Here is a 144,179-nt window from a genome sequence, read left to right on the forward strand (position 1 = left end):
ACTCCCCCCACCATCACCCCTCCAAACCCCCCGTCATGCTGGCCTCCGCCTAACGCCTTTCCTGAGGGGAGGCTCGGCTCGGCTCCAGCCACTACTTTCACTCATAAACTTTAATCATCATCCACACGTTCAACATTTCCCTTTTATAATGGACGCCACGGACCGGGTCACAGCTACCGTGACATCTCCCATTGAAACCAACGGGCCCGGTACCAAGTACCCCACCAGCCCTGGCGGGCGATCCAACTTTGCGGAAATACATAACAGAACAGGTTGTCCGGGCTTTTCACATAATCTCAGTGCATATCTAGGCTGCAGAATGCTGACAATAAGTAATATACCTTCTGTGGCTAGTCTGCATGGTTTCCAAGATATCATCTCTTGCTTCTAAGATAAACGTCCAGGGGGGGTGTGTTCTGGCATTGAAATGAGAACTGGTCGTTTCCTCCCTCACTAATTTCACTTTCCATAGATCACTGTTCAGCGTGTGTCTGGGGGAGGAGCAGCTGGGTGGTCTGCTCGCAGCCAATCACAGCCATGCCATTAGTTAACATGCCTAACATGCATAACAGGATGTGCCCACACTTCTTAGGATTCCTCATTGGCTGAATCAAATCAAACTGGCTCATAGCATCATGGGAACTTCCGATTCCAGTATTCGATATGCAAAAAGTATCGGAACTCAGTATCGGAATTCCGATACCGCGAATATCGGCCGATACCCGATATTTGCAGTATCGGAATGCTCAACACTAGTGGTCAAGGATCACTAAAAATTCTTACATATACCTATTGCATTAATAGATTTCATAGACCTGTTCAGTCTTCGTCCTCCCTGTCTGACTGACAGCTGCAGATTGTATGAGGGGTGCACGCCTCTTAAAGGGAATCTGTCAGCATGTTTTGCCTATGCAATCTGACAGCAGTATTAAGTAGAGATAGAGACCCTGATTCCAGCGATGTGTCACTTGGTTTACAGGGTACAGCAGTAATGATGGAGTCATACATTTCTCTGTGCAGATCTAGCAGAGCTCAGAATGCTGAGCTGTGTATAACTCTGCCCACACCAATGATTGGCAGCTTCCTGTGTACATGGCATAGTGACAGAAAGCTGCCAATCAGTGCTGAAGGTGTGGTTGGACTAGGAGGCACGAGACACGTAGTCTTGTAGTGATAATCTGCTGCTGATAAAACACTGATTGTATTGAAACAGCAACACACATCCCAGTAAGTGACATATCGCTGGAATCAGGGTCTCTGTCCTTACTCAGATTACATAGTAAAAATCTGATGACAAATGACTTTTAATGAATTTAGCACATCTTACTCCAGCACTCCCTTCATTAAACCCAACGTACGGAACCGCCAGTCTCAATGAATCGGGCCCTTAGTATTTATATTTTTTCTGTTTGGGCTTTACTAACGCATGAAAGTAAATGTTGAATGAATTAGACTGAAGTCTATATTGATATTTCAATATGTCACGTACTGGCAGGACCTCGGGACATTGATGGGTTATTCGGTGTTCTCGGCTTGTGGGCAGCGAATGTCATCACAGCAACAGTTATTAAAAGAGGTGTCTCCTATAATTAATCTAAAATGAATTACATGCAGAGCTAATTATCAGACACTGGTTTCTAAGTAATTACTATGATGAATGGAGGTGATTTATAGTAGACGTGAAGCTTTAAGGATACTCTGCTGCAGTTTGCACACCAAAGTGGCTGGAAACGGCAATCACCGCCAGCCTTACATACACCTGACACCCCCGACTGTGAGCGAGCGAGAAGGAAGAGAATTAGTTATCACCGAGATTACCGTCAAGCTGGGATGTTTGGTGGAGAATGCAAAAAAGATGGATACCTTTTGTCACTGAGCGACATCTCACCATTAAATTTGGCCTCTATAGGACTAACAGGTGGAATATTCTAACTCAGCTGATATATCTGTCACGTACATGCTTCTCAGCACGTGACTTGGGCTGTAACTGCAAGAGTCCACACACCCTAGATACACAACCCGCTGCTACCACTCATCACACACGGGTGATGAGTCCCCGAAATATAAGCTACTATCCAATTGTCAAAAGGTCACACACGCTCCAAAACTCTTTGGATTCTTTAGCGCACACAAGCACCAAACTTATTAAAGTTTTAAGCTTCAATATAAAAAGTACAGTGCTTACAAGGAAAAGTATAAAAAGAGAAAAATAGTGACACAAATAAGCAAAACAAAATAAAAAGGGAGAAACAACAGAAATACCTAAACGTTTCTGTCTAAAGTTATTCTTCTATTTCCTTGGGGGAAGAAGAAATGAATTATGAATCACATCCATCTGAAGCTGACCCCCACATGTGAACATCTTTCCATTGTCACCCATCTTTTATGTGCCCGGTCCTGATCTCAAGTTCACTGAACATTCTAGATTGTAATAATGAGATCGTAAGTCTGTAACTGGACCGTGGGCAAATTAGGGGCGAGCAACTTGCATATTAAATACCTTTTTTCTTCCAACCACCCCTTCAATATAGTAGATAGGAAATGTCCAGCCTGGCCACAAGGGACCATCTGCCCAAGTTTTGAAGCTCCTGCTCCCCAAGGTGAGGTGTCAGGAATTGCACATTGTGTAAACATTTTGCAATATTACGGAATATGGATGCTCTGTCTCCGACATAATTCACACGCTTTAACTGTCTATTTGATAACATACAATGATTGCTATATGTATAGAATGTTCAGATTTCTATATAGTTAATGTTTAGTGTTTTTGGCTCCATCTAGTGGCCAAAGTAATAACTGCAGTGTGATTTTGTCTTTGGTTCGTTTTTCCCTTCCCGCCTAATCTTCGGATTGGTGACCTCGTCCTTGTGAAAGACTGTCAGGCCCATCGAAACCAGTGGCCACTTGGTCTAGTGACTGCTACATTCCCGAGTAAAGATGGCAATGTCCGCAAAGTCGAACTCAGGATGGCCAAAGGAGATGGACCTAAGACATTCTCCAGACCAGTAACTGAACTGGAATTGCTGTTGTCTTCGGAGAACAAGAATGTGACATCCGTTTGATGTCAGACGGGGAGTGTTCTGTCTCTGACATAATTCACAACCTTTAACTGTCTATTTGATAACATACAATGACTACTGTATGTATAGAATGTTCAGATTTCTATATAGTTAATGTTTAGCCTTTTTGGCTCAATCTAGTGGCCAAAGTAATAACTGCAGTATTATTCTATCTTTGGTTTCATTTTTGCTTCCCTCCAAATTCCCAATGTATCATGGGTAAGTTTGCAAGGGATTATGGTTAGCTCAGCCCATTTCCCTCCAGTCCACCATTTTCTTTCTGATTGCATACTAGAAGCACCTAATCCCTCTTCTCCCCCTGCATCAGCATCGTCGGTAAGTAATCACGCTCCCCACATCTAATCCCTGTCCTATATCACCCTCCTTAGTTAGCTCTCCCCTGGTTAGCTATTAGCGCAGGAAATCTATGTAATGTATATTATGTATTCCTATGTACCCATACTGACTGATTGTATTATATGTTTACTTGTAGTTTCACCGCGCCAATATACCATCACGTTCAATAAAGCATAGATTCAACCTACAGTCTTCTTATTGGACCCCTGGTATAGCAGTTTAGCTGACTGTTTAAGCTACATGAATCCAGGTTCATTAGTAAGGACAGAACAATGGATGTCACCCAAGGGACCTTTCTCTAAAGGCCCCATACACAGCAGATAAGTCTGCAAATCCAGCCGATTTCAGCGCAGCCGGTTGACCATCTACACTGCATGGGGGCCTCTCAGCTGCACCTAACAGGTTATATTAGGGGACCTAATGGTTGGGCGGATGGAATTCAATCGGCTGGGAGACAAAATTATTCTGGTAGCTGGTTTCTCAAAGAGAACACCGGGGAAGAGTTGGGGGATAGCAGTCAGTCTAACGTTAGTTAGTCCGACAGCTATTTAACGGCCAACTTACAAACCAAAATGGAGAATCACTTAAAGGGCTGGCTCATACTAGCGTATAAGGCTAGTTTCACACTAGCGTTTGGAGGCGCAGCGTACGCTCGCCATGAAGCTCCACCCCTGCTGCGCCTCCAAACGCTATTGTGAAACTAGCCTAACATGGCTGAGTGCTATCTGATGGCTTATCGGCCCGATGTTACCCTATGGGTCAGTAATGTAACTCTGCATTTTTTTCTCATGCTGATTCAGCGTGAGAAAACAATCGCAGCATGCTGCAAATGGCTCTGATGGCCAGATCACACCCATACAAGTCTGTTCTTTGCTGCACTATTCTTTGCTCTACTCTCATAAAACAATTGATAAACTCCCATGGTACATACAGATGTGCAAGCTGAATTTATAGGCTACAATATTATTAATAGTGAATAAACTATTCATCACATATAGGACATTACAGAATGTAATGTCACCAGCTGTATTGCTTATATTATAGAACCTGTGTTTTATAATGGGAAATATATTATTAATACCTTTCTGCAAATAAACTTACCTGTTGCTCCTTTTTTACTGCTGCATGGTTTGCCAGATTGCTTTTTTTATTGTTATTTTTTTTTGGGGGGGTGGGGGGCAGCTTATCAAAAAATCACATTAATAAATCATTAAGACTTTAAGGCTATGTGCACATGACGTTACACTACGCCTACGGTAAAGTATATTTAAATACTCTGTTATACCTAGAACACTTATAGGAAATCTATCAGTAAGATCATGCCCCCAAAACCGCACATAAGGAGATTCAGGTCTGTGAAAGCTAAACCATTGACATCTTTATATCATCTATCTGTTGCTGCCTTTACAAGAAATCAACATTTTAATTCATATGCAAATGAAAATCTAATAGCACTTTCTGAACCTTAATTTCCCAAGGTTGTTTCTCACCCCAGCTCCCGCCTCTTTAGCCTGATTTCCTTGCTCGGCGTCTGACATCACACAGAAAGTGAGTTAAAAATCAAGCTAAAGAGGCTTGTGCTGGGCTGAGAAGCATGAGCTTGGGAAGTGCTTTGTCTTGCCCAAAATCACTTAACGCCTTCTTTGTATGTGGTTTAAAACACAGATTTCTCGGGCATGCAGCAGCAACAGATTAAAGGTATAATGGTGTCTGTGATTTGGGAATTTGTGTGCTTATCCCATGGGTGAAGGCCACGGTTCAGGAGTGGAGGGAGATCTGTGGATAATATATTGGGCCTGAAATTAATAAGTCAAAATGGAGTCTCCCTCGTCCCACACACCTTGCTCGGCATCTGACATCAAACAGACAGTGAGTTAAAAATCAAAATAAAGAGGCTAGTGCTGGGCTGGGAAGCACAGGCTTTGGAAGTGCTTTGTCCTGCCCAAATGCACTTAACGCCTTCTTTACATGTAATTTAAAATACATATTTCTCAGTCATGCAGCAGTAACAGATAAAAGTTATAAAGGTGTTGATGAATTTATATTTCAAACACCATATATGAGGTTTGGGGGGATAATCTTACTTAAAGATTCCCTTTAATAGAGCTCAGCTGCCATAGCAAACTCAATCTATTGCAAGACATGATACTGTTTCTGAACTAAAGTAGCCATATTGGCAGCAGCAGCACTTGGACCCGTGAAACGAGGCGGGCGCCTGCGGCCTGCCTGTGAGCCTGAGACCCGCTGGAGGTGCACCGGGCCAGACATTGACTTCAGAGCCCGGGGGCTCCCCTCCGGTGCCGGGAGTGCTGGGGGCGGAGGACGGCGGACACCTGCCCCACTTCGCCCGCCGGCTGGACTGCAGGGGGACTTTGTGTGGAGCCGCCTGGTGAGACCAGGAGGGAGCGCGGCGGTGCCCGCAGCCTGCACTTCTGGTGAGACAGCGGCCTGGGAAGCACGGCCAGACGATAGCGCCAACAGCAAGAGGCGTGACCATAAACCTGAGAAGGTAACATAAGAGGGGGCACCAGAGATCCCGTTACCCGGGGGCGGACGTCTCATTGGGGACAAGGGAGCACACGGGAATATCCCGGACTGGGAGCACACTGCAGGAGACATACTACGGCTCCCTGACAGGACCTATTTCGTTGTAACAGTGGTCCTGTAGAACTGCTATATCACGAACTCTGACTAACTCCCAGGATTAGAGGACTACTCCTTGATTTATTTGCAGCTGACCAGAGGAAGTAAAAACCTATGTGCCAGGGTGCTATACTCATTGCTTCCTCATGGTTCTTATAAAGGAGTGAGACTCCACCTGCTGACCATTAGGTGCTACTGCACGAACTTTGTGCCCTCAGCTCCCTATATAGCAGAAACCAAATATATCTAATACCCAAGCGGTGACCACGGCTCCATGGTATATATATATATATATATATATATACGAGCATAAATACTGTGCTGTACAAGTCCAAATCAGAGGCAAACAGATGCATAGTTGTGGACATCACAATTTATCCCAGAATCTGAAGTAATTCAACACGGAGGGTATGGGCGGCACTGATGGACTATGATTGTGGTGCACTAGGTCCGCCGCCACGGGCACAAACACGCACTCAAATGAATAATTACTCTCCATGATTTGAAAGGCAGCACATGGGAGGTTTATAGGCGATGCGTCCGAAAAAATCCACTGCATCAGAAGTCAATACTCGATCGATCACACAGTTATTGTCCCAGAGGGCTAAATTGACAAGCCACACCATGTCGGCACCACAATCGACTTCATCGAGTTCTAGAAGTCCCCCTCAGAAGTCCCAACATATTGACCCGATCTGCTCTACAAACATGATTCCTATGACAATGGAGGGCCTACTGACCACCATTCAGAAGACGTTCAGAGCTGAACTCTCAACTGCGGTAGATAATTTTACCCAACAAATCCAAGATATTGCCCAAAGAACCAATGATCTAGAGAAAAGAATGGATGATACTGCTGACACCATTGAATCGGACAGAGAACAACTAAAGGAGCAAGACGCTAGAGTTGAATTCCTAGATCTTAAGTGTGAAGACTTGGAAAACCGCTCGCGAAGGGCTAACATTAGAATTAAGGGACTACCAGAAAGCAATACTAACTTAATGGAGGTTGCCTTGGGTCTCTTTGGTGCTCTCCTGCCTCAGGCAGACCCTGCTACCTTACGAATAACCAGAATTCATAGTGCGTTGGGGGGGACCCAAACCGGACACCTCGCCTAGGGACATTATCCTTAAAATGCATTACGAAGAATCTAGGGATCTGATCTTGGCTGCAGCTCATAAAATGCAAAAACTACCAGGGGTCCCAGATACTGTTTCCTTGTTTCCAGACATATGCCCAGCAACCTTGCTGAGGAGAAGAGCTATAAAAGATGTGACAATGGCTCTAATCAAGGCGAATATTAAATACAAATGGGGATTCCCACATGCATTAACCTTCTCACACGGTAACACCGTCTACTCGCCAAAAAATCAAGGAGAAGGCAAAAGGGCGCTAGAAAAAGCGGGAATCCCAATGCTGGATCTGGGAGCAGCGCTGCAGAGACAAAGATCCCGTAGAGACTGGACTGAAGTCCGCCGTGCAAGGCCCAACAGGCTACAGAATAATACTTGATTCGCCACCCGAGGCCTTTGTCGAAGCTTGTGTTGAGTTTGATCCAAAAATCAGTTAAAGACGCTGTTCTGATGTTGCTGCCACTTTACATTCTCTTTAGAGAGTTCTAAGATATGTAGTTTTCTCTTTGTATTGGAGTGCTGTGCCCTTGGAGTAATCATGCCACTCCACCTCGGGATATTGCTGTCCCAGGTCCGACACGCTTTACTCCACATACTGGTTATTGGTTGTAACCGTTTCCTACTTTGTTGTATTTTCCCTTTTACCCTTGTTGTTTTCCCTTACCCTGTAACAGTGCTGAAGAGATTTGAAGGTTTAGACGATTTGATAAACAATGCGGAACAACACACTGCACATTTTGTTACTCTGGGGGATTTAATCGTATGTGTATCAGAACTTCCCCACACAATTTAAATGTTTAAAACACTATCACAAAATGTTAGGGGATTCAACTCCCCGATAAAAAGGAAGCATGCGTTTATTGATTATCAAAAACATTCCCCTGATGTGATATTTTTACAGGAGACTCATTTCTCTAATACTTCATCCCCCAGATTCTTCCATAGGCTCTATTCAAGATTCTTTTTAGCTTCACAGGATAAAAAAACCAGAGGAGTCGCCATTCTTTTTCACAATTCTTTTCCGTTTATACAGGAGGGCATAATTAGAGACAGAGAAGGCAGATATATAATTCTCTGGGGCAAGGTGCAGGAGAAACGAGTTTGCCTAGTCAGCTATTACGCACCCCCAACCTTACAAATGAAGACTATTAAATCAATTGCAAGATCACTAAACTCCATCCAATATGATAATATTATTTGGGGGGGCGATTTCAATCTGACCATGGACGAGGCACTTCCAGTCCCATCATTTAGTGGATTCATGGAGGGAAAATCACCGACAAACAAGAGGTTATACCTACTTCTCTAGAGTCCACCGATCGTATTCCAGGATAGATTGGATTCTTACTAACTCAGAGAATATACCTTCACTGCTGTACTCCAGACACATCCCCTCTTCATGGTCCGACCATGATGGTGTGCTTTCTGTGTTTAAATTTGACATAGTAACCTCGCGATTATATAAATGGAGGCTCAATGAATCCTTACTATCGGACCCCCAGACGAAATCACTAGTTGAATGTGAACTTAAAACCTTTTTTCTTTCAAACACCACCCCTGATGTCTCTGTGGGTAACGTTTGGCTGGCCCACAAAAAATACATCACGGGCATTCTTATTAGGCTCGCCTCCCAAAAAAAGAGAGACCGTCTCCGAGAACAAGTATCACTCGAAAATGAGCTTCTTAAATTAGAAATCGCCAACCAATCATGCCCCTCACTATACCTAACTAAACGAATATACGATGTAAAACTGCAACTGAACACCTTATTAACTACCCGTACTGAAAGGGCAATACGGTGGACATAAGTGACATTTTACAGGTTTTCCAATAAAATGGATCGAATGCTTGCAAGAAAATTGAAACAAACAGAGAGATTAAACTCAGTCTTTTCTATAGAAGACGAGCAGCCCCATACTACGTTTAACCCGAACACAATCTACAAGACATTCCAAAATTATTATCAAAAGTTATACACTGACAATGGGAACTTCTCATTGCCCAAACTAGATGACTTCCTATCTAACATACACCTACCTTCTTTAACTTCGACTTGCGCTGCGTCACTGCACTCTCCTATCTCAAAGGAAGAAATAACTTCCACTATCAAACACCTAAAAGCCAGAAAGGCTCCAGGCCCTGATGGGTTAACAGCGCTATACTATAAAAAAATTTCTGCAGTACTGTCTAAACATATCCAAGCATACTGTAATAGCATGTTAACAGGCCAACCAATGCCACCATAATTCTATACTGCACATATTACAGTTATTCCAAAGCAGCAAAGGGACCCTCTACTTACCAAGAATTATAGACCTATCTCTCTATTAAATCTAGATCTTAAAATATTCTCGTCCATCATTGCAAATAGGATCAATAAATGTTTACCCAGCCTTATTCACAAAGACCAAGTCGGATTTATCCCAACAAGACAAGCCCCGGACAATATTCGTAGAAATTTAAATCTTATCCATAACGCTAATAAACAAAAATCCCCCCTGATTCTGTTAGCCCTAGATATAGAAAAGGCTTTTGATACCGTCGTCTGGCCCTATATGTTCCACATACTGTATAAAATGGGGTTTTCACAACAATTAATAAACTCGCTTAAGCTCCTCTATAATAACCCGATGGCTTATTTGAAACTACCTTCGACTCAAAAGATCCATTTACACCCCGACATAGTGGGCCAAAAGATGGGCAAACAAGAATTCAAGGTCAGTGTCTTCGACGACGACCTCCTCCTAACCTTAAAAAAACCCTCATGTATCGCTACCCAATCTTATAAGAACAATTAATCATTTTGAGGAGATATCTGGACTCAAGGTTAACATGGATAAATCAGAGATTATGTTTTTGAATACCCCACCAACGGAACAAGCATCTATATTAAATAATTTTCATTTCCGTCATGCAAAACAACATATCACCTACTTAGGGATTAATCTTTCAACGTCCAAATCCACCCTATTTAAGTATAACTACGCTCCTCTCCTTCATAAGTTACCGCAAAATCTTACAAAATGGTCCACCCCATCCCTTTCCTTTTTGGGAAGGATTCATTCAGTGAAAATGGTTACACTACCTCAATTTATATATTTATTCCGATCCCTGCCTATCCCGATACCTCAAATGACATTTAGAATGATAAATTCATATATGCTGCGCTTTATTTGGAATAATAAAAAACTTCGCATTTCTCAGAATACCTTGTTTAGACACAAAAGACATGGCAAACTCTTGCTACCGAATTTTGCTCTTTATTATAAGGCAGCCCAAATCGCCCAACTGGCAGCGGTGAATGCTGAACAACAGGCACCCACCTGGCCCTCAATAGATAGCACCTTACTCTTTAGAAAGCTTGATTTGGGCTACAGGTCCTCTGCCAAAAGATTTAGATATGCACTCGCCATACACCTCCCATTCGCTACGGGTATGGAGAACCAACAGATTCCAATTTGCATTGCAGTCCCAACCTTCCCCTCTTTTGAATTTGTTCAACAACCCCATGTTTGCACCAGGAGTAGCGTCAAGAAATCACACATGGTGGAAACAAAACAATTTAACCAGGCTACAAAATCTATCAACCCACTTTAAGCTAATGCCAAGACAAGATTTCATTACAAAGTATCAGGTACCAGGGTCTGAATTTTTTAGAATTAGAACAAATTTTTCATTTTCTACAAAAATTAACTATAAACTTATCGGACCCTAAACCTACATCCTACGAATTAAAACGCTTATATGACCCATTGGGAAATGGTCTTATATTACATCTCTACTCTGTATTTCAACAACCTGGGGAATGTCTGAAAATGAAGGTCATGGAACAATGGGAGGAAGACTTACAAATCTCCCTTAGGCTGTGTGCCCACGTAGCGATTTTTAAGCGTTTCTGCGGCATTTTTTAACTCGCGATTCTGCCGCGGAAACGCTTAAAATAAGCGTTCCATGCATTTGTAATAGAAAATGCACATGTTGTGCCAGTGGTGCGTTTTTTACCGCTGCGGAATCGCTTAGCGGTAAAAAACGCAGCATGTTAATTAATTTTGCAGAATCGCCCGCCATTCCGCATACCATCAATTATATGAGCAAAAACGCATGGGAAACCGCATGTCAAAACGCTTGACAATCGTGTCAAAAACGCGTGTCAAAAAGTGCATGCGATTTCCCTGGCAAGGGCATGCGATTCTGCTCAGGAAAAAATCGCTTGAAAATCGCTACGTGGGCACATAGCCTTACACCTCAAAGATGGTACAAATGCTATGAAAATATAGTATAAGGTAGTAACCAAGTATCACTCACTGAAACGTCCCTTAAAGTGTTTCATAGAATACATTATGTCCCTAGTTTCCTACATAATGTTTACCACACGGTTCCCGGCAACTGTTTTAGGGGTTGCGCTGACAGCGGGATACACTCCACATATGGTGGACATGCCCCATAGTGAAATCCCTCTGGAAAGACGTCATAAAACTTATCAATGCTACCCTAAATAAGAAGCTAACACTAACACCGACAATATTGCTCCTAGGGGATAGACCAATTCATGCCAATAGCAAAACGTGCCGTCTTATTGATTTTATCACCATGGCAGCTAGGAACCACATAGCCAGCAAATGGAAAACTAGCACATTGTCAATATTACAGATGAAGAAGCGAGTTGACCTAATGATCCTGTATGAAAAAATAGAAGCCATCAGAACTGACTCTTTTGAAGCCTTTAGGGGTATCTGGGAACCCTGAAATCAAGCACAAAATAGCGATGATCTCCCTAGAGTGATATCCTTATCTGTGTAATATATAAAAATAGTTACCGCAGCTGATAAACATAAAGCCTGAAACAAAACTTCCATTAATCCGCATTGACTTAGTTCCCAATAGCAGCACTCAGTGTTTACTCCCCCCTCCCCTTCAACCCTAATTTAGTAGTGTTAAGAAAGTTGTTCGACAGGAAGATACTGTATACTTTTACATTTATTCTTTCACACGCACCCCCCTGCGAGGGGATTTCTATGCTTTGATATTAATGTCTTTCATGTTAAAAAATACTTATGTTTTTCATTAAAATTGTTGAAACTAAAGTAGCCATATTCTCTTTCCAATCCTGTAAAACACATCTTTATAAGTGAAGATTTACTTTTACCGTGAGCTTCCTCCATGATGGTGTAAGGAGATAGACCGGACCTTGGGTACCTGCATGCCGGGTCCGGAACTAGAAAGGCTGCATCCTTTGTTCCTAGGGAGAAGCCTGAGTGGGCCGGACCTTCCCCTGCTGCAGGAGGTAAGGAGGAGAGAGACGGAGCTTCCTGCTCACCCAGGAGAGCTGGGAAAGCGCGCAGCATTAGGGGGATAAAAGGGAGAAGCGCGCCGAAAAGGGCAGTCTGGCGCCAGCAGAGAGCAGTGCTGAGGATAGCACAGAGAGCAGTGTGCAGAGCAGAGAACAGCGAGCTCTGCTTCCTCTACCAGAAAGTACCGGTTTGGCGACGGGCTGTATAGAAGGAGCCCCCGTCGCCTGCAAAGTGGAGCCGTGCCAGCAGAGTGGAGCTGTGCAGAGCCGTGCCAGCAGAGCAGAGCTAAGCTGAGTGCCGTACCCGGCGTGATAGTGAGCATCGCACACGCTCTGCCCAAGAGTGACCGCATACTTGACAGACCCCTGCGTACAGGTCCACAGTTTGTGGATGACCGACTGTCAGCTCCCTGCTACCCTCCACGCTAGGAGGTGACTCTAGGGAAGGCAGAAACTGCACTGTGAGTGAAACGCACAGAGAGAGAGACAGATGGCTAGGACAGAGCCTCGATACCAAGGACTTGTGTACACCGCGGAGAGAAGACCCGTTCCGGCGGTTCCCCACACTAGACTCAGTATCGTGCTAGATACGTTTGAGCACGGGAAATCTTCCTGCCTCCCAGAGACTTCACCTTGACGGTGCCACCGTTGGATTCCCGCCTGTTACAGATGTCACCGAGATGTCATGTACCGCTGTTGTCGGTGCCACCGTTGGAACCCTGAGGAGCTGCACCCAAGAAGGCTACAGACTGATACTGATAAGTTTCACCTCCTTATTACTGAACTTTCGTTTGTCCCTGACTTACCATGCCACTCTCCCAGTTCTGCCCCATTCCTTATCATCTCTACAATCTCTCACTCCCTGCCTGGAGTAATTTCCCCTGTAAATAAACCTGTTAACCCTTGCTTTGCCTGCGTCTCGTCACTGCATCCCGCATTCCTGCTTGTTATCTTACAATGGCATAGTGGTAATTCTCAGGGATGTGCGCCGGCATCCTTCTCACACACTGCATTGTTCACAAGACCGTCTTATTGCAGCTGACCTCAGCATTCAATCATTCATTATATATCCTGCAGATGAAATATAAGAAGTGGGCAGCGGGGTGCGGCACCAGCCATATTGATTTTCTGTAGCAGTAATCAATACCAGTGCTCGGTATTATGTTCATTTCATCTTTAGCTTATAAAGAATAAAATTAAAGTACTTAAAAAAATGATAATCTAAAATGAGATGGATCCGGATATATTTATATTAAGTGCTATTATTTTTAGTATATGCACCGCTGAAAAACCATAATACCCCAATGCAAGGGAGATACTCTAGACCCCCCATGGTGACTTTTGCCGTCCATGCTAACTCACAAAGCCCCTACCACCGAATGTATGCACCCTATCACTCTCCACTAGTAATAAGTGATGGCGTCAGACTACTCTCGCTACATGACGCCCATAGAATTGTGATGGTAACCCTGAAGATACTAATTGGATGGATAACTAATGAACTGTAATCCATGGTGAGATGAGGCATAATGGCCATGTGCACTGTGCTTGTTGGCTTTAATGACTAGTAGATGAGTTCTATAGCAGGGGCAATATGGCCACTAATTTTTATTTCATAAATCGATAGTGCACACATAAAGATAAGGAACTTTGTAATATATCCTATGAGAGAAATCTGCTTCTTTCTCCTCCTGGACTGATATTTCACTTTTCAATTCACAGGTAAAATTTGTATTCGCTAAAGACAGATTTTCCTGTTACTGAAATAGGGGATGACAGTTGGTGCTTCTAAAAATCTATGGAGAGGGGAGGAGCTAACGGAACATAGACATTCTGCTGCAATAGCTTAAAAATTATTTATACATTACTGAGCAAAAGTTTTACGCAAGTGTGGAAAAAAAGCTGCAAAGTAAGAATGCTTTGTAAAATAGAAATGTTTATTTTTTATTAATGAACGAAACAGAAATCTAGATGTCATCAATATTTTGGTGTGACCACCCTCTGCCTTCAAAACAGCAGCAGGGTGGCTCAGTGGTTAGCACTGTTGCTTTGCAGCGCTGGGGTCTGGGGTTCAAATCCCACCATGGACAACATCTGAACAAAATGTTCTCTCCATGTTTTGCGTGGGTTTCCTCCCACACTCCAAAGACATACTGATAGGTAATTTAGATTGTAAGCCCCAATGGGGACAGTGATGATAATGTCTCTAAAGCGCTGTGGAAATAATGGTCCTGTATAAGTGAGTAAAATAAATAAACTCTTCTTGGTACTTGCAGTTTTTGAAAGAATTCAGCAAGAGATTGCTCCAAATAGGTCTTGAAGAACTAACCTCAGATCTTTTGTGGATGTCACTTGTGTAAATCCTTCTGTCTCTTCATATGATCCCAGACAGACTTGGATGATGTGTGATCAGGGCTCTGTGAGGGCCGGATCATCACTTCCAGGACTCCTTGTTCTTCTTCACTCTGAGCATGGTTCTTAAAGGGAACCTGTCATCAGGATTTTTCTAAGTAAAATACTGGCATTGTCAGTATCAATATCATCCAAACGGACTGCAATACAGTGACACAAAAGTGTCTCATATCTATATTCAAGTAATGGACCAAAATTCAGACAAATATTAGACACTCCACTACAACAATAATCCTACAAGAAACATGGAGTACAAGGTCCAGAATATAATAAAAGAACAGTTTTATTAATGATCATATAAAAAAATAGCAGTAGGTATTTTTGATGTACAAAAAATAAAGGCAATGGCGCACAGTGTCAAGAAACAATTTTCAACATATCCAAAAGTAAAAATGCCAGGCATGGGATTCAAGATGCATTAGTAACGACATAGTACAATTGGTATAGATATATGGGCAACATATACAGTAGGCTCAAAAAGTGCATTGTCAAATAGCATAAATCCAGTGACAGAAGCCAAGTATAGACAGAACAATTCCCCCAATCACAAGGTAAATTATAGCATGCCATGATAAGTAATACAACATGTAGTCCCAACAATTAAGGTTAATATCTCTCCAAGAAGACATATCAAAATATTGTAAGACTGAGCAGGGCAAACACAAACAGAAAGAAAAGCATCATACCCATTGTAACCCATATGCGGAAGTGCAGAAAAGTGGCAGCCCCGACTGAAGAAAAAAATACAGGCATTGTCATGTTGACGGTGATACACTGATTTGAAATGATACCTGGGGTGAAGAAATCCATCTTGTGGTTCTTGTTTAATCTGTGTTAATTCCAGCAAAATGGTGGCAGTGCACATTTATCGCTTGCCACTGCACATGCATCAGCGCCATTTTGCTAAAGCCACTTTTTTTTGCCCTAACAAAATGGTGCCGGTGCATGTGCAGTAGCATCTATCTGCAAGCAATGCTCTTAATCTGTGCAAGCAGGGCCGGCTCCAGGTTTTTGTGGGCCCCGGGCGAAAGTGTCTCAGTGGGCTCCTTTAACACGTACCACAATTCATGATGCACAGATACGGCAAAGAAATATAGGTATAGCACAATTTCAAAGATTTCACTTCTTACATTACATGAGTGATCTCTATTGTACATTCTACAATAGCTCAGAAACCAGCAAATCCTCGCAGAGCACAGTGCGTGCCCTAGTGGGGATTCAAAAGTTTTCATTTAAGACCGGACAGTATAGAAATCCATACAGTATTCTAGGCATCACATAGTCTTCCATACAGTTTATTGGGCACCACATATTGCTACAGAATAATGAGCATCATGTAATGCTCCATACAATATAATGAGCCCCAAATATTGCTTCATACAGAATAATGAGCCTCATATAATGCTCCATACAGCGAATGAGCCCCAAATATTGCTTCTTGCAGAATAATGAGCCCCATATATTGCTCCTTACATGATAATGGGCCACATATAATGCTCCAAACAGGATAATGGGCCCCATATAATGCTCCATACAGGATAATGGGCCCCTTATAATGCTCCATACAGGATAATGGGCCCCATATAATGCCCTATACAGGATAATGGGCCCCATATAATGCTCCAAACAGGATAATGGGCCCCATATAATGCTCCAAACAGGATAATGGGCCCCATATAAGGCTCCAAACAGGATAATGGGCCCCATATAATGCTCCAAATGGGATAATGGGCCCCATATAATGCTCCAAACAGGATAATGGGTCCCATATAATGCCCCATAGAGAATAATGGGCTCATCTCCCCCGCTGGGCTCATTCTCATCTCTGCTGGGCTCATTCCCCCCCGTGCTCACTGTCATCTTCCCCACTGGGCTCATTCCCCCCCCCGCTCACTCTCATCTCCCCCGCTGGGCTCATTTCCCCCCGGCTCACTCTCATCTCCCCCAGGGGCTGTGCTCATTCCCCCCGGCTCACTCTCATCTCCCCCGGGGGCTGGGCTCATTCCCCCTCCCGGCTTACTCATCTCCCCCAGGGGCTGGGCTCATTCCCCCCGGGCCCCCCTGCTCATTCTCCCCCCGGCACCACCGCCGCTCATTCTCAACGCCGCTCACCTGAGTCCAGGCGCCGGTAACTTTTTCCTGTGAAAGCGCCTGGTCACGTGGTACCACTCATTAAGGTCATGAATATGGACGCTATGCTTATGGGAGTGGAGTGGTGTCCATATTCATGACCTTAATGAGCGGTAGCATGTGTACCGCGCGCTTTCACAGGAAAAAGATAGCAGTGAATATGATGTTTTGTGGAGGGCGGGGGACTGACCCCGGACTTATAGAAAAAAAAACTTATTCAGGTGCCGAGTGGGCCCCCCGTCACGCCAGGGCCCCGGCACTTGCCCCGGTACGCCGGGTGCTGACGCCGGCCCTGTGTACAAGCTCCACCCACTGGTGGGCAATGCTTGCGCAAGTTGAGAGCATTGCTTGCCGATAGATGCTACTGCTACTGTGCATGCGCCAACACTGGCATCATTTGGTTGGAAAAAAAAAGTTGGCCCCAGCAAAATAGGAGGCAGGTCACTGAAGGTTCAGTGACCTGTCATTCAAGCCAGTATCATGACGATGAGGCCAGATCACCAAAAAAATGAGCCGCCCACAGTCCCGCCCCGGAGCATGAGCATCTCATAAACTGAAAACTTCTAACACTGATCACACTACAACCACAAGACAGATTTCTTCAACCCAGGTATCAATTTAATCAGTATAACGGCGCCAACCTGACACTGTCTGTAGCTTAGTTAGCAAAATCCAGTTGAAAGGTTCACTTTAATGACATTGGCTGCATGTATCTTAATCAAATCCTCAACTCCATTTCCTAGCAGCTCCTTACTTGCAGGACCATCCACCGAGCTTCACTGCGGCCTGCAGACTCTGATTATTCTACCACTCTGTGGTCCTTCGGTGAACAAACTCCTCACATTTTGACTGCTCAGCCCAGAGCACCTGCTGCCATTTTTCTGGATCCCAGTTCAGAAGTTGTGGTTTTTGGCCACAATTCTTCCATAGCTATCACTTCTGGCTACACTTCTCCAAACAGTAGATGGATATAGCTGAGTGCCACTGGTTGCTGTCAGTTCTGAGCTGATGGCACTGCTGGACATCTTCCAATTTCGAAGAGAAGTAACATGAAGTGTTTTTCATCTGTTGCACTAAGTTCCCTTACAAACTTACAGCCAGTGTAATTAAGAGCAGTCTTCAATGTAAAAAAGTACAATGAGTCCTGAAAGTCATGATATGGCCCCACCGAGCCCACTCACATCATCCAGTCTGTGTCATCCACAGAAGATCTGTGGTCATTTCTCCAAGGTCTTTGGGACAACCTCTCTGCCAAGTTCCATCAAAACCTGTGCAAGTACAAGTGTACTTTGAAGAACTTAGGCTTTCATGTTTTTTGAAGGGAAATGGCGGTCACACCAAATACTGATGTGATTTAGATTTTTCCTTTGTTCACTGACTGATAAAAATAAAGTGAAATTAAAACTATCAACACTTGTATTTTATGAAAGCTTTCTTATTTTGCAACATTTTTTCCACACCTTAACATTTTTGCACAGTATTGTATAATGGGAGATGTCGACTGTGTTATTCAGGTTATTCCGTTGATTCAGTTCCGCAGTTGACCATTCCTGGAGACATTTCCTTTATCCTGAATACATGGTAAGGCAATCGTGATCATATTTGTGTGAATGCGTTTAATAGAAATTCAATCCTCCATACAGCAGACTCAGCTTTCTAAGGTCACCTCGAAAGAGAAGTCAATAGAACTTTCCTATTGCAGATATAATAAATCCTAGAACAGGGACAGAACAATTTTATGTACAAATCCTGCATCTTTATGCTCGCTCGTTTCAAACTTGCAAGATTTAAAGATGTCAGCTCAAAGACGGCCAAGTGAGCTCGAAATCAGCTGGAAGGGAAGGTCACAACCTGAACCCTTGAGTCTTCATGTCATTTATTATACTCTATTGTTAAACATTTGTGTCTGTGAAATGCAATGTTTGTTCCAGCATCATGGGGTTCCTAAATCAGGACCCTCAACCAGTAATGCACAGGAAGGTTGTTGTTCCTTTGATGTGAACTGCTTCCCCAGTTGACCATTACAATGTCCTGCATTAGGGTGAGTTACATTTGGTCATTCACATCATTTGTAGCACATCTTGCAGATAAACGATAGCATTACATGCCGACTAAACTAATAGGTGATTACCTGGCTGAGCAGCTCCCTGTTCTAGCTCAAAGATGGGGGTCCCGAATGTAGAACAACTGGGGACTACCTGTCTGAATAGCTCCCTGTTCTAGCTCAAAGAAAGGGGTCCTGAATGTAGAACCACTAGTGATTACCTGCCTGAGCAGTTCCCTGTTCTAACTCAAAGGGGGTCCCAAATGTAGAACAACTGGTGACTACCTGCCTGAGCAGCTCCCTGTTCTAGCTCAAAGAAGGGGGTCTTGAATGTAGAACCACTGGCACTTATGATGTCCAGGTGCATAATCAAGAATATTGACAGATTTGCCCCATTGTCTATTGGGCCAATGGAAACAGCCGAGCCCTCTACTCAATAGTCTCTATCCATCATTGAGCAGCATGTGCAGTTGATTGTCCAATTTCAGCCTGGGGGCCCAAAGACACAGAACTGGCTCAACAATAACCATCCATCCTTAAAGGGGTTGCCTAATACTGATGATGGATTCTTAGGATACCACATCTATGATGGTTTACCACTCAAACCTTCCTCTAATTAGCTCCACCAACAGCCGGAGGTAAATATTGAATGGAGCGACAACACAACTCTAATAATACATTGTAGGTCAGGGATGCATATAATATAACGTGGTAATGAGGGTAACACCTTATACCCACACTGCAATTCGCTTTAATGCCAGAGTCTGTGACATTTCTATGAGTGTTTGGTGAAGCAATAGTGGGTAACATCTTAGAATATTTACCACAGTGAAGGGTCCTGGAGAGCTTGGTGTTAGGAAGCAGGGTGTTAGGATAGTCCCATTGTAGCCCCACATGCTTGTGGCCTACTTGAGGCAGATTCTACAGGTTATGGTGTCCAGTGGCTGACATAAATGTGCTAAATCACAGCTTTAAAGTAGCCATTTGAGGCATCCCAAAATCTGGCACAGAATGTACAAGTAAAGGTATGTATGCACAATGTATTTTTCAGGTGGATGCACTCCGTAACCCATCTTAAAAACCACTAAACACTAAAAAGAAGGAACACATGAACAGCAAATTATTTCCAGCTAATCTGAAACTTGTCTGCAGTAGAAGCCTCCCCCTCTCCGACCTGTCTGCAGCAGAAGCCTCCGCCTCTCTGACCTGTCTGCAGCAGAAGCCTCCTCTCTGACCAGTCTGCTGCAGAAGCTTCCCCTCTCCAGCCTGTCTGCAGCAGAATCCTCCCCCTCTCCAGCCTGTGTGCAACAGAAGCCTTCCTCTCTCCATCCTGTCTGCAGCAGAAACCTCCCCCTCCCTGACCTTACCATTTTCCAGGCGGATTCCATTTGGTGGCCACTCACTAGTTAATACCAAAAAATGTGGCAACGACATCACAGCAAAAGACCTAAAAGGCGCCAAAAAAGACACTTGAGGAATAAATGCATTTCTGATTTATGAAATGTTTTCCTTGTGTGGTAGATCAGCTCACTCAGCAGTACATGGAGATAGAAAACAGGAACACTGTCTCTTTAAATCTTTTATTGGTTTATTAGACTGATGGCATAAACCAACCTGAAAACATGAAGGGAAAAATAAATACAGCCCTTTGGGGGCAAAACAGGTAAACAAAGAAAACAAAATGCTGTAACACAGTCCATACAATTGCGGGAAGCCGTCCTCAGGACACAAACTACTGGAGATACTCTGTCCAGTCCTGCTGAAACAAGACTGCCTCTGGAGCCCAGCTATTTAAGCCCCAGACCACACCCTAAGGTGAGATAAGGTAGACATCCTCCCATCCACTCTATGGATGTCCACACAAAAGTCAACTTATTATACAAATTAGTTAATCCCTCCCCACACTTAGTGTGCTGGAGGACAAAACTCTGGGTTTTATATAACTGACGCCATTAAGCATCGTGAAACATATCTCCCCTCCAGCACTTTAACAGTGACTTTGTCACATAACCCCCCCTTGCCCAAAGCCAGGGGTTTGACACCTTCATTTGCTAAGTATGGGAGTCTGGACAGGGCATCTGCATTCTCATTGTAAATTCCCGAGCCTGTGCTCCAGATGAAAACTAAAGTCCTGGAGCGCTAGAAGCCTCCTAGTCTCCCATTCATTCTTCCCCTTCTTTTCCCCTGAACTTCCTGTCTAACAGGTAGTATATCAGGGTGTCAATTGCCCACTTGAAGGCCAAGCTCTCTTTCTCTACAATGGTATAGTTCTTCTCACAGTAGGAAAGTTTCCTACTCAGGTTATAGGACTGGATGTTAGTCCCCATCTATTTCCTGGGACAACACAGCTCCCAAACCGACCTCAGAAGCGTCCTTCTGGAGCACGAACTCCTTGATGAAGTCAGGTGTGACCATGATCGGCTGTTTGCATAGGGCGAGCTTCAACTCCTGGAATGCCATCTCAGCTTCCGAGGACCATTTGGCCATCAGCGTCTTTGTGTCTTTGAGAAGAACTGTCAGAGGGGCGGCTATCATGGTGAAATTCGGGAAAAAGCGCCAATAGTATCTAACAATTCCCAGAAACGCCCTAACCTGCTTTTTGGAGACAGGCTGCGGCCACTTTTGAATTGCCTCCACCTTGTCTATTTGTGGCTTTATCTTTCCTCTTCCAAGTATTATGCCTCTTCTTTCCCGAGTGCGCACTTCTTTAGGATTTATGGTAAACCCTGTGTCACGGGGTCCTTCTCTGGTATCACACAATCAACAGAGCAAGAGGAGAGTGAACAATTCCAAGACATTTATTTAGGCAAAAATATGAAAGGTCCATATTCAGTCCACCCCACAAAGGATAGATAGTCCAGAATCTGAATGCAGTTCAGTAATAGTATAACATGTCCAGGGAGATGAGAGTCCAAAATCCAGCTGACAGTGATAACATGTTCCATATATTCTTCTTTCTCTCCGAAGTCCTGTCTTCACACCATGCTCTGCACACAGCAACTGACTTGCCCAGCCACTATCCTCCCCAGCCCCCCTCATTATGTCCAGGGAGTCAAAACAGGTTGGGGGCCGGTTTTGAGGCCTCCCAGACTTGACAAAAGGTGCCTGGGTGATTATGACACTACAGGGGGTCATCAAGAGTCATAGATAAAAGTCAGGCTGCAGACATACAAGGCATCAAGATTAACACTATGCAAATCAGTGAAATAGCAATATACACAAAATGATATCCATATAGCATATCACACCATCACAACCTCTCCCCCCTCATAATAAGTGAGCACGCTATGAGGTCTACACAGACCTCTGGCCTGCTCACTATAGTCCACATTGCTCAATCGTTTATAGTTCCTTGTACAGTGGCAGGGGTTGCAATAATTATAAGCACTTGATGTCCTTCCATAAATTCCCGGGTCCTGGCGTTACGGTCATACCAGGTTTCTTGACTGGACTGGGCCATTTGCTGTTGATCATTAGCCACTAGCTGGGCGAGACGATTTCTGAACTCTAGAACGTAGAGAATGATGGGCATTCCAATGTCTGCGATATCTCCCTCCAATTGTTCTTTCAGAAGAGTGAGAGGCCCACGGACCTTCTGGCCAAACAGATTGCTCCTCAGTGGGGTCCGAATGTTGTGGTGCTTGAAGGGCCTGTAGTCGGGTGACTGCTCCCACAAAATGACACTGTAACTCCCCAATGTCGTTCCCAAGGAGGATATCTGCAGGAAGTCCTCCCATAACTCCAATCCAGCACAGTTTTTCCCCAAAACCATAATCCAAACGCACCAAAGCTCGCTGTATATATTTGCGGACACCCCCCGCCAAGACAATGGGAATTCCTGCACCCTGGTGAATTGCCTTGGGTCGAACCACACGGGTGTCAGCGATAGTCAGAAATGCCCCTGTGTCTCTAAATCCTGACACTTTGTATCCATCAATTAAGACCTCCTGCAGGTGGCGTTGCCGTTGCTCTGGGTAGCCAAAGGACAGAGGCCGAAGTCCGTACACTCCAGGAGGAGTATCTATGGTGCCTTGGTCGGTGGTCCACTCTGGTTGGGATGGTGGTAGCTCTTTCTCAGGCGGGATGGAGAGTACCAGATGCACTGGACGAGGTGGGGCTGCGCGGGGCTCCCTCCGAATCCTTGAGGGACATCCAAACTGCAAATGTCCAGGTTGCCCACACACATAACATCTCCTCTCTGTGATACCCCCAGGTCGTGGTCGGAACTGCTGGGGCCCAGGATTGGGAGGCGTGAAAGTCAGCGGCTTGCGACTAGGTGGAAGGGCAGATATAATCTGAGGGGGACGGGGCGCGGGAGCAGGCCGTGGTTCATTGTCCAGAAGCCTCCTCCATTGCGGTCGGATAGTAAGGGCTTCATCGGCCAGGGCTGCAGCTTTATCCACGGTACACGGTGTGCACTCCCGGACCCATTCCCGTACCTCTGCAGGGCACTTGGCAAGAAATTGTTCTATAAGGAACGCCTGTATAACATCTTCCACAGTAAAGGCGTTTTCTGCTTCCAGCCATCTCCGACATGCCTCGGACATCTTATGTGCATACATCCTAAACGATCCCCCCGTGGTGCATGGGAGGTCTCGGAACTTGGCCCTATATGAGTCTGGGGTGATAGCATGGTAATCCAGGATAGTCCGCTTTACAATGTTATAATCCCGATTCCGCAGTGCATCAATGGTTCGGTAAGCCTCCGCCAAGCTTCCGTTCAGGAGCCCCACTAACAAACGCATCCAGCTAGAGTGGGGCACCTCCATCACAGCACACTGCTGCTCAAAGTCTTTGAAGAACCCCTCCACATCTCCAGAAGCCTCATCAAATGGCTTAAACTCTGTCCGGGTGATCCGTACAGGCTCCCGGATTGTTGGGGTTACACTCCACATTGCGTTACTCCCTTTTTCAAGCTCCATTGCTTCCTGTCTCCGCTGTGCCCGGCGGGCAGCCTCCTCCTTGTACTCCTGAGAGACACCAGGGCCCAGAACCGCTATCTCTTCTTCATACCACACCAACCACTGGCTTTTCTGGATGAGGATCCCTGTCTCCAGTGCTCGTCCTTCAGACATCTGGGAGGAGGTGGCCGGGCTAGCGCCCACCAGTAGATCGATTAAGGCCTCTTTAGTCAGTCCCTGGTAGTTCAGGCCCAGGTCTCTGGCTCTCTCGTGTAAACTGCATACAGTCCAATTTCTGTACTCACTCTGTGGGTGGTTCTCCATTGGGTGATGCTCTGTTGATCCCACTGCTGCCACCAGTTGTCACGGGGTCCTTCTCTGGTATCACACAATCAACAGAGCAAGAGGAGAGTGAACAATTCCAAGACATTTATTTAGGCAAAAATATGAAAGGTCCATATTCAGTCCACCCCACAAAGGATAGATAGTCCAGAATCTGAATGCAGTTCAGTAACAGTATAACATGTCCAGGGAGATGAGAGTCCAAAATCCAGCTGACAGTGATAACATGTTCCATATATTCTTCTTTCTCTCCGAAGTCCTGTCTTCACACCATGCTCTGCACACAGCAACTGACTTGCCCAGCCACTATCCTCCCCAGCCCCCCTCATTATGTCCAGGGAGTCAAAACAGGTTGGGGGCCGGTTTTGAGGCCTCCCAGACTTGACAAAAGGTGCCTGGGTGATTATGACACTACAGGGGGTCATCAAGAGTCATAGATAAAAGTCAGGCTGCAGACATACAAGGCATCAAGATTAACACTATGAAAATCAGTGAAATAGCAATATACACAAAATGATATCCATATAGCATATCACACCATCACACCCTGCCTTCCTCAGTGTATCCATTACCGCCTGGACCTCCTGCAGGTGACTTCCCCAGTCCAGGCTGTAGATCACGATGTCATCCAAATAAGCGGTGGCGTACGTTTTGTGATAGGCTAGGATCTGGTCCATGAGCATCTGGAAAGTAGCTGAGGCTCCTTGTAGTCCGAATGGCATCCTGGTATACTGGAAGCACCCGTCATGTATGGAGAAAGCCGTCTTCTCCTTGGCACTTGGTGATGGATAAATGTTGTGAGTTCATTTTCCCCTTCATTACTGAGGCCCGAGGAACTCCCTCTTCTGGTAAAGAAAGGTAGTGAGCCTGATTATCAAACACCTGAGGCTGATGATGATGACTGGCTGAGTGGAGTTACTGACTGGATATAAGGCTACTGACGCCCTTCTGCCCTGCGGGTGATTTCTCTGTGGGATCCTTGGAGACCAGTCTGAATTCCTGCTCCTCAAAAGCTAAGTTTGCTGCTCGGCCTTTTGCTTTGGTGCTTTGACTTTGTTTTGCTTTGTTTTTCTGGATTTCTGCCATTCCCTGCTGGGGTGTGCTGAATTCATTTAGCTCTGTCTTCTGAAAATACCTGAGTGCTGATTTAGTTTTTGAAGCCTAGCTGCTTCAGGGCCTTTTTCATATCAGCTTGTTGGCTTATGTCTTTGATAGGGTTTTGGCAGATTGCAGACAGCAGCCTTCCTGTCCTTTCCTATCTAGGTAGTTTTGGGCCCCGTCTTTGCTCAGTCTATCTTTCTGTCTGTGTTAGTATTTTCTTCTTGCTTCACCGTCATTATATGTTGGGGGCTGCCTATTGCTTTGGGGTCTGTTCTGGGGCAGTTTAGACTTCCCCTTTCTTTCTTTAGGCCTATGTAATTCTCTGGCTGTGATCGAGGGGTCTAGGGCATCGTAGGAACCCCCCACGGCTACTGCTAGTTGTGTTGATAGGTTCAGGGGTCTGCAATCTGATAGTTGCCAACTTCTCTGGTTTTCTGGACTTAGCTTGTATTTCTGCTTTTGCCTCCTACGGTGACTCATTCATAACAGAATCACCCGCCATACCGCAGATCCTAGGGTACTCAATAGCAGGAAAGAATTGTAAAAAAAAAAAAAAAAAAAGTGTGTATATTTTTTCCTCTATATCTCTGAGGCCGTAGGGGGAATTTTTTTTTCTCTCAATGGAGATAAAGCAATTGTCTGATCGTGTGGAGCAGCTCGCTGCGGAAGTGCGGGGAATTTCCGCCTACCTTGCTCATTCACATGCTGCTGAACCAAAGATTCCTACACCTGATGTATTTTTTGGGGATCGGTCTAAATTTTTGAATTTCAAAAATAATTGTAAATTATTTTTTGCCTTGAAGCCTAACTCGTCAGGGAGCTCCGCGCAGCAGGTTAAAATTGTCATCTCTTTGCTGCGTGGCGATCCCCAGGATTGGGCGTTTTCTTTGAAACCAGATGATCCTATTCTGACTAATGTGAACGCATTCTTTCAAGCTTTGGGGTTGTTGTAGGACGAACCTAATGTCATTTATCAGGCTGAAAAGACCCTGCTGGCATTGAGCCAGGGTCATGATTCTGCAGAATTGTACTGTCAAAAATTCCGAAAGTGGGAAGTACTTACTACCTGGAATGATAATGCCTTGGCTGCTCTCTTTCGGAAGGGGTTGTCAGAAGCCGTAAAAGATACTATGGTGGGATTTCCTTTTCCCTCTGGTCTTGACGATTCTATGTCATTACCCATTCAGGTTGATCGGCGTTTGCGCGAACGCAAAGCTGCACGAGAGGTGTTGCCACCTGTTGAACAAATGTCTGAACCTATGCAATGTGATAGAGTTTTTTCCAGAGAGCAGTGTCAGGAGTTCAGAAGGCGTAATAAGTTGTGTTTTTTCTGTGGAGATGCCTCGCATATTATTTCTGTCTGTCCTAAACGAGAGAAACGCTTTGCACACACGTTTTCTGTTGGGGGTGTTCAACCTAAGTTTCTTCTGGCTATTACTCTGATCTGCTCCCTGTCCACATTTTCCGCCAAGGCTTTTGTGGATTCGGGAGCAGCCCTAAACCTAATGGACTTGGATTTTGCTAAACGTTGTGGATTTCCGATGACACCCCTGCAGACGCCTATCCCTTTGAGGGGGATTGATGCTACTCCTTTGGCTAAAAATAAACCCCAGTTTTGGACCCAGGTGGTAAGGCGGGTCGCCCCAGACCATCAAGAAAATTGCAGATTTTTGGTGTTGCATAATCTGCATGATACTATTGTTCTGGGGTTTCCCTGGTTACAGATTCATAATCCAGTTTTGGATTGGAAATCTGTGTCTGTGGTGAGTTGGGGTTGTCGGTGTGCCTTTAGTGAGGCTCCGGTGTTTTCCACCTCTCCTCAGTCGCATGATGTTCCTGATTATTTGGCGGACTTTTATGACGTATTTAGTGAGAATGAGTCTGCGTCTCTGCCTCCTCATAGGAGTTATGACTGTGCAATTGAACTGAGCCCGGGGTGTAAATTTCCCAAGGGTCGGCTCTTCAATTTATCTGTACCCGAGCACGAGGCTATGCGATCCTATATTAAGGAGGCGTTGGAGAAGGGTCATATTAGACCATCCTCGTCACCCTTAGGTGCCGGGTTTTTTTCTGTAGCCAAAAAGGATGGATCATTAAGACCTTGTATTGATTATCGTGCCCTCAACAAAATTACTGTTAAATATCAGTATCCGTTACCCCTGATTTCTGATCTATTCTCCAGAGTTAAAGGTGCTTGCTGGTTTACCAAGCTTAACCTCAGGGGGGCGTATAATCTTATTCGCATTAAGCATGGGGATGAATGGAAGACAGCGTTTAATACTCCGGAGGGACATTTTGAGTACCTGGTGATGCCTTTTGGGCTCACTAATGCCCCTTCTGTCTTCCAGTGCTTCATGAACTATATTTTCCGAGATTTTGTCGATAAATTTTTGATTATTTATCTGGATGATATTTTGATCTTCTCCAAGGATTGGGATTCTCATGTGGAACATATTCGGACTGTGTTCCGGATCTTGAGGGAGAATTCCCTGTATGTCAAAGGATCTAAATGCCTTTTTGGAGTACAGAGGATTTCTTTTTTGGGATTTGTTTTGTCCCCATCAACTATTGAAATGGACCCGGCCAAGGTACAGGCCATTCACGATTGGGTTCAGCCCACTTCTTTGAAGGCCCTCCAGAAGTTTTTGGGTTTTGCTATTTTTTATCGGAAATTTATAGCAAAATTTTCTAGTATTGCCAAGCCATTGACTGATTTGACTAAGAAGGGTGCTGATGTGTTAAATTGGTCTCCGGAGGCTGTTTCTTCCTTTCAGGAGCAGAAGCGAAGATTCACCTCCACCCCGGTTTTGCGGCAACCTGATGTCTCACTTCCATTCCAGGCAGAGGTGGATGCTTCTGAGATTGGTGCAGGAGCTGTTTTGTCCCAAAAGGATCCTGTAACATCTAAAATGAATCCCTGTGCTTTCTTTTCCCGAAAGTTCTCTCCATCTGAATGTAACTATGATGTGGGGAATAGGGAACTGTTGGCCATGAAATGGGCATTTGAGGAATGGAGACATTGGTTGGAGGGAGCTAAGCATCAAGTCGTGGTCCTCACTGACCACAAGTATTCTGACTCATGGATATGTAGAACGTATGGTGCCTGGATAGACCTCTCTTTCTGGGCTCCTTCCGTATCGACCTGTACTCACGTTCATACCGATTAATCAGACAGCTTAACTCAGCCACGATCTCATGTAAGAAGACTCCAGGAAAAGAGGGATGCTTTAACTGAAATTCTTGTATTATGATGAAAGCAGCAGGTAAAAAGGAATATTCTTCAGAGGACATGTAACAGGATGCATACAGATGGAGGGACGATCACAAAATGGAGAATGAAGGAGGGAACAAACATACATCACAGGACTACAGGGAGAGAGTTGGAACAAAATACAGGGAAAGGCAAACTTCTGCATAGCAACAGATGATGCAACACAAACAATGCAAATATTAAATGATTTCCCAAGTCGTGGGACATGACACTCCCCGTCTGAAATCCTTGGATTTCACGATGTCCGTAATTCTTCGAAGTCGTTCGAACCTGAAAAACAAGAGAAAAGAGAAAAACATGTATGCAATAATAAACATCAAACATTTTTAAAGTCCAACTCGTTGTTGTTGACCCGTAGATCACACCGGAAGATAAGTCCAAGACTATAAACCCATCTTCGGATTGGGGAAGCCGGAAACATGCCAACTCTTCCACCAACCCAGCAATCCAATGGAAAATGTCAATGTTCAATAAAAAACTGGGGGATGAGGAGGAATGCTCCCCGCCGTGAGCAACGTCCAGGAGCAATGTTCAGTTCATGTGACATCCTCCTTTGGCAGTAGCAGCACGAGATCGGTGACCGGACGGAGTCACCTTAACTTCTGTCTTACGAGTCTTTCCGTCCTCGCTGGGCATGACCTTGGTGATAAGACCCATTGGCCAGTCGTTATGATGAGCCTCTTTGTCTTTTAAGAGAACAAGGTCTCCTTCTTGGAGATTGGGACTGGGTGTCTGCCATTTGTGACGGTTTTGAAGCAGGTGCAAGTATTCGGTCTTCCAACGGTGCCAAAACACGTTGGCTATGTGTTGTACTTGCTTCCACTGACGTTTGTAAATGTCCTTGTTATCGAAATTCCCGGGAGGAACTGTAGCAGCTCCAATCTTCTGTGTAAGAAGTGTAGCTGGGGTAAGAATCATTGGAGAATAACAACGTGGGACTTGAAGTTGCTCTAAGAACTTCAAGGACTTCTTCCATGTCTCCCACCTTTGCTGTTTCTGAGTCGGAAGCGGGGTGTCCCAATCAGTGTTCTCGGCAGTGAGCTGTCTTAACAGTATCTTGCCTTGAATAGTGATGGATGCTACAAACCCGAGAGGATCGTAGATGCTGTTTATGACGGATAGGACTCCTCGATTGGTAAAGGGTTTGTCACAGGGCGACACTTGGAAGGTGAAGGTGTCCTGTTTGATATCCCACAGTAGACCAAAGCTGCGCTGTGTGGGAGGAACATCAGAACCTAGGTTGAGGTCCTTTAGGTTCGTGGCATGGTCCTCAGATGGAAACGCGCTCATTACATCTTGACTGTTAGAGATGATCTTGTGGAGTCTGAGGTTTGATGTGGATAGCATTTCCTGTGTCCTGAAGAGTAGGTCAATTGCCTCTTCACTTGTGGGCAAGGACTTGAGCCCGTCGTCTACGTAGAAGTTCTTCTCTACGAATTGACGAGCATCGGATCCGTACTCTCTCTCACCTTCCTGGGCTGTCCGTCTCAGTCCGTAGATCGCCACAGCAGGTGAAGGACTGTTGCCGAAGACATGGACCTTCATCCGGTAGTCTATGACTTGATTGTTGACATTGTTGTCTTTGTGATATAGGAACCTAAGATAGTTTCTGCTGTCTTCCTTCATGATGAAGCAATGAAACATCTGCTGGATGTCGGCCATTATAGCAACAGGTTCTTGTCTGAAGCGGATCAATACTCCAAGGAGGCTGTTGTTCAGGTTGGGTCCAGTTAGTAGCAGGTTGTTGAGAGAGAGGCCTTCATACTGAGCACTGGAGTCAAACACCACTCTGATCTGGTTAGGCTTGCGAGGATGATAGACACCAAAGGATGGAAGGTACCAACATTCTTCTCCTTCCTTCAGTGGTGGCGCAGGTTCAGCATGATCTTTGTCAAAGATGTTCTGCATAAAGTCAATGAAATGCTTCTCCATCTCTGGTTTCCTCTTTAGGGTACGTTTTAAGGATGAGAACCTTGCAGTTGCTTGCTGCAGGTTGTTTGGCAACCTCGCTCTTGGGAAACGAAAGGGTAAAGGAGCTACCCAACTGTTGGAGTCATCTTGAACAAATTCTTTGTCCATAACCTTTATGAATTCTTTATCTTCCCTTGTGGGTGCTAACTTGTTGTCTTCACTTGTGGAATCGAACACTGTTGACCCGAGGTTTTCGTCCCAGGGCTGGAGCATGTTCATGTTGTTGAAGGATTCCTGTTGCCTCTTGGTGTTGCTCACTTTCTCTTTCACCCAGTAATGATGTGGGCATGGCTGAAAATGAGTGCTGCGACCATTTGGCAAGATGTGTGTTTTGTAAGAGGAGATGTTATTAGGTCTCTTCAACTTGTGTATGCAAACATCGCCTATAATTACCCAGCCTAGATCAAAGCGTTGGGCAAATGGTGCGTCGTGTGGTCCGTTAATTTGCTGACGTACCTTGTGCAGCCGGAGAATGTCTCTGCCAAGCAGAATCAGGTTATCTGCGCTGTTGTTGAGGGCTGGTATCTTGTTTGCTATCCCCTTGAGATGTGGGTGATGAAGAGCAGCCTCTGGCGTTGGGATCTCTTCTCGATTGGATGGAATCTGGTTGCACTCGACAAGTGTGGGTAAGGGTATCTCCACGGTGTTGTCGAGGGATGTCGCTATAAGACCACTGGCCCTTCTCCCAGAGACCTCTGTAACACCGCTGCAGGTACCTAAGGTGTAAGGGTAAGCATTTCCCTTAAGTTAAACATATCAATGAGTTCTGACCTTGCAAGTGATCGGTTGCTCTGATCATCCAAGAGGACATACACCTTCGCGGCTTTCTCTGGGTGACCGTTGGGATATACGTTCACTAGGCAAATCTTCGCACAGGACTTGTCTCAGAGACCTTCTCCGCAGACTTCTGTGCATGAAGAAGATATTGTGGTATGACTTGCAGTTTGAGCTGCGTCCTCCCCGCCATGGCTCATGGTGGGGGAAGGAGTACGTGTAGAGTCAGGACGGTATGGGTGGAGTGCTTGTACGTGATCCTCACTGTCACACTCCATACACTTAATTGTAGTTTTACAGTCTTTAGCAAGGTGTTCAGTAGAAGCACAACATCTGTAGCATACCCCGAACTTCTTTAGAAGTTCCTTGCGTTCTTGGAGCGGTTTCTTCCTGAAGCCGATGCACTTTTTTAAGGGATGTGGCTTCTTGTGGATGGGACACTCACGATTTGGGTTCTCTATCTTTTCACCCTTGTTCCTCTTGCCTGGGGCTGATGTTGGTAAGGGAAGAATATCCGTCTTCTTCACTGACACTGGACCCCTGCGGTTTCTGTCATTCGAGCGTGTGCTCACGTATTTAGAGGGAGGTGAACCTGGGCCACTGGATTCTCCGTAGGAAAAGCTTGGGTCGTTCTTACGCTCTGCAATGTCTTTTATAAACTCACAGACGTAGGAGAACGGAGGAAATGACACTTGATGGTCTTTCTTGTATTTTGACCCTATTGCAGTCCACTTCTCTTGTACATTGTATGGTAGCTTGGAGATAATGGGGTTTACTCCACGAGCAGTGTCCAGGTAGCTAAGGCCAGGTAGGTGGCTGTCTGCCTTGGCCAGCTGGAGCTCTAACAGCAGGTCACTGAGCTCTAGGAACTTTGAACTGTCCTTGCTGGATATCTTTGGAAAACTCTGTAGTCGCTTGAACAGTGCATCCTCTATGGCTTCTGGACTGCCAAAGTTTCTCTCTAGTCTTTCCCATGCAGCCATGAGACCAGCCATTGGATTACTGATATGTACAGACCTGAGTCTCTTGACACGCTCTGTGGATTGTGGTCCTAACCATCTGATCAGCAGGTCCAGCTCTTCCGCAGCAGTGATGCCGAGGTCACCAGTTACGGTTCTAAAGGCACTTTTCCAACCTCTGTAATTTTCAGGTTGGTCGTCGAACCTTGTGAGACCGGTTTTAGTAAGTTCACGGCGAATCATGTACCTTGCGAAGTCGGACATGTCTGTTCTTTCTGACTTAGGATGCACAATTGTAGGCTGAGCGGTGTTGTACATAGAGGTGGAGACGTCTTGGCCTTGAAACATGGGGAAGTATGGAGTGGCATATGCATTTAGTCCAGCAACTGGTTTGGTGGGTATAGTTTCTGCTACATGTGGAGGTGGCGCTGTGTGGTTGTCGAGGGTATAATGACCTTGAATGCAGGATTCTGTAAGTGGATCGGCATCCTGGTGCTCTAGAGAAGCGTCAACACCATCAAGAGTGTTAGTGATGATCTGCGGTTTGCCATCTTGGCTTAGCACGTAGTCTCTTGTGCGTTCAATAAGATCTTCTGCCTCCATTTCACACAAACTGACGCTGTCTCTTTGACTCCCACTGACAGCCTGCTCGAGTACCTTTAATTCTGCCATGGCTGTTGCATGCTCACATTCCTTCTCTAGAGCTTCCTTTTCCGCTTTCACGCATGCCGCTTCTGCATCCATTTCTGCTCTATTTTGTGCAGCAGCTGCATCCATTTCTGCTCTCTTTTGTGCAACAGCTGCGTCCATTTCTGCTCTCTTTTGTGCAGCAGCTGCATCCATTTCTGCTCTCTTTTGTGCAACAGCTGCGTCCATTTCTGCTCTCTTTTGTGCAAAGGCAGCTTGTACCTTAGTAGTTTCAGCCTTAGCACGTGCTCTTATAAGCTGCTCAGTAAGAGTAGAATATTTTGATGAACTTGACCTAGATGAACGTTTTGAGTGCTTACACGATTTGGATGAGCGAGTTGATGAATCTGGTGTTCGTGCGATTCTAGCCTCTATCTTGGCTTTAATGTCACGTACAGTGCAGTCTCTTTCAGAATTAAGCTGCTGGAAACCTTGCAATTCGTTTAAAGTCTCTGGGAGATTCAGTTTCTTCAGGAGAATAATGTATTGGTCACTCTTCTCCATATACATTTGGTATGCTGTGCATAATTGTTCTAGGACTCCCTCTGGTGGTAACTCATGAGAAGCAGGCCTTGATGCAGTGTCTATATGACTCAGCACTTTCTTCCATACTGAAGACACATCACTATATAATTCACATTTTGCAGTCTCTAAATTCTCCATGACTTTCCATGTGGGTTTGACTGTACGTTTTCCCCTTTCGCTAGATGGTGGATGGGGGTCTGGGTCTCTTTCCTGTGCTTGTAAGTCTGGTAGGGACATTGTATTCCTTGCTTCAGACATGATTAGATTGCAGGCAGGAAGAGTTGATGATGGGGGTTATACTTCCCACTGTTCAGCAACAGGAAATACACAGAGACTCTGCACAGAGTTGATACTTTGTATCTAATGCTGGAGCAGCTGCAGGGTCCTGTGTAATGATGGGAGTTATATTCCTCTCTGTTCAGCTGCAGTGTGTGGCTTCTATGCACGCTGGGGTCTGGCTGGAACTGTCCTTTTCCACTGAGATTTAGCACAGACCTTGAGTTACTGTCTCTGAAGGCAGGTTATTCCTTTTTACTATTCTGACTCATGGATATGTAGAACGTATGGTGCCTGGATAGACCTCTCTTTCTGTGCCCCTTCCGTATCGACCTGTACTCACGTTCATACCGATTAATCAGACAGCTTAACTCAGCCACGATCTCATGTAAGAAGACTCCAGGAAAAGAGGGATGCTTTAACTGAAATTCTTGTATTATGATGAAGGCAGCAGGTAAAAAGGAATATTCTTCAGAGGACATGTAACAGGATGCATACAGATGGAGGGACGATCACAAAATGGAGAATGAAGGAGGGAACAAACATACATCACAGGACTACAGGGAGAGAGTTGGAACAAAATACAGGGAAAGGCAAACTTCTGCCTAGCAACAGATGATGCAACACAAACAATGCAAATATTAAATGATTTCCCAAGTCGTGGGACTTGACAACAAGAATTTGATTTACCTAGAGTCGGCTAAGAGCTTGAACCCTAGACAGGCTAGGTGGGCCTTGTTTTTTACACGTTTTGATTTTGTGGTTTCTTTTCTTCCTGGAACAAAGAATGTCAAGGCAGACGCCCTCTCTAGGAGCTTCTTTGCTGATTCTCCTGTGGTGACCAAGCCTGCTACCATCTTAGGCGAAGGGGTAGTTCTTTCTGCCATCTCGCCCGATTTGAGACGTGCTCTGGAAGAGTTCCAGGAGGACAAACCTGAGCGTTGTCCCAGTGGAAAGTTGTATGTTCCTGACCAGTGGAAGAAGAGAGTGATGTCTGAAGTTCATTGCTCTGCTTTGGCTGGTCATCCAGGTATTTTTGGTACTAGAGATCTGGTGAGTCGGTTTTTTTGGTGGCCCTCCTTGTCTCGTGATGTCAGGAATTTTGTGCAGTCCTGTGGGACGTGCTCCCGGTCTAAATCGTGTTCTCGCTCTAGTGGGTTGTTGATGCCTTTGCCTGTCCCCAAGAGGCCATGGACCCATATTTCAATGGATTTCATCTCTGATATGCCTGTCTCTCAGAGGATGACTGTTATTTGGGTGATTTGTGATAGGTTCTCTAAGATGGTTCATCTTGTACCACTCCCTAAGTTGCCGTCTTCCTCTGAGTTGGTGCCCCTGTTTTTACAACAGGTGGTTCATTTGCACGGGATTCCTGAGAACATTGTATCTGACAGAGGAGTCCAGTTTGTGTCTACATTTTGGAGAACTTTCTGATCCAGGCTGGGAATTCAGTTGTCCTTCTCTGCTTTTCACCCTCAGACCAATGGGCAGACAGAGAGAACAAACCAGACCTTGGAGTCATATTTGAGATGTTTTATTTCTGCTGATCAGGATGATTGGGTTTCATTTTTGCCCTTGGCCGAATTTGCTTTAAATAATAGAGCTAGTTCTGCCACTTTGATGTCACCTTTTTTTTGTAACTTTGGGTTTCATCCTCGATTTTCTTCAGGGCAGGTGGAGCCCTCTGCCTGCCCAGGTGTTGACACTGTGGTGGAGAGAATGCACCAGATCTGGGACCAAGTGGTGGATAAGTTATCTCTCTCCCAGGAAAAGGCCCAGCGGTTTTCCAACCGACATAGGACCATTGGTCCCCAGTTTAAGGTTGGTGATATGGTGTGGTTATCATCAAAAAATATTGCTATGAAGGTGGCTTCTCCTAAGTTTAAGCCTAGATTTATTGGACCTTACAAGATTGTGGAGATTATTAATCCGGTCTCTTTTCGTTTGGCTCTTCCTGTCACATTTAAAATCCATAATGTGTTCCATAAATCTTTGTTGAAGAGGTTTGTTGAACCTGTTGTTCCGGGGGTGGCACCTCCAGACCCTGTATTGGTTGAAGGTAACATGGAATATGAGGTAGAGAAAGTACTGGATTCCCGTCTGGCTAGACGGAGACTCCAGTATTTGGTTAAGTGGAAGGGTTATGGTCAGGAGGATAATTCCTGGGTCTCTGCCTCTGATATTCATGCCAAAAGATTGGTGCGTGCCTTTCACCCTGATCGCCCTGGTGGCGTAGTTGAGGGTTCGGTGACCCCTCCTCAAGGGGGAGGTACTGTTGTGAGTTCATTTTCCCCTTCATTACTGAGGCCCGAGGAACTCCTTCTTCTGGTAAAGAAAGGTAGTGAGCCTGATTATCAAACACCTGAGGCTGATGATGATGACTGGCTGAGTGGAGTTACTGACTGGATATAAGGCTGCCGACGCCCTTCTGCCCTGCAGGTGATTTCTCTGTGGGATCCTTGGAGACCAGTCTGAATTCCTGCTCCTCTAAAGCTAAGTTTGCTGCTCGGCCTTTTGCTTTGGTGCTTTGACTTTGTTTTGCTTTGTTTTTCTGGATTTCTGCCATTCCCTGCTGGGGTGTGCTGAATTCATTTAGCTCTGTCTTCTGAAAATACCTGAGTGCTGATTTAGTTTTTGAAGCCTAGATGCTTCAGGGCCTTTTTCATATCAGCTTGTTGGCTTATGTCTTTGATAGGGTTTTGGCAGATTGCAGACAGCAGCCTTCCTGTCCTTTCCTATCTAGGTAGTTTTGGGCCCCGTCTTTGCTCAGTCTATCTTTCTGTCTGTGTTAGTATTTTCATCTTGCTTCACCGTCATTATATGTTGGGGGCTGCCTATTGCTTTGGGGTCTGCTCTGGGGCAGTTTAGATTTCCCCTTTCTTTCTTTAGGCCTATGTAATTCTCCGGCTGTGATCGAGGGGTCTAGGGCATCGTAGGAACCCCCCACGGCTACTGCTAGTTGTGTTGATAGGTTCAGGGGTCTGCAATCTGATAGTTGCCAACTTCTCTGGTTTTCTGGACTTAGCTTGTATTTCTGCTTTTGCCTCCTACGGTGACTCATTCATAACAGATAAATCTGCCATTACCCTTTCTTTAGATAATATGTCTGGCTGACCCTAGCCAATGAGCTAATCGATCCGTGGCATTGGATTTGGATCAAACTTGGACATCTCATTTAGCTTCCTGTAGTCATTACAAAAGCGCTATTGTCCATTCAGCTTCAGCACAAGGACAATATGGCTGGACCAGCTGATCTTTAACTCCTCGATGAAGCCCAGGCTCAACATCCTCCTCGCCTCCTTGGAGATCATCCCGCGGCGGGCTTCGGGAATCAGATACGGCTTTTGGTTCACCCTCACATGCGTTTCCGTCAGGATTTCATGTTCCACAACCGGTGTACATCTTGGTAAGTCTGTAAACAGGTCCCGTTTCCGCTGAATCAACTCGTGGCACTGTTGTTTCTGGGTCGGCGATAGTGTCTCTGCCACAGTGACATCCTCAACCCTGGCCTCTAGGCATATTGATTTCACCGGATCCCTGTCTCGCCACGGTTTCAGCAGGTTAATGTGGTACACCTGATGTGGCTTTCTTCTCCTTGGTTGATGAACCTTGTAGTTAAGGTCACTCAACTTGTCAACCACCTCATATGGTCCTTGCCACTCGGACAGGAATTTTCTTTCCACTGTGGGGATCAGGGCCGTCATCAGGGCATGACAGGCATTACACCTGTATGGGGCCCGGTGATTAGAGGGGCCCGCCCGGGCCCGGCGGCCGCGGCGGCGCCTGAGCAAGCTGGGCGCTGCAGCCTGGTCCGCGCTCGCTGCTTGGGTCCCGGCCGGGCCCCCCTACAATTTTTTCAGCGGTTCGGGGCCCCCTGTCCTCCCCCTCATCCTGCTCTGCCTGTGGTGTTACATTCACTCACTGTGACAGACAGCAGGGAAGGTCCGGCCAGCGCTTGGCTCCTCCTCTTCTCTCCCCCACCCCCAGTGCACCATGGTCCACTCCAGCACCGCCCCCGGCTCACGTCACACGCTGCTCTTCACTTCCTCATTCCTGAGCAAGCAGAAGAGCAGTGTGCACATGGCGTCGGCGTGGGACTGGGAGGCGAGCGGCTGCAGCAGAGCAGAAGACGTCGGTCCATGGACGACGGTCTGATGGTGCGGTGGACGGTGAGCGAGCAGGTAAGTGAATATTCTTTTTATGTCTGTCTGTGTCAGGGGCCCTGGCTGTGCTGATCATGGGGAGTCTGGGGGCCCGGGGATGGTTGTTGTGATCATGGGGGGGGGGAGTCTGGGGGCCCCGGCAAGGCCGGACAGTTGCTGTCTGATCATGAGGGACATTGGGGTCCTGTGGGGGACCCAGGGGCCTGGGTGGCTGATGGTGGGGTGTGGGGGACCCAGGGGCCTGGGTGGCTGAAGGTGGGGGACCCGCCTGGCTGTTCGTGGGGGACCCAGGGGCCTGCCCGGCTGTTCGTGGGGGACCCGGGGGCCCACCCGGCTGTTTGTGGGGATTCTGTGGGGTCCTGGGGAGCCACGGGGTCCTGTGGGGATCCTGTGGAGTCCTGGGGAGCCAGGGGGTCCTGTGGGGATCCTGTGGAGTCCTGGGGAGCCAGGGGGTCTTGTGGGGATCCTGTGGGGTCCTGCGGAGCCAGGGGGTCCTATGGGGATCCTGTGGGGTCCTGGGGAACCAGGGGGTCCTGCGGGGACCCAGGGGCCCGGTTGTTCATGGGGGGGTAGCTAGGAGGCCCGGCTGATGATGGAGTGAGCCAGGGGGCTGATGGGGTGAGCTAGGGCCCAGGGGGACAAATCTCCAGCGTCCATGATTAGTAGGCACATTGTTGACTGTCTCCACCTGCAGCTCAGCCCGTTGTCCTGTCCTTTTCGTCAGCACAGACTGTGCTGCACATGCACAGTACCAGCATGTTGACTGTCTCCACCTGCAGCTCAGCCCTTAGTCCTATCCTTTTCGTCAGCACAGACTGTGTGGCACATGCACAGTACCAGCATGTTGACTGTCTCCACCGCAGCACAGCCTGTAGTCCTATGCTTTTAGTCAGCACACACTGTGCTGAGACCAGTACCCACATCATGTTGACTGTCTCCACCTGCAGCTCAACCTGTAGTCCTATCCTTTCAGTCAGCATAAACTGTGCTGACTAGTACCAGCATGTTGACTGTCTCCACCTACAGCTCAGCCCGTAGTCCTATATGGGGTATCAGCCTACTCAGGACAAATTGCACAACTACTGTTAGGGTCCAATTTCTCATGTTACACTTGGGAAAAACAAACTTTGGGTGTGAAAAGATCATTTTTTTGAAAATAAAATTAGATTTTTGATTTTTATGGCTCTAAATTATAAAAACTGTCAAGCACTTGGGGGTTCAAAGTGCTCACCGCACATCTAGATAAGTTCCTTAAGGTGTCTACTTTACCGTAGCATTTACTGATCGTGGGAACATACCCTAAAGAGTTTTTGAATTATGACTGTATGAAAGTTAGTAAACTAAATGGGTGATCAGCCCTTTACTCTTGACTCCTGTTTTATTATTTTTTTTACATAATCACTTACAGTTACGTTTTGAGGTGTATTTACGTTCTATAATTTATCAGTTTTTACTAATTACCAATAAAGATTTTTTTTGTAGTGTATAATCAGTGATTATATGTGCAATAATATACACTTTTCATTCATTTGGTGGGCAGGCTGAGGCGGCAGCGGTGAGCAGGCTGAGACAACCATTAGATTCCTCTTGACTGGGTGGTGGGCTCGGCGGCAACAGCGGCTGTGTGAGTAAGTAACAAGTCCATGTATTCGTTTGTCCACCATTTCAGTATGTGATTGTACTTACCGTATATATACATTGCTATTGGGAGTCGAAGGGGGAGGGGGAAGGAATGATTGTATAATGATTCCTTCCCCGTCCCCCTTCGACTCCACAGTAGCAATGTATATATAAGCTACTGGATGATCCTGACCTGCTGAAAAACAAAATGCCCAATGATAGCATAAGGCAGCAGTGCTCAGGATAATCCAGTAGCTTAGAAGTGAAAGGTCGGAGGGATTTTGGAAGGTTTGTGTGGTGGAGGAGGAGCTAGGGTGGAGGCGGAACTGGGGGTGGAGCCTGGGTGGAGTCTCAAGGGGGGCCCCATATATTTTGCCAGTATGGGGCCCCGAAATTCCTAGTGGCAGCCCTGGTGGGGATCAGCACCAACACCCAGTCTCCAGGGCTGAAATGTCTCAGTCTTGTCAACCAATTGTAGACCTTTGCCTGGGCCTCTTGTGCTTGAAAGAGGCTCTCCCTCACAATCGGCATCACGCTCGTGATTCTGTGCTGTATTTGGGCCACATGTTCGATAACACTTTAGTGGGGCGTTACCTCCGCTTCCCAGGTCTCCTTGGCAATGTCCAGAAGTCTCCAAGGGGGCTGTTCGTATAGCAGCTTGCATGGAGAGAACCTCGTAGAGGCCTGTGGGACTTCTTTAATGGAGAACAGAAGGTACGGTAGCAGGAACACTGTCTCTTTAAATCTTCTGTTTGTTTATTAGACAGACAGCATGAACCAACATGAGGGGAAAAATTAATACTGCTCTTTGGGGCAAAGCAGGAATACAAAGAAAAAAATGCTACGACACAGTCCATACAATTGCAAGAAGCGGCCTGCTCTAGAGCAACACAGGTTCAGTCTTTCCTCAAGACACAAACCACTTGAGATCCTCTCTCCAACCCTGTTGAACCAAGACTGCCTCTGCAGTCCAGCTATTTAAGCCCCAGACCACACCCTGGGGTGAACATCCTCCCACCCGCTCTATGGATGACCACACATAAAAGCCAGTCCATTACACAAATTAGTTAATCACTCACCACACTTATTGTGCTGAAGGGAACAATTTTGGGTTTTATATCACTGATGCCATTAAGCGTAGTGAAACTTATCTCCCCTCCAGCACTTTATCAGTGACTTTACCACACTTCTTAATAACTCAGCACGTATACATGCATCCAAAAGGACGTCGTGTGAACATACCCTTTGTGGGTGCAACTCATCAGCAACAGCTATAGGGAGCAAGACTTAAAAGAGATCATGGTGGGTAATGGCAGATCTATGTGGCCGGGTGGGGGGCTAATTTTCGCCGACACATGCTTGACCATCACTCTACTTAAAGTCCTTTTTACTGCAGTCATGCAGTGAGGAGCAACAAGAAGCTTTGGATCCCCTTCCTAGTGATTGGTGGGGTCCCCGTAAAACAGTATATCTCCATTGTGGAAAAGACCATCTAAAGATATATTTAGTAACAAGTTATATTTTATTTTACCATGATACAAGGGAAATGAAATAATTTGCAAGTTAAATCTGCATCTCCTCAGCAGACGCTATTCTGAAGTCTAATGATGAAGTGTGGGTTTTACGGCTGTGCTAAATAAAATTTATTCAGTGTCATAAATAATGTAAGAAAAATCAGAGGTAAAGATTTTTAAGTACATGGCAAGTATAACGGTGGTGATTGACTACACGTACTAGGCACTTTTTAGGATTATTTGGCTTTGTTAGTGACACTGAAAGGGAGTCGGTCTCCCCAAAACACAATTATAACCACATGTAGGGGATGTGGCCACTAAAAACATTAAAAATAACATCAAGATGGTCTGGAAATTATTGTTCCTATTAAAGGAAATCTATCCCCCAAAAAGCGATTTACACTACTTGTACAGTCCTATCGGGGATTTGACCCTTTTAAAGCTCATACTGGCAGTATAGGTTTTACTTTTTCACTTAGAAAGACAGTGTTATTTCTTATGTAAATGAGGGCTCTTCAGTGCACCTTTGGAGCGACCATGGGCTCTGTACCTCAATGAGCCCCCCTCAATCAACTTGCCGTGCACTGCCACTTAGCAATCGCTTGCTCAGAACATGCGCTGTCTGACTTGAATCCATGGCCCCGCATGTCCGCTCTGACATTGCAGGCGCTTTATTATTGGTCATTCAGTTTTTACAGATGAAAAATATAAAATGTGTTTCATTCGTGAATGCCCACATGGTAAATTAATATTTTGCCAAACCACGCAGTAAAATACAACTTGTGTAAATGTACCCTGCAGAGGAAATTCATCAAAACTGATGTTCTAAACATCAGTATCAATCTAGAATTAACTCTAGTAAGACGCAGCAGAATAATAGTCATATGCCTCCTAATGAATTTGGTGCATCTTTTGGCTGCCAATGTACTCCAGTCAGGGGCAGACATACCATTTGTGCAACCTGTGAAGCCACACAATAGCCTAAGGGGCAAAGGGGGCCACTACCACCTCCAAAGCACGTGGAGTTAGGCATTATAATAAGGACTGCAAATGGCTCATATATTGTTCTCGCCTTTCTCTGTATGGGGTCCGCAAAGCCAGGTAGGACAGGGTTAAGTAATAGCTCTGCAGGATTTAATTAGATGCACCTGCTTAGCTTTTTACTAGAACCAAGGCCTGTGATCATTAAGGGGAGTCAGACTACTGGATGAAGCAGAGTGAAGAGTGCTGTTGGTAAGTGACCAGCCAAAATGTGAGCTGTAATGGAGAAAGAGACATGCCAAAGTCTCTCTCTGAATGGGGACTACATGGGTCAGCTAGGAAAGGTGAGCAGTCTGTGTATTGGAGCTGCAGAATTATGTGTGGAAGCTGCAGCCTGTTCATTGTGAACTGTGCCTGGAGTTGAACACTTCTGTTTGACGCTGGAAGCTACTGGAGCTCAGGCTGAAGGAGATACCAAGACTTGTAGGATTGTTTTTTTCTGTATATGAAGTTTGATCTGGGAAAAAGGATTGCAATCTGTTCAGGCAAGTCTGGAACGACATATGTGCTTGTCACGGATGTGGTTTGTAGAACCACTGTGCCACGAACCATGGAGAGCCTGGAGGGGTGTGACTAAGCGAGCACCTGACTGTTCACTAGAGCCTCTGATTCTGAGGTTAGACTTGGCTCCCGAAGAATGCTACTGGAGCTCAGGCTGAAGGAGATACCAAGACTTGTAGGATTGTTTTTTTCTGTATATGAAGTTTGATCTGGGAAAAAGGATTGCAATCTGTTCAGGCAAGTCTGGAACGACATATGTGCTTGTCACTGATGTGATTTGTAGAATCACTGTGCCACGAACCATGGAGAGCCTGGAGGGGTGTGACTAAGGCTGGTTTCACATTCGCGTTAAAACGACGCTGCGCACTGCGTCGTTAAGCCCCGCCCCGATCCGGCTCCCTGCCCGCCCCATCCGGGATCACCGCCTACTTTTGCATTTGCACGCATGCGATCGGCGCACCCTATCTTTAGCATAGGGTGCGCAGATCATGCGCTGCCAGTGTGAAAGCAGCGTGCTGCGCACTTTTGACGGTGCGCCGTGCGCGCCAAAATGCAGCATGTTGCACTTCGGCGTGCACGGCGCACCGTCAAAAGTGCGCAGCACGCTACTTTCACACTGGCAGCGCATGATCTGCGCACCCTATGCTAAAGATAGGGTGCGACGATCGCATGCGTGCAAATGCGAAAGTAGGCGGTGATCCCGGATGGGGCGGGCATGGAGCCGGATCGGGGCGGGGCTTAACGACGCAGTGCGCAGCGTCGTTTTAACGCGAATGTGAAACCAGCCTTAGCGAGCACCTGACTGTTCACTAGAGCCTCTGATGGTGAGGTTAGACTTGGCTCCCGAAGAATGCTAGGTGCCACTCCAGGGCAGACCAACGGACGCGCAGCAGCCGCTGGTTCCAGAGGACAGACTGGATGGAGCAGCAGGCAGAGATTGTGTCAGACTGCAGCAGGCAGAGTTTGTATCAGAGTGCAGCAGAGATTGTATCAGAGTGCAGCAGGCAGAGTTTGTATCAGAGTGCAACAGGCAGAGTCTGCATCAGAATGCAGCAGGTGGGATTTGCACCAGAGTGCAGCAGGCAGGATTTGCATCAGAGTTCAGCAGGCAGGGTCTGCATCAGAGTGGAAATAGCAAGTGCACATGTGGCGCCCCTGAGGGTTCAGTTGACCCAGAGGTACTGCACCTCCTCCTGAGGTGTAGTATCCCACTCTCCAGGTAAGATGTTAACACCTGACCAGACTCCAGCACCTACATCCAGCACAGACACCTTAGAACAGCAAAGCACCTTTATGGCAGCTGCTTTGGTTCATGAAGGGTGCTGGGTGGTGGGTGGAGCTTAGATTATACTAGAGGGGAAAGCTGACAGGAAGTTAGGTCCATTCCCCACAGGGGTAAGCGGAGAGAGGACATCTCTGCAGTCAGATTCCCCATAGAAGGGGAGAAAGACAGTTCCCCACTGGTGAAGGAGGGAAAGGACGTAGTTGCAGCAACCTCCTGTGAGCTGGAGCTGCTGGCAAGGAAGGAGGAAGAAAGAAGGATCAGTTGTTCAGAAGGAAGATAGATAAGAATGGAACGTGAGGAGGAGAGAGACTGGGGATTGCTAGAGCAGAGCCCTTTCCTAAGTTTAATGCGCCAAGGCCGGGTGCCGGTATCCGAGGTTGTGTGTGATACTAATGATCCTACAGCAGAAATCGTAGGAATAGAAGTTGTGACCACTTTATTTCCACCTAAGACTCGAAGACATAGCAGCAACGTGAGCCGGGACATGATTGTATGGAGTCCCTGAAGCAGGTTACTGCTGCCTGTCATACGAGTGGAGTTATAAGTAACATCAAGAAAGAGGAACTTGAGTGTAATTCAGAACTACAAGTACTTCAGATCAACACCATCTACTACTGCCCTGGGACTACAGCTCTGCCTGTGGAGAGCTATTACATCTTTGCTGCACCACACCATCGGTCCCAGAGGATCTGCACCGCAGCCCTGGTCACCTCTGACCAGATACCACAGGTGGCATCACGGACTATCTACTGTGGTGTAGTGACCACTGTGTCCGCTAGTGAGCGCTGTGTGGGTGTCCCAGGACAAATGGATAGCCTTGTCCAGAGTGGTAACAGGAGCAGGGTGCTAATGGCTTGTTATGTATCTCAAGGTGGGTGGCCTTGGAATGGAGGCTTGCTTATGTGCTGATCAGCAGAACTGATCTTTCATTCCAATATGTCAGAGAAAAGTCTCCAGGTAGCTGGTGAGAGGGGCGGAACCAGTTACCTACAAACCCACCCTGGGGGTGTGTTTAAGAACGCTATTGTAAAGTGTGTATGAGTGGTTGAAGGACCTGTGATGAGGTCATAGCCATGTGACCCGGTGGGCGTAGCTACAGACCATATAAGGTGGCCAGGGTAGGTCACATGAAGTGAATGCTGGGACCTGGTTGGTCCGTTTTGGAAGGTCCCGTCTGAGAGAGATGGGGCTGTCTTCCTGACAGCAAGTGAACGCTGTGCTAATGGCTGCACGTGCCTGATAGTTCCCTGGAGGGAATGAACGTCTGCAGCGTGGTGAAGCAGCCATGAGGTAAACCCAGAGAGGGGATATAACAGTGAGGCTAAGAGAGCCTGTGTGCTGGACATGGCACAGCCTGTGTGACCACAGGAATAACAGAGTGAAGCTCTGTCATGGACGCTATGCTGTTAATATGAACTTTATGTTGCTGGTCATGGTTTATGATGCCTAAATAAACTGCATGGACTGTGCCTGTTTTATGGAAAACCTGTGCCGTATGTGATTTATTGGCTGCCAAGCGAGTGTCCCCAATCTTGAATGACAGCGCTACCTTACACTACCTATAAACTTTATTCCATTCCACCTATTGTTACATGGACACCCAGGGCCACAGTCAGGGTCACTGCCACTGCGACACTTACCCTTTAAGACACTGACCCGGTACCGAGTAATCCCCACACCTGCCCTGGGGGTGATCCACACATGCTACCAGTAGCATCGAGAAATCAATTGTGACTTCCTTTGTCCCGCGTGTCCTTGGATTCAGCTCCAAGGGTCTTTCCTGGGGGAATTTGCGACAGACTGACTGGAGCGACAGTGACCATCTTGGATGGTTCGATGATAAATTGAGAATCCTCCTCTTGGTCCCCGGACAGGAAAGAACGAGAGAGGGCATCGTCTCGGACTCTCTTGTCACCAGACCTGAAATGCAACAAAAAGTTAAAGCGGGCAAAAAACAAAGACCACCTGGCTTGGTGTGGATTAAGTCTTTGGGTAGACTGGAGGTACGCCAGGTTCTTATGTTCAGTGAAGATAACCACTGGATAAGCTGTGCCCTCCAGCAGATAACGCCACTCCTCCAAAGCTATCTTAATGGCGAGTAACCAATGGAGTAGTTAGTTACGTTCTGGAGCAGAGAAGGCCTTTGAGAAGAAACCGCTGGACACTGAGCGACCCGAGGAAGATTTCTGAGTGAGCACAGCTCCAGCCCCTAACGAGGATGCTTCTACCTCTAGGAAGAACCGTTTGCTCAAATTTAGATGATGCAGAACAGGAGCAGTAGAAAAGGACCGTTTTAAGAGAGCGGAAGGCCTCCTCAGCCTCGGAGGACCAGTTCTTAGGGTCTGCTCCTTTTCGGGTTAAAGCAAAGATAGAAGCGGTCAGAGTGAAGAAGTGAGGAATAATAGTTAGCAACACCAAGGAATCTCTGGATGGCTTTGACTCCAACGGGCAGTGGCCTTTTAAGGATGGAAGAGACTTTCTCAGGATCCATCCTGAGTCCGGTATCTGAAATAATGTAACCCAAGAAGGGAAGGGAGGACTATTCAAAAACGCATTTCTTGTACTTGGCGCAGAGTCGATTCTTCCTTAGATGTTGAATAACTTGCTGAATTGCTCGTGTGTGGGAGGCCAGATCTGGTGGAAAATACCAGAATATCGTCTAGATACAGAACCACGCAGGAATAAAGCAGGTCCTTGGAAGATATCATTGACAAACTCTTAAAAACTGCCGGTGCATGACTGAGGCTGTAGGGCATCACTCTGTATTTGTAATGTCCATCCCTGGTGTTGAAAGCCGTCTTCCATTCATCTCCCCAGCAAATGCGGACTAGATTGTAGGCACCCCTTAAATCTAATTTGGTAAAGATCCTGGCACCTCTTAATCGGTCAAACAACTCAGGGATAAATGGGATAGGGTATTTATTTTTTACCGTGATCTGGTTGATGCCCCGATAGTGTATACATATACAGGGTCGGAGTGATCCGTTCTTCTTTTTAACTAAGAAAAACCCAGCCCCAGCAGGAGAGGAGGACTTCTGAATGAACCCCCTGGCCAAATGCTCCTGAATGTGGTCCGACATAGCTTGAGTCTCAGCTGGGGACAGAGGGTAACTTTGGCCTCTAGGGCCTCTAGGAGGTGTAGATCAGGGAATTAAGTCGATAGGGCAGTCATGCGGCCTGTGAGGTGGCAAAGTCTCTGATTCCTTCTTGTCGTGCTGTTGTAGCCATGGTAGGCCTAAGAGAAAGGTGTGAATCATGTGGGAAATAATATAGAAGACAGTCCTCTCAGTATGAAGCATCCCAACACGGACCTCAAGCGGCTCAGTAGCCAGACGAACCGTCTCCCGAAGAGCTCTCCCATAGACAGATGTTATTGCCAGGGGGATCTTGAGCGGATGAACTGGGATTTGGAACCGATCCACTACAGCTTGGAGGATAAAATTTCCAACTGCCCCGGAATCTGAATATGCCGACTCAACAAACTGAGATTCACCGGTTGTCATGGCCACAGTAAGGGTCAGGGGTAGGGAGATGTCTTTTCCATCTAGGGAGGTCCTCCTACCGACCCTAGATGCCGGAGCTTCTCCGGCTTTACTGGATAGACTCAAATGGAGTGACCCATGTCTCCACAACATAGGCACTGGCCTTTAGCGTGTCGATCCCTCAGTCACTGTCTAGCAACGACAAGGTGGTCGATCTGCATGGGTTCAGATGAGTCCTCGACAAGGGAGGGCAAAGGAACAAGTGGCCTTTGAAAAGATGGAGTCAGGCGCTGCGGTCCTCTTTCACGTGCCACCTCACAGGCATGCTCACGGAAAGGAAGGATGGCGAGGGAGATTAGGTCATCGAAGGAAGTTGGTAAGTATCGACCAGCTAGCTCATCCTCATGTTTCCAGAGAGGCCCTCCCAGAATGTTGCCACCAATGCTTCATTATTCCAACCGAGCTAGGACGCCAGAGTACGGAAGCGTACCGCATATTGTCCCATAGACGAGTTGGACTGGCATAAGCAAAGAAGAGCGGAAGCTGCAGAGTTGGTTCACACGGGTTTCCTCGAATACTTTGCGAAAGGCTTCCAAGAATACGGACAAATTGGAGATGATAGGGTCCTCTCTCTCCCATAATGGATTCAACCATGTCACGGCCTCACCTCCAAGATGTGACATAAGAACTGCCACCTTTGTTTGATATGACAAGAAGTGATGAGGAAGGAGTTGAAAGGGTAGCCAGCACTGATTGATGAACCCGCGGCACAGCTTCGGATTGCCTTCAAAGCGTGGTGGAGCTGCAAGTGGGGAACATGGATCTCGAACTAAGCAAACTGTCTGGAAAGTCTCCGGAGAAGTCACTGTTGCTTCAACATGTGAGAGCTCTGGAGAGATGTTTAAGGCCTCCACCTTGGTGGTTATGGACTGCAACTGTATGGACAGCTCTTCCTGTGTGTCTTTCTGTACATGGTTCAAACAGGCATGATCTGGGGTCCAGCGGGGTCCATGGTCTGAACAAACTGTCACGGACGTGGTTTGTAGAACCACTGTGCCATGGACCGTGGAGAGCCTGGAGGGGTGTGACTAAGCGAGCACCTGACTGTTCACTAGAGCCTCTGATGGTAAGGATAGACTTGGCTCCCGTTGAACACCAGGTGCCACTTCAGGGCAGACCAACGGACGCACAGCTGCTGGACCCAGGGGACAGACTGGATGGAGCAGCAGGCAGAGTTTGTATTAGGCTACTTTCACACATCAGGTTTTCGGCGTCAGGCGCGATCCGGCGTCGTGCCGGAATGCCGGATCCGGCAAATGTTTTGTAAAACCTGATGTGCTGGATCCGTTTTTCTGCCGGATCCGTCTTGTTCTTGACAGACAAAACCGGATCCGTCTCATCCGGTTCATCCGTTTTTCTATCCGTTTTTCGACGGATTACGCCGGATCTGGTTTTTAAAATTGACCCTTGTGGCCTTCCGAACGGGATTGGCTACTGGAAAACTATATATAGCATGTTCCTACAGCCCTTCTTTGACAGGTTGTAGAGGAGAAAGTGCAGGTTGGAGAGAAGAGCAAGTTACTGGCGAAGATGGATGTTGTCATTGGAAATATTACCACTAGAAGTTCTGTGACGGTTTCAGTAATGAGGGACAATTTTGCACTATACTTTATGTCACCTCAAGGCAGAGTACACTGGCAGGATGACAGAGTGTGAAAGATTTGTGCCCTAACCAAACTTGTGTACCTTCTGGACCAACAGTATATACCTTTGCCAACCAAAGTAGGCTATCTTGTCATGGTCTACTATTTTTAGCTTTAGGCCACAGGTGTGTTCCTTGGTTGTGTTTTATGCAAAGTATTTCACCTTTTAACAAAAGTTGTGTTCATTGTTAGGAAATCACCAACAATAAACACAACTTTTCAGGTGAAATACTTTGCTTCAAACACAACCAGGAACACAACTGTGGCAAAAAGCTAAAATTTACCCACAGTTATATACCTGGTTTTGAATACCTTTTTACCTTTTAAATACCCTGTATTTAACCTTTTTTTTAAACATATTTCGCCGCAGAAAGAAATGACAGACAACCAGTGTAAACAATAATTTAACTTTTATTAAAATATTGTTTTTTGTGTAAACTGTTTTTAAAGTTAAAAAAACTTTTTTAATAAAGGTTTGAAACCAACCAAATGGGCATTTTTATTACAAAAAAAACATTATAACTCGGTGTAGTGTGGGGTGGAAATACTGCTGGAGGGGCTGCGGGACACTTCGACAATGGGAGTGTGGAGAGAGGACTGGGATCGTGGTGGGGAAGGTACAGTTAGAGGTGATGGTGTGGAAAAAGCTACAGAATGGGTGGACATGTGGGAGGCAGAAGAGGTGGTGGGCGGTGGAGTGGAGGGTTGGGCAGGGACTGTAGGAGCAGATGATGTTGATGGAAAGTTGTATGGGGAAGGAGTTTGGTACGGGGAAGGAGTTTGGTACGGGGAAGGAGTTTGGTACGGGACAGGTTGCTGGAAGTGGGGAGATGTCTGGTACTGGGGAGGTTGCTGGTACTGGGAAGGTTGCTGGTACTGGTGAGGTTGCTGGTATGTAATAGGAGGGGGAGGATGGAAAGTGGCTGGAGGGGGTGCAGATGTAATAGGAGGGGGAGGATGGAAAGTGGCTGGAGGGGGTGCAGATGTAATAGGAGGGGGAGGATGGAAAGTGGCTGGAGGGGGTGCAGGTGGAGGAACTACAGTGGTGGGAGGTGGAGGTTGGGATGTAACCTGCTGTAGAGCACCGTGGCACGAATGCATTACATGCATCTGCTGGGTAGGAGATAGTGTTGCCATGCGCTCCACAACAGACCTGAAAAAGGTGTGGTTTGGCGAAGATCTTGCTTCTGAATGCATGGTTTGCAGAGGTGTCTTCACCTCCAGAATGCTGGAGTTGATCTGCTGAAAGCCTGCGGAGATTTGCTCTGACAAGACTTTTAGACAGTTCTGGAAAGATGCATTCAGATGCAAGAACTCTGGCGCATAACTCTTTTCCTGACCCCTCTGCCGCTGCCGCCCAGTACCCGCAGGTGTACTAGAGGTGGCAGGGGCAGAAGGGTGGGGTAAAGGGAAAGCGATCTCCTCACCAGCAGCTTCATGTAATGTAGGCGGCCACGATGCTCCTGTGCTGGTGGATGGGACAGATGGGTCGAATGTGTGGGAAGGCTGGGAAGGTGCAGATGTACCGGGGCGGTCGAAGTGTCCCTCGGTGCCGGTCTCCTCAGGGATCGCCTCAGAAGGGTCCAATCGTGCAGGCTCCCGAGTGCTGCTCACCGTGCTGTGGAATAAAGAAAAAAAAAAAACAATTAAAATACTGACATGGTATGGCCCTGGCTGAAAAAAAAAAGTTACATCTAACATTTTTTTTCACATGTGGTGTGTAATATTTACCTTCTAGTGACCATTGTTTCCTGGAGGAACGACAGGGCTTGTGCGTACTTGTACTTGCTCCTGCGTCCTCCAGATCCACTCGGGGCTCGCATCTCTTTATTGAACTCCTTCTTGAAACGATCCCTCACAGACCGCCACCGATTCACAATTCTGTTCCCTGAAACGAGAAAGGAGTGGTTAGTATACAACATCAGTGTTTCACAAACTCCAGTCCTCATGGTCCCCAGGGGTCATGTTTTCAGGATTTCCATAGTAAATAGAAATCCTGAACACATGATCCGTGGGGACCACGAGGACTGGAGTTCGGGAAACACTGGTTTACATCAAGCAACCGGTACTGTATATACTTACGCTCTTTAATCTGGGCCCGAACATCGAGGTCCTCCCAGCGGCCCACAAGGAGCGAACAGATTTCCTCCCAGAGTCGTCGGGTAACGATAAGGTCAGCGTGGCGGCGGTCAGCCATATTCCAGAGCGGCTCCCTTTCTCTGACGAGATCGATGAGGTGGTCCACATCGAGTCCTCCATCCTCACCGTCAGAGTCGGGAGCACGCTGTGAAGGCTGTTAAAGAAAAAGACAAAAATAACATAATTAGCCTCCACAAAAGAAATGAAATAAAAAGTGCAAAAAAACAAAGCAAAAATATTTATACTTACACGCTGGTGACCGCCGCGTTGCTGTCGCCGACGACCCTGGGAGGCACTGCGAGGACCTCTTGGCCGAGCACCAGATTGGGAAGACTAGAGAAGAAAACAAAAAATGTTATGTCTTTGGATGTAGGCATTTGTTTGCTGTGTGTGGTCTGCAGAACATTGTTTTCTATGTGTTGTGTGTAGTGTGATGTTGTGTTTGATGCAAAAAACTTACCAATTGTGAGCCCACTCCAAGTGTCTGTCCACCCCTTCCTTCTTCTTCTGGGAGCTCCTCTTCATCTTGTGAATCCTGTTTTGAAATAAAAGGCAATGAATAGACATATATTACAGAGATGATGGATTTTGGAAATAAAAACTTACCGTCAAACGCTGACGATGCGAGGGAGGGCTCCCAGAAGATGATGTGCTGTCTTCCTGGTGGCCACACTCCATGCCTGTGGGTGGTGTTCCAGCTGCTGCCATTGCTGCTGCTGCTGCTGCATCTATTGGGCGGCTGTTGAATAAAGAGAAACAAAGGGCCAATGAATATCTTGATATTCAATAGCCCTAGTTTAGAGGAATGGGGGATTTGATAATTACCGTCTCTCATCTGCTGCTGGCCTCCCCTCCTCAGCATGTTCCATTTGCTGCTCCATTTGGGGTGGTGGTGGTGCTGATGGTGCTGCAGTGGTCTCCTGCCTTCTCCTGCTGCGCTTGGTTGCTTTCTTGGGTGGCATGTTGGGTGTGGCTGTGGGTCCCACTGTCTTGCTTTTATATATGTCTTGTGGGCAGAGCTACTGAGCATGCTCAGACCAAAAAAACCGGATCCGGCAACCGGATCCGGCTTTCGCCGGATCAGGCGCATTGCAGCGCTCATAGGCTTTCATTGTGTGAAAAAGCCGGACGCGCCGGATCCGGCGTGTCCGGCTTTTTCGCCGGAGACAAAAAACGTTACAGTAGCCGTTTTTTCCAGACGCCGGATCGCGACACATTGCCGGATCCGGCGAAAACCGGATGAAACGCATGGCCATCCGGCGCGATCCGGCGCAAATGCAAGTCAATGGGGGGGAAACCGGATCCGGCATTGCATTTCGCCGGATCCGGTTTCTGTCAAAAGCGCCGGATCGCGCCTGACGGCGAAAACCTGATGTGTGAAAGAGGCCTTAGAATGCAGCAGACAGAGTTTGCACCAGAGTGCAGGAGACAGAGATCGCACCAGAGTGTAGCAGGCAGAGTTCGCACCAGAGTGCAGCAGGCAGAGTTGGTATCAGAGTGCAGCAGGCAGAGCAGAGTTTGTGTCAGAGTGCAGCAGGCAGGGATTTGCACCAGAGCGCAACAGGGACTGGTATGCAACCTTACACAACATAGACAGCAAACAGGAAGGTTGCTCAGGCACCTCCCCAGTGGGGAGGAAGCAATATATATACATAATGCCTCTCAGCCATGGGCTGGAGTGGAAATAGCAAGTGCACACGCTGGCCCTTTAAGAGGGCAGGAGCGCGTGCGCATGCCCTATGGACATGGCTGGAAGCCCGGCTGGAAGCAAGCAGAGCAAGAAGAAGGGGGGAACGACCACAGCACGGGTGAGTGAAGTGACACGCCGGAGACCCTGCTTGTCCTATTTAAGATCTGCCACACTGTGAACACTCTGCACTGTTGTGAACTCATTTTCTGGTTTACCTCTGGCTTCTGGTGAGGGTGGTGGAGCTGGCTGTGTTGACAGAGGAGTCGTGAGTTCTCCATCCGGGCTCCCTCTAGTGGTGACAGTAGGTAATGAAGCTGATCTAAATGGCAGAGAACTGCCACCTGAGGAGGAGGACTGTTCGTGGACATCAGGAGTGTTATGAATGGGTCACCGAGAACAAAAAACAAAACAAGCTAAGCCACAGAAAACCGATCAAACCAGCCGCACCACCTCCCGACACCACCAGAGGGAGTTCATAAGGGGAACCCGAGAATGAACTCACAAGAGTACCCCCCCCTTGAGGAGGGGTCACCGAACCCTCATCCATGCCACCAGGCCGATCAGGATGGGCCCGGTGAAAAGCACAAACCAATCTATTGGCATGAATATCGGAGGCAGAGACCCAAGAATTATCCTCCTGACCATAACCCTTCCATTTGACCAAATACTGGAGTCTCTGTCTAACCAAACGAGAATCCAATATTTTCTCTACCTCATATTCCACATTGCCTTCGACCAACACAGGGTCAGGAGGTGCCGCCATAGGAACCACTGGCTCAACAAACCTCTTCAACAGAGATTTGTGAAATACGTTATGGATCTTGAATGTGACTGGAAGAGCCAATCGAAACGAAACAGGATTAAGAATTTCCAAAATCTTATAAGGACCAATAAATCTTGGCTTAAATTTAGGAGATGCAACCTTCATAGGAATATTCTTAGACGACAACCAAACCATATCACCCACTTTAAACCGGGGACCAATGGTCCTATGCCAGTTGGAAAATCGCTGGGCCTGAGAGAGTGAAAACTTATCCACCACTTGGTCCCATATCTGCTGCATTCTCTCAACCACAGTGTCCACACCTGGGCAGGACGAAGATTCCACTTGCCCTGAAGAGAATCGAGGATGAAACCCAAAATTACAGAAAAAGGGTGACATCAAAGTGGCAGAGCTAGCTCTATTGTTCAGTGCGAATTCGGCCAAGGGCAAAAATAATACCCAATTGGGTCGCCCTCGCTCACCCAGGGAAGCGGGGTACTCGGTACCGGGCCGGTGTCTGGAGGATGTGTCACTGCAGCTGTGACCCGGTCCGTGGCCCTGGGCACCCAATGTCAATGGCGGGGATGTTAATGGTGTTAGAGTTTATAGGAATAGTTCGTGACGCCACCCGTGGTGTTTGGCAAGTGAGATGTTGAGCCAACGCTGCATACAGATCCGCTGGGACTGATGGTGTGGTGCAGCAGAGATGGTATAGCTCCCCACAGGTGGAGCTGTAGTCCCAGGGCAGTGTAGGTGCAATGGATGAGGAGAGGCGCAGGATGGTGCAGATGTTGTTACCCAGGTGTAGCTGTGCCGGAATAACTGGAGGACGCCAGGGTGTGCGGTTCCAAAGCTTTACTCACTGTTTGCAGTTCACACACACGCCTGCCTCCGTACTATGTTCTCCGGGTCAGGGCTCCAGCCAACCTCCAGGCCAGATAGGGTTCTCCCTTCCACACTCCGCCAATATGTACCTTCACTGAGCGACTCCTCCAATGCGCCTTTAGGTGCGAAGCACTCCTGTACTTAGTTACCCTGGAATGCCTCTCTCTAGGTGTTCCTAGTCTTTACTTGTATGACAGACAGCTGTAGCCTGCTTCGGGGACTCCTCACTGCGTCCCAGCTCTCTATTCATTTGCTGTTGTGTCCCAAGTCTATGAGGGGAGCAAGGCGTTAGTGGCTCACTACTCCTCCGGTGTCTGTTGCCGGACATAAAGATCCAATCAACCTCGGGGACCGGGCCCCGGCCTTTGCGCTCTCTGGACTGGAAGGGTTCTCTCTCTTTCTCAACCTGCTTCCCACCATCCTTCTATTCTTCTTCGTTCCGATCTGTTCTATCTCTCTCATGGAATCTGTAGTCTCCAGTCTACGTCTCTTTCTCCTTCTCTTCTTTCCCTGAGAAGCTCGTTCCACTAAGACCAGTCCTCAGCCTCTTCTGACTGCCTTCCTCCGCCTTGAGCTCATCTCAGGCTGACCTGCTGTCAGCCTGCTCTCTCTCAGACCCTCATCTGACTGCCCCCAAATCCTACACTTTCCCTCACTTTTATAGCTAACTCCACCCGCCTCCCCAGCACCTCTCATGTTACGAAGCCAGGGACCACAAAAGGCACCCTATGACCTTTTCAGCATAAAGCATGGATGGGTCCCTGCTGAACTATCCTGTGTGTGGGGTGCAGGTGTAGAGTGTGGTCAGGAGTTCCCACCTTACCTGGATGGTGGGGCACTACACCTTAGGAGAAGGTGCAGTACCTCAGTGGCGACTGAAGCCTCAGGGGCGCCACACAATCATCCTGATCAGCAGATATAAAACATCTCAAATAAGACTCCAAGGTCTGGTTTGTTTGCTCAGTATGTCCATTGGTCTGGGGATGAAACACGGAGGAGAAGGATAACTGAATTCCAAGATTGGAACAAAAGGCTTTCCAGAATCTGGAAACAAACTGGACTCCTCTGTCGGACACAATGTTCTCAGGAATCCCATGTAACCGAACCACCTGTTGTAAAAACAAGGGCACCAACTCCGCGGAAGATGGCAACTTTGGGAGTGGTACAAGATGGACCATCTTCGAAAATCTGTCACAAATCACCCAGATAACAGTCATTCTCTGAGAGACAGGAAGATCAGAAATAAAATCCATTGAGATATGGGTCCATGGCCTCTTGGGCACTGGCAAGGGCATCAGCAACCCACTAGAACAAGAACAGGGTTTAGACCGAGAACAAGTCCCACAGGACTGTACAAAATTCCTGACGTCACGAGATAAGGCAGGCCACCAATAGGACCGACTCACCAAATCTCTGGTAACAAAAATACCTGGATAACCAGCCAATGCGGAGCAATGAATTTCAGACATCACTCTCTTTCTCCACTGGTCAGGAACATACAATTTTCCCATAGGGCAACACTCAGGTTTATCCTCCTGAAATTCCTCCAAGGCGCGTCTCAAATCGGGCGAAATGGCAGAAAGAACTACCCCCTCACCTAGGATAGTAGTAGGCTCAGTTACACTAAGAGAATCGGCAAAGAAACTCCTAGAAAGGGCGTCTGCCTTAACATTCTTAGTGCCCGGAAGAAAAGAGACCACAAAATTAAAACGCATGAAAAACAAGGCCCATCTATCCTGTCTAGGATTCAAGCGTTTGGCCGACTCCAGATAAATCAAATTCTTGTGATCCGTGAGGACCACAACTTGATGTCTAGCTCCCTCTAACCAATTTCTCCACTCCTCAAATGCCCACTTCATGGCCAACAATTCCCGATTCCCCACGTCATAGTTGCGCTCAGATGGGGAGAACTTTCGAGAAAAGAAGGCACAGGGATTCATCTTAGAAGTCACAGGGTCTTTTTGGGACAAAACAGCTCCTGCACCAATCTCAGAAGCATCTACCTCCACCTGAAATGGAAGTGAGACATCAGGTTGTTGTAAAACTGGAGCTGAAGTATATCTCTGCTTAAGCTCCTGAAATGCTGAGATAGCCTCAGGAGACCAGTTCAGCACATCAGCACCCTTCTTGGTCAGATCAGTCAGTGGTTTGACAATGCCAGAAAAATTACCTATAAATTTACGATAGAAATTAGCAAAACCCAAAAACTTCTGGAGGGCCTTCAAAGAAGTAGGCTGAACCCAATCATAAATGGCCTGTACCTTGGCCGGGTCCATTTCAATAGTCGAAGGAGATAAGATAAATCCCAAAAATGAAATCCTTTGTACACCAAAGAGGCATTTCGATCCCTTAACAAACAGGGAATTCTCCCTAAAAATCCGGAACACAGTCCGGACGTGTTCCACATGAGAATCCCAATCACTAGAAAAGATAAAAATATCATCCAGATAGATGATCAAAAACTTATCCACAAAGTCACGGAAAATATCGTTTTTAAAGGACTGGAAGACAGAAGGGGCATTAGTGAGCTCAAAAGGCATCACCAGGTACTCAAAATGTCCCTCCGGAGTATTAAACGCCATCTTCCATTTATCCCCGTGCTTGATGTGAATAAGATTATACGCCCCCCTGAGGTCAAGCTTAATAAACCAGCAGGCACTCTTAACTCTGGAGAACAAATCAGGCATCAGAGGTAACAGGTACTGCTATTTAACCGTCATCTTGTTAAGGGAAGGATAATACATGGTCTTAATGAACCATCTTTCTTGGCCACAAAAAAAAAAAAAACAGCATCTAAAGGTGACGAGGATGGTCTAATATGACCCTTCTCCAATGACTCCTTAATATAGGATCGCATAGCATCATGTTCGGGTACTGATAAGTTGAAAAGCCGACACTTGGGAAATTTACACCCACGCATCAACTAAATTGCACAGTCATAACTCCTATGAGGAGGCAAAGACGCAGACTTGCTCTCACTAAATACATCAGAGAAATCGGCTAGATAATCAGGAATATCATGAGACTGAGGAGATGTGGAGAAAACAGGAGCGTCCCTAAGAACACACTGACAACCCCAACTCACCACAGACCCAGGTTTCCAATCCAAAACTGGATTATGAGTTTGCAACCAAGGAAAGCCCAGAACAATAGTATCATGCAAATTATGCAGCACCAGAAATTTACAATTTTCTTGGTGGTCTGGGGCAACCCGCATCGTCACCTGGGTCCAAAACTGAGGTTTATTCTCCACCAAAGGAGTAGCATCAATACCCCTCAAAGGAATAGGCATCCGCAGAAGCGTCATGGAAAAACCACAACGTTTAGAAAAGTCCAGATCCATCAGATTCAATGCTGCTCCTGAATCCACAAAAGCCTTTGTGGAAAATGTGGATAAGGAGCAGATCAGAGTAATTGCCAAAAGAAACTTAGGTTGTATACTGCCCACAGCAAATGTGTGTGCAAAATGTTTCTCTCGTTTTGGACAGACAGATATATTATGAGAGACGTCTCCACAGAAAAAACACAGCTTCTAAACTCCTGACGTAGCGCCCTAGACAAAACTCTATCACATTGCATAGGTTCAGACATTTGTCCAAAAGGTGGCAGCTCCTCTCGTGTAGTTTTGCGTTCACGTAAACGCCGATCAATTTGAATGGCTAATGACATAGAATCGTCAAGACCAGAGGGAACAGGAAATCCCACCATAGTATCTTTTACGGTTTCTGACAAACCCTTCCGAAAGAGAGCAGCCAAGGCACTATCATTCCATGTTGTAAGGACCGCCCACTTTCAGAATTTTTGACAGTATAACTCTGCAAAATCCTGACCCTGGTTCAATGCCAATAGGGCTTTCTCAGCTTGATCAATAGCATTAGGCTCATCATACAACAACCCCAAGGCTTGAAAAAATGCATCCACATTAGTCAGAATAGGATCTTCAGGTGTCAAAGAAAACGCCCAATCCTGGGGATCGCCGCGCAGCAAAGAGATGACAATTTTAACCTGCTGCGCAGAGCTCCCCGATGAATTAGGCTTCAAGGCAAGAAATAATTTACAATTATTCTTAAAATTCAAAAATTTAGACCGATCCCCAAAAAACACAACAGGAGTAGGGGTCTTTGGTTCAGCGGCATGTGAATGAGCGAGATAGGCGGAAATTCCCCGCACTTCAGCAGTGAGCTGCTCCACACGATCAGACAATTGCTTAATCTCCATTAAGAAAAAAAAAAAAAATTCCTCCTACGGCCCCAGAGAAAAAGAGGAAAAAATATACATAAAAAAAAAAAAAATTCTGACACTTTTTTTTTTTCTTTACAATTCTTTCCAGGTTTTGAGTACCCTAGAATCTGCGGTATGGCTGGTGACTCTGTTATGAATGGGTCACCGAGGAGAAAAAAAAAAACAAAACAAGCTAAGCCACAGAAAACCAGAGAAGTTGGTAACTATGCAGATTGCAGATTCCTGATCTTACCACACAACTAGCAGTAGCCGTGGAGCGTGCCTGCGATGTTCCTAGATGCCTCGTCATGGCCGGAGGACTACATAAGCCTAAAGCAAGAAAATGGAAAACTAACTGCCCCAGAGCAGACCCCAAAGGAATAGATAGCCCTCACACATGTATTGACGGTGAAACAAGATGAAGGAACAAACACAGGCAGGAAAATAGGCTGAGCAAATGATGGGGCCCAAACTAACTAGACAGGAAAGGAAAGGCAAGTCACTGTCTGCAACCTGCAAAAAACCCTACAAAAATAATGTCCAACACTTCTGATAGCAAAATTAACCCTGAAGTCACTAGACTTCTCCCACTATATCAGCACTCTGGAACATTCTGAGACAGAGCAAAAAGAGACCGAACTAGTAAGGGACAAAAAGCCAATTGGCAAAATACTGATAAATAGGAGTGGAAATTCAGCTCAGCCCCCAGCCGGGGCTGGCAGACCACACAAAAAACTGAATAGACCAACAAAATCAAGTGTGAACATTAGCAGATAAACTTAGCTTTAGATGACTGGAACAGAGCTGAAAATCAAGAGCTGACAAACCAGAAGGAATCACCAGCAACTGAATAGGGCGTCGGCTGTCTTAAATCCAATCTGAGAATCCCAAGATCCAATCATCATCCCCATCCTCAGGTGGCAGATCTCCACCGATCAAACCAGCCGCACCACCTCCCGACACCACCAGAGGGAGTTCAGAAGGGGAACCCGAGAATGAACTCACAACACTCACAACATTCTAGACCGAGAGTGATTGCATTCGTAAGCTGGTGGCCGCTAAGCAGCCTGGGCCGGCACTCAAATGGGAGACCAGCCCGCGCTCACAGGTACGGAATCACGCATTTTGCTCAACTTCCCTTCTGATTTTTTTTGTCTTGAAAACACCCAAAAAGGTGCCAGGCTTGTGGCCATGGCCATTCTAGACCGAGCGTGAATGCATTCGTCAGGTGGCGGCCGCTAAGCACCCTGAGCCAGAGCCGGGACTTGAATGGGAGACCGGTCTGGGGTCATGCATTTTGCCCAATTTCCCTTCTGATTTTTTTTGTCTTGAAAACACCCAAAAAGGTCCGTGGCTTGCGCCCCTGGGCATTCTAGACCGAGTGTGATTGCATTCGTCAGGTGGCGGCCGCTAAGCACCCTGAGCCAGGGCCGGGACTTGAATGGGAGACCGGTCCAGGGTCATGCATTTGGCCCAATTTCCCTTCTGATTTTTTTTGTCTTGAAAACACCCAAAAAGGCCCATGGCTTGCACCCCTGGCCATTCTAGACCGAGCGTGATTGCATTCGTCAGGTGGTGGCCGCTAAGCACCCTGAGCCAGGGCCGGGACTTGAATGGGAGACCGGTCCGGGGTCATGCATTTGGCCCAATTTCCCTTCTGATTTTTTTTGTCTTGAAAACACCCCAAAAGGTGCTGGGCTTGTGCCACTGTCTATTCTAGACCGAGCGTGGTTGGATTCGTCAGGTGGCGGCCGCTAAGCAGCCTGAGCATGAGCCGGGACCTGAATGGGAGACCAGCCCGTGCTCACAGGTCTGGGGTCATCCATTTTGCCCAATTTCCCTTCCAATTTTTTTTGTCTTGAAAACACCCAAAGAGGTGCTCAGCTTACGCTACCAGCCTTTCTAGACCAAGAGTGATTGCATTTGTCAGGTGGCAGCCGCTATACAGCCTGAGCCTGGGCTGGGACCCAAATGGGAGACCAGCCTGCGATCACAGGTCATGCATTTTGCCCAATTTCCCTTCCGATTTTTTTTTGTCTTGAAAACACCCAAAGAGGGTGGGGCTTGTGCGATTGGCAATTCTAGACTGAGCGGGATTGTGTTCGGCAGGTGGCAGCCGCTAAGTAGCCTCATCCCTGGTCGGGACCCGAATGGGAGACCAGCCCACGCTCAGAGGTCTGGGGTCATACTTTTTGCCCAATTTCACTTCCGATTTTTTTTTCTCGAAAACACCCAAAGAGGTGCGAGGCTTGTGCCACCAGCCTTTCTAGACCGAGACTGAATGCATTTGTCAGGTGGCAGCCGCTAAGCAGCCTGAGCCTGTGTCAGGACCTGAATGGGAGACCAGCTCACAGGTTAGGGGTCATGTGCTTTGCCCAATTTCCCTTCCAATTTTTTTTTTCTTGAAAACACCCAAAGGGGTGCTGGGCTTATGCTACCAGACTTTCTAGACCAAGAGTGATTGCATTTGTCAGGTGGTGGCCGCTATACAGCCTGAGCCAGGGCCAGGACCCAAATGGACCCAAAGAGGTGCTGGGCACGTGCTGCCTGCCATTCTAGACCGAGTGTGATTGCATTCGTCAGGTGATAGCCGTTAAGCAGTCTGAGACCAGGCCGCTCTCACAGGTCCGGGGTCATGCGTTTTGCCCAATTTCACTTCCGATTTTTTTTTTCTTGAAAACACCCAAAGAGGGCAGGGCTCGTGCCATTGGCAATTCTAGACTGTGCGTGATTGCGTTCGTCAGGTGGCGGCCGCTGGTCGGGACCCGAATGAGAGACCGGTCTGGGGTCATGCTTTTTGCCCAATTTCACTTCCGATTTTTTTTGTCTTGAAAACTCCCAAAAAGGTGCTGGCATTGTGCCACCAGCCATTCTAGACCGAGTGTGATTGCATTTGTCAGGTGGAGACTGCTAAGCTCCCTGAGCCAAGACTTGAATGGGAGACCTGTCCGGGGTCATGCATTTTACCCAACTTCCCTTCTGATTTTTTTTGTCTTGAAAACACCCAAAAAGGTGCTGGGCTTGTGCCAGAGGCCATTCTAGACCGAGCGTGATTGCATTTGTCAGGTGGTGGCTGCTAAGCAGGCTGGGCCATGTCCCGGGTCATGCATTTTGCCCAATTTCCCTTCTGATTTTTTTTGTCTTGAAAACACCCAAAAAGGTCCATGGCTTGCGTCCCTGGGAATTCTAGACCGAGCGTGATTGCATTCGTCAGGTGGTGGCCGCTAAGCACCCTGAGCCAGGGCCGGGACTTGAATGGGAGACCGGTCCAGGGTCATGCATTTGGCCCAATTTCCCTTCCGATTTTTTTTGTCTTGAAAACACCCCAAAAGGTGCTGGGCTTGTGCCACTGTCCATTCAAGACCGAGCGTGGTTTTATTCGTCAGGTGGCGGCCGCTAAGCAGCCTGAGCCGGGACCTGAATGGGAGACCAGCCCGTGCTCACAGGTCTGGGGTCATGCATTTTGCCCAATTTCCCTTCCAATTTTTTTTGTCTTGAAAACACCCAAAAAGGTGCTGGGCTTGTGCCACAGGCCATTCTAGACCGAGCGTGATTGCGTCTGTCAGGTGGCGGCTGCTAAGCACCCTGAGACTGAGCTGGGACCCAAATGGGAGAGCAGACCAGGGTCATGCATTTTGCCCAATTTCCCTTCCAATTTTTTTGTCTTGAAAACACCCAAAAAGGTGCTGGGTTTGCGCCACCAGCCATTCTAGACCAGCATGATTGCATTCATCAGGTGGCGGCCACTAAGCATCCTGATCCTTGGCTGTTACCCGAATGGGAGATCAGCCTGTGCTCACAGGTCCGGGATCATGCATCTTGCACAATTTCCCTTCTGTTTTTTTGTCTTGAAAACACCCCAAAAGGTGCTGGGCTTGTTCCACCAGCCATTCTAGACCGAGCGTGATAGCATTCGTCAGGTGGCGGCACCCGAATGGGAAACCAGCCCGCGCTCACAGGTCTGGGGTCATGCATTTTGCCCAATTTCCCTTCCGTTTTTTTTGTTTTGAAAACACCCAAAGAGGTGCTCAGCTTACGCTACCAGCCTTTCTAGACCAAGAGTGATTGCATTTGTCAGGTGGCAGCCGCTATACAGCCTGAGCCTGGGCTGGGACCCGAATGGGAGACCAGCCTGCGATCACAGGTCATGCATTTTGCCCAATTTCCCTTCCGATTTTTTTTTTTCTTGAAAACACCCAAAGAGGGTGGGGCTTGCGCGATTGGCAATTCTAGACTGAGCGGGATTGCGTTCGTCAGGTGGCGGCCGCTAAGTAGCCTCATCCCTGGTCGGGACCAGAATGGGAGACCAGCCCGAGGTCTGGGGTCATACTTTTTGCCCAATTTCACTTCCGATTTTTTTTTCTCGAAAACACCCAAAGAGGTGCTGGGCTTGTGCCACCGGCCACTCAAGACTGAGCATGATTGCATGTGTCTGGTGGCAGCCACTAAGCAGCCTGAGCCCGGGCCGTGAACCAAATGGGAGACCAGTCCGCACTCACAGGCATGGGGCATGCGATTTCCCTTCTGATTTTTTTTGTCTTGAAAACACCCAAAAAGGTGCTGGGCTTGTGCCACCAGCCATTTTAGACCGAGCGTAATTGCATTCGTCAGGTGGCGGCAGCTAAGCAGCTTGAGCCTGAGCCAGACCCAAATGGTAGACCAGCCTGCGCTCACAGGTCTGGGGTCATGTGATTTGCCCAATTTCCCTTCTGATTTTTTTTGTCTTGAAAACACCCAAAAAGGTGCTGTGCTTGAGCCACCAGCCTTTCTAGACTGAGTGTGATTGCATTCGTCAGGTGGCGGCCGCTAAGCAGCCTGAGCCTGGGTTGAGGCATGTATGGGAGAGCAGTCTGGGGTCATGCATCTTGCTCAATTTCCCTTCAGATTATTTTGTCTTGAAAAAACCCAAAAAGGTGCTGGGCTTGTACCACCGGACGTTCTAGACCGAGTGTGATTGCATTTGTCAGGTGGTGGCTGCTAAGCAGCCTGAGCCTGGGCTGAGATGCAAATGGGAGACCAACACATGCTCACAGGTCCGGGGTCATGCATTTTGCCCAATTTCCCTTCCGATTTTTTTTGTCATGAAAACACCCAAAAAGGTGCAGGGCTTGTGCCACCGGCCATTCTAGACCGAGCGTGATTACATTCATCAGGAGGCAGCCGCTAAGCAGCCTGGCCTGTGACCCGAATGGGAGATCAGCCCGCGCTCACAGGTCCTGGGTCATGCATTTTGCAAAATTTCCCTTCCGATTTTTTTTGTCTTGAAAACACCCAAAAAGGTGCTGGGCTTGTGCCACCGGCCATTCTAGACCGAGCGTGATTGCATTCGTCAGGTGTCGGCCACTGACTGGATTTAAGACAGCTGACTCCCTAATTTTGTGCTGGTGATTTTTCCTGCTCTAAGGTTCTGGTTTCCTGTTCTGTTCCTGCCTTCTCAAGCTAATTGTGCTCTGCAATTTTTTCACATGAGATTTGGTCTGGTTTACTCAGTTTTTGTGGCCAGCCAGCCCCTGCTGGGGCTGTGCCGAATTTCCATTCTTATGTCTCTGTTTATGCCAGTTTGCTTTTTGTCCCTGATCAGATTGGTCTATTTTTGCTCTTTCTTCAGAATATACCAGAGTGCTGATATAGGGAATTGAAGTCTAGCGACTTCAGGGTTTTTGTTATCAGAAAGTGTTGGACATTTTTTGGCTGGGTTTTGTGCGTGATTGCAGACAGCATCTTTAATTTCCTGTCCTTTCTAGTTAGTGTGGGCCCCATCGTTTGCTCGCCTTTTTTTCTATCTGTGTTTGTGTTTTCATCTTGTCTCACCGACAATACTTGTTTGGGGGCTGTCTATTCCTTTGGGGTCTGCTCTGGGGCAGTTTAGATTTCCCCTTTTCTTGCTTTAGGCTTATTTAGTTCTCCAGCTGTGATGAGGCATCTAGGATAATCGTAGGTACGCTCCACGGCTACTGCTAGTTGTGTGGATAGGATCAGGGGTCTGCAATCCACTTAGTTACCAACCTCTCTGGTTTTCTGTGGCTTAGCTTGTTTTTGTTTTTCCTCCTCGGTGACTCATTCATACCACTGCACCCTGCACGACTCTTGGAACAGTTCTTTCTTTCCGTTCCTGCTGTTGTCATAAACTGCAATTTGTCTGGGTGCTCAGAAATTATCCAGCACCCATCTGACTGTGCCCATGCTATTCTGCTTTTCATAAACGTTGTGTAGCTGCTATGCGTCCTGGGCTTAGAGCCCTTTAGGTCTTGTCGGGTGTACTCGCCCTTGTGCCTTATTCCTATAACCTAAATGCTTAACCCACAGCAGCTCCTCCTACAGTTAACACTTATGTGAACTACCTATTAACTATACCTAACAAAGCCCAATAGTATACTCCCATCTAGTGGCCCACAACAGAACTACGCTTACCCAATCTATGGAACTATACACTAACAGTGCCCTCCACTATTGAACCCAAAGGATGCACTGGCTTACCCTAATCTAAACATCAATATAATATAACTAGCTGAAGAGCCCGGCGTTGCCTGGGCATAGTACTTAACTGTGGGTCCCGCTGTCCTCCTTAACAGCCCCGCTCTCCACCCGCCATCACGCTCTCTCCTTCTGCAGCCCCGCTCTCCAACCGCCGTCCCGTTCTATCCCTCTGCAGCCGTGCTCTACATCCGTGTCCTGGGGTCCCTCCACAGCCCTGCTCTCTTCTTCCACAGCCCTGCTCTCCCGCTCTCTCCCTCCACAGCCCCGGTCTCTTCGTCCACAGCCCTGCTCTCCCGCTCTCTCCCGCCACAGCCCCGTTCTCTTCCTTCACAGCCCTACTCTCCCTGTCCACAAACCCATTCTCTTCCTTCACAGCCCTGCTCTCCCCGTCCACAGCTCCATTCTCTTCCTTCACAGCCCTGGTCTCCCGCTCTCTCTGTCCACAGCCCCATTCTCTTCCTTCACAGCCCTGCTCTCCCGCTCTCTCCCTCTATAGCCCCGCTGTCTTCCTTCCTCCACATCCCCTCTCTCCATGCACCACATGCGGTGACACCGGAACCAGGAGAGAGAGGTGCACAGATTGGTAGTTCGGCTGGAGTAGGCGGAGCTGGGTGGAGTGGGCGGATCTAGAGAGGAGCTGCAGCACATGTGATTGGGCAGCATGTGGGGGTGTGGCCTAGCTCGGTTGGCAGGAGTGGGCAGAGCTTGCCGGAGTGGGCGGAGCTGCAGCGCGTGTGATTGGGCGGCCTGCGGGGGGCATGGCCTAGCGCTGTAGTAGGCCGCAGTAGACTAAATTTAGGCCAGGAAGCTGCAGGGGTGAGGGGGGATAGCGCAGTTGGCGACGGGGAGCGCCGACTGAGCCGGGACAGGGTTGGGAGGGTGCCGACACTATTCGGCCCCTGTCCTGAAGAGTGTCTTCCTCCACAGCCCCGCTCTCCATGCACTGTCCTGCTGTATCAGTCCTCAGCCCCGCTCTGCTGCTTTATGATTGGTTGGTGTCCTACTCTGCTGCTTCGTGATTGGTTGGTGATACACACACACACATTCAGATTTATATATAGAGAGACAATATATTACATCATGGTAACACATAATGTGGCAGTACCATTGAACAGGAGGTAATACACCTTAGTGTAGCAGTACTGAAACATCATAAGATCTGTACATTATTTACAATACTGTATATATTACTATTTGAACTCCTTAAAGGGGAGGTGGCATTAAAGGGATATTCTGCTCAATTCCCTACACAAAGGGTCCCGTTACACATAGCGACGCTCCAGCGATCCCGATAATGATACGACCTGGTAAGGATCGCTGGTACGTCGCAACATGGTCGTTAGTACGCTTTCAAACAGGCAGATCTACTCAACGACGCAGCAACGATACGGCGCTCCGTATAACGACCTCAGCGGTCGTTGGGACCTTGTCACACAGCAGCTATTCTGACGACTCATGCCTGCATCCCTGAGTTCTGAGTCGCCAACGAGGTCGCTCGTCGGCGTCAAACACAGCGATGCCTGCTGGCCAGCGGGACACCAACTATCAAAAAGTGGCCTAGGACATTCGAGTACGATCAGCGATATCGCAGTGGGGAGGCGGTCGCCGCTATGTGTCACACGTAGCGAGATCGATGGCGAGGTCGCTGTTGCGTCACAAAACCTGTGATGTTTCAGCGATCTCGTTAACGATCTCGCTATGTGTGACGGGGCCTTAACATTGCTCTGTTTGGACCAACCACATTGCCTGTGTGAATGCTACCTAATGCCTACCTGAGAGTTAAACCCTACATTGAAGTGTCCAGGTGCTCAAATCCTGCACTAAGGTAATGAACATTACTAAGGCCTATTTGCATGCATTGCAAATTTGGTCAATATTTTGCATTTGATTTTTTTAAGCCCACTACTGCGCCCACATTGGACTGATACTCAGTGAGTTTGAACATGGAAAACCTGCTGCATATTACACTAGTGCACTGTGGCAAAACCCTGCTGTAGAAACTTGCATCTTTTGGAATACTTTATTTATTTATTATTTATTTTTATACATAGGGTATCAGTCTCACCTGCCTCATTTAACCCCTTCTCCCCGAAGCCTGTTTTCACCTTCCTGACCAGGCCATTTTTTTAAATTCTGACCAGTGTCACTTTATGAGGTCATAAATTTTGAACACTTCAAGGGATCTCACTTATTTTGAGGTTGTTTTTCACTTGACTTATTGAACTTCCTAATAGTGGTAAATTTTCTTTGATATGACTTATGTTTATTTCTGAAAAGATTGGAAATATGGCCAAAATGTAGTAAATTTTGCAATTTTCAAAGTTCTAATTTTTATGCCCTTAAATCAAAGAGTCATGTCTACTTTACATCAGCACAATTTTTGAAACACCATTTATTTTTGCTAGGAAGTTATAAGGGTTAAGGGTTGAAAGTTGACCAGCAATGTCTCATTTTTACAGTAAAATTTACAAAACCATTTTTTTAGGGACTACCTCAGATTTGAAGTGACTTTGAGGGGTCTATATGACAGAAAATACCCAAAAGTGACACCATTCTAAAAGCTGCCCCCCTCAAGGTGCTCAAAACCACATTCAAGAAGTTTCTTAACTCTTCAGGTGCTTACCAGGAGTTAATGGAATGTGGAAGGAAAAAATAAACATTTAACTTTTTTTCACAGAAAATTTTCCTTTAGACCCGTTTTTTTACTTTCACAAGGGTAACTGGAGAAATTGCACCATACAATCTGTTTTGCAATTTTTCCAGATCATGCCAATACCCCACACGAGGGGAAAAACCACTGTTTGGGTGCTCGGCAGGGAAGGAGCGCCATTTGAGTTTTTTAATTCAAAATTTGCTGAAATAATTAGTCGACGCCATGTTGTGTTTGGAGAGCCCTTGATGTGCCTGAACAGTGGAAACTCCCCAAAAGTGACACCATTTTGAAAGCTAGTGACCCCTCAAGGAACTTATCTAGATGTGTATTGAGCACCTTGAAACCCCAGGTGTTTCACAGAAGATTATAACGTTGAGCCGTGAAAATTAAAAAAAAAATCAAATTTTTCCAACAAAAAATGTTTTTTAGCGCCAAATGTATTTTCACAAAGATGTTAGGAGAAAATGGACCCCGAAATTTGTTGTGAAATTTCTTCTGATTTCATCAATACCCCATATGTGGTTTAAAACTAATTTTTAGGCACAGTGCAAAGGCACAGAAGGGAAGGAGCACCATATTACAGTGCAGATTTTGCAGTACTGGTTTGAGGATGCCATGTCACATTGGCAGAGCCCCTAAGGTGCCAGAACAGCAGAACCCCCATAAGTGACTTTATTTTACAAACTAAACCTCTCAATGAATTTATCTAGGGGTGCAGTGATCATATTGACACCACAGATGGGTCACAGATTTTCATACCATTGGACAATGAAGAAAAAATAATTTTTACCACCAAGATTGTGTTAGCCAAAAATTTTACATTTCCACACTGAGAAATGGGTAAAAATGGCACCAACATTTGTCCCACAATTTCTGCTGAATGTAGAAATACCCCATATGTGGCTGTACAGTACTGTTTAGCCACACGGGGAGACTCAAGAGGAACGCCGATTTTCTTTGAATAGTTTTCAGACTCCATATACGGAGTCCGTAAGTGCTAGAAAAGCAGAATCCCCCCTCAAGTGACCCCATTTTGGAAATGATACCCCTTTGAGAATTTATTTAACAGATGCGGTATAGTGACGATTTTGAGTCCATGGGTGTTTTTCAGAAACAAGAGCAGTGGATGTTGCTGAGTGAAAATTCCAAACTGCCATTGCAGTGACCAATAACAAAGAGCCGAAGCCAAAGAAGAACCGACCAGAAAGTCCTGTATTTTGTGATGTAAAGATTCAATAATTTATTAATAGAACAGGTACAATAACAGAAAAATGTCAATGAAAAATAATAGTACATTAAAATTATGTACAGAAAAAGTACGCCCCGGGGGGTGACATACACAAAAAAGGGCAGGGAAGAAATATCCAAGAAACTATGCACAATCCAGTAACAACTAGTATAAAAATTTAATGTAAAAAGACAAAGTGCTTGTGCAAGAAAAAAATCTGAGTCACAGATATTGCAAGTGCTGACGTCACTGAGGCTGCAGGGAGTCCCCGGCTGATCTGTGAATGAACTAATGACCGTGGGGAAAAAGTCAGAAACTTTCCCATGGTAATTAGATCATCTACAGGCAGCCATTGAGGCTGCACAGAGCTGAATCAATTCATTTTATAGTAGATTACATTGAGGCTAGTCGCATTAGCACTGGTGCTCATTGTAAACTATTTAACCCCTTCTGATGGATTGCAGCATGGGACATGACTGAACGGCAGAGAGGTAAGGATATTGATTTTTTTATGTTATTTTTGTTGCAGGTCATGGTTTTATTTTGGATTACCAGACTAATAAAAATTTGTCAAAAACTTGGTGTATTTATTTAATTAAAATACTTTTTAATTAATGTCTGTGTGTGGGTTTTAACCCTTTCTTAGTATAGGGTTAATAATGGATCGGTGTCTTATTGACACCTCTCCATTATCAATCGGCTGAATGTCACCTTACCATCGAATGGTGACATTAACCCTTTGTTATATTAACCCATTTGCCACCGCTACAGGGCAATGGGAATAGAGAGGATAAGTGCCAGAATTGGCACATCTTATAGATGCGCCATTTCTGAGGTGTCTGGGGGCAGATTTTTGCAGTCAAGGGGGGCCAAAAACAATGGTCCCTCTCATAGCTATTAAAATCTGCCCTCACTCACCTGCTTTAGCCCTCTCTGGTTGACAAATTACAGCGGGAGCCCATGCATTTTTTTTTTACAACGAATTAACCCCTTAAATTAACACCTACACCTCCCAAATTTTGCACACAAACCCTCATCTAATTATTAGTCAGTCAGGGACATATAAAAAAAAAACATGAAATGAAATGGTTTACTGTATGTAAACCATGTGTCATTTCATGTCGGGTGGGGGAATGATTTGACAGAAGTCGGCAATTGAATTAGCGGCTATTCTGCTATGAAGAACTCTGTGAAATATAAATATATATATGCGTCTCAATGACATGTATATATATATATATATATATATATATATATATGTATTCTATGTGTCTAGATCTATTCTTTCGTTTCTTTTTTAAACCTGTCAGTGTGAGTTTACTGTATAGCGCATTGAATTGCCGGCTTTTCAAAAAGACACCGGGTGCGTATTTCTCGCAAGTCACACATGTGATCCGTGTGTAATGTGTGTTTTTAGCGCACCCATAGACTTGTGTTGGCATACTACGGCCGTAGTACGCTGACAATCGCAGCATGCTGCGATTGGCACGGACCGTAAAATATACGCAAGAAAAAAACGGCTGATGGGAGCTGCCCCATAGAGAATTATTGGTCTGTGTGCAATCCGTTTTTTTAACGACTCTCACTCGTCCGTATTCCTCTCTAGTGTGACGCTGGCCTTACTCTGGACTCTGTCTGACCTCTGTTCAGCTGTGTCCATTTCAGAAGTCCACAAACTGTGGCTGATGGCACTTTTATGCACATTTAAAGCGCCATGGAATAAATGGTGCTATAATAATAAATAATAATAATCCTAAAAAGATGGACACCGCCAGATCACAGGTCAGATGGCGTCCGCAGTGCCTCCATCTGCCTCACTATAGGAAATCTTCCGCCATAGGTTCCATCTGAATAACGTATATCAGAGATTTACACGGAAACCCCGGTGTAAGCGCTCAGTGCAGAGTGCAAGATAAATGTGAGTCAAGCATTACCGTGATCTTTGGGAGGCAGAATGAAAAAATCAACAGCATGTGAAGAATTGGTTTTATTTATTTTTTACGCTGTTCCTTGTGTGGTATAAGTGATTAGGCAACTTTATTATCTGACAGGGAGGGAAGGAGGCATGTCAGCTCCTGTTGTTAGCAGGCGCTCCCATGCCATCTTCCCTGGTGGACCCTAAAGGACCCTGCGGCCATCTTACGGCTGGGGTTCACAATGGAGACCATCACCACAACGCGATAGCATTGCGTTGTGCTGATGGGAGCTCAAACCCTGTGTGATGCTCCTCAATGTCGCTGTCACTACTGCCAGCGGCATCAAAGGGGTTAGACATCTGCGATCGGTGCTAGCACTGATCGTGAGCTTTGCTGCAGGGTGTCAACTCTCGCCTAGAACTGGCACCCGCATCGGATCGCGGCACCGCTCAGTGTGAGCCCACGAGATTGTGGCATCTTACATGTACTACAGTTTTCTGGAATGCAGTTCCTGCGGCGCCGTGTTACGACACAACTGTAAGGTGACCCGGGATCAGGGGTTTCTTCCCTGACCCTAACACTAGGGGGCGCCCTAGATCGCCCTATTCCCCGGGATACTTCTGAATGTGAAGATGCCGGGGCCTTCACCCTTGCCTTATCTCCTAAGTTAGCCCTCCGTCTGATCTCTTACCCCACCCAGGGAAGAGGGAGCGATAAAGTGCACCGTAGTACACCAACCTGACAAGCAAAGCAACACAAACAAGGGTTAACAGAAAACTCCAGGCATACAAAATATTCACTCACATGTAACACAGAAATGCACCAGGGTGTGGAGGTAGGGGAATAAACCAAAATAGAGAAGGATAAGGAATTACCACAAATACAAACCTAGCAACAGTCACTAATAACTCCTTCAACTATCATTCTCATAAGAACTCCTCTCCCTCCATTAGTCATGCAGCAATAAAGCTAGCTCTGACAAAGATTTGTAACAGAGCTCAGATTATAAAGGGGAAAGGAGTGGCTAACCAAACCGATCGCAGAACAGAAGGATCTCCAACATGGCTGATTAACACCTGTTCTGCCAGAAGAAACACATTTAAAATAAAGGAAAAGTGCTTCTCCTCAGTGCCGGAGTAGGAGCAATCAGACGCTGCGGTCTTCTGGCGCCACACTGTCACGGTAACCCCCTGACACGCCGTACATGTACGGTGTATGCTGGTAAGGGGTTAAAATAAGCTCTGGAGACAGATTCTCAGAGAGATCTATGTCCATCCCATTGATCTTAACAGCTCATTTACATATTAAAAAAAACATGGATTTCTCTGAAATAATACATCGGATCATAGATATCAAGGAATCATTTTATTCAGCTCCCTGTGACCTACATGCCCATATAGACGGATTAGGAGGGTTGATTCCAGAAAATACTGTTTACTTATTTATATGTGATGGATGAGACAAATGAATTACTAGACTATATTAGTGACCATATATTCTGGTACGTTGAGCATTAGGCCACCATTGCATTCATGTGTTTGTAGACTGGATGGTGGAGGGGACACCAGCTGTCCTCTCGCAAAGATCCGTGTTGTCTTTTCACAGTCACTTTGAGTAATGGTTTAAATGCAACAGATGGTACTTGGTGAACCAGAGGAGACCTTGTGCTCGCGCTGTAATCTGTTTGATTTGTTTCCATCTATCTAAACATTGTCCGCATCGTGAAGCCATTATTACTTCCTTAATTCTGGGCCAAGTGGCCTATACTGTGCGGATGAACAATCTCGGAGGGAAGGTGAGTAATTTGACTGATAATTTAAGCCTCCCAACAAAAAAAGAAAAAACAGGCATTGTCCTCACAATTTGTTAAGTACCCACTGACGGTAAGTGTAAAATTAAATATTTATTCCATTTACATAAATCAGAAGGCAACAAATCCAGACAGACATAAAGCAAAAGCTTAGTGTCAAATAAAACAATAAGATACAGTGGGTACAGAAAGTATTCAGACCCCTTTAAATTTTTCACTCTTTGTTTCCTTGCAGCCATTAGGTAAATTCAAAAAGTTCATTTTTTTCTCATTAATGTACACTCTGCACCTCTAGTTGACTGAAAAAAACCCTGAAATGTAGAAATTTTTGCAAATTTATTAAAAAAGAATAACTGAAATATCACATGGTCATAAGTATTCAGACCCTTTGCTCAGTATTGAGTAGAAGCACCCTTTTGAGCTAGTACAGTCATGAGTCTTCTTGGGAATGATGCAACAAGTTTTTCACACCTGGATTTGGAGATCCACTAACATTCTTCCTTGCAGATCCTCTCCAGTTCCGTCAGGTTGGATGGTGAACGTTGGTGGACAGCCATTTTCAGGTCTCTCCAGAGATGCTCAATTTGGTTTAGCTCAGGGCTCTGGCTGGGCCAGTCAAGAATGGTCACAGAGTTGTTCTGAAGCCACTCCTTTGTTATTTTAGCTGTGTATTTAGGGTCTTTGTATTGTTGGAAGGTGAACCTTCGGCCAAGTCTGAGGTCCAGAGCACTCTGGAAGTGGTTTTCATCCAGAATATCTCTGTACTTGGCTGCATTCATGTTTCATTCAATTGCGACCAGTTGTCCTGTCCCTGCAGCTGAAAAACATCCCCATAGCATGATGCTGCCACCACCATGTTTCACTGTTGGGATTGTATTGGGCAGGTGATGAGTAGTGCTTTGTTGCCTGGATTTCTCCACACATACCACTTAGAATTATCACCAAAAAGTTCTAACTTCGTCTCATCAGAGCAAACTCTATGCGGGCTTTCATATGTCTTGCATAGAGGAAAGGTTTCCGTCGGGCCACTCTGCCATAAAGACCTGACTGGTGGAGGGCTGCAGTAATTGTTGATTTTGTGGAACTTTCTCCCACCTCCCTACTGCATCTGTGGAGCTCATCCACAGTGATCTTGGGGTTCTTTACGTCTCTCACCAAGGCTCTTCTCCCACGATTGCTCAGTTTGGCTTCACGACCAGGTCTAGGAAGACTTCTGTTGGTCCCAAACGTCTTCCATTTAAGGATTATGGAGGCCACTGTGCTCTTAGGAACCTTGAGTACCGCAGAAATTCTTTTGTAACCTTGGCCAGATGTGTGCCTTGCCAAAATTCTGTCTCTGAGCTCCTCGGCCAGTTCCTTTGACCTCATGATTCTCATTTGGTCTGACATGCACTGTGAGCTGTGAGGTCTTAGGGTCCCGTTTCACTTAGAGACGTACCAGTGATTCCGACAACGATACGACCTGGTAGGGATCGCTGGTGCGTCTCTAAATGATCGCTAGTAAGCTCCCAAACAGGCAGATCTCTTCAGCGACGCAGCAACGATCCAGTGATCAAACACAGCGACGCATGCTGGCCAGCGGGACGCCGACAACGAAAAAATGGCCCAGGACATTCCTGCACGATCAGCGATATCCAGCAGGGGGGCCAGTCGCTGCTGCGTGTCACATGTAGTGAGGCGCAGACGATCTCGCTATGTGAGATGGGGCCTTTATATAGACAGGTATGTGCCTTTACAAATCAAGTCCTATCAGTTTAATTAAACACAGCTGGACTCCGATGAAGGAGTAGAACCATCTCAAGGAGGATCACAAGGAAATGGACAGCATGTGACTCAAATACAAGTGAATGAGCAAAGGGTCTGATACTTATGACCATGTGATATTTCAGTTTTTCTTTTTTAATAAATTTGCAAGAATTTCTATATTTCTGTTTTTTTTCAGTCAAGATGGGGTGCAGAGTGTACATTAATGAGAAAAAATGAACTTTTTTGAATTCACCAAATGGCTACAATGAAATAAAGAGTGAAAAATTTAAAAGGGTCTGAATACTTTCCGCACCCACTGTACAGTGCATAATGCTAAAATATATATAATTGGATAAGAACTTGGACTTGACACCAAAAAGATAAATTATATTTTACTTAATCATTTTCTGTACAGAGTGAAAAGTTATAATTATTTATATTTATACATATTTATTTGTACAGTATGGAAAATAAGTATTTGATACACTGACGATTTTGCAACTTTTCCCTCCTACAAAGAATGGAGAGATCTGTAATTTTTATTGTAAGTACACTTCAGCTGTGAGACAGAATCTTGAAAAAATCTAGCAAATCACATTTTATGATTTTTACATATGGTAATTAAGTTGCATTTTATTGCATGACATAAGTATTTGATCACCGACCAACCAGTAAGAATTCTGGCTCTCACAGTAGTTTTTGATGCAGTTTTCTGAGTTAAACAAAAGAGGGAACGTTTCAGTCTTTCTTTCATACTTACCTTTATTCTATGCCTTTCTGGCTCTAACTCAGAAATTTCCACAAAATTTGTATGTGTGATTGCAGCCCTAAAGGGGTTTTTCTCCAAAATTGAGATATGTATAGTAACTTTTCAGTCCAATGGTTGAGGGATGCTGGAATAGAGGGGAGAAGTCTTCTGCACAGGAACCTTATGATTACCCATGTATGGCAGGCAATCCCCTCATTTCTTTTGGCAGCCTAACAGCCACAAAACATGTGGAACAGGGACTTGAGCAAGTCACTCAAGCACTCGCGATACTCAGTGCATACATAAGCACCTGATGCAAGCTAGAGTAGCGAGCACTTGCGCTCAACACTAGTGGTGGAGGCCAGTTGTGCACAGGCGCTCTAAAATGTGTTTAATATACATATAATTTCAGTTACTCACTGGGGACGTTCTCTATAAACCTAGTAGTTCACTGTCCTTGTTCTTTTTCCTCTGGTTCAAAGTGCCATGACCACCCCTTTCATCCATGGCTCATCACTGCAGAATGTTACTTGTAGACATCTTTGGCTCATCATTTTTCCAGCACTCTGCTCATTTTTTCCCACCACTATATGAGACACATTGCACTATACCCAGTGACCAAGTCAGTAGTAATGCCCCTCTCCCAGTGCCCTATGTAGTGATAACACCCTCCTTCTGAACACTTCAAGGTAATAGTGCCTTCACATGGCAATCGTTCCCCTTCTCTGCCTCCATATGGTAATAGTGCCCCCTCTGTGCATGCACATGGTAACAGGGGCACTTCTATGGCTTTTAATAGAAATAATACCCCCACACAATAATAATGGCCCCTCTTAGCCCACATATAGTAAAAGTGTCCCAACAGTAAGAAAAGCTTACCTCCTGAGCCTCTCATTCGCTGCAACAGCTTAAATCCATCCTGCTTAAAGGGCCTTTTACACATAGCGAGATTGCTAGCGATATCGCTAAAGCGTCACCGATTTTGTGACACAACAGCGATATCGCTAGAGATCTCGCTTTGTGTGACACGCAGCGGCAACCAGCCCCCCCGCTGGATATCGCTGATCGTGATTGAATATCCTGGTCCATTTTTTCCTCATTGGCGTCCCGAGGGCGCCGACTAGCGACGCATGGACACGGCGGAAGTCGTCATCATTGCTGCAGTGTGACAGGTAAGAGCGACCGCTGACGGATCGCTTATCGCTGCTGCGTCACTGGTGAGATCTGCCTGTTTGGCAGCTCACTAGCGACCATTTAGCGATGCACCAGCGATCCTGAACAGGTCGTATCGTTGTCGGGATCGCTGGTGTATCGCTAAATGTAACGGGACTCTAAGACACCTTAGACTGCTATCTCACTGAAGAATCAGATTGTAAACAGCTACCAATTGCAGTATATAGAAGGAGGAGCAGAATGAGAGCGAGGCAGAGACACAGTTACGATTCTGCTGCTTTCTAGTAAGTGTTTTATCTGTGTCTCAGAGCTGCAGTCACTGCTACACTACTCAATACTACTGTATTAGGTCAGCCATGCTGCTGTTTTTGAACATTTGCTATATAGGCAGGAGAGCAGGAGTCCCTCATCTCTCGGTGAACAGTGTAGGGGAGACATTGTAGCAGCTAGTCTTTATCCACTAGCTCAAAAATGACTGAACATTTGAGATAGAGACTACAAAGGGTAAAAGTGGTGAAAAATGCAGGACTCAAGTCATATAATTGCCAGAAATAGTGTTACTAATGCACATACAAGATGGCTTATTTTGAAATGTCAACTGAAAGGACAGGTGAAATGCTTCGCTTTTCTTGCACTGCAAGGGAAATTTACAGTTTAGGGGGTCCCAGCAGGGTCACACATTGTAATCTGCTTGCTGTTAGGAGGACCTTTCTAACCAGTAGGGATTGTCCAAAGAGAGGAACTTGTAGATGAAAGAATGTAGAAATTGAAAGTTGCTATACTCGTGTCTAAAGATCGACTACTGCTTGATTCCGTAAAATGAAATGCGTTAAAAACTGCAATTTACGTAATGTCACTTCCTGAACCGCTTCTGAAAAAAAAAAATATACCCATCCCACTATGTCTCCATGTATGTTGCATTCACAGTGGACTTGATTCATTTTACTTCACTATATGCCACAATATACTATTGTGTGCAGGCTCGGCTCACACAAATAATACATGTGCCAAGAATGAATGCCCTGGCGTCTTGTGGGTTTGAACAGATGGTTGGGATAGAAGAACATAAGGGCCAGAGCAAACATGTATCTAAACACAGGAAAGATTTTTGCATGATTTTGGAAGAATTGATTATCTCTTTCACTTGCTCTAATAAGTGATATATTCCTCTATGTAGATGCACTGAGAAGGTCTTGTGGTCACCATATTGTTGGCTTTTGGATATTGCCTTTAACTTTCATTCTTATATTGATCTGTCTGATGCTCAGTTCCTTCTGTATCGCTCATGAGGGTAACAATGACTTTAATTGCTATATTTTCTATAAACTGATGATAGGCATGAACATAAGCTACGCTGTTGACATGAAGAAAGACCCTATGAGTGGGCATATCACTGCACCCAAAGCTGCCGAACACTAGATTTTATAAAAAGAATTATAACTCTAGTGTGTGGGATTCAGTTGATCGGCCAACAACTACCTCTAAGGAACGCTCAGCTTGGTTGAGGTTCTAACTTTTATTTATGGGAAGGGGAAAGTTATTTCCGGATACCTCTGTGGGCAACTTATCTTTGGTAGAACAAAAAGGATTGAGTTTCTAGATTCCAAATGTAAAGCTAGGATAGAACACAAACTAAAGTGCCATTATCCATTCAAATTAAACATAAATCCACAAGATATATCTGTAACCAAACCCAGCTGGAATGTATAATTTAGTCTTATAAATAATGACAGATGTCTATTAATTACTCAGGGCTCCGTCAAAAGGTAACAAACCCTTTCACCCTCCTGGCTTCGTGTTCCAAAAGCGTGATGAAACCTTAGGGTGTGTTACACTACTGATGACGGGAGCAAGAGTGGACCCACTGGACCGTGACGTCGAACCCTCCCCGAGCGAGCGCACCAGGTGGACCGACCCCTATACCGGGACCGTTTGGGAGCAGGCTCAAGGAGTTCAAACGTCACGGCAGCCAGGACCAGGGGTCGGCTCGAGAGGATGTGCAGCTGATGAGCGGTGGGGAATCCGGCGAGATGTCCGGGATAACCAGAGTCCAGGGGGACGAGAGAGAGTTGCAGGCGGAACGATGGAGGACAGCGGGAACCTGGAGGAGGCAGGGGTACAGCGAACTGCAAAAGGAAAGAAGACAGAAGGGTTCGCAGAAGCACAGGCTGGAGAAGCACGGGAACCAGGAGAGCGAGCTGAAGCAAGGGGCTAGCGGAAGCGTGCAGGGCCTGGATGAAGCGAGAAACTAACTCGATAGTCAGGCGCCTCCCCTAAGGGAGGGCGGCCTGAAATACCTGGTGGTAGCCCCTGATTGGCCAGGAGGTGGGTCCGGGTCAGGTCACGTTGGCGGGCGGCAGTACTGCAGGGACGCGTGGTCTGACACCCTGGCGCGTGCGCAGAGGCACAGTGTGCGCGGCCGAGGGCAGAGGAGGAGCGCGCCGGGAAGCCGCCCACCGGAAAGGAGGAGGGCCGGAGGCGCGCACCGGAGCAGAGAGGAAGGAGGAGCCCGAGCCGGAGGCAGAAGCGGCGGCGGGGCCAGCGGTGAGTAGAGGCGGCAGCGGGGCCAGCCGTGGCGGTGCTGACAGTGTGCTTGTAGTTCCTAATGTCCCATCTCCTGACGCATATCTCCTCGATTCATCAGTCAGAGAAATAACGTGGTTCATTTTGCCACCTTTTTAAAGCATATGTATAATGTAAATACAGCCATCTGGGTTTGGTTCTGGATATACCTTATAGATTTATGCAGGACTGGCATTTGGGGCAGACAGACCAGGCAGATGCCTGGGGCCCCCACCCACAAAGGGGGCCCTTTGGGTCACCGAGGAGGATGGCAGGAACAGGCTAAGCCACCAGAAGACCAGAGAGGTTGATAACTAAGCAGATTGCAGACCCGTGATCCTATCAACACAACTAGCAGTAGCCGTGGGGCGATCCTACGATGCCCTAGACGCTTCGTCACAGCCGGAGAACTAACTAAGCCTAAAGACAGAGAGGTGAAATCTAAACTGCCCCGGAGCAGATCCCCAAAGGAATAGACAGCCCCCAAACTTATATTGTCGTGAGACAAGATGAGACACAAACACAAGCAGAGAACAGACTGAGCAAACGGTGGGGCCCAAGCTGTCTAGACAGGACAGGACAGAAAAGATACTGTCTGCAATCACGCACAAAACCCTAAAAAAAGTCCAACACTTCTGATATACAAAAAACCTGAGGCCACACAACCTCACCCCTGCTAGATCAGCACTCTGGTATGAACTGGAAGCAAAGCAAAAAGATACTAACATAACAGGGGACTGAACCAGCTGTAACACATGAAGCAGGGCCCAGTGCTGCCCCCAGCAGGGAGCACGCTGAACCCTAGCAACAAAGCAGAAAGCAAAAAAAGGCACAACCAGATTAGATGTAAAGGATTATCAAAAGAATCACTTAACTGAACCATGCAGATTAGGCAGGGGACAAAATAACTCCAAATGCACAAGGAGGAAGCCACCAGCAAACAGCTCAATTATATGCTCCCAGCCAGTAATTCCAGGTTCCCAATTATCGTTGTCAGGTGGGGAACTTCCATCAACCTGGCCAGCTCCACTACTCTCAGTAACCACCAGAGGGAGCAGAGGGAGCTTCGTCTCAGAACTCCATGCAAGGGAATTCACAACAGTACCCCCCCTTTAGGAGGGGTCACCGAACCCTCATCCTCACCACCAGGCCGATCAGGATGGGCCCAGTGAAAAGCACGAATCAATCTCTTGGCATGGATGTCAGAAGCAGAGACCCAAGAATTATCCTCCTGGCCATAACCCTTCCACTTGACCAAGTACTGAAGTCTCTGTGTAGCCAGATGAGAATCCAATATTATTATTATTATTTATTATTATTATTTATTTATATAGCGCCATTAATTCCATAGTGCTGTACATGAGAAGGGGAGTTACATACAAAGTTATAGATATTGTTAACAGTAAACAAATTTACAATGACAGACTGGTACAGAGGGGAAAGGACCCTGCCCTTGCGGACTTACATTCTACGGGATAGTGGGGGAGACACAGAAGGTCGGGGGTGCAGCAGTTCTGGTCGTGATGAGGCGGAAGCTCAGGCGGTGGTGAGGCGGCAGAATGGTTATTGCAGGCTGTAAGCTTTCCTGAAAAGATGGGTTTTCAGGTTCCGTTTGAAGGATCCGAGGGTGGTGGATAATCGGACGTGTTGAGGCAAGGCATTCCAGAGGATAGGGGATATTTGGGAGAAATCTTGGAGGCAGTTGTGTGAGGAACAAATAAGTGTGGAGGAGAGTAGGAGGTCTCGGGAGGATTGAAGATTACGTGAGGGAAGATATTGGGAGATTAGTTCAGAGATATAGGGAGGGGAAAGGTTGTGGATGGCTTTGTAGATCAGTGTTAGTAGTTTGGACTGGATTCGTTGGGGAATTGGGAGCCAATGGAGGCATTTGCAGAGGGGGAGACAGGGGAGTAGCAAGGAGAGAGGTGGATTAGTCGGGCAGCAGAATTGAGGACAGACTGGAGTGGTGCAAGAGAGTTAGCAGGGAGGCCACAGAGGAGAGTGTTGCAGTAGTCAAGGTGGGAGATGATGAGGGCATGTACAAAAGTTTTAGTAGATTGAGGACTGAGGAAGGGACGGATTCTGGAAATATTTTTGCGTTGGAGGTGACAGGAGGTGGCAAGAGATTGGAGTGTGGTTTGAAGGACAGGAGTCGAGATTTACTCCGAGGCAGCAGATTTCAGGTGCGGGAGAGAGCGTGATGCCGTTTACCATAATAGATAGATCGGGTAGGGAAGGTACATGAGATGGAGGAAAGATAACGAGTTCAGTTTTGTCTACATTGAGTTTTAGGAAGCGAGAGGTGAAGAAGGAGGATATGGCTTATAGACACTCCGGGATTCTGGACAGCAGAGAGGTGACATCTGGGCCAGACAGGTAGATCTGAGTGTCAACTGCATACAGGTGGTACTGGAAGCCATGGGACTTTATGAGTTCCCCTAGGCTACCTAGTATAGATGGAAAAAAGTTGGGGTCCCAGGACAGAGCCTTGGGGGACTCCAACAGAGAGGGGGCGGGATAAGGAGGTAGTGTGGGAGTGGGAAACGCTGAATGTGCGGTCAAAAAGGTATGAGGCAATCCAGGACAGGGCAAGGTCTTTGATGCCAAGGGAAGAAAGAATCTGTAGCAGTAGGCAGTGGTCAACTGTGTCAAAGGCAGAGGACAAGTCAAAAAGGGGGAGGATGGAGAACTGTCTGTTAGCTTTGGCTGTGAGTAAGTCATTAGTAATTTTGGTCAGGGCAGTTTCAGTGGAGTGGTGGGGGTGGAAGCCAGATTGCGGGATGTCAAGGAGGGAGTTAGATGAGAGGTGGGAGATAAATTGAGCATGGACATGCTGTTCAAGTAGTTTGGAAGCAAACGAGAGCAGTGATATGGGGCGATAGCTGGGCATAGCAGTTGGGTCAAGGTTTGATTTTTTGAGGATGGGTGTTATGGTGGCATGTTTGAAGTCAGAGGGGAAGGTACCAGAAGTTAGGGATAGATTGAAGAAATGGCTTAGGGCTGGAATGATCATGTTAGTGAGGTAAGGGAGCAGGTGGGAAGGGATGGGCTCAAGTGCACAGGTGGTGAGGCGTGATTTGGAAAGGAGATGAGTAAGCTGTCCTTCAGTGATGTTGGAGAGTGAGGTTATTAGGGAGGGGCAGAGGTCTGGTATGTGGAGTGGTTGGGGTGGTGGAACAGTAAAGGTTTGTCTTGTTTGGTCGCTCTTATTTTTGAAGTAGGTGGCAAAGTCCTCGGCAGAGATGAGGGGAGTTGGAGGTGGCAGTGGTGGGCGGAGGAGTTGAATGTGCTGAACAGTTGTTTTGGGTTGTGGGATAATATCTTCTCTACCTCATACTCCAAATTACCCTTAACCAGTACAGGGTCAGGGGGCGCTGCCATGGGAACGACTGGTTCCACAAACCTTTTCAACAAAGATTTATGAAAGATGTTATGAATCTTAAACGTAACTGGAAGAGCCAAATGGAAAGAAACGGGGTAAAGGATTTGCAAAATCTTATAAGGTCCAATAAACCTTGGCTTGAATTTTGGAGATGCAACCTTCATGGGAATATTTTTAGAGGACAACCAAACCATATCACCCACTTTAAACCGGGGACCAATGGTCCTATGCCGGTTGGAAAAACGTTGGGCCTTTTGCTGAGAGTGGGACAACTTATCCACTGCTTGGTCCCAAATCTGCTGCATTCTCACTACCACAGAATCCACACATGGGCAGGCAGAAGCTTCTACCTGCCCCGAAGAAAATCGAGGCTGAAACTCAAAGTGTTACACCCGGTCCCTGTCCTGGCACGGCACCCAGGTCTGCCACTGTTACACCTGGTCCCCGTCCTGGCGCTTCATTATTCAAAAAGTGTAATTAACCAATGGCAGCGCACTAGCTGCTATTTCTGGCCTCTCCCCCATAGGGAGAGCGCCGGATCAACGAGTATCTATCATTGCTACATCTGGTTCTCATGCTAACCTGTCTGCGCTGCGTCTGCAGTCCCTGTGCATTTTCTAATGCTCTCTGTCTCCACAGCATATCAGTATCCTGTGCTTCATGGTTATATCTGCAACCATCAGGGCTAAAGCCATCCCGTTCCGCCAACAGCTATCCATGTCTGAGGACTGTGTGAAGGTCACTGGAACCGACTCCTTACCATCTACCCGGATCCAGGACCCGGCTCATTACGGACTCTGCTGTAACTACTGTTATCCCTTTTGGTCCCGCTGGGACAGCTGCCATGTGTTCGGGGTCTAACTGGAGGTAGCACCTGTGTCCTCCGGGTATTCCATTCTGGCCCTGTCTGAGGGGCTTTACTACAGGTTCCCGGGACTCACTAGTCATGCCCCCTTCGAGCCCCCCGGACTGTGGTCCCGAGGTTCCACTTTAATAATAAAAACGAATGTGAACTTGTCACGTTTGCCCATCCTGTGTGACATGGCTCGCAGGCCGGTAACTAAAACCACAGGACGCGGCACGTGATACTGTCCTGTGTGACACGGCTAGCAGGCCGGTAACTAAAACAAGACAAGCGGTAGGGAAACGGTTACAACGGTGGGCCCTGCAATAGGGAAAGGGGACGTGGAGACCTCCTGCACTCCCCTGAGTCAGTGTCCCTACCGCTCCTAACGTTCCCTATGCCGGTTCCGCACCGGGCGCCGATCACGAACCTGTCGCCCTAGCACACCCTACACCTATCCCTTACTAGGGAGCTGGGTGGTGCAGGCACTGGCCCCACCGCTGTACTAATACACACTAAGGAGAAAACACAAACGGTGAAACACAACTTAGCTTTACTCTGTTGCACTTGCTCCTGGCAACAGAGTCCACCAGCAGCATGCAGCTCTCCTCCTGAATCTCTGCCACCAAGCTCTGTCAGAGCTAAGAAAATCCCCTATGACTCCTTTCACACCAGGGCTCTGACTGAGCTGCAAGGACCTCTCTCTAGATCCTTCCTCCACCAAGGATGGTTGAAATGAACATTATCACCAACACTGATTGCAACACCTGTGACTCTTTTATAGCAGAGCCAGCAATCACACCTGCATTATAATCATGTGCACTTAACTAGAGAAACTAGAGTGCAATGACGCTCACCACCACCGGGGGGAAAACTTAGAACAAACGACACACAGTGCAATAATCCTAATGGCCACCGGGGGAAAAAACACCTTAAGCACAGCTTAGGAAAAAAAAAAAGGATACCTGTGCTTTATCTCAGTCCTGATCCAGCATGGATCATGACAGTACTCTACCCTTAATGAGGGGCCTCTGGACCCTCAAAACCGCTCCCCATCAGGGAACCATCTACAGCGGGGACGCCCAGACCCAGAGTTCACCCCAGCAACTACCTGCATGTCAGGTTGATGAGAAACGAGCCCGCTGGTATTGGCAACGTATGTTCTGGAGGCAACACACATCTCCGATACTCTGACCTGGGGAACGGGTTGTGTATGTGTATGTTTGGTATGAGCTGGTAGGACTCCAAAACACACTTCCACTGGATGTTTTTTGGTGGCCACGCATACACGCTCGTTCACACACAGGTCCGGACCTGAACGTTTATTGTCACTCGTTCGTTTGTCACCACTTGGAGAATTCTTTCTGGGATTGACAACAGAGGCGTCCCCCTGTGTCACCACACTCACACCCCCGCACCTCACCAAGGGGTACACCACCCTCCAACCCCTTCCACCACGAGGTCTGCGCCTCCCAGGGTTGGCCAATGGTGAGGGTTGAGACTTGCCCCTACTCTCCTGCAGCACATCTGCTGCCCTCACCGGAGAGGAAGGAGTACGCTGAAGACAGACGGCAGAGACAGTAGTTCCTAGGCAGCAGCCCTCACACGAGTGCCCCCAGCTGGCTACTTCCCTCGCCCGCCAATCTTTTACCTCCGGTACGCCGCCAGCCAAGACCTCTGCTGACATGGTACTTTGGGAGGGCAAAATGGAGGAAATGTATACTCCCTGGTCGCCTCCCTCCAAGCGACCAGGGGAATGCGGCTTCTCAGATAGCACAGATAATTTGGCGCGCAATGGGCAAGCCTTCAGGACATGACCAGTCTGCCCACAGTACAAACATGCCGACACCACTCCCCGAACCGTAGGCAGCTCTGTACAGAAACTAGCTCCTCCTACTTGCATAGGTTCGTCCGGAGACTTGGCATGAACTGGGCAGGCTCTTATAAAATGGCCAGGCTTCCCACAGGAAAAGCATACCCCCCACCACGACGAGCCGCAGACGCCCCCTTTTTTGTATTAATAACACCCGGCTGTCTGGGTTCCTCCAGCTACACTGGTGGGTCCTCCTCCGTAGCGAGGACATCAGGGGGCACTTTTTGTATATGTCTCTCCCTAAGGCGTCTACCCGGATGGCAAGGGACATGGCCTCCAGCGACCTGGGGGCGGCGTACTGCACCAGAGTATCCTGCAACTTTGGAGACAGACCCTGCACAAATTGACTCTTAAGTGCAGCGTCATTCCACTGAGAATTAGTGGCCCATCTCCTAAACTCTGAGCAGTACTCTTCAGCGACCCGGGATCCCTATTTACACCTACGGATTCGAGATTCCGCCAGGGCGACGCCATCAGGATCCCCATACACAAGCGCCAAAGCCGCAAAGAACTCGTCCATGGACTCTAAAGATGGGGAATCGTCTGGTAGGGAAAAGGCCCAGGATTGGGGATCCCCTTTAAGAAGGGACATAATGATTCCCACCCGTTGCTCTTCACTCCCTGATGAACGAGGGCGCAGCCTGAAATACAATTTACAGGCTTGTTGAAACACCAAGAATTGATCTCTCCCTCCAGAAAATCTGTCAGGGAGGGATATCTTGGGTTCTGGCTGAGCCTGTCTCTGAACCAAGCCCCAAAGCCCACCAACTGCTGCAGTTGCTGCACTAACTAACCGCGCAGCCCCCTAATCTCATCAGTAAGGGTCTGCAGCATTTGGGCAAAGGTCTGAACTGGGTCCATGGCTCAGCAGAAAAAAAAGTTGGGGTTGGTGATAAATGTCACGTTTGCCCATCCTGTGTGACACGGCTCGCAGGCCGGTAACTAAAACAACAGGATGCGGCACGTGATACTGTCCTGTGTGACACGGCTCGCAGGCCGGTAACTAAAACAACAAGACAAGGGGTAGGGAAACGGTTACAACGGTGGGCCCTGTGAGAGAATGGGGACGTGGAGACCTCCTGCACTTCCCTGAGTCAGGGTCCCTACCGCTCCTAATGCTCCCTATGCCGGTTCCGCACCGGGCGCCGATCATGAAATTGTCGCCCTCGCACACCCTACACCTATCCCTTGCTAGGGAGCTGGGTGGTGCAGGCACTGGCCCCACCGCTGTACTAATACACACTAAGGAGAAAACACAAACGGGGAAACACAACTTAGCTTTACTCTGTTGCACTTGCTCCTGGCAACAGAGTCCACCACCAGCATGCAGCTCTCCTCCTGAATCGCTGCCACCTAGCTCTGTCAGAGCTAAGGAAATCCCCTATGACTCCTTTCACACCAGGGCTCTGACTGAGCTGCCAGGACCTCTCTCTAGATCCTTCCTCTACCAAGGATGGTTGAAATGAACACTATCACCAACACTGATTGCAACACCTGTGACTCTTTTATAGCAGAGCCAGCAATCACACCTGCATTATAATCATGTGCACTTAACTAAAGAAACTAGAGTGCAATGACGCTCACTACCACCGGGGGGAAAACTTAGAACAAACGACACACAGTGCAATAATCCTAATGGCCACCGGGGGAAAAAACACCTTAAGCACAGCTTAGGGAAAAAAAAGGATACCTGTGCTTTATCTCAGTCCTGATCCAGCATGGATCATGACAGAACTTCACCATCTCTGCCTCCGCTTCCATTCGTTACACAAAGTTACAAAAGAAAGGAGACATCAAAGTGGCAGAGCTAGCCCTATTGTTTAGCGTGAATTCGGCCAAGGGCAAAAATGAGACCCAATCATCCTGATCAACAGATATGAAACATCTCAAATAGGACTCCAACATCTGGTTTGTTCTCTCAGTCTGCCCATTGGTCTGAGGATGAAATGCAGAGGAGAAAGACAACCGAATTCCCAGTTTGGAACAAAAAGACCTCCAAAATCTGGAAACAAACTGGATCCCTCTGTCCGACACAATGTTGTCAGGAATCTCGTGCAAACAAACCACATGTTGTAAAAACAAGGGCACCAAGTCTAGAGTTGAGCGACTTTGGTCGGATCGGGTTTCATGAAACCAAATTTGTTTCAGATGAAACTGGTCCGACTAGGGCAAAAAAAGTCGGAGTTTCGTCCGAAACCCGACCCCAATGCAAGTCAATGGGAAATAAAAGTCGGCATTGAGCGGATGACATTCATCCACTCAATGCCGACTTTTAATCCCCATTGACTTGCATTGGGGTCGGGTTTCGGACGAAACTCCAACTTTTTTTGCCCTAGTCGGACCAGTTTCATCTGAAACAAATTTTGTTTCATGAAACCCGATCCGACCAAAGTCGCTCAACTCTAGCACCAACTCAGGGAGTGGTACAAGATGGACCATCTTAGAAAATCTATCACAGATCACCCAAATAACAGTCATTCTCTGAGAGAAAGGAAGATCAGAGATAAAATCCATTGAGATATGGGTCCATGGCCTTCTGGGCACCGGCAGGAGCATCAACAAACCACTAGCACGAGAACAGGGCTTAGACCGAGAACAAGTCCCACAGGACTGCACAAAATTCCTGACATCATGAGATAAGGCAGGCCACCATAAAGACTGAATCACCAAATCTCTGGTACCAAAGATACCTGGATGACCAGCCAACGCGGAGCAATGAATTTCAGACATAAATCTTTTCCTCCACTAGTCAGGGACATAGTTTTCCCATAGGGCATCGTTCAGGTTTATCCTGAAATTCCTCCAGGTCACGTCTCAAATCAGGAGAGATGGCAGAAAGAACTACACCCTAATTTAGAATGGTCGTAGGCTTGGTCACGTCAAGAGAATCCGCAAAGAAACTCCTAGAAAGGGCGTCCGCGTTAACATTCTTAGTGCCCGGAAGAAAGGAGACCACAAAATTAAAACACGTGAAAAACAAGGCACACCTAGCCTGTCTAGGAATCAAGCGCTTGGCTGATTCAAGATAAATCAAATTCTTGTGATTGGTGAGGACCACAACTTGATGTCTAGCTCCCTCCAACCAATGTCTCCAATCTTCAAATGCCCACTTCATGGCCAATAATTCCCGATTCCCCACGTCATAGTTATGTTCAGATGGAGAAAATGTTCGAGAAAAGAAGGCACAGGGATTCATCTTAGAGGTTACAGGATCTCTTTGAGACAAAACGGCTCCTGCACCAATCTCAGAAGCATCTACCTCCACCTGAAAAGGGAGTGAGGCATCAGGTTGCCCTACAACCGGCGCAGAAGTAAATCTCTGCTTAAGCCCCTGAAATGCCGAGACTGCCTAAGGAGACCAATTCACCACATCAGCGCCCTTTTTGGTCAAATCCGTCAGAGGTTTAACAATACCAGAAAAATTACCGTATATACTCGTGTATAAGCTGAGATTTTCAGCCCATTTTTTGGGGCTGAAAGTCCCCCTCTTGGCTTATATGCGAGTTATGTACCAGGGGGGTGGATGGGTCAGAGACCATACTCACCTCTCCTGGCACTTCTCTGCAGCCCCTGCGTCTCCCTCTGCCGTCTGCTTCCTGCATTCAGCGGTCACGTGGTACCGCTCATTAAACTCATGAATATGCGCATATTTAATGAGCGGTACCACTTGACCAGCTGAATGCAAGAAGCAGACGGCAGAGGGAGATGCAGGGGCTGCCGCTGCAGAGAAGACCTTGCACTAGGAGGGGTGAGTATGATGGGGCAGAGTGATATTCACCTGTCCCCATTCCAAGCCGTGCACCGCTGTGTCTCCGGGTCCTCCTGCTGTGACGGCAGAGGGTGCGATGACATAGTCAGTGCGCGCCCTCTGCTGTCAATGCAGAGATCTGGGAGACACAGCAGTGCATGGCTTGGAATGGGGATAGGTGAATATCGACACTGCCAGGTGCTCAGGACACCAGCACCTGCCCCCAGCGATGGAGAGGTGAGTATGTTATATTTTTTTTTATTGCAGCAGCAGCAGCAAATAAGGGGTATTTATGGAGCATCTTATGGGGCAGCATTAACCCTTGTGGAGCAGCATATGGGGGTATTTATGGGGCAGCATTAACCCTTGTGCAGCAGCATATTATGGGGGGTATTTATGGAGCATCTTATTGGGCAGCATTAACCCTTGTGCAGCAGCATATGGGGGTATTTATGGAGCATCTTCTTGGGCCAGCATTAACCCTTGTTAATCCTCTGTACACCAAAAAGACATATCAATCCCTTAAGATACAGAGTATTTTCCCTCAAAATCCAGAACATAGTCCGGACATGTTCCACATGAGAATCCCAATCACTGGAAAAAATCAAAATATCATCCAGATAAATAAACAAAAACTTATCCACAAGGTCCCGGAAAATATCGTTCATAAAAGATTGGAAGACGGAAGGGGCATTAGTGAGCCCAAAAGGCATCACCAGGTACTCAAAATGTCCCTCCGGAGTATTAAACGCCGTCTTCCATTTATCCCCGTGCTTGATGCGAATAAGATTATATGCCCCCCTGAGGTCAAGTTTGGTAAATGAACACGCACTTTTAATTCTGGAAAATAAATCAGAAATCAGGGGTAACGGATACTGATATTTAACAGTGATTTTGTTAAGGGAACGATAGTCAATACAAGGCCTTAATGAGCCATCTTTTTTGGCCACAAAGAAAAAACCAGCACCCAAAGGCGAAGAGGATGGTCTGATACAACCCTTCTCCAAATGATTCCTTGATATAAGATCGCATAGCATCATGTTCAGGTACAGATAAGGTGAAAAGCCGACCTTTGGGAAATTTACAACTGGGCATTTACTCAAGTGCGCAGTCATATGAGGAGGCAAAGATGCAGACTTACTCTCACTAAACACATCAGAAAAATCAGCCAAATAGTCAGGAACGTCTTGAGACTCGGGAGAGGTGGAGAAAACAGGAGTGTCACTAAGAACACATTGACAACCCCAACTCACCACAGACACAGATTTCCAATTTAAAATAGGATTATGGGTTTGTAACCAAGGAAAACCGAGAACAATAGTTTCATGTAAATTGTGCAACACCAAAAATTTACAATTCTCTTGATGGTCCGGGGCAACCCGCATTACCACCTGGGTCCAAAACTGGGGTTTATTCTCCGCCAAAGTGGTAGCATCAATCCCCCTCAAGGGAATAGGGGTTCTCAGGGGCACCATGGGGAAACCACAACGCTTGGCAAAGTCAAGATCCATCAGATTCAAGGCTGCTCCAGAATCAACAAAGGCTTTAGCAGAAAAAGTAGACAAGAAGCAGATCAAGGTAACTGCCAAAAGGAACTTAGGCTATACACTGCCCACCGCAAATGCGTGAGCAAAACATTTTTCTCTTTTAGGGCAGACTGAAATAACATGAGATGGCGTCCCCACAAAAAAAAAGCATAACTTATTACGCCATAGCAAAAGTCTGAACGCCCCCCCCACCCCCCCCAAAAAAAAAATCAACAGGTGCTCTTAACTCCAGGCATGCATGTTATAGGTCAAACATCCAGCCACAGCAGCACAGAGGATGTCAGGAGAGTCAGCCACTGCAGCATACAGGATATCAGGAGAGCTTTCCACAGGAGCACAGAGGATGTCAGGAGAGCCAGCCACAGCAGAACAAAAGATGTCAGGAGAGTCAGCCACAAAAGCACAGAGGATGTCAGGAGAGCCAGCCACAGCAGAACAAAAGATGTCGGGAGAGTCAGCCACAAAAGCACAGAGGATGTCAGGCGAGACAGCCACAGCAGCACAGAGGATCTCAGGAGAGACAACCACAGCAGCACAGAGGATGTCCGAAGAGCCAGCCACAGCAGCACAAAGGATGTCAGGAGAACCAGCCACAGCAGCACAGAGGATGTCAGGAGAGCCAACCACAGCAGCATACAGGATATCAGGAGAGCCATCCACAGCAGCACAAAGGATGTCAGGAGAGCCAGCCACAGCAGCACAGATGACGTCAAGAGAGGCCCAGCCACAGAAGCACAGAGGATATCAGGAGAGCTAGCCACAGCAGAACAAAGGGTGTCAGGAGAGCCAGCCACAGAAGCACAGAGGATGTCAAGAGAGCCAGCCACAACAGCATACAGGATATCAGGAGAGCTATCCACAGCAGCACAGAGGATGTCAGGAGAGCCAGCCGCAGCAGCACAGAGGATGTCAGGAGAGCCAGCCGCAGCAGCACAGAGGATGTCAGGAGAGCTAGCCACAGCAGAACAAAGGATGTCAGGAGAGCCAGCCACAGCAGAACGGAGGCTGTCAGGAAAGCCAGAGATAAAAGCACAGAGGATGTCAGGAGAGACAGCCACAGCAGCACAGAGGATCTCAGGAGAGACAACCACAGCAGCACAGAGGATGTCAGAAGATCCAGCCACAGAAGCACAAAGGATGTCAGGAGAACCAGCCACAGCAGCACAGAGGATGTTAGGAGAGTCAGCCACAGCAGCATACAGGATATTAGGAGAGCCATCCACAGTAGCACAGAGGATGTCAGGAGAGCCTACCAAAGCATCACAGAGGATGTCTTGAGAGTCTGCCACAGCAGAACAGAGGATTTCAGGAAAGCCAGCCACAAAAGCACAGAGAATGTCAGGAGAGCTAGCCACTGCAAAACAAAGGATATTAGGAGATCCGGACACAAAAGCACAGAGGATGTAAGGAAAGCCAGCCACAGCAGCACAAGGGATGCCAGTAGAGGAAGCCACTGCAGCACAGAGTATGTCAGGAGAGGCAGCCACAGCAGCACAGATGACGTCAGGAGAGGCCCAGCCACAGAAGCACAGAGGAATCCACACACAGACACCTGCAGTGCATGCAGGGCACCCTCCACAGTGCTTGCAGCCGGGCTCCCCTCCCTAAGGTGCAAAGTGCCAGGCTGCCAGAACAGTGATGGGACACATTTAACAAAAAAAATCCACCCCCAGCTGGGCTCACCGTCTTGTGTGTGTGTCCACCCTCTCCCTGAGTGAGAGAGGCTCATGAATGTTTTCTGCTTCCTGCTTCCTGCAATGCATGTGTGCTTCTCTCTGGCTGCCAGGAGGTGTGGCGTTCTTATGCCAACCCAGCCAGAGACTTCAGCCAACTGCTGACCAGGAAACAAGGAAAGGGGAGCTTCAAGGGGGTATACGGCGGCCGGCGCTTACATTTAATTAAAGGAGATAGTACTGTGTCAGCACAGCTGCCAAACCGCAGCGGCGTCTCGGGCCTCCTCACCCATCCGGGCCCCCTCACCTGTCCGGGCCCCATAGCAGCTGCGTGGACTGCTACTATTGATGGTACGCCACTGCCTATCACATTGCATGGGTTCAGAAGTCTTTTCAAAATGCAGCACCGCCTCTAGCGTACTTTTACGTTCACGTAAACGTTGATCAATTTGAATGGCTAATGACATGGAGTCGTTAAGACCAGAGGGGACAGGAAATCCCACCATAACATCTTTTACGGTTTCTGCCAGACCTTTCTGAAAGAGAGCTGCTAGGGGATCATCATTCCATTTAGTAAAGACCGCCCACTTTCGGAACTTCTGGCAATATTAAACTCCACAGCATCCTGACCCTGGTTCAATGCCAATAAGGTTTTCCACATTAGCCAGAATAGGATCTCCAGGTGTCAGAGAAAAAGCCCAATCCTGGGGATCGCCACGCAGCTGGGAGATGACAATTTTAACCTGCTGCACCGAGCTCCCCGATGAATTACGCTTCAAAGCAAGAAATAGTTTACAGTTATTCTTGAAATTCAAAAATTTTGATCGATCCCCCGAAAACACATCTGGAGTAGGGATCTTTGGTTCTACAGCAGATGATTGAGTGAGATAGGCAGAAATTCCCCGCACTTCAGCAGCGACCTGCTCAACACGATCGGACAATTGCTTAGTCTCCTTTAAAGAAAAAATCCTCCTACGGCCCCAGAGAAAAAGAGGAAAAAATATATAAAAAAATTCTGAAACTTTTTTTTTTTTTTCTACAATTCTTTCCTTCTTTTGAGTACCCTAGAGTCTGCGGTTGGGCTGGTGATTCTATTATGAATGGGTCACCGAGGAGGATGGCAGGAACAGGCTAAGCCACTAGAAGACCAGAGAGGTTGGTAACTAAGCGGATTGCAGACCCCTGATCCTATCAACACAACTAGCAGTAGCCGTAGAGCGATCCTACGATGCCCTAGAAGTTTCGTCACAGCCGGAGAACTAACTAAGCCTAAAGACAGGTGAAATCTAAACTGCCCCGGAGCAGATCCCCAAAGGAATAGACAGCCCCCAAACATATATTGTCGGTGAGACAAGATGAGACACAAACACAAGCAGAGAACAAACTGAGCAAACGTGGGGCCCAAGCTGTCTAGACAGGACAGGACAGAAAAGATACTGTCTGCAATTACGCACAAAACCCTAAAAAAGCCCAACACTTCTGATATACAAAAAACCTGAGGCCACACGACCTCACCACTGCTGGATCAGCACTCTGGTATAAACTGGAAGCAAAGCAAAAAGATACTAACATAACAGGGGACTGAACAAGCTGTAACATATGAAGCAGGGCCCAGTGCTACCCCCAGCAGGGAGCACGCTGAACCCTAGCAACAAAGCAGAAAGCAAAAAAAAGGCACAACCAGATTAGATGCAAAGGATTATCAAAAGAATCAATTAACTGAACCATGCAGATCAGGCAGGGGACAAAATAACTCCAAATGCACAAGGAGGAAGCCACCAGCAACCTCCAAGAGCAGCCAGCTCAATTATATGCTCCCAGCCAGTAATCCCAGGTTCCCAATTATCGTTGTCAGGTGGGGAACTTCCATCAAACAGGCCAGCTCCACTACTCTCAGTAACCACCAGAGGGAGCAGAGGGAGCTTCAGCTCAGAACTCCGAGCAAGGGAATTCACAACAGGGCCCCCTGCATCTGCAGACCCTTTATGAAGTGCCCAGAGGGTTACAGCAGTGAATAACGCTGTGCATCCTGTTGTCCCGGAGCGTCTCTCCCAAACCCCCCTCCAGCCCACCTCTCTCTTTCTCCCTGCAGTCAGGTTAGAAGTTGAGAGTGAGGAGGAGGGGCCAATTACAGCACAGCAGACAGAGGTCAGAGCCAGGCCAGGAAGATGCCTGCAGCCCTGTGTGTCTGTGTCCTCTCCTCCTGAGTCCTCATCATGGCTGCTCCTAGCACTGTCCTGGGAATGGATCTGTACTAGTGAAGCCGCAGAATGTGGTAAGTATACATGTATATGTGTATCTGTGTGTAAACATGTGCAGTATACAGTGTGTGTCTGTATATGTGTATATAGTATGTGTGTGCATATATACAGTATATAGTATGATTGTGCATTTCTGTGGTGCATGTGCGTATATAAGTATACTGTATATGTATGTGACCATACTGTATACATTATAATGTATATAAACTGAAATTTTCTTTGTGTATATACTTTATATATGTGCTTGTACTCACTGTATGCGTCTGTATATACTTTATATATGTGCTTATACATGTAGGGAGGAGGGCCCCCGCAGAGTGTCCGGGCCGGAACCAAGGGGACCGCCATCTAGGTTCCTAAGGGAACTGTACCCGGGGAACGGAGGGGGAGAATGGACTGCTGGGAGTGACAGGACAGCAAGAGGAGGGGTGAGTATAAAAGGGACAGAGAGCGCAAAGGGGAGTCAGGTGGCGGAATGGCAGACACGAAGCAAGAGACTGTGGGAGTTTGAGAGGGCCAGAGTGACAGACGGTGACCAAGGAGGAGACCAGCGGCAGATGGGAGATTTACAGTGGCCTGCGGAGAGGAAGTGCCGAACTTACCGACAAGAGACTGCCGCTTCACTCCAATCCGGGGTCACGACCTGCCCGCGGTCATCCGCAGCCGTTGTGCTCCAGCCCGTTGTGGCCTGTCCGCCACCTCTCGCAGCCGCTGCCACCTCCCTCCAGCCCGCGGCTGCGGTCTGCCCGCTGCCGCCCCGCTTCAGCCCGCGGCTGCGGCCTGTTCATCATCGCCCGCAGCTGACATCACCCCGCTGCAGTCGGCAGTTGGGGCGTACTCCTTGCCTACAGAGAAACTCTTTGCCCAGGCAAAGGCCGAGCACGTGGCCTGCCAACCGCCACTCCTGGTAACTGCGACACAACCCTGCTTGGAGACTGGAGTTCGATTGAACTCACTAACTAGCGGAACTCCGCTGTTTCTACAGGGGGTTACCTCATCAAAGGACTCCCTCAGGGCCTGTTTTGCCCCAACCCCTCCTGGGTGCTGGGGCGCCCAAAGACTACAACAGATCTTCAGCAGCTGGGCCCAGCGGCTGCGACGCCAAAGCAGCTTCATTAGAGACGCCGAGGGACGTCAGGACGGATAAGTGACACTATAGGAAATAAGGACCCGTAGCCGGCCACATCGTGGCCCTATAGTAACCTGCCTTCGCCGGGTTAGTCGTGTTCTCTTTAAAAGTGTTTGTTTGTGCTGAGTCCCTGCGAGGACAATATCTGTTACTTTGTTTTGGTTGCTTAGTATAGCCCTAGCGGCTTAAATTTATAAAAGTTTCCCCCCAAAGTACAACTCAGTCTCGCATCTCATCACTGCATCCTGCGTACCTGCCATTACCTACATTTGGCGTAGTCGGCAGGATGCAGTCTCCGAGCGCAGACAACGACATCCCAGACCAGGGCAGGGCCCGTGAACTCGACAGATAATGAGGGCCCCCGTTCCAGCATTTTGTTGGGGGCTATGCTAAGCAACCTGCCTAGGTTTTCTGGCTCTAATACCATGCTATGGACCTGGACAGAATGGATGCGGGGGCTCTTTCGTATGCACCCGATGACTCCTGACCTGGAAGCCGAAGTAGCTCTCATGGTGTTAGACGGGGAGGCTCGGAATTCAGTAATGTTGAGGCCCCCGGGACACCGCAACACCTTTGATAAAGAGTTACAGATCTTAGAACAGGCCCATGGGGACCCAACCATTGTGGGAGAGTTGAGGACCCGATTGTTCAGTCGGATGCAGGGGGAGGGGGAGACCATCACCCAGTAATGAATGTCCTCCAAGAGTTGCACACGGCCTTTGAAAGGAAGGACGGCGTAGGGGTAGGACCTATTGACATTACACTATGCGACCTGTTGGTGACTGGACTGCGGGACCTGTTAATAAAGCAGGCATTACGAAAGCAGGTCAGAATGAATCTTTTCAGAGGTGGGAAGTCAAGCACGCGCTCGAGAGCAGAAGCAGGGGATGGCGGTCCTCGAGGGGAAGGTCCGGAGTGTGGATGCTTCCGTGAACGCAGTTGAGGAGCCTCAATGGGTGGAGGAGATGAAACAAGAATTGAAGAACATCAAGGGCGAGTTGGCCGAAGTGAAAAAAAAGGACTGAGTCCGGGACTGGACAGCCTAGTTTCAATCCCGACCCCTGGGGGCCTCGCTCCACCCGGGGCGGTCAGTCTTCGCAGACCCAGTGCTATGAGTGCGGGGAGCCGGGTCACTTCACCCGAGAGTGTCCGCGGCGTGGGAGACACCCACCTCGGCGGCCATTAAACTAGAGAGCTCCGGGCTGGGGGGATGCCGCTTGGAGCCAGAAACCACGATTAGGGGTGGTGGAAGTCCCGAAGATTTGGTCGCAAAATGTCCAGTGGTATGGGCAGAAGTAGAGGGCCGTGCCGTCCAGTGCCTAGTGGACACGGGGTCACAAGTAACAACTATGCCTGCAAATTATTTCCAGCATAATTTCCCTGAGGCAGCGAGACCCCAGTGGGGACCCATGATCAGACTGGTAGCCGCCAATCAGCTACCGATCCCTGTTGCCGGGGTGGTATGGGTACAGGTGACGCTGTGCGGTAAATCCCTCGGCCGCAGAGGAGTGGTTCTGACTCTAGGGAAAATCAGTAAGCAGCATCCAATCATTCTGGGCATGAACATACTACGGGAGTTCGGCAATCTGCTCCTCAATGATCCCACGCACGAGATCCTGAAGCAGTGGGGTTCCCGCACAGCCCAAGGACAGGTAGTCCAGCAGTTGGTGCGGGAAGCGCAAGTACATCAGGACTACCGGGAGGGCGAGGCTCTGGGCAAAGTCATCGCGCCAGCGGCTCCCCTGCTTGTACTGCCCCCTGGGCAGACGGTGATGGCCCTGCCGATTCGGGGTTCGATACCCTTGGAGGGCGTAGAGATGCAGGTGGAGCCATGCTACTCTGAGTGCTTGCCTCCTGGCATACTGGTGGCCCGCTCCCTGACCACAGTGCAAAAGGGGACCGTCCTGGTGCGCTGCGTCAAACTTAAAGACCAAGACATCGTCCTGAAGCCCTGGACTGAACTGGCCAAACTAGTACGGCCTTTGGAAGAAGTGCTGCCGGCCCCTGCGGTTCAATTGAGAGTGCAATCCGAGGACCCTTGGGCAGTAACTATCCGGACTCTACAGGCTGCCGAGATCTCAACTCAGGAGAAGAGTCGAGACATCCTGGAACAAATGCGGGCCGAGCTTTCCGAACTAACTTCAGCTCAGCTTTCCCAGATAAAAACACTGCTCGGACAGTACCACGAGGTATTTGCTAGTCATGAGGAAGATTTTGGATGTACCACCACCATCACCCATGGAATTCCAAAGGCAGGAGCGGCCTCCATCTGCAAACGATATCGACAGATTCCTCCACAGCTCTACCAAGAGGTGAAAACTTTGCTGGCACAAAAGCTACGGAAGGGAGTTATCCGAGAAAGCCAAAGCCCCTGGGCGGCTCCCATTGTGTTGGTCTGCAAAAAGGATGGCACCCTACGGTTCTGCATGGACTATCGAAAGCTGAATGCTTGTACCATCAAAGACTCGTATCCACTACCCCGTATAGAAGAATCCTTGTCTGCCTTGGAGAAGGCGACGTATTTTTCGACTTTGGACCTGGCCAGTGGGTACTGGCAGGTGCCCATGTCAGAAGAAGACAGGGCTAAGACGGCGTTCATACTTCCCATGGGACTATTCGAGTTCAATCAGATGCCGTTCAGACTGGCCAACGCCCCGGGGACCTTTCAGCGGTTGATGGAGTGGTGTCTGGGAGATCTCAATTAATATACCTAGACGATATCATCTCTATGCTGCCATGTTTGAGGACCACCTGAGGCGGTTGGGGCAGGTACGCGGCCGGCTGCAAAAGTACGGGTTAAAGGTAAAACCCCAAAAATGCCACCTATTCCGCACCCAGATCGAATATCTGGGCCATATCATCTCGGCGGAGGGCGTAAATCCGTCCCAGGAAAAGGTTGCTGCCATCGAGGGATGGCCTACTCCTGAGATGATAAAAGACGTGCGGGCCTTCCTGGGATTGGCCGGATACTACCATTGTTTCGTAAAGAATTTTGCATGTCGAGCTCGAGCCCTGCACGACCTGCTGAAAAGGGCTCCCGCTGGGGCAAATGGACGGAAAATCCAGTGGCTACAATCCCAGGAAGAGGCCTTCCAAGACCTTAAGGCTGCACTCTCGGGTGCTCCGGAGTTAGCTTAAGCGGATTTCTCGCAACAGTTCATCCTGCACACTGACGGGAGTCTTCATGGGCTGGGGGCTGTGTTGTCACAAGTTCAAGACGGCCGGGAGAGAGTGATCGCGTATGGAAGCCGCTCACTTCATGATTCCGAGTGCAACCCTGACAATTACAGCTCCTTTAAGCTCGAGCTCCTCACAGTAGTGTGGGCCATGACGGAGCGGTTCGCAGAGTACCTGGCGGGCTCCGAAGTAGTGGTGTGGACCGACAATATCCTGCTGGCTCATTTGGAGAACGCCAAACTGGGGGTCTGGAACAAAGGTGGGTGGCCCGAATGGCGAAATTCAACTATAAGATCATCTATAAAAGAGGGGCCGAGAATGTACACGCTGACGACCTCTCCAGGATCCTACATACAACCCCGGGGAAGAATCGAGATGACGAACTGGAAGGGGAAGAGATACCGTTCGCCCTCACCGCAGCCGTGCTCACAGCTGCCACCCAGAAAGTACTCCCCTCGGAGACTCTAAGGGGCATGCTGGAGCAATCCCATGATAAATGGATACAACAACAGCAAGAAGATGAAGAAATTGGGCTTCTCCGGAAATGGGTAGCCACTGGCAAACTGCCCACTGACTCCAAAAGACAGACTTTGACTCAGGACATGTCGCTGATGTTACGACAATGGGAGAAAGTGAAAAATGAGGATGAATGAACTCATGGAGATCAACATCCATCACTGCGGAGACACCATCACATGTTTCTCAGTGCAGTGATTCTAGAGCAATGCCCCCATCCCTTATGGGAAATATGTAAAAATATGCAAAACACAAGCTGCGGAGACACCATCACATGTTTCTCAACGCAAGCAATGACTAGCCAGGTCTTTCCCCGGAAGGAACAACCACGGGAAGGGCAGTCTCCAATGAAGGAGACCACCTATGCCAAACAATGACAATGGGAGAGGCTGGTTATCAGAAAGGGACTATTGTATTGTAAAATGACATCAAGGACAACATCTATGACGATTTGGCAGGTAGTTGCGCCCGGAGCCCAACTAAACGAACTGGCTTGAGAAGCCCACGAAAAGGGGGCTCATTTCGGAGCCCAAAAGACCTTGCAGTGGTTGCAACAGATAATTTACCATCCACACTTGCATGCTGTTGTGGACGAGACTTGCCGGGCTTGCTGCCTATGCAAATTAGCCAAACCGCCCGCACAGCGAGTCTCAGTACAAACAATACTGACTGTCATGGCTCCAGGCTCTGCTTATCCCCCTGCGCGCTGCCCGGCGCGCTCCTGCTTATCGGCGCGTCCCCGCGCCCGGCCTCCGGCTCCCCCGGCGTCAGGCACTTGCACTCAGCTTGAAACGCAGCGCACAGCCTCCTGGGTAGTCTGACGCACTGGCCCTGCCCCAACATGGCGGCGCCCACCGCTACTTATGTTCAGCGTCTGCTCAGGTAAGACGCCTGGTTATCGAATGTGGTGACGCCTGTCTTGTGCGGCGATCACTGTGTCTTCAGGCCCCTTCTCATTGTCTCTGCCTGCGCTGTGCTTGTTGCCTCCGTGCTCCTCGTCCTTGTCCTCTGTCTTTTGCCTCTTTTCTCTGCCCTCCGTGCCTCCCTGAGTCTTCCTGCTTCGCTACCCTGTCCCTGCCACCTTCTCTTCCCACTCCCTTCCCGTTCCCTTCCTGTTGTTTGTCTTCCCTTTTTGCTGTGTACTTCATTGTACTCCTTTTTATTGCAGCCTCCAGTCCTTGTCTTCCCCCTGGCTCTCCAGTCCGGTGTCTTGTTAGGTTTCAGTGTATCTCGGTGTCCCACTATTCGGATACGCCTGTGCTTCCTCACCCGTCTACTGCCCCTGTCGCCCCTTTGGTTCCGTCTGTCGCGGTTCTACCCCCTGGGGGTCTGTCCCTAACGCTCCCTGTATAGGGGTCGGTCCTCACCTGGGCACTCGCCCTCGGGGGCTCTGGAGCCATGACCCAGAGGGTCCACTTTCGAGTAAATCTGACTTTCCTCTTTTGCACCAGTAACACGGTAACAGCATAACCAGGCCATGGACCCCGCTGAAGCCACGGCTGCTCAAAAAGAGTTAGTTTTCCTTCGGGAGAACCAGACGCGCATGATGTCCTTCATGAAAACTATGGACTCGCGTCTTTCCGCCCTCCAGTCTTGTGACCCTGGTAACGCCGCCCAGTTGGCTGGCATACAACAGGAATTGGCTCAGCAGCAAGACACCCAGTCACATATCCTCAGCTACATGGCTTCGGTGGATGGTCGGTTGCTCGCTCTGCACTCGGCCGCATCTGCTCCTCCTGCTGCGGGTTCCCATCCTCCTCCGCGGTTAGCCAAGCCACCCCGGTTTAGCGGTGACCCCAAATTGTGCCGGGGTTTTATAAATCAGTGCCATCTCCGTTTTGAACTTCTGCCCCAGCAGTACCCCACAGAACGAGCCAAAGTGGCCTTCATCATTTCCCATCTAGAGGGGGACGCTTTGGCTTGGGTCAATCCTCTCTGGGAGCGTGATGACCCGGTAGTCACTCAGCTTTCCGTTTTTCTTGATACTTTTCATTGGGTTTTTGATGAACGGGGCCATTTAGCCTCCACCACTGAGGCTTTGTTTAATTTATGCCAAGGTTCTCTAACTGTGGGCCAGTACGCTATACAGTTTAGGACCCTCTCCTCCGACTTAGGTTGGAATAATGAGGCCTTGGTGGGCGCCTTCTGGCGAGGCCTTTTGAGCCGTATAAAGGATGAGCTCACTGGTCACAACACCCCAACAACCCTAGAGGATTTGATCTCTTTAGCCACTCGAATTCATCACTGGTTTCAAGAGCTGGCCAGGGAGAGAAGAGTCTCTCGTCCATTTTCTTCTGTCCGCAGGCCACCCAGTCCTCGACCCAGAAGCCTCCCTTCATCTCCGGCACCCGAACCTATGCAGGTGGACCGCCTAAAGCTCTCTGACCAGCGTCGTAAGGAGAGGAGCCTCCGTGGTCAGTGTTTCTACTGCGGTAGCGAGCGGTTCCCATCTCATCCGAACTTGTCCGGAGCGTCCGGAAAACTTCTCCGCCTAGGCCAGGTAAGAGAGGCCTCCCTAGGTGTATGTGATACCTCTCTCCCTCTCACTTTGTCTGTCCTCTAGCATGTTGGTGGGAAACGGGCTTCTCTGGTGGACTATGTGGACTCGGGTGCCGCCGGAAATTTTATTAGGCTAGAGGAGGTTAACAGACTTTCTGTTCCCGTGAGGGCCTTGCAAAAACCACAAGTTCTCGCCTCCGTAGATGGTCCACCTCTGCTAGAGACTGTTACTCTAGTTACTCACAGGGCTGCCACTAGGAATTTCGGGGCCCCATACTGGCAAAATTTTCAGGGCCCCCTTGAGACTCCACCCAGGCTCCACCCCAGCCCTGCCCTCCACCCCTCGAACTGTCCACAGTCTCACTGCTCTCTCTTGGAAAAACTCCACTTCTCACCTATCACACATTAACAGTTCCCATCACCAGATCACACATGTAGCCGGCAGCTTTTGTTTTGGCCAAAAGATTTTTTAAGCCACCACCATAACAGGGTAGACACTTTTGGCCGAGCTCTACTCTACTGTATTACATATTTGTTAAAATATGACATGCCAGCTCTGGCTTGTCAAGGTAAGGAGGCTTATTCGCCGTGCAGTGCTCCTCTGGGAAAATAATATGCAAATTGCCTCTTCAGCAAAAAAGAGGACTTGAACTCTATAGCACCACCTCTAAAGCACAGTGCATACAGAGACAATGAGAAGGGGCCTGAGGACACAGTGATCGCCGCACAAGACAGGTGTCACCGCATTCGATAACCAGGCGTCTTACCTGAGCAGACGCTGAACATAAGTAGCAGTGGGCACCGCCATGTTGGGGGCGGGGCCAGCGCGTCAGACTACCCAGGAGGCTGCGCGCTGGGTGTCAAGCTGAGTGCAAGTGCCTGACGCCGGGGGAGCCGGAGGCCGGGCGCGGGGACGCGCCGATAAGCAGGAGCGCGCCGGGCAGAGCGCGCAGGAGGATAAACAGAGCCTGGAGCCATGACAGTAACCCCCTTTACGCCCCCTCCTCCTAACGTTGGAGAGAAACCGTCTCATAAAGCATCGGCAGGGAGGGGGCTCCCTCCGTGCTTCCCTGAGCCCCCCACAGCAGCGCAATGTGCAGCGTTGCTGCGGGGGGCTCTTTCCCTGCAGGTCCCTGGATCCAAGATGACGACGGGGACCTTCGGGGGCCTGCAGGGAGCTGGCTTTCTCAGTGCCTGCAAAGCGCAGGCAAGGAGGAAACCTGCACACTGCCTGTGACAGATTGCTGATCTGTCACAGTGATCTGTGATGTGACAGATCAGCAATCTGTCACAGGACAGTGATGTCCCCCCTGAAACAACCTAATAAATTAAAAAAAAAAAAGTAAAAATAATTTTTAAAAAATCGCTAAATAAATTAAAAAAAAAAAATATTCCCTAATAAATTCATTTTTTGGAAATAAAAAAAAAAAAACAATAAAAGTACACATATTTGGTATCACCGCGTCCGTAACGACCTGCCCTATAAAACTGTCCCATTAGTTAGCCCCTTTAGTGAACCCCTTAATAAATAAAAATAAAAAACGAAGCAAAAAATAATGATTTATTATCATACCGCTGAACAAAAAGTGCAATAACGCGCGATCAAAAAGATGCATATAAATATCCATGGTACCGCTGAAAACGTCATCTTGTCCCGCAAACAACGAGCTGCCACACAGCATCATCAGAGAAAAAATATAAAAGTTATAGCTCACAGAATAAAGCGATACAAAACTAATTATTTTTTATATACAATTGTTTTTATTGCATAAAAGCGACAAAACATAAAAAAATTACATAAATGAGGTATTGCTGTAACCGTACTGACCCGAAGAATAAAACCTCTTTATCAATTTTACCGCACGCGGAACGGTGTAAACGCACCCCCCAAAAGAAATCATGAAACGCTGGTTTTTGTTCATTCTGCGTCCCAAAAATCGGAATAAAAAGCGATCAAAAGATGTCACGTGCCCGAACATGATACCAATAAAAACGTCAACTCGTCCCGCAAAAAATAAGACCTCACATGACTCAGTGGGTCAAAATACGGAAAAATTATAGCTCTCAATATGTGGTGATGCATAAACGATTTTTACAATAAAAAGTGTCTTTTAGCGTGTGACAGCTGCCAAAAATAAAAACCACCATAAATAGTAAATCAAACCCCCCGTTATCACCCCCTTAGTTAGGGAAAAATAATAAAATTAAAAAAATGTATTTATTTCCATTTTCCCATTAGGGTTAGGGCTAGGGCTAGGGTTAGGGATAGGGCTAGGGTTAGGGCTGAGATTAGGGTTAGGGGTGTGTTGGGGTTAAGGTTGGAGTTAGAATTGGGGGGTTTCCACTGTTTGGGCACATCAGGTGCTCTCCAAACGCAACATGGCGTCTGATCTCAATTCCAGCCAATTCTGCGTTGAAAAAGTCAAATGGTGCTCCTTCCCTTCCAAGCTCTGCCATGCGCCCAAACAGTGTTTTACCCCCATATATGGGGTATCAGCCTACTCAGGACAAATTGCAAAACAACTTTTGGGGTCCTATTTCTCCTGTTGCCCTTAGGAAAATAAAAAATTGGGGGCAAAAATATCATTTTTGTGGGACAAAATATGATTTTTTTTATTTTCATGCCCGGGCGTCATAAACTTCTGTGAAGCCCTTGGGGGTTCAAAGTGCTCACCACACATCTAGATAAGTTCCTTAGGGGGTCTAGTTTCCAAAATGGTGTCATTTGTGTGGGGTTTCCACTGCTTAGGTACATAAGGGGCTCTCCAAAGGCAACATGACACCCGCAGAGCATTCCATCAAAGTCTGCACTCCAAAACGTCACTACTTCCCTTCCGAGCCCCGACGTGGGCCCATACAGTAGTTTTCTCCCACATATGGGGTATCAGGGTACTCAGGACAAATTGGACAACAACTTTTGTGGTCCATTTTCTCCTGGTACCCTTGGGAAAATAAAAAAAATGGGGACTTAATGATCATGTTTGTGGAAAAAATACGATTTTTTTATTTTGACGCCCGGGCGTTATAAACTTCTGTGAAGCACTGGGGGAGTTCAAAGTGCTCACCACACATCTAGTTTAGTTCCTTAGGGGGTCTAGTTTCCAAAATGGGGTTACTTGTGGGGGGATTCCACTGTTTACATCAGGGGCTTTCCAAACGCGACATGGTGTCCGATCTCAATTCCAGCCAAAAAAGTCAAATGGCGCTGCTTCCCTTCCTAGCTCTGCCATGCGCCCAAATCGTGGTTTACCCCCACATATGGGGTATCAGCGTACTCAGGACAAATTGCACAATAACTTTTAGGGTCCTGTTACCCTTGAGAAAGTAAGAATTGAGGGTGAAAAGATCATTTTTGTGGAAAAAATATGATTGTATAATTGCACGGCTGTACGTTATAAACTTCTGTGAAGCCCTTGGGGGTTCAAAGTTCTCACCAAACATCTAGATAAGTTCCTTGGGGGGTCTAGTTTCTAAAATGGTGTCATTTGTGGGGGGTTTCCACTGTTTTGGTACATCAGGGGCTTTCCAAACGCGACATGGTGTCCGATCTCAATTCCAGCCAAAAAAAGTCAAATGGCGCTTCTTCCCTTCCGAGCTCTGCCATGCGCCCAAATAGTCGTTTACACCAACATATAGGGTATCAGCGTGCTCAGGACAAATTGCACAATAACTTTTAGAGTCCTGTTACCCTTGGGAAAGTAAAAATTGGGGGTGAAAAGATCATTTTTGTGGAAAAAATATGATTTTTTAATTGTACTGCTGTACGTTATAAACGTCTGTGAAGCCCTTGTGGGTTCAAAGTTCTCACCACATATCTAGATAAGTTCCTTGCGGGGTCTAGTTTCCAAAATGGGGTCACTTGTGGGGAGTTTCCACTGTTTAGGTACATCAGGGGCTCTCCAAACGTGACGTGGCGTCCGATCAGAATTCCAGCCAATTTTGCATTGAAAAAGTCAAACGGCGCTCCTTCCCTTCTGAGCTCTGCCATGTGCCGAAACAGTGGTTCCCCCCCACATATCAGGTATCAGCGTACTCAGGACAAATTGCACAATAACTTTTCCAGTCCAATTTGTCCTTTTACCCTTGGTAAAATAAAAATAATTGAACCTGACATATTTTTCTTGTGAAAAAAAGTTAAATGTTCATTTTTTTTGAATATTCAAAAAATTCCTGTGAAGCACCTGAAGGGTTAATAAACTTCTTGAATGTGGTTTCGAGCACCTTGAGGGGTGCAGTTTTTAGAATGGTGTCACTTTTGGGTATTTTCTATCATATAGACCCCTCAAAGTGGCTTCAAATGTGATGTGGTCCGTAAAAATAAAATGGTGTTGTAAAAATGAGAAATCGCTGGTCAACTTTTAACCCTTATAACTTCCTAACAAAAAAAAAATTTTGGTTCCAAAATTGTGCTTCAGAGATTCAGAGCGTTTCAGAGTTATTACCTCATAAAGGGACAGTGGTCAGGATTGTAAAAATTGGCCCGGTCATGAACGTGCAAACCACCCTTGGGGGTAAAGGGGTTAAAACACCCAGGAAAGAATCTATCCTTACCTCCCAACCTCCAAATTGGAGACCGAGTACTCGTACTAGACCAACGCCCTCAAAACAAGTTAGAGTCACGCTGGGAAGAGAGTCCCTATCGAGTCCTACGCCGTATAAACCCTGAGGGTCCTGTGTACAAAATACGACCCAAGAAAGACGGAACGCTGCCCACTCGCATTGTGCACCGCTATATGTTACGCCCATGTACTTCCACTGACCCGGTACAACCTGAACCTACTCCTCAGGTCTCTGAACCCTTGCCGATGTTCTGGGACCCGGACGACGAAGAAGACTTCCCCACCATATCCAGGGGCTCTACACTCAATGACAACCCAACTGACACAATTAGCCTGCCCGAACCAGCTAGCCCACCACCGTCCACCACCCCAGAAAACTCCACCCTAGTCGAACTAAGACGCTCCAAGCAGTCAACAGCTGGCAAACCCCCCGAACGATACGAACAGGACCAGTTCATATGGCAGCAAAAACTGACATCTCCGCAGACCAACCCAAGTATACTGAGGGCCTCGCCCGAGGACTGGCGAGCATACAGGATGGGGAGTGTAGGGAGGAGGGCCCCTGCAGTGTGTGTGTGTCTGTATATGTGCATATAGTATGTGTGTGCATACTGTATATACAGTATATAGTATGATTGTGCATATCTGTGGTGCATGTGAGTATATAAGTATACTGTATATGTATGTGACCATACTGTATACATTATAATGTATATAAACTGAAATTTTCTTTGTGTATATACTTTATATATGTGCTTGTACTCACTGTATGCGTCTGTATATACTTTATATATGTGCTTATACATGTAGGGAGGAGGGCCCCCGCAGAGTGTCCGGGCCGGAACCAAGGGGACCGCCATCTAGGTTCCTAAGGGAACTGTACCTGGGGAACGGAGGGGGAGAGTGGACTGCTGGGAGTGACAGAACAGCAAGGGGAGGGGCGTGTATAAAAGGGTCAGGGAGAACGCAGGGGGGTCAGTTGGCGGAATGGCAGACACGAAGCAAGAGACTGTGGGAGTTTGAGAGGGCCAGAGTGACAGACGGTGACCAAGGAGGAGACCAGCGGCAGAGGGGAGATTTACAGTGGCCTGCGGAGAGGAAGCGCCGAACTTACCGACAAGAGTCTGCCGCTTCACTCCAATCCGTGGTCACGACCTGCCCGCAGCCGTTGCCGCTGTGCTCCAGCCCGTTGCGGCCTGTCCGCCACCTCTCGCGGCCATTGCCGCTTCCCTCCAGCCCGCGGCTGCGGCCTGTCCGCTGCCGCCCCGCTTCAGCCCGCGGCTGCGGCCTGTTCATCATCTCCCGCAGCTGACATCACCCCGCTGCAGTCGGCAGTTGGGGCCTACTCCTTGCCTACGGAGAAACTCTTTCCCCAGGCCCAGGCCGTGCACGTGGCCTGCCAACCGCCACTCCTGGTAACTGCGACACAACCCTGCTTCGTGACTGGAGTCTGATTGAACTCACTAACTAGCGGAACCCCGCTGTTTCTACAGGGGGTTACCTCGTCAAAGGACTCCCTCAGGGCCTGTTTTGCCCCATCTCTTCCTGGGCGCTGGGGCGCCCGAAGACTACGACAGATCTTCAGCAGCTGGGCCCAGCGGCTGCGACGCCAAAGCAGCTTCATCAGAGACGCCGAGGGACATCAGGACGGATAAGTGACAATATAGGAAATAAGGACCCATAGTCATCCACATCGTGGCCCTATTGCAACCGGCCTTCGTCGGGTTAGTCGTGTTCTCTTTAAAAGTGTTTGTGCTGAGTCCCTGCGAGAACGATATCTGTTACTTTGTTTTGGTTGCTTAGTATAGCCCTAGCGGCTTAAATTTATAAAAGTTTCCCCCCAAAGTACAACTCAGTCTCGGGTCTCGTCACTGCATCCTGCATACCTGCTATTACCTACATACACGCTGTATGTTTCTTCTGTATACTGTATATAGTGTACAGTATGTTTCTATATTTATAAAATATATATAATATGTGTACATGTATAGTGTATATCTGTGTATATGTGCTGCATATATACAGTAGTTCTGTAATTGTAGTGTCGCCACAATAGGAATCAGTAGTTTACCGTACTTTGCAGATTATAAAACGCTCTGGATTATAAGACGCACCCCAAATTTTGAGGAGAAAAATAGGAAAAAAACCTTTTTTTTAACAAAATGGTGGTGCTTCTTATAATTCATGCGTATTATTGCTTACCGGGGGTGGTGGCTGCGGTGAAGCGGAATCCCAGGGTCGCTGCTGGAGGAGGCAAGAGTGGAACGTTGCTGCAGGCTGGGATGAGGGGGTGTTCGGATGTGCGGCACGGCGCTGTAAGTGTTCGGTGCTGTGCGTCGCTGTGGGTGCTCTGCTGACATTTTGTGAAAGGCCAGAACCCCCACAGTTTATTTATTTTTACTCATTTATATAGCGCTATTAATCCCACAGCGCTTTACAGACATTAGTGGCACTGTCCCCAATGGGGCTCACAATCTAAATTCCCTATCAGTATGTCTTTGGAATGTGGGAGGAAACTGGAGTACCCGGAGGAAACCCACACAAACACAGGTAGAACATACAAACTCCTTGCAGATGTTGTCTTTGGTGGGATTTGAACCCAGGATCCCAGAGCTGCAGTGCTAACCACTGAGCCACTGTGCCACACCATGTCATTGTGATTTGTACTGAAATTTTCTGCATACATCATGTGTTCTTTGACAGGCAACATACTATCCTTTTTAGTGATGATGCTGTCCACAACATGGAGAGTATGCTACTTGCCTGAGATTTCCAAACAGATCACAGGGACTTTTGCAATTGTGAAATTGATCCATTAAAGCCATAGAATTGTCAATAGACACGGCTTACTGTAGGGGGCTGGAGCAAACTTTGCACAGATAGGTTCTCTTTAAGATATTTTCAAATATATCCCCAATCTGAGTCTGCTCTTTTTATTTAATAAATGAGTTGGTCGCCCGAGACTGGTGATTTTTCTAAATATCATCTTGTAACTGTGACACTAGTCACTTCTCATGGCCAAGCCATGAGTCAGAATAGTCAATTAGTCCACAGTCAGAAGCCAGGAGGGTTCGTCATTAACAGAAGGAAGAGACAAAAGCGTAGTCAGGTAACGTTCCAAGGTCAGCATTCAAGGAGAATATTGGATTAGAGCAGAAGGGGTTAAACAGACGGATGGTTAGAATGAGGTCCAAGGTCAGGCAACGAAAGATCAAGTGTGAGCAGTTGGCGGGATCCTGTGACAGACAAGAGACAGCTCAAGGGTTAACGTATTTACTTAAACAGGTATATACTCCACGCAGGGAGTTGAGCAGTTTTGCAGGGGTATTACAGTAATTGAGGTAACAAAGGTAAATAAGGATGTTGTTAAACACTTGTGATCAGGCTGAAACAAGTTCTTAAGGTACAACTTAGTCGGTCAGACGACTTCCAGATGATGGATACCACGATGCGGAGTGATGGCGCCGACAGCAGTCAGCGGAGGCTTGATCCAGTGAGGTTCTGGTATAAGAGAAGATCCGGTGAAGTCTTGACGGCAACAGTTAGTCTCTGGTACCTTTGGTCCGGTGGTTGTGGTCACGGGAACCGTACGGGCCGCAACACAGTATGAGCTCAGTGTGGCTCAGCAGATCTGGCCTGGAGAGTCAGGGCGCAGTTTACGGTCACGTACCCGGTCTTTCGTAAGCGGGACAAGCGCGGAAAAGGCAGGAGCAGAGTGTTTGGCCCCCTGAGTTGAGAGAGCCAACACTCCATGCGCTGTCTGTTCCCGCCAAATCTGATTGCTTTCACGCGCATTCAGTTCTCCCTGGGTTAGCCAAGCCTCCTGCTACTAGGTGCAAAGGTTGGTCTGGTTCCTTAAGCTTTCCCCCGGACAACAGAGGAGACAGCCCCGACAGTTCCGGACCCGGCGCAAGAAAGGTACCCCCAGCCCGTTCCTTCTGCTTACACAAGCATACAGAACTCAAGCATAAAGGGAACAAACCTCACTAGCGGAATGTACATCTGGCAGAGATCTGGGAGAAACAGCTCAGTTAAGTAGCATGGCAATCACCTGGGATAATGAACACTTGGAGACAGTCGATCCTCCTAGTCTCAGTTTGGATAGTCGAGCTATCAACACACTGACAACTCAGCATGCCCCTGTACCCGACTGGATGACTGAGATGTCAATCAAAGCACTGACAGTCTCAGCACGCCCCTGTACCAGACTGGGTGACTGGCTGTCAGTAACTGCATCCCAGACACACTGAGGGGTGGAACCATGATGGTAACCGCTCAGAAGTGTTTCTAATATCCCACTAATGAGCCTTAATTTCTAGCAAAAGTAGAGCCTGAACTTCAAAGTTGTGGGATCATGGCATGGAGAATGGGATCGTACAACCTACACAGTGAAAGTGTCTCTGCATATTTCACTATGTGCTTACTGAACTGTAATTTGTTTTTATGATATTACTGTTCAATAACCGCTTAGCAAAATATGCGTCACCTCTGATTTAGTGCAAAGGGCGAGAGCTCACTCTTCTACTGTGAGAATTGTGGGATCTCGCACTCCGCATTCCCACAACCTGGAATTTCTGGCCTGACTTTAAAAAGAAAACTAGGCTCTTTTGAAGGACATAAGAGACTCTTCTGAGTGTTTTTATATTGGATAATAATTTGAAAAATCACCAGACTGTGGCTTCCCATTCTTTTATTAAATAAAAAGGGCAGCCTCAGACAAGGGATAGGTTCTACTTTCAGCTGTAGATGGTAAGGTAGCCTCAGACAAGAGATAGGTTCTACTTTCAGCTGTAGATGGTAAGGTAGATATAAGCCACCCCACAGATTGTTATCTTCTAGATATCTGAATTATTTCATAACTCCAGTAATTATCGGTATGATATTTCTATGAATGTTTCTGCACCGTACAGTAACACGAATGGTATATATGTATTCAGTAAATATAGGAGAGACAAGAGCAGCATTAATAGATAGTAATTCCATCGTGTTTTTCTTTGGAACAAGGATGTTGTTTCTGTAGAGCAGAGATAACGGGATTAGTTTAGTCCTGTGATATATTAGAAGTGTTTCACCATTATATCATTGGACGACTCCACTAATTTACTAGCGTATTGCCATATAAAATGTCCATACAGTCATCAGCCTGGATTGTACCAGAAGCTTAAAAAAATCCACTCTAACTTTTGTTACAACGGACCGTCTAAATAAAGGTCAAGATGGATGCCATATTGTTAGCTGAAACAATCTCCCATAGGCCTGCTTTATAGTTAGGTGGTACACAAGTGACCAAGACAGCCAGGCCCCTGCTCCTGGTGCTCAAACTGCCTATGCATTACAAGGATGCCCATTCATTTAATCATATAATGGCAACTAGCTGTGGTTAAGAGAAGTCAGACCCCTGGCAATCACCTTCTTTAATAACTATGACACATCTCCTTTAAAGGGAATCTGTCACCCTTTTTTTTGGACTTTCAGCTGCCGGCATTGACATCAGGGGCTTATCTACAGCATTCGGTAATGCTGTAGATAAGCCCCTGATGTAACCTGAAAGATAAGATAAACACGTTAGATTACACTCACCTGAGGGAGCGGTCTGGTCCGATGAGTGTCGTGGTCCGGTCGACGTCTCCCATCTTCATACGATGCCGTCCTCTTCTTCCCTTCCTGTTGTAGCTCCGGTGCAGGCGCACTGCTCTGCCCTGTTAAGGGCAGAGCAGAATACTGCAGTGCGCAGGCGCTAGACCTCACCGTCCGACGCCTGCGCCCTGCAGGACTCTGCTCTGCCATCAACAGAATGCTGTAGATAAGCCCCTGATGTCAATGTCGGCAGCTCATAGGGCAAAAAAAAGGGTTACAGATTCCCTTTAATAAATGATTTTTAGATTGTATATAGTGTCAAGATGGAAAGTTCAAGCATGGGAGTCCTACTCAATACAAAGAAGACATAGATATTGAGTACTGCTGTGTACGACCGAGACACATTTGAGATGGATAGGGACAAATTGAAAGTTGTAAAGGACTTCAACCTACACAGATCAATGATCACTCAATATGTAGTGATGACACCGGAAGTCAATAGTAGAATTGCTATTGGCAAATCAACAATGAAGTCACTGGACAAGATCTTCAGATAGAGGAACATTTCACTGGCGCCGAAGACACCGCTCATGTATAATCTGGCCTTTTCTGTAGCAACATTATGGAAATCTAGACTATAAAGAAGCAAAGGAAGAATCAATGGCTTCAAAATGTGGTGTGGGATCAATACCATGGATGGCAAGAAGAACAAAACAAATCAATTTTGGAACAAATAAAACCAGACAGTAAGGATTACCAAACTATTTTGGACACATCATACGAAGAGAGCGATCACTGGAGGACTTAATGGTTGGAAGAATAGAAGGAACAAGGTGAAGAGGAAGACCAGAAACCTGATGGCTTGATACAATCAAGATAACGATGAAGAAGACCCTGGTGGACCTATCTAGGCTTCCACAAGATCCATCTTCCAACAGATCGTTGATCCATCAAGTCGGCATAGCTCAAGATCGAGAAGAAGGCTGTTAATCTGTATATATAAAGCTGAGTGTATGTATGTGTGTGTGTATGTATCAAGCTACGCCCACTCCACATAGCCTCGCCCACTCCGCATAGCCACACTCACTCCACACACAAAGCCCCATCCACATGGCCCACGTTGTTAGCGCACACGGACAAAGACACATTTACCTCGAAAGCCACCCTGCAAAACTCACCGGATGCAAAGTCTCAGCCGCTGCAAGCTACAATCAGGGCCGCTGCCTTCAGAGTATAAGTGCGCGGCATGCACAGGCCACATCTAGTTCCATCGTGTCTAGAATGTAGTTGCTCCTGTGAGGCATGATGTCAAGGGAAAGGGAGGAGCCTCATGGATTACACTGCTGTGCTCATAATAGGAAGTTGCTGTGCACGTGTGAAGGGAAGAGTGGAGTGAGGTGAAAATGAGAGGAGTGAGGTGAAAATGAGAGGAGTGAGGGGAAAATAGTGGAGTCATCGGAAAATGACATGTGTGAGGTCAAAATAAGAGGTGTGAGGGGGGAAAATGAGAGGAGTGATTGGGAAAATGAGAAGTGTGAGGGGGAAAATGAGAGATGTGAGGGGAAAATGAGAGATGTGATAGGTAAATGAGAGAAATGAGCTGCAGTATGAGGCTGTGTATAGAGAACCATGAGGCGTTATCTTGCAGGTGGAGGCTGTATAAGGCCACATTCACACGTTCAGTATTTGGTCAGTACTTTACCTCAGTAATTATAAGCCAAAACCACGAGTGGAAGAAAAATACAGAAGTGGTGGCGGGTTTCTAATATACTTTTCCTATGATTGTTTTACTCCAAGTTTTAGCTTACAAATACTGAGGTAAAAATACTGACCAAATAACGTGTTAACAAGGTCTAAAGGAAAAAGTGTGGTGGTGCTGCAGAAGAAGTAGGCTGTGTATACAATACGCTTTATTGTAATTAGTGCAATTTGTCTCGGGATCAAGTGTTTCCAATTGTATATGGAAGAGGAGTGTGAGGTGCTGCCGGAGGAAGCGACTATAAAAGGAGAAAAGCTGTGCTGCAGAAAAATGCTGTGTATAAAGAGCAGGAGGTGCAGGAGTAGGCTGTGTAAAAAAGAGCATGAGGTGCAAGAGGAATAAGGTCCCTTAACTGCCGCTGTTAAAAGTCGTATCGGCAGTCATTAAGGAGTTAATATTGTGTTAAAAAAATTTGCTTCAAAAAATGGTGGTGGTTGTGTTCCAGTGCAGGACCATTGCTATGTTCAACAGCGACAATTTATTTTTCTTGTGTGCGTTCCCACACTGGTCCTCGGAACAGAGTGGACTGCGCATGTGCAGATTGAGAGAATTGCTTGCCGATAGATCCTATTGCGCATGCGCCAGCTCTGTTTTGTTGAAGCAATATTTTTCTTTTTTGAAGACCACAATATTAAATGTGCAGGCGCAGGCTTTAAAGTTATAATTTGTTATAACTAACCACAGTTAGTTACTATGCCCAGGCAACACCGGGCTCTTCAGCTAGTAATTATATAGAGATCATATTTAAGGTGATGTATTAGTATACAATGAAACAAATAGCTATCATCTATTAGGTATATGTCCCAGCTTTTTGTAAAAACAGAGCTCCACTCTCAGACTCAGGTTGTGTGTGATATTGCAGCTCAGCCCAATGTACTTCAATATAGTTGAGCTACGATATCGGACACAACTTGAGGACAGCAGTGGCGCGGTTTCTTGAAGTATGTAGACATGTTTTTTTTAATCTTATGCAAATGTGGTGCCCCCAGGAGTATGGTCGCCACAGTGGTACTGCCTTCCTCCTAGGGAGGGTGATGTCATGCTTGGAAGCAATGGGGGATCTCTCCGGCAGTTTATCAAGACACACAACACAGTTTCCATTCCAGGTCAGCAGAGGGAGCTCTGAACCAAAACTGGGGAGGAGCTATTCTCTGGGGGCCAGGAAGGGAAAATTGGAGGAGTTTGTGTGAGGAGGGCAACGTGTGTGGACGTGGAGGAGAAGAGCTGGGAGATTGAGCAGAGTTCAGGCTCATTCCCAGCTATAGCACATGATCTGGAGCCCGGTCTCCAAGGCTGTATGGACACTGATGGTTCTGCAACAGAAACTGGAGGAATAGGAAGCTGTAAATGCTCTATTCCCACATAAGACTCGGAGGCACAACAACGACGTGTGAGCCAGAAGAGGAAGGCTACCGCTGTCTGCCATACGAGGGCGTTCTAAAGAGAATAAGCAAGTGGAACTTCAGTGTAACACAGTACTGCAAGTACCTAAAAATAAGCGCTAGGAAGGAGACTACACAACCCATCTACATAGAGAGATTCCTAAATTGCTTCCAGGCTAGCCAGCTCCTATGCCATCTGTAATCTGGACCCTGGACTGCATTTGCCAAGCAAAGTAAAGGTAAAGAAACTGCACCCTGTTGTGTCCATGCCTTCTTCCTGCAACCCTGTCAGCACTGCTTCATCCCTGTGCCAGACAATGCACCCTCTTCCTCAACACCTATCCTCGCTACCCTGGGATTACAGCTCTACCTGTGGGGAGCTAATACACCTTGCTGCCTTACATCATCTGTCCCAGAGGATCTGCCGGCAGCGTCGGCTTAACCCCCTATTTGCCGAGCACCACAGGTGGCGTCACGAATCATTCACTCATAAACTTTATTCCATCACTTAACCCCTTTTACATGGGTGCCCAGGGCCATGGACGGGTCACGGCTGCTGTGACATTCCCCTTTGAGAGACCGGCCTGATACCGAGTACCCCCCAGCCCTGGGAGGGCGACCCATTTTGGCGTCACGAACAGTATTTACGGAGCCCGGTGTCCCCAGGTCCTGTGTGCCAGAGACTGTGTTGTGTGCCATAGACTATTTGTGCAGTTGCCGCCATTATCCCACCGCTTGCAATGGGCTGGCCGTCGTGGGCGGAGCCAGCCGAAGAGGGCGAAAAAGTGAAGCGCCGCACGGGAAGAGGCCAGCACGCGAGAAGTGAGAGGCCGAGGCCTGCAGCTCCGGCGTCCTCCGATCGTCCAGCCGGTGGAGCGGTAACCGGTAAGCCAGCGCAACCCAGGGCCTGGCCAACGTTAAGTAGGGAGGGAAGAGAATGTCTGAAGCAAGAGCGGACGCCACTGCAAACCCCACAGCGCCACAAGATGCAGGGCCCAGCGCAGCTGTGGCTCCCATAGCGCCGCTGAATCCAGCCGCCAGCGTTGCCTCCAGGGCACCGCAAGAATCAGCGCCCACCACAGCAGTCCCCATAATGCCGCTGTCCATGCCCTATATACCGTGAGAGGCCTGGCTACCGCAGTACTCAGGTGAGTCACATACCCTGAGTGATTTGAAAGAGAGACTGTGCAGTTTGTTTGAGGTGTATCCTCTTTCTGAACATCCTTATTGGGCAGCTCACCGGTGCAGCGCAGAGGGAGGTAAAAGCCTGGCAGGACAGTGATAAAGAGACTGTTAAAAAGATTCTGGCCAAGCTAAAAAGCACCTTTGACACCAGCACTGCAGCTGAAATAAAGATGAGATTCTTTGGGTGTAAGCAGAGAGTGCAGGACAGTATACGGGACAATGCACTTAACCTGCAGGAGGCGCTGCGAGACGTAAAGCAGATTGATCCAGACAGTGTGAAAGATGGAGACAGACTGTTAAAAGAGCAATTTATTGAGGGACTCCTATCCAGTACTCACAGAGCACAGCTGCACATTATAGCCCTACAAAACCTTGACCTAGACTTTGCAGACTTGAAGGACAGAGCTATTCGTGTGCTGCATGAACCAACTGTCAGCCGCCCAGCGACCCCTAGGTGCCCAGTGATCACATCCCATCAAGAAGCCGCATCTTTCCCTCTCAGCCCTGTGGAGGTTGATGCACAGACTCTGGACAAAGACCCATCTGCAGAACTGCGTCTTCAGGTCCAGGAGTTGACCAAAAATATGGCTGCACTTGCTAAAACCGTGCAGTCCATGCAGGAGTCATCAAAGGAGAAGATCCAGCTGGCCTCCAGTCGAGAGGATGTCCCATGGCTACGGAAGAAGAGGATCCCGCCACGCCAAGGGCGGGACAACGATCGCATTGACCTGGACGGACGTCCCATCCGTCGTCGCTGCCACAAGGCAGGCCACATCGCAAGATTCTGTTATTTAAACGAGCAACCCCTGGGGCAGGGGGCCAACCCCAGGAGTAGGACCACCAGACCCAAAGAACTGGCGAGCCAAGTATGTTGGAGGGCGACCGATCCTCCCAGTGGTGATTGACGGCATCCCCATGAACGCTTTGCTGGACACTGGCTTTCAGGTGACAACTATGCCATATATCCTTTACAAGCGGGCTGACTCTGAACTTACCCGTGGCCCAAGTGATGAACTGACAGTAGTTGCCAGCAATGGTCAGTCCTTGCCGCAAGTAGGATGTAAAGAGATTACTGTTAAAGTGGGCCGAGTAGAGTTAAAATCTCAAGGTCTGATAATTGTAGACATTGATCGACGAGAATGTAACCCAATGATGACTCTAGGTACTAATGTGATTGAAAATTGTCTTTCTGAGGTTATTGTTTTGTTGCAACAGGTAGCCGAGACTGCTGGTTCCAGTGAACAACGAGTCCTGCAGAAGGAGATCAAGGCCCTGATGCAAAGACAGCAGGTAGAACTGTCTGGCAGAGAAATTGGCAGCGTCAGAGTGAGTGATTCTTTCCCCATTGCGATACCCCCCAGATGTGAAATGTTGATTTGGTGTCGGGCAGCCATAGGCCTCAGAGGAAAAGATTACCAAGCATTGGTAGAGCCGGTGTACTCTGATAGCTGGCCCACTGTCCTGACAGCCAGAGGGGTAGTTGATGTTTGCAAAAGGAGAGTACCTGTACGCCTCTTGAATTGTGGGGAGGAGGAGGCCACAATACCTCGGTATGCCACAGTTGCTAAGCTGCTTACTGTCAGTAACAATGCAATACGGACAGCAGAGCCCTTGGTCTCATCCGACCAGGTGGAGGAAAATGGCTCTGTAAAGCAGCTGGAGGAGTGGTGTCAGCAGCTGCAGGTGGGAACTGACAACACCCCTTCCTACCAAAAGAGTGGAGTTTACCGAGTGACTCAGGAGTATGAGCGGGTATTCAGTAAACACCCTCTAGAATTTGGGAAGGCAAAAGGGGTTCAACACCATATCCCCACTGGAGATCATCCACCCATTAAAGAAAGGTACCAGCCTATACCCCCAACACAATACCAATGTGCCAAAAGTATGTTGCTGGAAAGGAAGGAAGCTGGGGTGATCAGTGACAGTTGTAGCCCCTGGGCAACCCCAATAGTCTTTGTGAAAAAGAAAGATGGTACCATGAGAATGTGTGTTGATTACAGAAAAATTAACAGCATTACACATAAGGATGCCTACCCATTACCCAGAATTGAAGAGTCATTAGCTGCACTTAAAACTGCTAACTATTTTTCCACCTTAGATCTCACTAGCGGGTATTGGAAGGTTCCTGTGGCAGAGGCAGACAAGGAGAAAACAGCGTTTACTACACCAATGGGTCTCTGTGAGTTCAACTACATGCCGTTCGGGCTCTGCACCACCCCTGGGACATTTCAATGGTTAATGGAGTGCTGTCTTGGACACAAGAACTTTGAGACAGTCCTGTTATACCTTGATGATGTCATTGTTTTCTCCAAGACTTATGAAGACCATCTGAAGCGCCTGGCTAAGGTGTTTGAAGCCTTGTCCAACTTTGGCCTGAAAGTGAAGCCATCCAAATGCCACCTCCTGAAACCCAAGGTACAGCACCTCGGTCATGTAGTGAGTGCAGAAGGTGTGGCACCGGATTCAGACAAAGTCACTGTCATCCAGGACTGGCAGAAGCCCAGCAACCTCCATGAAGTACGCCAATTCCTCGGGTTGGTAGGCTACTACCAAAGGTTCATCAAAGGCTTCACTGAGATAGCCACCCCTATGCAAAATCTTCTGGTGGGCCAGCCCAAGAAAGCCAGGAAGAAGAGTCCTACATTTGAATGGAATGGGGAACTGGAGAGGTCCTTCACTCGACTGAAGATGGCTCTCACAGGTGATGAAGTTCTGGCCTACCCAGATTATGACCAACCATTTGTTCTGTATACTGATGCCAGCAACGTGGGACTGGGAGCAGAATTGACACAGGGACAGAATGGCAAAGAAAGAGTGATCTCCTACTCCAGCAGGAAGCTTCGTCCCACTGAAAGGAACCCTGACAACTACAGTTCCTTCAAACTGGAGTACCTCGCCATAGTCTGGGCTGTGACTGAACGATTCAAGCATTACCTAGCTTCAGCCAAGTTTACCATCTTCACGGACAACAACCCGTTGACTCACTTGGAAACTGCAAAACTAGGTGCACTGGAGAAGTGATGGATGGCTCGGCTGTCTAACTATGAATTCACCATCAAGTACTGAGCGGGGCACAAGAATGCCAAAGTTGATGCGCTGTCCAGAATGCCTAATCTGCCAGATGCAGGAGAAGACCCTGAGGCACTCGAAGAAATAGAGATACCTGCCTTCCACCGGCCAATTGCGGCCCAACGTGCCCATGGAGTAAGAAACAGATGATCTCTTGTGAAAGAGGCCACTCTAAATCCATTGCCTCATCATGACTGGGCAGAAACGCAGGATAGCGACCCCGCAGTCCGCCTGGTAAAGGAGCTACTGTCACAAGCTGACTCACGCCCAAGTCCAGATGCAACCCAGCAGTTGTGGAAGGACAGAGGCAGGCTGTTCATTTATGAAGGAAAGCTTTGTCGGAGGAGTATCAATGCCCGCACTCATGAGTTGGTCTGGCAAGTGGTAGTCCCAAAGAGGGAGGCATCAATGGTCTTAGAAGCCTATTACAATGGAGCTGGACACTTCGGATGGAAGAAGTTGGAAGCCTTGCTCCGGGAGAGATTCTACTGGGCTGGAATGAGGAAGGCCATTAAAAATTGGTGCCGGGAGTGTGGACAATGCAACCTGTGCAGAAAGGACCGTAACAGCCAAAGAGCTCATTTGCAGCCAATAATAACCAAACAGCCACTCGAGTTGGTTGCCCTGGACCATGTGAAGCTGGACCCAAGCCGTTCAGGCTACGTTTATGCTCTTACCATCGTTGACCACTACTCGAGATTCCTGGTAGTCGTGCCTGTCAAGGATCAAACAGCCAGGACAGCAGCTAGAGCATTCCAACAGCACTTTTGTAGGCCACACGGATATCCCGAGCGAGTGCTTACAGATCAAGGTCCAGCCTTTGAGGCAGAAGTGTTCCAGGAATTCTGTAACCTGTACGGTTGCAAGAAGATCAGGACAACACCGTACCATCCACAGACCAATGGCATGTGTGAAAAGATGAATCAAGTGGTGATCGACCTACTGAAGACCTTGCCTTCGGAAGAGAGATATCTGTGGCCAGAGAAGTTGCCAGATCTGGTTGACCTCTACAATCAGATTCCTGTGAATTCCACCAACTGCACTCCAGCCTACCTAATGAGAGCGAGGCCTGGTAAGTTGCCTAATGATTTGGATATGGGAGTCCTTACACCTGAGGTAACATCACCAGATGCTGACTGGGATACAGAGAGGCAGCAGCAATACCGAAGAGTACAAGAGTGTGTGGAAAAGAGTCTAGCTCAGGCGAGACAAAAGCAGGAGAAGAACTACTGTACAATCAACATGCACCTGCAGTTACCTTGTCACCAGGAGAACACGTCTTAAAGAGAAAAAGAAGGATACATAAATTGGATGACCAATGGGAAGCTGAACCCTACACCGTCCTACCATCAAACTTTGACAACACCAAAGTATGCCTTATCAGTAAGGATGGAGGAGAAACCTCATCAGAAGTATCGAGGGATCATCTGAAACTGTGCCCTGATCAACTAAAGGACAGAATGGAAGAACAAAACAAGCTTCAGCCCATTGAGGAAGAAGAAGAAAAGGTCAGCAGTGTACTCGGAGAATGCCCTGCAAATTGGACTAGAGCGAGTCAATCCATAGTGGTGCCAGTTTTGACCTTTCCCGAACTGGTAGTGCAAGAAGAAGTGACTCAAGACCACCCTGAAAACCAGCAAGTACAAGCAGCGGAAGCTACACCAGCAGTGGAACAAGAGAATTCTCACCCTGCCAGTGGTGAATCTGCCATACCCACAGTGAGTAGAAGTGGTCCTAGGAAATCTAGTATTCCTGTGCTACGCCGAACCACCAGTAGTGTAGCCAGTACAACACCCACTACACCAGTAGTAGTTAACACAAGGCATCCAGTAAGGTCCCCAACAACACCAGTGCTACATAGGTCTGTCCGTAGTACCCAAGGTATTCCACCCCTAAGGCTCCGCATATGGATAAGTTTTGTAAATGTTAACCTGTAAATATGCAACGTTTTAAGTTTTGTGCCTACAGAGACTCTGTAAGCCTTTTTGGATATTTTATTTTGTTTCAATGGACGGTTTGACCACAGGACTATGTGTGTTCAAAACTCTACTTGTAAATAGTTTACCAACTTGCTCAGGAATTTGACCATGGACATTGATGCATGGACTAATCATCAAAGGACTCTTTTTGAGATTTGCTTTTTGTTTTTTTTCACTCACTTTTTGAAATCTTGTAACATTTATAAGTGTTAATGTGTTAATATGTTTACATGTTGCTTCCTCATCAGTCCGGGAGTACTGAATTGCACTAGGGAGGAATGTGGCACCCCCCAGGAGTATGGTCGCCACAGTGGCTTTGCCTTCCTCCTAGGGAGGGTGATGTCATGCTTGGAAGCAATGGGGGATTTCTCCGGCAGTTTATCAAGACACACAACACAGTTTCCATTCCAGGTCAGCAGAGGGAGCTCTGAACCAAAACTGTGGAGGAGCTACTCTCTGGGGGCCAGGAAGGGAAAATTGGAGGAGTTTGTGTGAGGAGGGCAACGTGTGTGGACGTGGAGGAGAAGAGCTGGGAGATTGAGCAGAGTTCAGGCTCATTCCCAGCTATAGCGCATGATCTGGAGCCTGGTCTCCAAGGCTGTACGGACACTGATGGTCCTGCACCAGAAACTGGAGGAATAGGAAGCTGTAAATGCTCTATTCCCACATAAGACTCGGAGGCACAACAGCGACGTGTGAGCCAGAAGAGGAAGGCTACAGCTGTCTGCCATACGAGGGCGTTCTAAAGAGAATAAGCAAGTGGAACTTCAGTGTAACACGGTACTGCAAGTACCTAAAAATAAGCGCTAGGAAGGAGACTACACAACCCATCTGCATAGAGAGATTCCTAAATTGCTTCCAGGCGAGCCAGCTCCTGTGCCATCTGTAATCTGGACCCTGGATTGCATTTGCCAAGCAAAGTAAAGGTAAAGAAACTGCACCCTGTTGTGTCCTTGCCTTCTCCCTGCAACACTGTCAGCGCTGCTTCATCCCTGTGCCAGACATTGCACCCTCTTCCTCAACACCTATCCTCGCTGTCCTGGGATTACAGCTCTACCTGTGGGGAGCTAATACACCTTGCTGCCTTACACCATCTGTCCCAGAGGATCTGCCGGCAGCGTCGGCTTAACCCCCTATTTGCCGAGCACCACAGGTGGCATCACGAATCATTCACTCATAAACTTTATTCCATCACTTAACCCCTTTTACATGGGCACCCAGGGCCATGGACCGGGTCACCGCTGCTGTGACATTCCCCTTTGAGAGACCGGCCTGGTACCGAGTACCCCCCAGCCCTGGGAGGGCGACCCACAACCTCGTTAGAAGTATGAGCGTGATGGAGTAAAGTACAACAGAACCTGACTACACAAGGTTTGTTTGTAGTCTGTAATCATGGAGATACTCATTTGCATAAACGTTGCAGACACACACAGTGGTAGAACATTTTCAAATGAATATTTTGCAAAGATCCTTAATTTTTTTAACGCAAAAATATCTAAATGCCTTTTCATATTGCAGTAAGTAAAGTTTTTGTAACGTTACAGCAAACCTTTCTACTGTAGCATCCACCTTATGAAAGCTTGCTAATAAAGCCAGCGCCTGCCGCTATATTTCTGCACATGGCCATGCTCTTCTGTATAGAAATGACTATATTGTGTGTCAGGTCTAGGTGAGGGGCTGTGGGGTGAAAGACCCTGTGTAACTGATCTCTGCGATCCCAACAAACCCTCGCCGGTGTGGCACACAGGTCATCACAGGCACATCACATGAATGGTGATTCCGCCTCGGGCTTCTCCATTTGTGGTTTTATAGGAACAGGATAGAGCATTTCCCTTACGAGCCCTCAGGCATTTTCCTCATCACAGAATCTACATACTTTCCTTAGGCGTTGTTGCAGTTGAAAGACTGGATGACCCTTTAAATGTTTTGCTTTCTTCTGACAGTAAAATTAAAGGGGTTGCAAGTAGTTACTTGACTAGGGCTCAGCTGTAATAAAAGATAACAGGCCCTGGACAGAGTAGGATCCAGCAAGTCTCATTCAGACGTCCTATTTTATCTCGTATGTCAAAATAACACACCGATTTCTGTCTGTGCTGGATCAGATTTTCATCAGCGTCTGGTCCGTTACTCAGTTTTTACCATCATTATTTCATCCGTTTTTGTCTTATGCAAAAAAGAATTGTTAAGGCTTTCTCCTATTATTCAGTGAAAAACAGCAAAAGGATGCAACTAGGATGCCATCAGGGAACTGAGTTTTTAGCGAGTCTGATCCATGACTCCGATCAAAAAGAGATATGTCTCCATTTTTTCCCTTTTTACTTTTTTTGGTGGTCACATGGTTCATAAAATAAAGAAACAGATGTGATCAGCCTTATAGACTACAATGGATATGTGTTCGATCTGTGAAAAGCTGCATCTGAATGAGGCCTAAAGAGGATGTACAGGATTAAAAATTTAGGAATATTGAATTTTCTTACAAAAAAAAAAACGCCACACTTATCCATTGGTGTTGTTTTGTATTGCAGCGTGGCTCCATCGATGTGAAGGGGAGTAAGTTGAAATTTCACATACAACATATGAACTGGTGTGGGGCTGTATTTTTGAAGAATGTTATTTTAAAGGGAATCTGTTAGCAGGTTTTTGCTATTTAATCTGAGCGCAGCACAATGTAGGGGGAAAGGCCCTGATTCCAACGATGTACCACTTACCCAGCACCATGCTGTAGTTTCGATACTATCAATGTTTTTATCAGCAGGCAATTATCACTGTAGGACTAGGTCCCACATGCAAGGGAGTCCAGCTAATATATCTAATCCCACCCCCACCCCTGGTTGGCTGCTTCCTGTGCACACTGTCAGATGCCTATCAGGGGTGTGGGAAGGGTTATACACAGCTCAGCCTCTGACCACTTCTACATATGCAGCAGAGAAAGCAGGGATTCTATCAAAACTGCACCAAGCAGCAAAGCAAGTGACACATCACTGGAATCAAGGTCTCTGCCCCTACATCATGCTGTGCTCAGATTATATAGCAAAAACCTGCTGACTTATTCTCTTTAATTGGATAACTCCCTTAATGATCAGTTGTAATCTGATGGAGAAACCCACAGCAAGTGTTCAGTTCTCCTGCAGCGCCATCACTGGGGAAGTAAAGCTAGGGCTATTAATGGGCTAGTTGTGTAATTCACGGACCTCTCGAGACGATTTATGGAGCCATTCCCTGAGTATTACAGTATTGATTCAGCTCCTTTGATTTTGGCATCATTACGGGTCTTTGGCCTTAGACCTACAGAACAGGAAGTACATTGTATCGAAAATTATTTGCAAGCTAATCTAAATAGACGACTTGCATGGGGCTGTTGCATACGGAATGCTGTCAGGTCTGTATTGACAGTAACATCTGAATGTGCCGTGTAAACATTAAGTGTCATTTATTTGTACTTATGTCAGGAGGTGTTAGCGTCGCCTCCGTGCCTACAAACTAGAATACGTGAATGGACAGATATAATCACATTGATTTTCCCAGGAGATGTATTAAACAGCTGAATGCACTTTATTAGCAGATTGTTAATGTGATTATGTTATTAATGTGCACACGTGCTTATACACAGGATCAGGCAATAGCTTTCAGGACAGGATGGCAGTGTAGAACTGCTTGTAATGCCAACTCCAAATTCTGCAATTTTTGGCGCTTTTATGACAGTCCCAGACAGCTCTGCCAACTTTTGGAAAAGTAGGCTGAGCTCGAGAAGGATGGGACATGGCCAAGTGTGCCCAAGAATCGAGGTCCTTTGTGTACAAATACGAAATGGCTCCAAAATCAAAGTGGTCAATAAGGTAGAACTTTGTACATAATTTATCAATAGCAAGACATTTTTGAAATGGGTTTGGCCATTTCATCTCTGTTTTAGCAAATGTCTTGGGGTCATAATCTTGTGTGGCATTTACTTATATATATGTGAAGGCTGCAAAATCACATCCCTAACGGCCAAACACATTTAGGTGACCAGCCTTTTTAAAATGTTTAAGTAAAGGCTTGTTGAAAACCACAGCCCACCATGCAGTATGATGGGCCCCTAAAACAGTATGATTGCACCCTCCACACAGTATGATGGTCCCCCACACACACACCATTGATGGTCAACCCCACTGCCACCTATACAGTATGATGGGCCCCTAAACCAGTATGATTGTATCTCCACATTCCACTATACACTATGATGGGCCCCTAAAGCAGTATGATTGTATCCCCACAGCACCTTCAATACAGTATGATGGTACCCCCCCACACACCATTGATGGTCAACCCCACTGCCACCCATACAGTATGATGGGCCCCTAAAACAGTATGATTGTATCCCCAGCACTCTCCACACACTATGATGCCCCCCCCCCCACACACACACACACCATTGACATAGTGGTGAAGCGTGCAGCTGCAGCAGACATGAGTTAGTCACCATTGACATAAAGTGCATATAATTGCTGTATAAGAGCCAAAATGGCCCGTAATTAAGTCAGCTGTAACTGCAGGACATCACCACACAGATCAGAAAGTACAGCACTGGAGAGAGCCGCAATATGCTGTCGATCGAGGTACTGTGGTCACATAAAGAGGTATATTGCATAATGCCCGCACATGCACAAAAACAGTATAATGAATCAGCACATACCCATCATATCATGAGCCAGCCGCTGGTCGGGAGACCCCAACGCGTGTTTCGCGGTATAAATCCCGCTTCCTCGGGGGCGTGGGTAAAGATGTAAATGCAACCCCTTTACATCCAGTCACCTCAAGTCACGTGGCTACAGTGAGCCAATGAAAGAAGGAAGATAGCGCATGCGTCCTGCGGTTGGATGGTGCCGCTACCTATAGACAAATCCAGAGTGTGCCGACGTCACCCAGGGGCGACCAGTGCCTGGTCATCTCCCAGGCAACGCCAGAGACATAAAGGAAGGAACCCGAGTGCGCTGACATCACGCCGGGAGGGCCGGCGCCAGGCCGTCACCAGGACAACGCAGTATGCAACTCAAGGACTGCCAAGGGGCATTGAACATCCAAGCGCAGTATAAAAACAATACTACATAAAAAATAATAATAGATAATTATGTTTTCTGTCTCCAAAAATAGACCAAATATACAGATGCTATAAAATAACATGTCACTATTGTTGGCAATATAAAATTAACCTCTCATGGTGACATATTAATTACAATCAGATAATAAGCATCAAGTCAATATATGACCAATATAATAACATAAGTCAATAAAAAGACAGTATATAATATAGTATAGAAAAATTTCTTCTTGTTGATTTTCCTAGAGATTCTTCAGAAGCATGATATATAGCACAGACTACCAACACTCTCATAGGCATGGATATTGATGACAATGTGCGTTATCTGAACCTGGATATAAGGTAAAACATGTCAAAAAATAAAAAGCAAAGATGTGAAATAAAAACAAGACCAGGTGCACCTACATGTGCATACATATAAATATACATGCACATGCGTGCACACTGCATATAACACAACATAAAACATAAAAAAGGGATAAAAACAAAAGGGAAGGAAATAAAGAGAAAAAAGAGCAGAGAGATCCATTTGAGGGAGTTGGCAGACACTCAATTTATAAAAAAGACACAAATCCTGATGATTCGTTTAACCCATGTGGAGTCATGTGTTGTGAGTTCATTCTCTGGTTCACCAGTTGTGAGTTCCCCTTCCAGACCCCCTCTGGTGGTGACGGGAGGTGGTGAGGCTGATTTGATTGGTGGAGATCCGCCACCTGAGAATGAGGATGACGATTGGACCTCAGGATTCTCAGATTGGATTTAAGACAGCCGACGCCCTATTCAGTTGCTGGTGATTCCTTCTGGTTTGTCAGCTCTTGGTTTTCAGCTCTGTTCCAGTCATCTAAAGCTAAATTTCTTGTTAGTGTTCACACTTGATTTTGTTGGTCTATTCAGTTTTTTTGTGTGGTCAGCCAGCCCCCGTCTGGGGGCTGTGCTGAATTTCCACTCTTATTTATCAGTATTTTGCCAATTGGCTTTTTGTCCCTTACTAGTTCGGTCTCTTTTTGCTCTGTCTCAGAATATTTCAGAGTGCTGATATAGTGGGAGAAGTCTAGTGACTTCAGGGTTAATTTTGCTATCAGAAGTGTTGGACATTATTTTTGTAGGGTTTTTTGCAGGTTGCAGACAGTGTCTTTCCTTTCCTTTCCTGTCTAGTTAGTTTGGGCCCCATCATTTGCTCAGCCTATTTTCCTGCCTGTGTTTGTGCCTTCATCTTGTTTCACCATCAGTACATGTGTGGGGGCTATCTATTCCTTTGGGGTCTGCTCTGGGGCAGCTAGTCTTCCATTTTCTTGCTTTAGGCTTATCTAGTCCTCCGGCCGTGACGAGGCGTCTAGGTTCATCATAGACACGCTCCACGGCTACTGCTAGTTGTGTGGTAAGATCAGGGATCTGCAATCTGCATAGTTACCAACCTCTCTGGTTTTCTGTGACTTAGCTTGTTTTGCTTTTTTCTCCTCGGTGACCCATTCATAACAGAATCACCAGCCATATCGCAGATTCTAGGGTACTCAAAAGCAGGAAAAAGTTGTTTAAGAAAAAACAAAAAAGTGTCAGAATTTTTTTATATATATTTTTTCCTCTTTTTTCTCCGGGGCCGTAGGAGGATTTTTTTTTCCTTTTCCTAATGGAGATTAAGCAATTGTCTGATCGTGTGGAGCAGCTGGCTGCTGAAGTGAGAGGTATTTCCAACTACCTCATTCAGTCACATGCTGCTGAACCTAAGATCCCTACTCCTGATGTGTTTTCTGGGGATCGGTCTAAATTTCTGAATTTTAAGAATAATTGTAAATTATTTCTGGCCTTGAAGCCTAGTTCATCGGGGAGCTCTGTGCAGCAGGTTAAAATTGTCATCTCCTTGCTGCGCGGCGATCCCCAGGATTGGGCTTTTTCTCTGACACCTGAAAATCCTATTTTGACTAATGTGGATGCATTTTTTCAAGCCTTGGGGTTGTTGTATGATGAACCTAATGCTGTTGATCAAGCTGAGAGAACCCTGTTGGCATTAACCCAGGGTCAGGATTCTGCAGAGTTATACTGTCAAAAATTCTGAAAGTGGGCGGTCCTTACTACATGGAAAGATAGTGCATTGGCAGCTCTCTTTCGGAAGGGTTTATCAGAGGCCGTAAAAGATGTTATGGTGGGATTTCCTGTTCCCTCTGGTCTGGATGATTCTATGTCATTAGCCATTCAAGTTGATCGGCGTTTACGTGAACGTAAAACTACACGGGAGGCGCTGCCACCTTTTGAACAAAAGTCTGAACCTATGCAATGTGATGGGGTTTTGTCTAGGGCGCAACGTCAGGAGTTTAGAAGGCGTAATAAGCTGCGTTTTTTCTGTGGAGACGACTCTCATACTATTTCTGTCTGCCCAAAATGAGAGAAACGTTTTGCACACACTTTTGCTGTGGGCAGTATACAACCTAAGTTTCTTTTGGCAATTACTCTGATCTGCTCCTTATCCACATTTTCCACGAAGGCTTTTGTGGATTCAGGAGCAGCGCTGAATCTGATGGATTTGGACTTTGCTAAACGTTGTGGTTTTTCCATGACGCCTCTGCAGACGCCTATTCCTTTGAGGGGTATTGATGCTACTCCTTTGGCGGAGAATAAACCTCAGTTTTGGACCCAGGTGACAATGCGAGTTGCCCCAGACCACCAAGAAAATTGTAAATTTTTGGTGCTGCATAATTTGCATGATACTATTGTTCTGGGTTTTCCTTGGTTGCAAACTCATAATCCAGTTTTGGATTGGAAATCTGGGTCTGTGGTGAGTTGGGGTTGTCAGTGTGTTCTCAGGGACGCTCCTGTTTTCTCCACCTCTCTTCAGTCTCATGATATTCCTGATTATCTAGCCGATTTTTCTGATGTATTTAGTGAGAGCAAGTCTGCGTCTTTGCCTCCTCATGGGAGTTATGTGTTGTGAGTTCATTTTCCCCTTCATTACTGAGGCCCGAGGAACTCCCTCTTCTGGTAAAGAAAGGTAGTGAGCCTGATTATCAAACACCTGAGGCTGATGATGATGACTGGCTGAGTGGAGTTACGGACTGGATATAAGGCTGCCGACGCCCTTCTGCCCTGCGGGTGATTTCTCTGTGGAATCCTTGGAGACCAGTCTGAATTCCTGCTCCTCTAAAGCTAATTTTGCTGCTCGGCCTTTTGCTTTTGTGCTTTGACTTTGTTTTGCTTTGTTTTTCTGGATTTCTGCCATTCCCTGCTGGGGTGTGCTGAATTCATTTAGCTCTGTCTTCTGAAAATACCTGAGTGCTGATTTAGTTTTTGAAGCCTAGCTGCTTCAGGGCCTTTTTCATATCAGCTTGTTGGCTTGTCTTTGATAGGGTTTTGGCAGATTGCAGACAGCAGCCTTCCTGTCCTTTCCTATCTAGATAGTTGCGGGCCCCGTCTTTGCTCAGTCTATCTTTCTGTCTGTGTTAGTATTTTCATCTTGCTTCACCGTCATTATATGTTGGGGGCTGCCTATTGCTTTGGGGTCTGCTCTGGGGCAGTTTAGATTTCCCCTTTCTTTCTTTAGGCCTATGTAGTTCTCCGGCTGTGATCGAGGGGTCTAGGGCTTCGTAGGAACCCCCCACGGCTACTGCTAGTTGTGTTGATAGGTTCAGGGGTCTGCAATCTGATAGTTGCCAACTTCTCTGGTTTTCTGTACTTGGCTTGTATTTCTGCTTTTGCCTCCTACGGTGACTCATTCATAACAGAATCACCCACCATACCGCAGATTCTAGGGTACTCAATAGCAGGAAAGAATTGTAAAAAAAAAAGTGTATATTTTTTCCTTTATATCTCTGAGGCCGTAGGGGGAATTTTTTTTTTTTCTCTCAATGGAGATAAAGCAATTGTCTGATCGTGTGGAGCAGCTCGCTGCGGAAGTGCGGGGAATTTCCGCCTACCTTGCTCATTCACATGCTGTTGAACTAAAGATTCCTACACCTGATGTATTTTTTGGGGATCGGTCTAAATTTTTGAATTTCAAAAATAATTGTAAATTATTTTTTGCCTTGAAGCCTAACTCGTCAGGGAGCTCCGCGCAGCAGGTTAAAATTGTCATCTCTTTGCTGCGTGGCGATCCCCAGGATTGGGCGTTTTCTTTGAAACCAGATGATCCTATTCTGACTAATGTGAATGCATTCTTTCAAGCTTTGGGGTTGTTGTATGACGAACCTAATGCCATTGATCAGGCTGAAAAGACCCTGCTGGCATTGAGCCAGGGTCGTGATTCTGCTGAATTGTACTGTCAAAAATTCAGAAAGTGGGCAGTACTTACTACCTGGAATGATAATGCCTTGGCTGCTCTCTTTCGGAAGGGGTTGTCAGAAGCCGTAAAAGATACTATGGTGGGATTTCCTGTTCCCTCTGGTCTTGACGATTCTATGTCACTAGCCATTCAGGTTAATCGGCATTTGCGCGAACGCAAAGCTGCACGAAAGGTGTTGCCACCTGTTGAACAAATGTCTGAACCTATGCAATGTGATAGAGTTTTTTCCAGAGAGCAGCGTCAGGAGTTCAGAAGGCGTAATAAGTTGTGTTTTTTCTGTGGAGATGCCTCGCATATTATTTCTGTCTGTCCTAAACGAGAGAAACGCTTTGCACACACGTTTTCTGTTGGGGGTGTTCAACCTAAGTTTCTTCTGGCTATTACTCTGATCTGCTCCCTGTCCACATTTTCCGCCAAGGCTTTTGTGGATTCGGGAGCAGCCCTAAACCTAATGGACTTGGATTTTGCTAAACGTTGTGGATTTCCGATGACACCTCTGCAGTCGCCTATCCCTTTGAGGGGGATTGATGCTACTCCTTTGGCTAAAAATAAACCCCAGTTTTGGACCCAGGTGATAATGCGGGTCGCCCCAGACCATCAAGAAAATTGCAGATTTTTGGTGTTGCATAATCTGCATGATACTATTGTTCTTGGGTTTCCCTGGTTACAGATTCATAATCCAGTTTTGGATTGGAAATCTGTGTCTGTGGTGAGTTGGGGTTGTCGGTGTGCCTTTAGTGAGGCTCCGGTGTTTTCCACCTCTCCTCAGTCGCATGATGTTCCTGATTATTTGGCGGACTTTTATGATGTATTTAGTGAGAATGAGTCTGCGTCTCTGCCTCCTCATAGGAGTTATGACTGTGCAATTGAACTGAGCCCGGGGTGTAAATTTCCCAAGGGTCGACTCTTCAATTTATCTGTACCCGAGCACGAGGCTATGCGATCCTATATTAAGGAGGCGTTGGAGAAGGGTCATATTAGACCATCCTCGTCACCCTTAGGTGCCGGTTTTTTTTTTGTAGCCAAAAAGGATGGATCATTAAGACGTTGTATTGATTATCGTGCCCTCAACAAAATTACTGTTAAATATCAGTATCCGTTACCCCTGATTTCTGATCTATTCTCCAGAGTTAAAGGTGCTTGCTGGTTTACCAAGCTTGACCTCAGGGGGGCGTATAATCTTATTCGCATTAAGCATGGGGATGAATGGAAGACGGCGTTTAATACTCCGGAGGGACATTTTGAGTACCTGGTGATGCCTTTTGGGCTCACTAATGCCCCTTCTGTCTTCCAGTGCTTCATGAACGATATTTTCCGAGATTTTGTCGATAAATTTTTGATTATCTATCTGGATGATATTTTGATCTTCTCCAAGGATTGGGATTCTCATGTGGAACATATTCGGACTGTGTTCCGGATCTTGAGGGAGAATTCCCTGTATGTCAAAGTATCTAAATGCCTTTTTGGAGTACAGAGGATTTCTTTTTTGGGATTTATTTTGTCCCCGTCAACTATTGAAATGGACCCGGCCAAGGTACAGGCCATTCACGATTGGGTTCAGCCCACTTCTTTGAAGGCCCTCCAGAAGTTTTTGGGTTTTGCTAATTTTTATCGGAAATTTATAGCAAAATTTTCTAGTATTGCCAAGCCATTGACTGATTTGACTAAAAAGGGTGCTGATGTGTTAAATTGGTCTCCGGAGGCTGTTTCTTCCTTTCAGGAGCTGAAGCGAAGATTCACCTCCGCCCTGGTTTTGCGGCAACCTGATGTCTCACTTCCATTCCAGGTAGAGGTGGATGCTTCTGAGATTGGTGCAGGAGCTGTTTTATCCCAAAAGGATCCTGTAACATCTAAAATGAATCCCTGTGCTTTCTTTTCCCGAAAGTTCTCTCCATCTGAACGTAACTATGATGTGGGGAATAGGGAACTGTTGGCCATGAAATGGGCATTTGAGGAGTGGAGATATTGGTTGGAGGGAGCTAAGCATCAAGTCGTGGTCCTCACTGACCACAAGAATTTGATTTACCTAGAGTCGGCTAAGCGCTTGAACCCTAGACAGGCTAGGTGGGCCTTGTTTTTTACACGTTTTGATTTTGTGGTTTCTTTTCTTCCTGGAACAAAGAATGTCAAGGCAGACGCCCTCTCTAGGAGCTTCTTTGCTGATTCTCCTGTGGTGACCAAGCCTGCTACCATCTTAGGCGAAGGGGTAGTTCTTTCTGCCATCTCGCCCGATTTGAGACGTGCTCTGGAAGAGTTCCAGGAGGACAAACCTGAGCGTTGTCCCCGTGGAAAGTTGTATGTTCCTGACCAGTGGAAGAAGAGAGTGATGTCTGAAGTTCATTGCTCTGCTTTGGCTGGTCATCCAGGTATTTTTGGTACTAGAGATCTGGTGAGTCGGTTTTTTTGGTGGCCCTCCTTGTCTCGTGATGTCAGGAATTTTGTGCAGTCCTGTGGGACGTGCTCCCGGTCTAAATCGTGTTCTCGCTCTAGTGGGTTGTTGATGCCTTTGCCTGTCCCCAAGAGGCCATGGACCCATATTTCAATGGATTTCATCTCTGATATGCCTGTCTCTCAGAGGATGACTGTTATTTGGGTGATTTGTGATAGGTTCTCTAAGATGGTTCATCTTGTACCACTCCCTAAGTTGCCGTCTTCCTCTGAGTTGGTGCCCCTGTTTTTACAACAGGTGGTTCGTTTGCACGGGATTCCTGAGAACATTGTATCTGACAGAGGAGTCCAGTTTGTGTCTAGATTTTGGAGAACTTTCTGTTCCAGGCTGGGAATTCAGTTGTCCTTCTCTTCTGCTTTTCACCCTCAGACCAATGGGCAGACAGAGAGAACAAACCAGACCTTGGAGTCATATTTGAGATGTTTTATTTCTGCTGATCAGGATGATTGGGTTTCATTTTTGCCCTTGGCCGAATTTGCTTTAAATAATAGAGCTAGTTCTGCCACTTTGATGTCACCTTTTTTTGTAACTTTGGGTTTCATCCTCGATTTTCTTCAGGGCAGGTGGAGCCCTCTGCCTGCCCAGGTGTTGACACTGTGGAGAGAATGCACCAGATCTGGGACCAAGTGGTGGATAAGTTATCTCTCTCCCAGGAAAAGGCCCAGCGGTTTTCCAACCGACGTAGGACCATTGGTCCCCAGTTTAAGGTTGGTGATATGGTGTGGTTATCATCAAAAAAAATTGCTATGAAGGTGGCTTCTCCTAAGTTTAAGCCTAGATTTATTGGACCTTACAAGATTGTGGAGATTATTAATCTGGTCTCTTTTCGTTTGGCTCTTCCTGTCACATTTAAAATCCATAATGTGTTCCATAAATCTTTGTTAAAGAGGTTTGTTGAACCTGTTGTTCCGGGGGTGGCACCTCCAGACCCTGTATTGGTTGAAGGTAACATGGAATATGAGGTAGAGAAAGTATTGGATTCCCGTCTGGCTAGACGGAGACTCCAGTATTTGGTTAAGTGGAAGGGTTATGGTCAGGAGGATAATTCCTGGGTCTCTGCCTCTGATATTCATGCCAAAAGATTGGTGCGTGCCTTTCATCGGGCTCACCCTGATCGCCCTGGTGGCGTAGTTGAGGGTTCGGTGACCCCTCCTCAAGGGGGAGGTACTGTTGTGAGTTCATTTTTCCCTTCATTACTGAGGCCCGAGGAACTCCCTCTTCTGGTAGAGAAAGGTAGTAAGCCTGATTATCAAACACCTGAGGCTGATGATGATGACTGGCTGAGTGGAGTTACGGACTGGATATAAGGCTGCCGACGCCCTTCTGCCCTGCAGGTGATTTCTCTGTGGGATCCTTGGAGACCAGTCTGAATTCCTGCTCCTCTAAAGCTAAGTTTGCCGCTCGGCCTTTTGCTTTTGTGCTTTGACTTTGTTTTGCTTTGTTTTTCTGGATTTCTGCCATTCCCTGCTGGGGTGTGCTGAATTCATTTAGCTCTGTCTTCTGAAAATACCTGAGTGCTGATTTAGTTTTTGAAGCCTAGCTGCTTCAGGGCCTTTTTCATATCAGCTTGTTGGCTTGTCTTTGATAGGGTTTTGGCAGATTGCAGACAGCAGCCTTCCTGTCCTTTCCTATCTAGATAGTTGCGGGCCCCGTCTTTGCTCAGTCTATCTTTCTGTCTGTGTTAGTATTTTCATCTTGCTTCACCGTCATTATATGTTGGGGGCTGCCTATTGCTTTGGGGTCTGCTCTGGGGCAGTTTAGATTTCCCCTTTCTTTCTTTAGGCCTATGTAGTTCTCCGGCTGTGATCGGGGGGTCTAGGGCTTCGTAGGAACCCCCCACGGTTACTGCTAGTTGTGTTGATAGGTTCAGGGGTCTGCAATCTGATAGTTGTCAACTTCTCTGGTTTTCTGGACTTGGCTTGTATTTCTGCTTTTGCCTCCTACAGTGACTCATTCATAACAGTTATGACTGTGCTATTGAGTTGATGCCTGGGTGTAAATTTCCCAAGGGTCGGCTTTTCAGCTTATCAGTACCCAAACATGATGCTATGCGATCCTATATTAAGGAGTCATTGGAGAAGGGTCATATTAGACCATCCTCGTCACCTTTAGGTGCTGTTTTTTTTGTGTGGCCAAGAAAGATGGTTCATTAAGACCGTGTATTGATTATCGTTCCCTTAACAAGATGACGGTTAAATATCAGTACCCGTTACCTCTGATGTCTGATTTATTCTCCAGAGTTAAGAGTGCCTGCTGGTTTACTAAGCTTGACCTCAGGGGGGCGAATAATCTTATTCACATCAAGCACGGGGATGAATGGAAGACGGCGTTTAATACTCCGGAGGGACATTTTGAGTACCTGGTGATGACTGTTGGGCTCACTAATGCCCCTTCTGTCTTCCAATCCTTTATGAATGATATTTTCCGTGACTTTGTGGATAAGTTTTTGATCATCTATCTGGATGATATTTTTTTATCTTTTCTAGTGATTGGGATTCTCATGTGGAACACGTCCGGACTGTGTTCCAGATTTTGAGGGAGAATGTCCTGTTTGTTAAGGGATCGAAATGCCTCTTTGGTGTACAGAGGATTTCATTTTTGGGATTTATCTTATCTCCATCGACTATTGAAATGGACCTGGCCAAGGTACAGGCCATTTATGATTGGGTTCAGTCTACTTCTTTGAAGGCCCTCCAGAAGTTTTTGGGTTTTGCTAATTTCTATCGTAAATTTATAGGTAATTTTTCTGGTATTGTTAAACCACTGACTGATCTGACCAAGAAGGACGCTGATGTGCTGAATTGGTCTCCTGAGGCTATCTCAGCATTTCAGGAGCTTAAGCAGAGATTTACTTCCGCTCCAGTTTTACGGCAACCTGATGTCTCACTTCCATTTCAGGTGGAGGTAGATGCTTCAGAGATTGGTGCAGGAGCTGTTTTGTCCCAAAAAGACCCTTTGACTTCTAAGATGAATCCCTGTGCCTTATTTTCTCGAAAAATCTCCCCATCTGAACGCAACTATGACGTGGGGAATCGGGAATTGTTGGCCATGAAGTGGGCATTTGAGGAGTGGAGACATTGGTTGGAGGGAGCTAGACATCAAGTTGTGGTCCTCACCGATCACAAGAATTTGATTTATCTGGAGTCGGCCAAACGCTTGAATCCTAGACAGGCTAGATGGGCCTTGTTTTTCATGCGTTTTAATTTTGTGGTCTCTTTTCTTCCGGGCACTAAGAATGTTAAGGCAGACGCCCTTTCTAGGAGTTTTTTTTGCCAATTCTCTTAATGTGACCGAGTCTACTACCATCCTAGATGAGGGGGTAGTTCTTTCTGCCATTTCGCCCGATTTGAGACACGCCCTGGAGGAATTTCAGGAGGATAAACCTGAGCGTTGCCCTATGGGAAAATTGTATGTTCCTGACCAGTGGAGAAAGAGAGTGATGTCTGAAATTCATTGCTCCGCATTGGCTGGTCATCCAGGTATTTTTGGTACCAGAGATTTGGTGAGTCGGTCCTTTTGGTGGCCTGCCTTATCTCGTGACGTCAGGAATTTTGTACAGTCCTGCCCTTGTTTTTACAACAGGTGGTTTGGTTACATGGGATTCCTGAGAACATTGTATCCGACAGAGGAGTCCAGTTTGTTTCCAGATTCTGGAAAGCCTTTTGTTGCAATCTTGGAATTCAGTTATCCTTCTCCTCCGCGTTTCATCCCCAGACCAATGGACAGACTGAGAGAACAAACCAGACCTTGGAGTCTTATTTGAGATGTTTTATATCTGCTGATCAGGATGATTGGGTCTCATTTTTGCCCTTGGCCGAATTCGCACTGAACAATAGAGCTAGTTCTGCCACTTTGATGTCACCCTTTTTCTGTAATTTTGGGTTTCATCCTCGATTCTCTTCAGGGCAAGTGGAATCTTCGTCCTGCCCAGGTGTGGACACTGTGGTTAAGAGAATGCAGCAGATATGGGACCAAGTGGTGGATAAGTTGTCACTCAGGAAAAGGCCCAGCGATTTTCCAACCGACATAGGACCATTGGTCCTCGGTTTAAAGTGGGTGATATGTTTTGGTTGTCTAAGAATATTCCTATGAAGGTTGCATCTTCTAAGTTTAAGCCAAGATTTATTGGTCCTTATAAGATTTTGGAAATTCTTAATCCTGTTTCGTTTTGATTGGCTCTTCCAGTTACGTTCAAGATCCATAACGTATTTCACAAATCTCTGTTGAAGAGGTTTGTTGAGCCAGTGGTTCCTATGGCAGCACCTCCTGACCCTGTGTTGGTCGAAGGCAATGTGGAATATGAGGTAGAGAAAATAATGGATTCTCGTTTGGTTAGACGGAGACTCCAGTATTTGGTCAAATCGAAGGGTTATGGTCAGGAGGATAATTCTTCGGTTTCTGCCTCTGATATTCATGCCAATAGATTGGTTCGTGCTTTTCACCGGGCCCATCCTGATCGGCCTGGTGGCGTGGATGAGGGTTCGGTGACCTCTCCTCAAGGGGGGGTACTGTTGTGAGTTCATTCTCTGGTTCACCAGTTGTGAGTTCCCCTTCCAGACCCTCTCTGGTGGTGACGGGAGGTGGTGAGGCTGATTTGATTGGTGGAGATCTGCCACCTGAGAATGAGGATGACGATTGGACCTCAGGATTCTCAGATTGGATTTAAGACAGCCGACGCCCTATTCAGTTGCTGGTGATTCCTTCTGGCTTGTCAGCTCTTGGTTTTCAGCTCTGTTCCAGTCATCCAAAGCTAAGTTTTTTTGCTAATGTTCACACTTGATTTTGTTGGTCTATTCAGTTTTTTGTGTGGTCAGCCAGCCCCCGGCTGGGGGCTGTGCTGAATTTTCACTCTTATTTATCCGTATTTTGCCAATTGGCTTTTTGTCCCTTACTAGTTCGGTCTCTTTTTGCTCTGTCTCAGAATATTTCAGAGTCCTGATATAGTGGGAGAAGTCTAGTGACTTCAGGGTTAATTTTGCTATCAGAAGTGTTGGACATTATTTTTGTAGGGTTTTTTGCAGGTTGCAGACAGTGTCTTTCCTTTCCTGTCTAGTTAGGTTGGGCCCCATCATTTGCTCAGCCTATTTTCCTGCCTGTGTTTGTGCCTTCATCTTGTTTCACCGTCAATACATGTGTGGGGGCTATCTATTCCTTTGGGGTCTGCTCTGGGGCAGTTAGTCTTCCCTTTTCTTGCTTTAGGCTTATCTAGTCCTCCGGCCGTGACGAGGCATCTAGGTTCATCGTAGGCACGCTCCACGGCTATTGCTAGTTGTGTGGTAAGATCAGGGATCTGCAATCTGCATAGTTACCAACCTCTCTGGTTTTCTGTGACTTAGCTTGTTTTGCTTTTTTCTTCTCGGTGACCCATTCATAACAGAATCACCAGCCATACTGCAGATTCTAGGGTACTCAAAAGCAGGAAAAAGTTGTTTAAAAAAAAAAGTCAGAATTTTTTTTTTATATGTATTTTTTCCTCTTTTTTCTCTGGGGCTGTAGGAGGATTTTTTTTTCTTTTTCCTAATGGAGATTAAGCAATTGTCTGATCGTGTGGAGCAGCTGGCTGCTGAAGTGCGAGGAATTTCCACCTACCTCATTCAGTCACATGCTGCTGAACCTAAGATCCCTACTCCTGATGGGTTTTCTGGGGATCGGTCTAAATTTCTGAATTTTAAGAATAATTGTAAATTATTTCTGGCCTTGAAGCCTACTTCATCGGGGAGCTCTGTTCAGCAGGTTAAAATTGTCATCTCCTTGCTGTGCGGCGATCCCCAGGATTGGGCTTTTTCTCTGACACCTGAAAATCCTATTCTGACTAATGTGGATGCATTTTTTTCAAGCCTTGGGGTTGTTGCATGATGAACCTAATGCTGTTGATCAAGCTGAGAGAACCCTGTTGGCATTAAACCAGGGTCAGGATTCTGCAGAGTTATACTGTCAAAAATTCCGAAAGTGGGCGGTCCTTACTACATAACTGAATTTTTTGGAGGATTTTTTTTCCCTCTTTTTGAGGTTTTCATGTTAGAGTAGGGACTGACAAGTGTAAGGAACTTTGACACAGTTTGTCAGCTTCCGTATTAAGGCCTTAATATCAACCAATACCTTACATATATTGATATGTTTTTTGTGCACTTTTTATATTTTTTCCAGGGTGCAGTTGGGCCCAAATGGTTCTGCAAACTTGTGGCCTCTGTTCACGCGGGATGCATTCTGGTTGGCACTGGGCAGCCCCCCTATATGGTGTTACTAAGAGGTTGTGAGCCAGAAGCCCTGCATTCCCTGTGTGAACACTGCCACATGCTGATTATTTTTTCTGCACTGGTGTACTACACGGCCAATCCGATTGTAGGCTGGCTGTTTCATTTGGTATTTATGCACCTGTGCAGCTGCCATTTTACGTGGGTCCGCTGCACCCTGGATTAGTGCAGATGCATTTGAGCCTGTCTGGTTTGTAAAAGATCAGGGATCTGCAATCTGCATAGTTACCAACCTCTCTGGTTTTCTGTGACTTAGCTTGTTTTGCTTTTTTCTCCTCGGTGACCCATTCATAACAGTCATGGTTCCCAAAACCATGATCCACCTGCATTCCTTCTGGGCCAGGAGGCGTTTAATGTCGCCTCCCCTGATTCCACTCTTTATATGTTGTATACCTCTAACAAGAAAGGTTTTCGGCTCACAGTTATGTACTGATTTGTAGTGCCGAGGGATAGTTTTAAGCTGTGTCAGGTCCGTGACTGTCTTGGCTGCCAAAATATCACGGACATGCTCTCTAGTCCGTGTTTTAAGTTGACGGATAGTTAGCCCAACATAAATTTTTGGGCACCCACGTGTTGCATAATAGATCACCTGTGAGGTGTTGCAAGTCATATGCTGACGTATGGAAAAAGTTTTCAAACCATCAGCTGATTGGAAAGATGAGGTACGCATAATATTTTTGCACGCCACACAATCCCCACAGGGATAACATCCCAATTGGGGGGCCACGAGAATTAAAAGGAGTTTTACTAAAAGGGACATAATGGGAATGTAGTAACATATCTCCCAGATTTGGACTTCTTCGATATGTCATGAGAGGACGTTCAGATATAACATTGGTTAAAGAAGGTTCTGTTTTCAAAATATTCCAATGTTTGCTGAGTGCGCCTCTCATATCATCCCATTCCCCATTAAATGTAGAGATGAACCTGACAACACCTTGCTGCTGTTTTTTATTGTTATGATCGAGGGTAGGATGCAGTAAGGATGGTCGAATAGCTCTTCTTGCCCTATCAAAACCCCTTTTTATACATCGTTTACTGTAGCCTCTAGTTAGGAAGCGATCCCTAAGATCTTCCGCCTGATTGTGGAATTTGGTTTCAGAAGAGCAGATTCGTTTGATGCGTAAAAATTGGCCAACCGGGATGGCCCGTATGGTTGTTTGGGGGTGGCAGGATCGCGCATGGAGAAGAGAATTGACAGAGGTGGGCTTTCTGTACATGTCCGTTTGTAGGTTTAGGTGTTGATCCACCTGTATTTTAATGTCCAGAAAGTCCACCTCACTATTGCTGAAAGTGTATGTCAATTTGATGTTTTATCTATTACAATTCAAATTCTCCATGAATTCCTTCAGTTGTTGTTGTGACACCTGCCACACCATGAACACGTCATCAATGTACCGCAGCCAGCACTGCACATGGTCCGCGGCCTGCCCGCCCCCCTCCGCAAAGACCTCCCTCTCCCAGTACCCCAGGAAGAGGCCCGCGAAAGAGGGTGTACATGCCGCGCCCATGTCAGTGCCGCATAGCTGCAAGTAAAACCTGACCTTAAACACAAAGAAATTATGTGTTAAAACATATTCAAGCAATTCCAGCACCAGATTACATGTGGAGCCATCCCAGTTGCTGCCCAAAAGAAAGAATCTGCAAGCGTCAATACCATCTTGGTGGCGGATACAAGTATATAAGGACTCAATATCCGCCACAACTAGAGACAGTTACAGCTGACTTAATTACGGGCCATTTTGGCTCTTATACAGCAATTATATGCACTTTATGTCGATGGTGACTAACTCATGTCTGCTGCAGCTGCACGCTTCACCACTATGTCAGCAGCTTAATATTTTTGTTTAGGGGTAGAGTGCAATAGACTGTGATCAATGTCTGGATATCTTCACATCTTTTTGCATATGACTATTCACTATTTCTATTGCACATCCGATAGGCACTTACTTACCCTGATGTCATTGTTATAATTGGTCTTTTAATTGTCCTTGTCGCTGGTCTGTTCCATTGTTCTAGGCTAATTTACCCTCAGACCATCTTATCTAATATTATATGTCCTGTATCTCACATATGTGTCTTCTAATATACTAATAAAATATTCATTATATAGTTTTTTTGACTCTTGTTTTCTCCAGTTTTTTCATTCTTCGTACACAGGCCCGGGTACCTTCACTTTCCTTTCCTGTAGTCGTGGCGTCCCTCATGGCTCTTTTCGCTGCGGCTGCCCTAGGCTTATCTACCACGGCGCTTCACCAGTCTGAGTACGTCGTCCGTTTGGTACCTCCAGGCTGTCTCCGTCTGCGGCTTCTGTCATTTGGGCCACCCCTCGAGACCGTCTCAACTGTCAGTCCCCTCCGGAGCTTCTTTCCTGTCTTTTTCCTTCAGCAGATCTTCCTGTCTACAGTGCTCCCCTCGCTGACTGAATCTTCCAGAACCTTCTCTCAACCTTTTATCCTGCCCGGTCTGGTAACTCCGCCCACCATGACTTGACAGTTTCTTTAGCCAATGGCTGATGTTTAGTCCTATCCTCACACTCTCCACTGCCCTCTTGTGGTCAAACTCCAATATTACACTCTCCCTCTTTATCTCCAGCTGTTTCCCATCTTTCACTACAACAGTCCACCTACAATTCACTACACCTTTGCCCTCCTACTACAGACAGGTCCGTACGTCAGTCCACCTTCCCTACACTGCCAACATGCAGGGGAAGTGAACGATCTCAGAAGATGGTGGGCAACCTCTCAGTTTTACTGTAGGCTCATACACTTATTGGTGGGCAAGGCAGCCGGACGCATGCGGCACTGGCACAATAAATTTAGACTACTAATTAGAAAACCACGGTGCAATCCGCAGCATAAATTGACTAACACTGCTACTGTAAGATCCACAGCATGTCCATTTATAGTGCAAATAGCTTTGCGCATTTCACCATAGGCAATGCAGAGAGTGAAATGGGGGAGGTTTACTGCATCCTGACAAATGAATCAAACACTTGATCGTCAGGTGACATTTTTTTTTAATCTTGCTTAAAAAATACAAAAAAAAACAAAACACATGCTCGCCTGCACTTTTGCTGCTGAGAACCAATGACAGGCCTATGTGCACAATTCATAATCGCTCTGTGCACGTGAAAAGTGTGGCTGTTTTGTCTGGACAGGCTATTAAGTGACTACTGGGCTGGCTGTGTAAATGCAGCCAAAACTCCAGAAAAAAAAACAGTATTTTTGTGTGTGTCCCTTTAAAGCAATTAGAAAATAATTTCTCATCAGCAGTTAAATTGCATTGAGGTTTAGTAAGTTTCCATTACAATGGAGTGTTCACAGTGACGACCCAAGCGGCTTTTTTTTCTTTTTTTACGTCTTGGGAAAATAATTGCAGTTTTCACATCATTTCTTATGAATAATATTAAGACAACATAATCATATCAGCGGATCACAGAGTGAATTCCAATGAGCGGCTTTCTATTGCCGCGTGTCTCGCCCTGTCTGTCGGTGTAATACATGTACAAGAGGAGAAGTCTCGTTTGTTTACCAGCAGATTGGAAGCGCTCATAATATTAGTATCTAATGACAGGCTCGGAGGTAATTGAATTTCTAAGGATGACTTTTAGTGAAATTGCTGTCATGTTTGGTTTTCTATTATTTATTTTACCGGGTGCAGGACAGCATCAACAGATCTATTCCTGCCCGCTGCAGTCACCAGCAGGTGTCCTGATAAAACGTGCGTCCTTCTCCCGCGATGATTCACCGCGTTTGGCTTTCTCTATGTGGCGCCCCCAGGAGTATGCCCACCACAGTGGCTTTGCCTTCCTCCAGGGAGGGTAATGCCAGGCTTGGAAGCAGTGAAGGGTCTCTCTCGCAGTTAACCTATACATGCAACACAGTTCCACTCCAGGCCAGCAGGGGGGACTCTGAACCGGAATTGAAGGGAGGAGTGCTCTCTGAGGGCCAAGAGGAGGGAGTGGTCAGTTAGTGTGAGGAGGTCCACGTGTGCAGACGTGGAGAGAGAAGCTGGAGGTTGAGCTGAGAAAAGAGAGCTCCCTCCCGGTGAGAGCGCATGAACTGGAGCCTGGTCTCCACGGTTGTACGGATACTAATGGTCCTGCAACAGACACCAGAGGAGTAGGAGGCTGTAAATGCCCTACTCCTATCTAAGACTCGGAGGCACAACAGCACGGAGTGAGCCAAGAGAGCAATAGCGACTACAGCTGTCTGCCATATGAGGAGTGCTAGTAGAAGAGAATTAGGAGGAACTTCAGTGTAACTCAGTACTAGGAGTACTTCACTCAAATAAGCGCTAAGAAGGAGACTGCACAGCCCATCTGCTGAGAGAGAATCCTGAGCTGCTTCCAGGCTAGCCTGCTCCGGTATCATCTGTATTCAGGACCCTGGACTGCATTTATCAAGTAAAGGTACAGAAATTGCACCCTGCTGTGTCTTTGTCTGCTTCCTACCCTTCCAGCACTGCTACATCCCCGTGCCAACCACATCTACACTGCCCTGGGACTACAGCTTCACCTGTGGGGAGCTTTTACATCTTTGCTGTACCATACCATCAGTCCCAGTGGATCTGCATGCAGCGTCGGCTTAACATCTCACTTGCCGAACACCACAGGTGGCGTCACGAACTATTCCATTAACTACATTCCACCATTCAAACTTCCCCTATTAATTGGGCGCCCAGGGCCACGGACCGGGTCACCGCTGCTGTGACACATCCCGCTGACACCGGCCCGGTACCGAGTACCCCACAGCCCTGAGAGGGCGACCCA

At 47.1% G+C, this 144,179-nt stretch overlaps 1 long non-coding RNA gene across 1 annotated transcript; it reads left to right on the forward strand.

Annotated features, from left to right (window-relative positions):
- Positions 1 to 37,868: 37,868 nt before the first annotated feature.
- On the forward strand, positions 37,869 to 83,536 carry LOC141097880 (uncharacterized). The gene is made up of 3 exons (XR_012234075.1): positions 37,869 to 38,057; positions 39,580 to 39,667; positions 83,218 to 83,536. It is a non-coding gene; the product is annotated as an uncharacterized lncRNA (long non-coding RNA).
- The last annotated feature ends 60,643 nt before the right edge of the window (positions 83,537 to 144,179 follow it).

Source organism: Dendrobates tinctorius, unplaced genomic scaffold, assembly GCF_039654945.1.
Source record: "Dendrobates tinctorius isolate UK_male_01 unplaced genomic scaffold, ASM3965494v1 ptg000010l, whole genome shotgun sequence".
In the NCBI taxonomy this organism is placed as follows: domain Eukaryota; kingdom Metazoa; phylum Chordata; class Amphibia; order Anura; family Dendrobatidae; genus Dendrobates; species Dendrobates tinctorius.